At 38.9% G+C, this 125,441-nt stretch overlaps 3 protein-coding genes and 2 non-coding genes across 7 annotated transcripts; 4 read left to right on the top strand and 1 right to left on the bottom strand.

Moving 5' to 3' along the window:
* Positions 1-43,016: 43,016 nt before the first annotated feature.
* On the top strand, positions 43,017-44,162 carry LOC144236950 (high mobility group nucleosome-binding domain-containing protein 4-like). Its single transcript, XM_077770606.1, has 2 exons — positions 43,017-43,147; positions 43,817-44,162. Exons 1-2 carry the CDS (start codon positions 43,017-43,019, stop codon positions 44,160-44,162), a joined length of 477 nt encoding a protein of 158 aa, XP_077626732.1.
* A 7,412-nt stretch (positions 44,163-51,574) lies between these two features.
* Positions 51,575-56,071, top strand: LOC144237100 (small ribosomal subunit protein eS1). The gene is made up of 6 exons (XM_077770805.1): positions 51,575-51,682; positions 52,281-52,384; positions 53,203-53,390; positions 54,853-55,061; positions 55,615-55,724; positions 55,906-56,071. Exons 1-6 carry the CDS (start codon positions 51,621-51,623, stop codon positions 56,025-56,027), a joined length of 795 nt encoding a protein of 264 aa, XP_077626931.1. The 5' UTR covers positions 51,575-51,620; the 3' UTR covers positions 56,028-56,071.
* On the top strand, positions 54,069-54,142 carry LOC144237206 (small nucleolar RNA SNORD73). Its single transcript, XR_013336784.1, has one exon. It is a non-coding gene; the product is annotated as a small nucleolar RNA SNORD73 (small nucleolar RNA).
* On the top strand, positions 55,353-55,422 carry LOC144237178 (small nucleolar RNA SNORD73). Its single transcript, XR_013336776.1, has one exon. It is a non-coding gene; the product is annotated as a small nucleolar RNA SNORD73 (small nucleolar RNA).
* A 14,752-nt stretch (positions 56,072-70,823) lies between the features above and the next one.
* Positions 70,824-121,320, bottom strand: SH3D19 (SH3 domain containing 19). Of its 3 annotated transcripts, XM_077770809.1 has the most exons (20): positions 121,305-121,320; positions 119,898-119,940; positions 117,944-118,082; positions 117,361-117,523; positions 115,641-116,645; positions 105,998-106,105; positions 101,705-101,817; positions 97,024-97,085; positions 95,731-95,995; positions 93,474-93,542; positions 93,168-93,308; positions 87,489-87,570; positions 85,729-85,859; positions 83,659-83,717; positions 81,570-81,772; positions 80,603-80,655; positions 77,856-78,042; positions 77,345-77,442; positions 74,081-74,199; positions 70,824-71,220 (listed from the first exon to the last, which is right to left on the bottom strand). In XM_077770809.1, exons 1-19 carry the CDS (start codon positions 121,318-121,320, stop codon positions 74,083-74,085), a joined length of 3,054 nt encoding a protein of 1,017 aa, XP_077626935.1. In that variant the 3' UTR covers positions 70,824-71,220; positions 74,081-74,082. The 3 variants fall into 3 exon arrangements, with proteins under 3 accessions (XP_077626935.1, XP_077626933.1, XP_077626940.1); XM_077770807.1 differs by lacking the exon at positions 70,824-71,220 and having other exon boundaries at positions 72,284-74,199; XM_077770814.1 differs by lacking the exons at positions 70,824-71,220; positions 93,474-93,542 and having other exon boundaries at positions 72,284-74,199.
* Positions 121,321-125,441: the final 4,121 nt, after the last annotated feature.

The following is a 125,441-nucleotide window of genomic DNA, read 5'->3' on the forward strand; positions in this document are numbered from 1 at the left end:
TAAGTTTCTGACTTCAGCTCAGGTCATTCATGATCTCCTGGTTCGTGAATTCAAGCCCCAAGTTGGGCTCTGTGCTGACTGCTTGGGGTGCCTGGGTGGCTCAGTCGGTTAAGCCTCTGACTTTGGCTCAGGTCATGATTTCACAGACTGTGGGTTCAAGCCCTGCATCGGGCTCTGTGCTGACAGCTGCTTCAGATTCTGTGTCTCCTCTCTCTGCCCCTCCCTCGCTTGCTCTGTCTCTCAAAATAAAATAAGGACATAAAAAAATTTAAAAAAAAAGAACCTGGAGCCTGCTTCTGAATCTGTTTCCCTCTCTTCTGCTCTTCCCCTGCTCATGATTGCGCTCTCTCTCTCAAAAATAAAAAAAACATTAAAACATTTTTTCTAAAAGAAGAGTGAATTTATGGTATGTGAATTATATCCCAATAAAAATTTATTTAATTAAAATAAAAATGAATTTGAAAATCCATTGAAGATTTTTTTTTTTTTTTGAGAGAGAGAGAGAGGGCGCAAGTGAGCAAGGGGCAGAGAGAGACAGACAGAGAAAGAAGCAGAGCTCACCCAAAGCGGTGCTCGAGCTCACCCGATGCAGGACTTGAGCTCTGGAATCTTGAGATCATGACCTGAGTGGAAGTCAGATGCTTAACGACTGAGCCGCCCAGGCACCCAGAGAATACATTAAAGAGTTTAAGCAGGAACATGACATGACCTAATATACCTATAAAAAATTTACTCTGGGGGCGCCTGGGCGACTCAGTGGGTTAGCGTTGGACTTTGGCTCAGGTCATGATCTCGCGGTTCGTGGTTCAAGCCCCGTGTCCGGCTTTGTGCTGGCAGCCAGCTCAGAGCCTGGGGCCTGTTTCAGATTCTGTGTCTCCCTCTCTCTCTGACCCTCCCTTGCTCATGCTCTCTCTCTCTCTCTCTCTCTCTCAGAAATAAAGAAAACATTTAAAAAAATTTTTTTTAATTTACTCTGGTTAACTGCAGCTCTCTTTAGTCACATATCCTTACTGGCTTGTATTAAGTTTCTAGATGTTTTTGATCTCCCTAATAATCTCTAAGTGTCTGAGTCACGGAATTGGTGTCCAATACATCTTTATATTCCACAGAATGTCAAACCCAGTGCCTTAATCATGTTTTATGTTCAGAAAATACTTGCTCCGAATCAGAGAACTCTAGATGCTGGCGAGGATGTGGAGAAACGGGCACCCTCCTACACTGTTGGTGGGAATGTAAACTGGTACAGCCCATCTGGAAAACAGTGTGGAGGTTCCTAAGGAAACTAACAATAGAACTCCCCTATGACCCAGCAATAGCACTGCTAGGAATTTACCCAAGGGATACAGAAATGCTGATGCATAGGAGCACATGTACCCCAATGTTCATAGCAGCACTCTCCACAATAGCTAAAACATGGAAAGAGCCTAAGTGTCCATCAACAGATGAATGGATCAAGAAGATGTGGTTTATCTATACCATGGAATACTACATGGCAATGAGAAACAATGAAATCTGGCCATGTGTAGCAACATGGATGGACCTTGAGGGTGTTATGCTGAGCGAAATAAGTCAGGCAGAGAAGGACAAATATCATATGTTTGCACGTATAGGAGGATTAGGAGGAACTTGACGGAGGAACAAGGGGGAGAAGAAGGGCGGAAATGGTGGGGGAAAGGGAGAGAAGCAAACCATGAGAGACTCTTGAATGCTGACAAAAACTGAGGACTGATGGATGTGGGGGGAGGGGGGGATGGGCATGGAGGAGGACACTTGTGGGGATGAGCACTGAGTGTTATGTGGAAACTAATTTGACAATAAACTATTAAAAAAAAAAAAAGAAAATACTTGCTCCGTTGACATAAAATACTTCAACACAGTTCCATCCAGTCATGGGATTGTTTGTGGATAACTTTAATTTTACTTTTGCATATTTTGCCACATTTTTCAAGTTTCCTACAAATGAGCTTGTAATAATTTTATAATCAGAACAAGTGGCTCCTTTAGCACCTTAAAATGTTCATCTCTTCTAGACTATAAATAAAAATAAAAAAAGAAAATTTAGGATGGCTAATTTTTTTAAAAATTTTTTTATAGTTTATTTATTTTTGAGACAGAGAGAGACAGAGCATGAGTGGGGGAGGGGCAGAGAGAGAGGAAGACACAGAATCTGAAACGGGCTCCAGGCTCTGAGCTGTCAGCACAAAGCCCGATGCGGGGCTCGAACCCATGAGCCATGAGATCTGACCTGAGCCAAAGTCGGACGCCTAACCAACTGAGCTACCCAGGTGCCCCTAGGATGGCTAATTTTAAAAAACCAGAACACATAATCCAAGAATTAGTCCTGCCCAAATTTCAGTCTCCGCAGCACTTTTCCTCACCCAGGTGAGGCCACTCATTCATTCATTTGTTGATCAATAAAATACTATCAGTTTGGGCTGGTAGTTACACAACTGAGGGGGGAGGGCAGGGAACCATTCACTTAGAATACAGTGTGAATGGCACCCTCCAGAGTTGTGTAACACTTAGGCACTTAGCAGGTACTAGTCTGGGCACTTTATAAGCCCTGGAGGTAAAAGAGTAAACAAAGCAGTTCTCACATTGTGTTATAATTACATTTTTAAGTATCTGCCTACTCTAGTGTGATATGAACCCTGTGAGGCCAGGAACCTTATAGAGAAATCAGATTTCTGCAGGAGGGGATGACTAAGACTAAGGAGTTTAGCAAGCAGAGAAGCAGCAGAGTCAAGGAAGAAGATTCCTGTCAGAAAAAAACAGCAAGTGAGAAGGCAAGAGAAAATTGTGTTTGACAAATTATATTTGACTAGGAAAGAGATCAAGAGTAGGGAGGTGGAAAGAGACCCATCCTACAGGGATTTGTGAGTCACAATAAAGAATTTAGATTTAAGGGTTGCCTGGGTGGCTCCATCAGTTGAGCATCAAACTTGATATCTGCTCAGTTCATGATCCTAGGTTTATAGGATCAAGCCCCATGTCAGGCTCTATGCTGAGAATGGAGCCTGCTTGAGATTCTCTCTCCCTTTCTCTCTGTCCCTCTTCCTCACACTTGCTGTCCCTCTCTAAAATAAGATAAAATGCTGACACCCAAGTACCCTTGTTTAAAAGTTAAACAGCCTAAAAACTAAGGGTTCATAAATTGGAACCTGTTGCGAAAGAAAAAAAATATTTAAAAATAATATTTTTTTGAAAAAATTTTAAGTTTATTTATTATCGAGACAGAGAGAAACAGAACATGATTGTGGGAGAGGCAGAGAAAAAGGGAGACACAGAATCCTAAGCAGGCTCCAGGCTGTGAGCTGTCAGCACAGAGCCTGATGCAGGGCTCAAACCCAAAAACTGTGAGATCATGATCTGAGCCAAGGTCAGATGCCCAACTGATTGTGCCACCCAGGCCCCCCCCCAAAAAATCTTTTTTTTAAACAAGACAAAAACAAACAGAAGTGTATTAACATGTATACATCATGTATAAATGGAAGATACCCCAGGAAACTGAGTAACTAAAAAAAAAAAAAGACTTTATTTTCACTGATCTCTAATTAAAATTTAGAAATTCCTCTAGTTATGAATGTAAACTATAAACCACAGTACTATTAACAATGTCTTTGACTTTATGATCAATAGAAGTCAGATATTTTTATAAGAGATTCCAGTTGTTGGAGATATCTCAAAACATTGTTTATTCTCATAGCTACTATGAAATTATAGTAGTTATTTTACTCACTTGTTGGACCTTATTTTTGATGGATTAATGAATACATGTGTTGCATTCATATTTTAAATATTCTGATAACTGTGCTGAAATATAACAGTTTCCAACTTTATACGTTTAGTAACTTTCCTCTGGAAAGGGTTCATAGGCTCTACCAGATGAACAAAGTCGGCTGTGGTGCAAAAACAGCTTAAAATCCCTGTCGGGCTCTAGTTATACTGAAATACCTGTGACTCCTTTAAAGCACCAGCCTCCCTTGTCTGGCCTCTACCTACTTCCCCAATCTCTTCTGCTTTTTTTTTTTTTCTTTAAGGTTTATTTATTTTTGACAGAAAGTCTGAGTGGGAGAGGGGCAGAGAGAGAGGGGGTCAGAGGATCTTGGAAGTGGACTCCAGGCTGCAGCGAGGCCAATGCTGGCTCAAACTCCCAAACCTCAGGATTATGACCTGAGCTGAAGTTAGCTGTCAATCAGCTGAGCCACCCGGAATGCCAATCTCTTCTGCTTTAAATTTCAGTTCTTTTCTCCGCCATCAGACTAACTCCTTCAGATCTCACCTCAGGATTCCTTGCACCCACCTCCCTCCCCCACTCAGGTGTCCTGTTTATAGACCTTCATGACAACCTGTTTTTACTCTAAACATAGTATTTACCACATGGACCTGGCATCCCACAATTTAACATTTGAGGTTTTAAATATCACAAGTGGCCCTGAAACTCCAGGACATGTAGTAATTTGTCAGTCTGCTGAGGCATGAAATAGGATTGCTACCGCTGAGATAGAGCCACTGAGCCAGTCAGGAGCTTGGCTGCCCAGGGTCCACACTGCTACATGATGAATTTAATATGCACAACAAAGCTTAAATGAAGTCATATTTCCCCATTTTACAGATGAATAATGTAATGAAATCGTAAATTAGAGTAGAATCACTGGATCTGGAGATTTTTCAATGCCTTCAGTTGTAACTATTTAGACTACTGTTTTGTTTCTAACTCAACCATAAACAAGTGAGCAAACTATGTCTTGAATCTGGACACCCCCAGGGCACATACTGGGCTTGGTATTAGTAGGTACTCAGTACATGGTTTCCTGACTAGGAAGAGCAGGAATCCTAAGAATTCTGCCTTCCCTCACTGAAAAGGAATTTCCTAGAGGTCCTGGCCTCCATTTTGATCCCATCTAATTCCCAGAAAAGTGCCTGGTGGATAAAAACTAAAAGCATTTATTAATTGACTGCTTATCTAACTCTACTTTATGTTTGACACCTGACACACATGTTCTTTCATCGAGGTAAATCTATAAATGTCTTTGAACAGTAGAATATTGCACAAAGGTCTAAATAAGACCAATTTCATAGGTAATTTTACTAACTCCAGCTTTCTTTTTTTTTAAATATTTTTTTATTTATTTCTAGGAGAGAGAGAGAGACAGACACAGCGTGAGCAGGGGAGGGTCAGAGAGAGAGGGAGACACAGAATCTGAAACAGGCTCCAGGCTCTGAGCTGGCAGTCAGCACAGAGCCCGACGCGGGGCTTGAACCCACGAACCGCGAGATCATGACCTAAGCGAAAGTCGGACACTTAACCGACCAAGCCACCCAGGCGCCCCAACTCCAGCATTCAACTCTTCTATTCTTTGGAATAACTTGAACATCAGCCTCCTTGATTATTACAGAAAATTTTTACTTATAAAATATGGCGAGAGATATCTATGTTTTGTTTTGACTGTGGATCAGTACACACACAACTGGCACACACAGGTTAAGTGTACTTTTATATAACTGAATTTTTCCTTAGATTCAAATAAAGCAAAAATAATATCTAATTTCTTAGGGTTTTTTTTTTTTACTAATACTTTATCTTACAGAATGAAAAAAATTGAGGCAAAAATAAATATAATGAGGAGAACGTCTTAATGAAAACATTTGCTACGTTAAACTGTAGTGTTCACTTTAGGCTTCAGATTTGTTTTTGAGAGGACTGAAATTTTCTGGTAGTATTAGATCAAAGACAGAAGGGTACATCTTTTTTCCAAGTGTAGAATGTATTAAGTATAAAAAGTGTTTTATCTCAAGATGCTTCCCTTCCTGAATGATCCAGAAATAGACACATAAAATCCAAATGTGAAATGTACAAATTTCTGCTTTCAGCTCCTTGCCCTTTTTTCTCATCAGCTTCATTTGAACTGAACTTGCTCAGATAGTCACTAATAACTATGTGTCCTATGTATATTTAGAAGCCACCTTGCAGAGGCATTTGTCTTTGACTCTAATGCATGGTTCCAATAAGCATTTCAGTTACTCTTTCTCACATATCACAAAAGCCCCAGCTTTGTAAAATTCATCACTTTCACTTTTTATAAAATAATGAATTTTCATGTGGTCAGAGATGACAAAAGCATTTGATACTATTTCTTTACACGTTATGCAACAGAAGTAAGTTACTATGGTTTTTAAAGTAATTTATGTAAAGATAGGGATAAATTATAATAAAGGAAAAACAACTTCAGCTCTTCTTTGTGAAATTTGGGGATGCATTAACAAATAGGAATGTTTCATTGAATCCTGAGCCTACATAGAAGTGATGTGATATAATAGGACTAGAATCATCTCCCCTCACTATCCTACCACACCTAAAAAGTCAACAGTGGGATTAGCCATTAAAGGTTTTCTTAGCACACAAACAATTTTAACTGTAAGTCACTCTGTTAATTTTATTTGTGATTTCATTACTGCTCATGTCATCTAGAGAACACCAGGGCCCTAAAGAAGTCATACATAAAATAGGTAAGTTTTATGGAGAAAAAAACTGCAAGAGAAAAGCTCACCTCTCAGTATACCAAAGTAGTAACTCCACAGAGCCAGAATTAATGCTTCACCATCTTTCTTTACAGCTAGTTCTGATCCCAAGGAATAGTGACTTTGAGTTGAGAAAGATGTAAAGAAATTTAGCAAACAGGGGCACCTGGGTGGCTCAGTCAGTTAAACATAGGACTCTTGATTTTGGCCCAAGTCATGATCTCACAGTTCGGTTTGTGGGTTCAGAGTTGGCTTGGGATTTTTCTCCATCTCTCTCTGCCCCTCCCCCACTCATGTGTGTGTGTGCATGTGTGCACACACTCTCTCAAAATAAATAAACTTAAAATTTTTTACATTTAGCAATGTCTTGCTAAGTGATGATTCTAAAGAGGCAAAGATTTAGTTCAAATCTATAGTATAATCTTATAACTAAATGAGGTTAAATGAATTAGGAAAACATTTCTTGGGGCACCTAGCTGGCTCAGTCAGAGAAGCACGCAACTCTTGATCTTGGGGTTGTGAGTTCAAGCTCCATGTTGAGTGTAAAGATTATTTAAAAATAAATAAACTAAAAAAAGACAGAGAAAGAAAACACTTCCTAAATTTGAGTAGAATGGCAGATCAAACAGAGGCATTCATTCAGTTTCCTTCCCAAATACAACTGAAACTAAGGTACTAAAGGGAAAACAGCAGCATCAAATTTTGGAAGCTGAAAACATAAAACCAATGGTAACTGACTTAGATCCAAGCAACCTGACTCACAAGACATCAGTAAGGAAATTAACATGCCTGGGTGGCTCATTTGGTTTGACTTCAGCCCAGATCATGATCTTCCTGTTTGTGAGTTAGAGCCCGGGTTCATGAGTTCGAGCCCACCTTTGGATTGCCTGTCCCCCTCTCTCTCTGACCCTCCCCAGCTTGTGAGTATTCTCTCTCTCTCTCTCTCATTCTCTCTCTCAAAAATAGGTAAACATTTAAAAAAAAAAGGAAACCAATTCAATTTATTCTACAGGATCCTCAAAAGACATGGGAAGTAGTGGCAACTGGAACTTAGAGTTAGGAATACTACAATAAAAGTTTGATCTCTCCTTTTAAAATAGGGAGCAACTGCTCTTTTCCAAGCCTGGGGTAGATCAGACATTTATTCTCTGAAGAAAGTAAAACTTAACATTTCCAGACTATCAAAGTGCCCGTTAAAGTTGAGGGGATAGGTCTTATACCCTAACAGGTAGACTTACCAAATATGTATATTGAATACTAGTTGCAGAGAACAACTGCATTCCCTGGGAACTTACTTAGTGTCCAGAACACTAGCAATCAGGCACTTACCTACCTGGCAGGAAACTGGACATCTCCTTCCTGGTGAATCTAACCCAAGAGTTAAATTTGCCCACTCAAGTGACCCTACAGTAAAGTGTAGTCACTAAGCCCCATATGCAGCACATTCAATGAGTTTTTAGTCCCTTATGCTTAATCATGGGGTCATGCAGTCAAGGATTACCAGTAATTGAGGGAATTTTCTTTTCTTTTTCTTTTTAAGTTTAATTTTGAGAGGGAGAGAACATGAGAAGGGGAAAAGCAGAGAGTAAATCTCAAGCAGATTCCTTGCTGTTAGCACAAAGCCTGATATGGGGCTCAAACTCACAAACCATGAGATCATGACCTGAGACAAAATCAAGAGTAGACACTTAACCAACTGAGCTACCCAGATGCCCTAAGGGAATTTTCTAATGTGAAAGATATGGCGTACAAATACAAATAGGAAAAATAAAAATAAAAAAGCAATCAGGGGGAAGCAAACTTTCAAAGGAAAAAAAGTCATTAATTTTAGAGTTATTAAAAAAAATATACACCATTCATGAAACAAGAATAGGAATTCTCAGAGAACAAAAATGAGTCTTTGGGAATTAAAAGCTTGATACAAAAACAAAAACACAACAACCCTAAAAGATGGGTTAGAAGATAAAGTTGAAGAAAGCACTTCTGATAGTAAAAGAGAAAAAACAGAGATGGGAAATAGTAGAATAAAAGATAAGAAAACTGAAGAAAAAGAAAAAGTAGAACAAAGGAAATCATCAAAATAATTCCAGAAAAATTACCAGAATTTACAGTCTTGGCTTCCAGATTTAAAAATCCCACCAAGTGCCAAAGAAAACAGATGAAGATAAATTCATACTAAGTCACCCATTCTGAAATTTCAGGACACTTGGACAGAGAAAGGATTCTACTAGCTTTCGGGAGTAAAAGTACACAGATTGGTTATACACAAAGGATAAAGAGACATAACAGCTTTGGACTTTTCCACAGCAGCAGTGGAAGCAAAACAATAGTCTTTCAAGAAGCAAGAGAAATACATTAGAAATTCTGAACAAAACAATCTCCAACTTAGAATCCTGTCCTCAGAAATTATCAATCTAGAATGAGGATTGAACAAAAATATTTTCCGACATTCAAAGTCTCTAATTTATTTCTCATGTATCTTTTCCTAAGAAGCTACTAGAGGATGTGTTTCATCAGTATGGGATAATAAACCAAAAGACAGGAAGACACGAAATATAGGGAGTTAAGATCCAAAACAAGGGAAAGGGAATCCCAGATGACAACAGTGTCCCACATATGGAGGTAACCATTCTAGGTGGGGAAGTATGACTAAAGAATCAGACATGATCAACGCTGTTATCATCAAAATCCTCTGCCATTTTACCCTCTTTTAGGGTATGATAGAGTACCTGGGAGAGCCTGATTCACATTCTTTCCTGGGCTTGGCTGTTCTTTACCATGTGTTGATGAAGTTTCTGCTCTCTTCTTCATCTAAGGATCATCATTTTGACTCAAAAGGATTTGGGCTTGACTTAATGCTAAGACCTAATAGGTAGGCCATAGGAGTTAAAAGTAACAACTACAGAGCAGTACTTTCTGATCAAGCTTCAGCTCTGTGACCAGTCTGCCCCACACTACGTCCATGTCAGATGGGTGGATTCTAATAAGCTCTGTTTCCCAAGAGTCACTACAGAAAGAAGAAGTCTCTTGTAAACTCTCAGAGGAGCTGAAACCCAACTATGACCCAGACATGCCGTTCGGTATGTTTTCTCCTGATAGCCTTCAACAAATGATGATAATATTGCCTTTTCCTTATGCAACTAGGTTTTTGATTGCTACTCTAGTTTTCAAAACTAAATATGTTCTTTACTGATATATATATACAGATGGTGGGGCAAAGCAAATGAATGATGGACACAAAGTCAAAATAATAGCTGCTGGGGCGCCTGGGTGGCTTAGTCGGTTAAGCATCTGACTTTCGCTTGGGTCATGATCTCGTGGTTCGTTGGTTCGAGCCCCGCGTCGGGCTCTGTACTGACGGCCAGCTCAGAGCCTGGAGCCTGTTTCAGTCTGTGACTCCCTCTCTCTCTGACCCTCCCCTTCTCACGCTCTCTCTGTCTCTCTCTGTCTCCTAGACATAAAATAAAAATATTTAAAAAATAAATAAATAAAATAATAGCTGCTTCTGGGGAGAAAAAGGAAGATGTTATGGGGAGAAGCACACAGAGCACTGGTAGCAGTAGTGCTATTTCTTCACCCAGATGGTAGGTACACGGATTTATCATGATTATTTAAAACTATGCACATGTGGCTTATAAATTGTTCCATTTAAAGGATACATTTCACAATATAAAATCTAAAAAAATGACTGGGAGGATGGAGCTCAGGAGTAGAGCACATGCTTCACATGTGTGAAGTGCCGGGTAGCCAGTGTCACTTTTCTGGGGCATGTGGGTGGCTCAGTCAGTTAATCGCCCGACTTCGGCTCAGGCCATGATCAGCAGTGCAGAGCCCTTCGGATCCTCTGTCCCCTTCTCTCTGCTCCCCGCCTCGCTCTCTCTCTCAAAAATAACAACAATAAAAAACTCCAAAACATCTAAAAACCAAAAAAATTAAATACACATTTTATTAAAGCTATTTCTGCATTTTATTAAAAGATGCTCCTATTTTATTACCAACTTTGATTTCAGATGTTAATCAAATTCAAGGTGCTCATAAAACTTCATCTCTCCTAGTGCAACTATCTGATTCAAATAAACACATTTAGACAAAACAAAAAGCAAAAATCCTAATCTGTCCTATACTCATAGAACATTCCATTCCAAAGGAAATCAATGATATAATACTGCTGCTATAGAAGAAACAGAAAGCAATTTCCTCTCAAATAAGCCTAATGAAACATTATTTTTCACTATGTAGGTTTTCGTTTCCCCTGACTGGCAATATGCTTGGTTATAATATAAATGTAAAGAATTAGAAATATTTGCTCTATATGAATATAGAATTCATAATTCTATAAACTATTCAAATAAATATCAAATATATTAATAACATTATTTACTTAAGTCATTTACTAACAGTATAATAAAAATCAGAAGATCTAATGTTGCCACTAATTTACCAATCTCAGATACTAAAGTTTTTTTTTTAATGTTTATTTATTTTTGAGAGAGAGTGTGTGAGGAAAGGAGGGGCAAAGAGAGAGGGTGACAGAGGATCCCAAGCAGCCTCTGCACTGTCAAACTCACCAACTGCGAGATCATGACCTGAGCCAAAGTCAGACACTTAACTGACTGAGCCACCCAGGCTCTCCTACTATTTACCCTTTTTAAAATACTCAAGTATATATAGAGATTTACTTTTTATTTATTTTTTAAGTTTATTCATTTACTTTTTTTTTTTGATGTTTTATTTATTTCTGAGAGAGAGACAGCATGAGCAGGGGAGGGTCGGAGAGAGAGGATACAGAATCTGAACCAGGCTCCAGGCTCTGAGCTAGCTGTCAGCACAGAGCCTGACACAGGGCTCAAACCCACGAACCGTGAGATCATGACTTGAGCCAAAGTAGGATGCTTAACTGACTGAGCCACCCAGGCACCCACATTTACTTATTTTGAGAGAGACAGAGACAGTGCAAGAGGGGGAGGAGCAGAGAGAGAGTGAGAAACAGAATCCCAATCAGGCTCCACTCAATGCCAGTGGAGAGCCCAACTTGGTGCTTGAACTAATGAAACTGAGATCATGACCTGAGCTGAAACTAAGAGTTGGATGCTTAACTAAATGAGACACCCAGGAACCCTTCAGATTTACTTTTTAAATCAATTGTAACAATCTTAAGTAAATTTGCTTACCTTTGATTTAGAGACTAGTTGATGAAATATAATGGTATTTTGATGTCCCTGTTTTGGATTTTGGTTTCTTTTATTTATTTGTTTGTTTTTTTTATTTGAGAGAGAGAGAGACAGCACAAACCAGGGAGAGGGGTGGGGGGGGAGACAGAGCACGCGAGAGAGAGAGAGAGAGAGAGAGCACACAACAGAAAGAGAGAGAGAGAGAGAGAGAGGAACAGAAAGAGAGAGAGAGAGAGAGTCTTAAGCAGACTTCATGCTCAGCACATAGTCCGACACAGGACTTGATCTCATGACCCTGGGATCATGACCTGAGCTGAAATCAAGAGTTGGATGCTCAACTGACTGAGCCACCCAGGCACCCTCTGAATATATTTTGCAGGTAGAGCTGATAAGTTTTAGATGAGGAATATGACAATAAGAAGGAACTTGAGGATAATTCTAAAGCAAACTACCAGAAGAATTCAGTTGTCATTACTGAACCTCTCAGTTGATAAATGTTCTGAATATATCTCTAAAGAATGTTTCACTATTTATCAAAACATTTTATGCGTGAGAGATATTTATAACTAAAAAGCAACTTGAATCAGACTGTAATTATTTTTGTATTTCCAAGGATCTGATAAATGAAAAACATTCATGATTGTTGTTTTAAAAGCACTTCTTCTATAATTGTTAAGTGTAACTTACAATCCTTGCTCTAGTTGAGCTGCTTAAGTTCTTGTTGTCTTATTGTGGGTGTTAAAAGTGCTGGTGATATGCACTGGTGCTGTCTATACAGCACTTTAATTGTAGGAATTAGCTCTTAGTCTACTCATCTCCTGATTTTTAATTATCTTTAGAGGGAATTATACATAGAAGTTCCACACTGATTACCCACTGTCCAACACTAGTAACTCCTAAACCTGTTCATTATGATGTAAATAGGACAAGAATATGTTCTCCACTCCACTTCATAGTGTATATCTCACTGTAGTGTCCCTTTCCTTTTCTACAAATAATCTAAATCTAAAAATGTATGCTTTTTTTCTTCTCTTTGTGTTTCTTGAAAGGCAACATTCTTTGTTTTCATAGCTTTACTCTTATTTTGGCAATAGTTTCTGTGCCTACATTTTATTCTGGTATTCTTTTTTTTTCTAATTGAAATACAGTTGACATAATTATTATATTAGTTTCAGATATACAACAGTGATTTGAGAACTATATACATTATGAAACACTCACCACAATAAGTTTAGTTACCATCTATCACCATACAAAGTTATAATATTATTGGCTATATTTGCTATGCTGTACTTTTCATTATTCTGGTGTTCTTTTTTTTAAATGTCTATTCATTTTTGAGAGAGGGAGGGAAGGAGAGAGAGAGAGAGAGTGTGAGCAGGGGAGAGACAGAGAAAGAGGAAGAGAGAAGATCTGAAGCAGGCTCTGAAAGCACAGAGCCCGATGTCAGGCTCAAACTCAGAAACTGTGAGATCATGACCTCAGCTGAAGTCAGACACTTAACCCACTTGCCATGCAGGGACCCCTATTCTGGTATTCTTTAATGGAAATGTATTGATTATTTCTATAAAGGGAGTTTTGTTTTCAAAATTCTATAATTCTGTTTTTACGGTCATGGTAAATGTTTATCTGTTTATATTCTTTTAAACCTTAAAATTAATATGGAAATGCATATTAGACTTGGTTTGGAGCCTGGAAGTAATCTGATTGAACTTAATATCTAATTAAGCAGATATCCAGGTCATTTGTTTTAACCACTGTCAATATTAGGGAGCCCACTGCATCACATAGCTGTCATTGTTTTTCTTTTTTTAATATTTATTTACTTTGAGAGAGAACAGGTGTGCACACATGTGTGAATGCATGCAGGGGAGAGGCAGAGAGAGTCCCAAGCAGGTTCTGTGCTGTCAGCACAGAACCCAACTTGGGTGCTGGAGTCCAGCTCTGGCCGGGTCCAGGCGTCCCTGAAGGATGGACGGTGTCAGCGAGGGAGGAATGAGAGAGGCATGACCTTNGCATGACATTCTTTCTGGTCACCAGCCAAGCCTCTCGGCACTGAGATTCAACTTTATTTTATGATTTAGTGTTTGGGGGAGGGCACAGAAGTGGCATTCTGATGATAAATCTTTTTATCAGTAAAAACTTTCCAGAACATTGATATGCAAAAGGTATGAGGAAAAGCCCAGAGGTGGCATTAGCATAGTAAAGATAAAAGTTAGTTCTTTATGAGCAGGGGTCAACAGCCCACTCATCGTTTAATGGGAGGTATTAGGAAAATAGGTGTTTCAGGAACACAATGTTGCTCCCATAACCACAAAAGAAGAAGTTCCTACAGTAAGTTCCTTCACAAAGTGCAATCAGTATATCAAGGCCAGAATGAGTCACTCCTAATACCAATCAACAAGGTGACTTGGGGGTTGGTGCTCAAGCAGAAACAATTGGGTGGGGTGGATATTGGTCACCATCTGACGGTAAGAGTCCGTGCAAATTACCTTAACCTCACAAGGAGTTCTTTCTCAACCTATGAGTTCAGAAACGGCTCCCAACACTTGGGGCTCGATCTCACCAACCATGAGATCATGACCTGAGCTGAAATTAAGAGTCAGACATTGAACTGACTGAGCTACCTAAGTGCCCCACCTGTCATTGCATTCTTAAAAGAGCTTCAGGTGATAGAAAGGTTTTCTTTATAACTAAACTTGGCTTTCCTATAGCTTTTATCCATAAATTCCTGAAACTACAATAAGCACAAGTGCTTTTCATTCAGGCATCCAGAGTTATATTATCCAGTTAACCAGTAACGAGCCATGTGGCATTGTCAGAATCATAACCACTTTGAGTCTCACCTTTCTGATTTGTAAAATGAGGGGCTGGACCATTGAATACCTCATATAGCTCTTAAGTTCCATGATTCTAGTAGCTCTTTCATAGAATCTTATGATGCTTGAAAGTAGCTATCACATTCCTCCCTTGCATTTACTTTTTTTCCTATCCTAATGTCCTGAGTTCACTCAAGGATTTCCTTTTGATTCTAGCTCCTTCACAGCCCTTATTACATGTCCCTGATACACTCCAGATTGTCAGAACTGAAGAAAATAAATCTTCTAGATGTGGTCTGGGTACTGAGTTCCATGTTCTAGTCCTCCATTTTCCTTGCATTAATTTTACCTGTGTAGCAAATTACTCCCAAATTGGACAACTTTAAAACAGCAATAAACATTTATTAACTCATAATCCTGTGGGTCAAGAGTTTGGAAAGAGTTTGGCTCAGTGATTCGGATTCAAAGTTTCTTATCGGGATGCAGTTAGGTCATCGACCAGGGCTGTAGTCATCTAAAGGTTCAAGTGGGGTTGAAAGATATCTTTTCAACTCACTCATGTGGTTGTTAGCAGGCTGAACTTTCTCATGAGCCATTGAATTTAGGGCCACAATTCCTTATCACACTATGTGAGTCTCTCCATAAGACTGCTCACATCATGATACATCAGACAGCTTGCTCACTCTACAGCAGGTGATCCCCTGTAGGAGGGAGAGTGAGAGCATGCACAAAAGACCAGTCTCTTCAGAATATAATTTCAGAAGGATTATCTCATCACTTCTGTCATATTCTATTTGTTAGAATTGAGTCAGTGGGTCCAGTTTACAGGATTACACATAGACATTGACCATCAGGGGACAGGAGGCATTGGGGACTGTTTACCTCAGTTGTGAATATCACCTTTCTATAAATGCAGCCTAAGGTTGCATGAAGGCTTTATGACAATGGTTCATATTGAGCTTGTGGTCAATTAAAACACACTAAGAGGGGAACCTGGGTGGCTCAGATGGCTGAGTGTCTGACTTTGTCTCAGGTCACGACCTCACAGTTTGTGGGTTCAAGCCCTGCATCAGGCTCTCTTCATGTACTCTGTCCCCCTCTCTCTCTCTGCCCCTCCCCTGCTTGTGTGCATACTCTCTCTCACTCAAAAATTAAATAAAACCACTAAAAACACCTCCAAACTGAAAAGATTCTGTTTGTTTCACAAAGCAGTTGCTTTTGCACTCAGTCCTTTGAATCTAAGGGCAAGATTTATCTCTGACATTTTACTTCATTTGTCTCTAATATATTAAAAAAAAATACCTCTTAGGGGCACCTGGGTGACTCAGTCAGTTAAGTGTCCTCCAATTTCAACTCAAGTCATGATCTCACAATTCATGAGTTCGAGCCCTGAATTGGGCTCTGTGCTGACAGCTCAGAGCTTGGAGCTTGCTTCAGATTCTATGTCTCCCTTTCTGTCTGCCCCCCTTCCCCATGATCTCTCTCTCTCTCTCTCCCTCTCTCTCTCTCTCAAAACTAAACATTAAAAAAAAAAAAAGAAAGAAAGAATAGAGTCTGCTAAAACATTGTTTCAGATGTTGACCAATTTACTTTAGATAATTCCTGTGATATCTCCTGAGAGGAGATTTAAAGTAGTCTTGTGAGTAAATGCAATGCTTTATTAAGCCTTCAGAATCTCTTATAAAACCTGATAAACATTCTGTACTAAATTAATTGAAGATAATCAGGTACCTGGCTGACTCAGACAGTATAGCATGTGACTCTTGATCTCAGGGTCGCAGGTTCAAGCCCCACGTTGGGGATAGAGATTACTTTAAAAAATTAATTTAAGAGAATTATATATAAACTATTATATCTGTGTTGGTCTGTATGGGTCCTTTCAATCTCTGAGTGCCTAAGCACTGCAGGAACTGAAGAGTAGTTAATGTTTATTCTACTTTGAACTTCTTTGAGTTACTTAAAGTCGCTGTTATTTGTAATTTAAAAAATCTTATTTTTCTAACTAAGCTAAAATAAAATTAATATTAGATACAGTCTCCATTTTGAGATTTATCCTTTACTTATTTGCTTTCTAATTAAAGAATTTTAGTCTACAAGAGATAATACAAATAAAAAATAACACAATTTTTAGACTAAGAGGCACAAAATCCATTACACTTTTAAAATCTACAATATGAAAATGTGTTTAGTATTATAAATCTTATCTACTTTGGTTTCTTAATAATTCTTTTTCCTTTCTGGAGAAGAGAGAACCTAGAAATAAATATGAATAAAATGACATCTTTAAGTGTTGTAGCCGTGTTAAACAAAATGTTGTAGAGGCACCTAGGTGGCTCAATCAGTTAAGTGTCCAACTCTTGATTTCAACTCAGGTCATGATCTCATGGTTTGTGGGATCAAGCTCCCTGTCAGGCTCTGTGCTAACAGCATGGAGCCTGCTTGGGATTCTCTCTCTGCCTCTCTCTGACCCTCCCCTGCTTGCACGCACATGTGCTCTCACTCTTTCTGCCTCAAAATAAATAATAAAAAAACTTTTAAAAATGTTGTGGCTGTGTTAAAACAGTCTTGCAAAATATGGATTAAGTATCTTTAGAATGGCTGCTTTTAGTATCATAGTACTGTTGTATACTGTAAATTAAGGAAGTGCATTCCAAGAGAGAAATTACTGATATGACTCAGAAATCCAGTCAAAATGAAATCGTATAGGTTTTTGATAAAAGTGGGAGAGAAAGGAGTTTCAAAAAAAATTTTCCTATTAACAAGAAGAACCATTTTATTAAGAGTCAAAAGGCCTGGGCTCTGGACATGGCACTGCCTATATGATATAGCCTTAACCAGTCATCATTTCTTCTCTATCTTGGTTACTGGTCTATAAAAGGAAGTGGTTGGACCAAGGTTTCTTTTACATCAAAGTTTCTGATTTGATGAATTTCTTACTGTTCCCACCCTCTTTTCTCATAATTTCAACCTAAAATTGTGAGGAATTATAGAGAAAGGAAGCATAGGCAAAATTAAATGTGTTTCTGGGTCCTGGTCCACTGCTATACTTTGGGAATTTTCATTCATCTTGTTTTTAGACATTTTTAGAGCAATTTTAGGCTTACAATACAATTGAGAGGAAGGTATAGAGATTTCCCATATACATCCCCTACCCTCACACATGCATAACATCCCCCACTATCAACATTACTCACCAGAATGGTACTTTTTTTGGATTAGAAAACATGTCATCTTTCTTTACAAGAAATTCAAATATTTCAGAAATTATGACTTAGAAAATAAAAGCCTAACATAAGCACTCTTAGAATTAACCTGATAGTTTTTTGCATAAACCTGTAGAATTTTTTTGTAATTTTACTTTATTTTAGACAAAAGAGAGTAAGTGGGAGAGAGGGATAGAGGGAGAGAGAGAGAATCTCAAGCAGCTCCATGCTCAGCACAGAGCCCAATTCAGGGCTCCATTCCACACTCCAGCCATCATGACCTTAGCCAACATCAAGAGTCAGATGCTCAATTGACTGAGCCACTGAGGTGCCCCCACCCTTTTTAAAAATTAATTCTAGGGGCGCCTGGGTGGCTTAGTCGGTTAAGCGTCCGACTTTCGCTTAGGTCACGATCTCGCGGCTCGTGGGTTCGAGCCCCGCGTTGGGCTCTGTGCTGACTGCCAGCTCAGAGCCTGGAGCCTGTTTCAGAGTCTCTGTCTCCCTCTCTCTCTGACCCTCCCCTGCTCATGCTGTCTCTCTCTCTCTCTCTCCTAGAAATAAATAAAACATTAAAAATTTAAAAAAAAATAAAAAAAAATAAAAATTAATTCTAATCTAACCTAAATATTTAATGAGCCCCTATTATGTACTCACATCACATAAAATCATACAAATATTATTGGTATTTACAGAAATGCAATCACATTATTCTTCCAATAATACTATTCAAGCCACTTTTTTTTTCATCTAATGAAGAATCTTGGACGACTGCACAGTATTATGTTGTCCCATTAATGGATTATTGGGTTGTTTCTAATTTTCATTATTATGAATAGATTTGCAGTAACTAGCCTTTTTTTATTTTTTTTTAATGTTTTATTTATTTCTGAGAGGGAGAGAGGGGGAGAGGCAGCATGAGCAGGGGAAAGTCAGAGAAAGAGGGAGACACAGAATATGAAGCAGGCTCCAGGCTCTGAGTGGTCAGCACAGAGCCCAACGCGGGGCTCAAACCCACGAACCATGAGATCATGACCTGAGCCGAAGTCAGACGCTTAACCGACTGAGCCACCCAGGTACCCCTGCAGTAACTAGTCTTATGCTTATGTCTTCATGACCTTGTAAAAGTATTTCTCTAAAATAGATAATTTGAAATGGAATTGCTTGGCCAAAGAATATATGAATTTAAAATTATAATCAACATTGCAAATTACCATCCAAAATAATCATACTTTTATTTTAAGAATGGGTACTCATTCTTTTTTAATTTTTATTTATTTTTATTAATTATTTTTATCATTATTTATTTATCTTTTTAAGAGAAAGAGGACACAAGTGAGCGAGGAGCAGAAAGAGAGAGACAGAGACAGAGAGAGAGAATCCCACGGAGGGCAGAGAGAGAGAGAAAAGAAACACAGGGCTCACCCAAAGTAGGCTTGAGCTAACCCGATGCAGAACTCAAACTCTGGAACCATGAGATTACAACCTGAGCCAAAGTCAGATGCTTAACCAACTGAGCCACCCAGGTGCCCTGAACAATCATACCTTTTTATTCTCTCATCATCAGTAAAATGAGAGTGATTATTTCCAAACACTCCCTTTCACGCTGGATGTTACCAATCTTTTAAATTCTTCCAAATCTGGAAGGAATAAAATAGTTTCTCATTGTATACTTTCCTAATTTTCAGTTGGGTTGAGCATCTTTTCATAGATTCATTTGTACTTCTACCATGAGTCATCATCTATGGGATTCTCATATACACTTAATAAAGACAGTGATAAATTTACTAAATGGAAATTTTAATTGGAGCCTAAAGCTCCAAAAATATCTCCCTTTTTAAAAATCCTACTTAAGGGGCACTCAGCTGGCTCAGTTGGTAGAGCATGAGACTCTTGATCTCAAGGTTGTGATTTTGAGCCCCACTTTAAGGGTACAGATCACTTGGAAACATATATACATATATGTGTGTGTGTGTGTTCTTATTTTTAAAAAGAGACAGAAATTTCATTCTCTGAATGTTAACTTACACTTGAAATTGACTGAAAACAAATTGACTAGAACAGATAAATATGAGTGCTAATTTTGACTCCACCCCCAGTCAGTGGCAATAGATGGGCTATTATTTTAATGGTACCCTTTACCTCCTCAAGGACATTTTGAGAACTCTCTAAAGGTAGTTATTTCAGTACAGAGAACAATAGTTCAGGGGAAACAGATGTGTTTGTAAATCATGGGGGAAATATTTGATAGAGTATAATATGAATTTGGATATGACTGTCGACTATTGATATTTTTCTATATACTTCTTACCTTGATTATGAATATATTTGTGGAATTGGAGTTTTCTTACAGGGATACTTGGGGGGGAGGTACTCAGTCAGTTAAGTGCCCCACTCTTGATTTTGGCTCAGGTTTGATCTCATAGCTTGTGAGCTCAAGCCCAGCAACAGGCTCAGTGCTGACAGCACAGAATCCCTGCTTGGGATTCTCTCTCTCTCCCTCTCTCTCTTCCCCTCCCCCACCTACGCTATCTCTATCTATCTCAAAACAAATAAATAAACATTAAAAAAAAAAATATTTCCTGGGGCACCTGGGTGGCTCAGTCAGTTAAGTGGCTGACTGTGGCTCAGGTCATGATCTTGCAGTTCGTAAGTTTGAGCTCCACATCGGGCTCTGTGCTGATAGCTCAGAGCCTGGAGCCTGCTTCAGATTCTGTGTCTCCTCTCATTGCCTCTCCCCTGCTTGCACTCTCTCTCTCTCTTTCTCAAACATAAATAATAAACATTAAAGAAAGTTGTGTTAAGTTTTCTTATAGTAACAAAACCTGAATGGATAAAAAAATTGAATTACTTTTTTATTGATTTATAATTCACATATCATATAATTAACCCTTTTACAGCATACAATTCAGTAATTTTTAGTATATTCAGAGTTAATCACCATCACCATTATCTAATATCAGAACATTTTTATTATCTCCAAAAGAAACCCCATGCTCATTATTCCTCTGTCTCCCCACAACCACTGGCAACCATTAATCCATTTTCCAACTCTTATGAATTTTCCTGCCTTGGAAATTTCATATAAACATAATCATACATGTGGACTTTGTGTCTAGCTACTTTCACTTACCAGTGTTTTTAACCTTCATCCATGTGTAGCATATATGAGTATTTCATTCCTTTTTATGACCTATCTTTTTTATTTTTTATTAAAAATATTTTAATGTTTATTTATTTTTTAGAGACAGATAAAGCATGAACAGGTGAGGGGCAGAGAGACAGGAAAACACAGAACTCAAAGGGGGCTCCAGGCTCTGGGCTGTCAGCACAGACAGCTAACGCGGGGCTTGAACCCATGAACCGTGAGATCATGACCTGAGTTGAAGTTAGACGCTTAATCAACTGAGCCACCCAGGTGCCCCTCCTTTTTACGACCTTTCTTAGTCAGCTTTGGGTGCTATAACAAAATACCACAGACTGGTTGGTTTAAACAGACATTTACTTCTTACAGTTCTGGAGGCTGTGAAGTCCAAGATCAAGGTGTTGCCAGATTTTGTTCTTGGTGAGGGTCCACTTCCTAGCTTGCAGCCGGCCACCTTCTCACTGTATCCTTACATGGTGGTAGGAGGAAGCTCTAGTATCTCTTCCTTTTCTTATAAAGGCACTAATCCTGTTATGGGGGCTCTGCTGTCATGACTTCATCTAAACCTAATTACTTCTCAAAGGCCCTACCTCTTAATATCATCACATTGGGGGTAACAGCTTCAACACATGAATTTGAGAGTGGACACAAACATTCAGTATTCAACATGACCCAATAATATTCCATTGTATGGATATACTTCATTTTGTTTGTCCTCATTAGTTGAGAGGCATTTGAGTTGTTCCCACTTAAGTTGGCTATTATGAATAATGCTGCTATGAGCATGTGTGTACAACTTTTGTGTAGACACATGTTTTCAATTCTCTTGGGTATAGACCTAGGACTGGAATTGCTAGCTCATATAGTAACTCTCTGTTTAACCACACAAAGAACTGCCAATCCAATTTCCCAAGTGGCTGTACATCATACCAGCAATATAAGAGGGTCCCAATTTCTCCAAATCCTCACCAATGCTTGTTGTTGTCTGTCTTTTTTACTATAATCATCCATCCTAGTGGATTTGGTATTTCATTTTGATTTGGTTTTGATTTTTATAGTTCCCCCATGACTATTGATGTTGAGCATCTTTTCATGCATTTGTTGGCCATTTGTACAGGTATCCTCCATTTTTTGAAAGTTCAAGTTCAGCCACTTGGCTTTTTTTATTTTTATTTTCTAAGTAGGTTCCATGCCGAGCATTAGGGCCCAACATGGGGCTTGAACTCATGACCCTGAGATTAAGACCTGAGCTGAGATCAAGAGTCAGACATCTAACAAACTGAGCAGTCAGGTATTCCAAGTCACTTTGCCTTTATGAAAGATGTGTATTAGTCCCTGTTTTCACTAACCAAAAGAAATCTGAAAAGCTTTTTTGCTTTCATATAAAAAAAGCAAAAAGCAAAAACAGCATTCATCATGTTTTTCAGTGAGCCATGATTGAGGCAGTGCCCACCCTGAGCAGCTCCTTCCCTGGGAACTACATTCAGCATCTCAACATCAGGCTGCCATAGCTTTGAACTGTGTCTGTGGGCATCTGTGTTTCATCTTTATTTCATGCATCTGTTAGTAAGATGTGTCTTAAGGTATAAGAAAAGCCTAAGTAAGAGAGGTTATTTTTTGAGGGTTGAGCTCAAAAAAATTTCCATGGAGGGGTGCCCGGCTGGCTCAGTTGGTGGAGTATGTGACTCTTAATCTTGGGGTTGTGAGTTTGAGCTCCACATTGGATGTAGAGATTACTTAAAAATAAAATATTTTTTAAAACTTTGTCCATATCCAGGCGCCTGGGTGGCTCAGTCAGTTAAGCGTCCAACTCTTGGTTTTGGTTAAGTTCATAATCTCAAGGTTTGTGAGTCTGAGCCCCATGTCAGGCTCTGTGCTGACACCACAGAGCCTGCTTGGGATTTTTTTCTCTCTCCCTCTCTCTCTGCCCCTCCCCTGCTCACATCTCTCTCCGTCTCAAAATAAATAAATAAACAAAAAAACTTTGTCTATATAAATTAATTGTAATTGTTTCTTTGTTTTAAGACATTTTGACCTAAAAATGATTTCATAGGACTGCTTTCGTTTTTGATAGCCTGGGAAACTTGTATATCTCCTTTGGAGAAATGTTTATTTTAATCCTTTGCCCATTTTTAATCGGGTTACTTTTTATTATTGAGTATACAGTTTCTTTATATATTCTGCATACAAGTTCTTTATCAAATATATTAGCTACAAATATTTTCTCCCATTCTTTCAGTTATCTTTTACTTTCTTAATACTATCCTTAGAAAAGGATTTTTTTAAATGTTTTTTTAATTTATTTTTGAGAAAGAGAGAGAAACAGCGTGAGCAGGGGAGGGGCAGAGAGAGAGGGAGACACAGAATCTGAACAGGCTTCAGGCTCTGAGCTGTCAGCACAGAGCCCGATGCGGGGCTCGAACCCATGAACCATGAGATCATGACCTGAGCCAAAGTCAGATGCCCAACCGACTGAGCCACTCAGGCACCCCAGAAAAAAACTTTTAATTTTGATGATAAATTGCTTTTTATAAAAAAGCCTTTGGAGATCTGGATCCAGAATAATGTTTTCCTAACACATAATGAATAGTTTCAAAGAGTTTTTATAGCAGGTAGGAAAGTAATTCAGGAGTGTATTACAAGAAGAACATAAGAACCTAACTGATAATTAAAACAAGAAACATTTTGATGGCTAGGAAACTAAATTCCACATAGTTAATATATAAAAGACTCTGTAATATATTTAGACCTCTTTTCATATGTGTAAATGCACATAAAGCAGACTGCAAGAAGTCATTTTATAAACAAAAGCCAGAGAAAAGTCTGTGCTTACCCCTAAAACTGACTAAGTTGAACTGAAGGGAAAACAGAGGTGATTACTCACTCAGGTTAACAGACTGGTGTCTATAAATGACTAGAGGATATATTAAAGAAGTCATTAACTTTATATACTGAACTGTTGCTAATGATATTTTAATAAAAGTTGCTCTTGAAATAAACCTTTCTGGCTAATTTCTCTTCTCTCTTTGGAATCTTTGGTAGTTAAAAAAAAAAAAAAAAAAGGAAACCACTGAATTCAATATGCACCTGCAACTTTTACAACAGTTCATGTGGAGCATACAAAGTTAACAGCTTATAAATTCTCCTTACCTCAAAAAAGAAAATGAGCATAAAGAAACTATGAATCATTGTTGTAGTCACTCCTGTTTAAATACTTCTTCAATATACTTTGGACTATTCATTTCCTTCTTGTATATACATTTTACCTTTCTCTAAATAAACACAAGGACACCAAAAGTCAGAGAAGGAATGGAATAGGAATTCAGAAGCTTAAGTAACAAGGGGACTCTTTCAGGTAAGTTTGGAGAAGTCTCTTTAACTTGCGTCAGTAACACAGGGGAGAAGGGCCAAATGAGGCAGAAATGTACTCCAAGCAGTCTAGTCAAAAGAGTTCAGAACCTAAGCAGAGTTCCGATAATACATACAGACAAGAGCAGAAAGCAGGATCTTCACACAATTTATATCCTTTACATGCTTCCCTATTAAGGAAAGAACTTTTATGTGCTTCTTGGTTTTTTAAAAATTTTTTAATATTTATTTCTTTTTGAGAGACAGAGTGTGAGCAGGAGAGGAGCAAAGAGCGAGGAAGACACAGAATCCGAAGCAGGCTCCAGGCACCGAGCTGTCAGCACAGGGCCCAATGTGGGGCTCTAACTCACGAATGGTAAGATCATGACCTGCGCTGATGTCAGACAACCAGCTGAGCCATCCAGGCGCCCCTATGTGATTCCTATTAAGGATTCTCAAACCTGGCCTGAGTGTGCAGTGGAGGTCAGTGGAGTACCTAGATGAAAGGAAGAGAAAGCAGCTTTTGACAGAAACTAATCCTGACAGGCCACTGAGGGCTGGGTATCTGGGAGAGTTTCTAAAATTTTGGAGCCATGCATATTCTCCAGCATGTTCTTGCCATGCGTATTCTCCAGTGTGTTCTCTAACTACACTGGAAAATACAGGGTAAGTTAAAGAAATCATTGTAACAGCAACTGGGGAAAAGCAGTGTTGCCAAGCAGTGCTGACATTTAGTAGATCAGTTAGAATGTTCTGGCTATTAGGGTGCCAGGGTGGCTCAGTTGGCTACGCATCTGACTTCAGCTCAGGTCATGATCTCTCACTCCGTGAGTTCAAGCCCTGCATCGGGCTCTGTGCTGATAGCTCAGAGCCTGGAGCCAGCTTTAAATTCTGCATCCCCCCTCTCTTTCTGCCCCTTCCCCACTCATGCTCTGTCACTCAAAAATAAGTAAATGTTTAAAAAAATTTTAAAGAATGTTTTGGCTATTAAGATTGAATAAAATCCATTCGTACTGTGAATAATACCCAAACAATAAGGAAATTCATTACGTCGTATAAAAAGAGAGTTCAGAGGTAGGGTTAGGCTCATAGATGCAGTTGCATAACAATGTCATGAAGGATCCAGTGTTCCTTTACTTCACCATGTTTACTTTGTAGCTCTTTGTCAAGAGCTTTATCCTTTAGGTAACTGCTTCATCCTCAGGCAATAAAAAGATGATATCAGAAATTCTTGGCATCATAACCCAGGTATGCCAACATCCAGAGAAAGAATACCACTCTCTGGGGTGAGGAAGTATTTTGATTATTTATTTATTTACTTATTTATTCTGGAGGAATCAAGTTTTTTAATTTGTTCATTTCTTGCATTTGAAGTCCTTAACCATTGTGGGGAATAAGCTTAGGAATTCCCTGAGCCTGCACAGATGGGTTAACAAGGCATCAAGAATTAGAAAGCCATAGGATGAACACACCCAAGTTTGGGTAAACAAGATTAGGTAAATAAGATTAGGTAAATGCGGCAAAGGCCCCCAACAGGACAAACAGGGCAAAGGCACCCAGTATAGGACAAAGGTAGAGGACAATGGCAGAAAGCTGCTCTCATGGGAAGGAAGGAATAAATTAGGTAAACAGGTAAACAGGGCTATAGACATCAGCAGGGCGAAGTTTCCCACTAAGTTTCTTTTGCTAGTTAGCAAAAGAAAGATGCCTTGTTGACCCTGAGGTAGCATCCTCTGTCTTTCTTATCCCCTAGACCGGTTTTGGTAAACAGAGGTGGGGCTTCATGTTTGCTGTAAACAACCTTCCACCAAGCACCAGAATCTTGTTTTGTATTGACCCAACTCCTTAACACCAAGTGTCTCCAAAACCTCCTTTTCCCCACGCCCATGAGTTAATGTTCATGGTCTCATTGTCTCTCTGCGCACGCCCATCACGTTTTGTAAGCCTTCTGGTCCTAATAAAAACAGAGCAAGGACCCTTACTTGGGGCTCTTGTCTCCTCTCGGACATTAGCCTCTCTTACATTTTCAATCCTGCATCCTGCTCTCTTGCTGAACAAGAGAGAACTGCAGACCCAGAGTCTATGACAAATCACCACACAACTGCAACCAACCACTTTACAGGGTTTTCCCTCTCTGTCAGTGTTACAGAGCCTTACCTAGCTTCCCTAGTTTCTTGTCATCAACCTTAATTTGGTTGATCTGGTGTTCAGCACAAAGGGCCTCCACCAACTTGACATACACAGGCTCATCACAGTTGAATGCAAGCACACAAATATGGCCTTGGCACTTGTCTAAGACTGAGAGATTTGCAAATTCCACATGCTAGGCCATCATGGATGAAGGCGGTCTTCAGCACCTCTTGCAAAGCAGTATTAACCTCCACTGCACCTCCAGCAACAATGCCTTCCTCAGCCATGGCTGGTGTTGAATTGTGGATGGAGCCAAATCTAGACTGCACTGGAGCCCCCACTCTGCACAACTCAGCGGCAGGGAAAGAGCAGGTGTGAGGAAGTATTTCTATGAATCCTGGCACAATTGGTCACATGAGAATTTGGAACCAATTACTGGCAAGGCAATAAAATAACTATGACTGGTTTAGACTAGCTATCTGGGGTAGATTAAATTTCAGAGTAATTATTTATACTCAGTAAGATTTAAGATACTGCTTTTGTTGAGATTTCCTTAGTTTCTCCTTAAATTGTCCATAAATTACAATTATTAAATTGTATCACTAAAGAGATACCAATTAATCTTTTTGCTCATCTGTGTTGATAAAGAGCTCTTTTTCTTCCCTCAAGCTGTGAAGTCATAACTGAGATGCTACTGTTTTTCTTTGATAACCTATAAGGAAATGGATATCTGATTAGTTGGCTTGTAAACCAACAGATAATATAATGAAAAACATCTAGGAGATAAATGAACTCACATTAACTATGGCATACACATATGAAACAGTTTAGTCACATTTAATTCAGGATGATTCAGGTCCAGAATTAATGCTATAATTGAACTCAAAACAGCAGGGGGTGGGAGAGGGGCATTGTGACCTTGTCTTGATTCCAGAAAGACAGATAGTAAAATTATACAGTGTCACTTGAGCTTATCTAGCATCACTATAAAGACTACAAGAACCTGCAGTGAGGGGTGACGAGAAGTAGTTCATTATCTCTGAGATTACAAATGGCAGGCTTTCAGGTGAAGAGTCACACTGTTCCTGTCCATCAGCAGGCCTGAGTGAGTAGTGACAGGAGAAAGCCTAAACCTTTCACTTGGAAAAGAAGAAAAGAGGTGGGTGCCTGGGTGGCTCAGTCGGTTAAGCATCCAACTTCTGCTCAGGTCATGATCTTGCAGTTCGTGAATTCCAGCCCCACATCAGGCTCACTTCTGTCAGCACAGAATCTGCTTTGGGTTCTCTGTTCCCCCCTCTCTCTCCTCTCCCCTTTTTCAAAAATAAATAAGAACATTAAAAAAATAAAAAGAAGAAGTAGTAGTAGTAGTACCAGTAGTAGTAGTAGTAGTAGTAGTAGTAAAGAGATTAAAGAAGTTCAATTCCCACCAAGATCATAATTTCCAGGCACCTAAACTAGTTTGTATCTAGTTTATCTTCATCCCTTCATTCCTAGCAGGCCAAAGGTGTGACAGAGCTATATACTATTAAACACTGAATAATTCTTGAATGAAAGCACTGAAAAGAATTTGTTTAAGGGAGGTTGTTTTTCACACATGTTAAAGGGAAAAGTGAGTGTACAAATTCTAAAGTGAAAGAAAAAATATACTACTAAATGTAAGGAACCCATGTTTTCCCCTTGAATAATTGATTTCATTAGATATATACTCGTTGAAGTGATTTTCAAACTTTTATGATCATAACCCACAATAAGATATACATTTTACACACACACACACACAGACAAACATACTTTATATTTTTTTAACTGAAACAAAAACTCAGGAAACAATAAACTTTCTAAGTATATCATAGTTCTTATTCTATTTCATTTAAATATAAGTGCTGATTGGGGCACCTGGGTAGCTCAGTAGGTTGAGCATCTGACTCTTGATTTTGACTCGGGTCATGATCCCAGAGTTGTGGGATCAAGCTGCAAGTCTGGTTCCAAGATGAGCATGGACCTGCTTACGATTCTCTCTCTCTCCCTCTGCCCCTCTCCATTGCTTGCTCTCTCTCTCTCTCTCTAATTTAAAAAAAATGTGCTGATTGACACCCAGTAAATTGATTTTATGACCTACTAATGGGTTTTCAACAATGTTGAAAAACATTGCTCTAAGGTAAATGAATTAAGAATGTCCTGACTCCCTAATACAAATCATGCCTCTGCTCCTCCTTAACATACAGTGGAGGGAAGGAGACTATTCCATAGACAATGGTGAGAAGTCGCTGAGCTGCTTAACCTCCAACTTTGATGTCCAAGTTTTACCTTCCCTTTGGGAGCTCATAATGCTGCCACAATCAAGCTGGACTCAAGGAGACCTCCTCCCTTTTAGCCTCTGGTCTAAGGAAGACAGAACTCTTCACTGAACTCCCAGTGGCCTAGTTGTATCAGGTTGAAACACTTAAATAAGATTTTACCAAAGCTGAGAGACAACAAGAGGGAAATGAACACAAAGAGTAACATGATCCTAGACAATCGTCTAGTAAAGATAAGGCTCATTTATCTTCAGTTTTTACAGAGGCCACCTTTTCATTTCCTTCTGGGAGGGCCTTGAAATGAACTCTCAAGAAAACAACTAAGTGACTCCCAGCCAAATACCTGCAGTTCCTCCTCCAGCCTCTGTAGCTTCTGATTTCCTATTCATTTCCCACCTCCTCTGATACTTAGCACAGTGAAAGTCCAAATCTTTGGTTGAGGCCTTCACCCCCAACCTCAGGAGTATGACCTTGCTCTGTGGCTTTATCTTTCTCAGACTATTGGGCAACAACTTTACATTCTTAGAAGAGATATATGTACTCTTTCTGTGAGTATCCAAAGGACTAATTAAAATAATTATGTTTGAATTTCCAGAAAGTGAATGAATTTACCCTGGCCCTTCTTTTTGTTTTTAATGTTTATTATTTCTGAGAGAGAGAGAGAGAGAGAGAGAGAGAGAGAGAGACAGGGTGTGAGTAGAGGAGGGCAGAAAGGGAGGGAGACACAGAATCAGAAGCAGGCTCCAGGCTCTGAGCAGTCAGTACAAACCCCAACATGGGGTTCAAACTCAGGAACCTTGAGATCATGACCTGAGACAAAGATGGATGCTCTACCAACTGAGCCACCAAGGTGCTCCACCCTGGCCCTTCTTAAATATCATAAACTCAGATGGAAAAGACATTATTCATAATTAGAGCAAAAATACCATGCTTCTCAATTTTAGCCTCCCCCACTTTTTTCCTTTTTTTTTTTTTATGTTTATTTATTTACTTTGAGAGAAAAAGAGCAAGCACAGGGGAGGGGCAGGGAGGAGAGAGAGAATCCCAAGTAGGCTCTGTGCTGTCAGTGCAGAGCCTGAAGCAAGGCCCAATCCTATGAACAGTGAGATCATGACCTGAGCTGAAATCAAGAGTCAGATGTTTAACTGACTGAGCCACCAGGCACCCCCACCTTTTTCCTTCTTAAGAGTATAGACTTTAGGAGGAGGGGCAAGATGGCGGAGAAGTAAGGAGCTCCGTACTTGCACTCGCCCCCATACATCACACAGNAAGGGCAAGTTTCTTATTCTCTCTGAACCCCAGTTTACTCATCCATAAGACAGACTAAGTAGTACTCACTTTCCAGTATTGTAAAAAAGAATTAAGGGGCACCTGGGTGGCTCAGTCCATTAAGTGTCCAACTTTGGCTCAAGTCATGATCTCCTGGTCTGTGAGTTCAGTCTCTGCATAGGGCTCTGTGCTGATAGCTTAGAGCCTGGAGCCCACTTCAGATTCTGTGTCTCCCTCTCTCTCTCTCCTTCACCTGCTTGTGCTCTGTCTCTTTCTCTCTCAAAAATAAATAAGCATTCAAAAATGTAATAAAAAAAAGAATTAAGTGAGCTAGTCCTGACATATGTATAATTCACTCAGCAAATGATCAGTAAATAATAGCTGTTGCTTATCTTAGGCCTGTTGATAACAGACTAAGAAAGCAAACATTGTCAACTCCTTACTTAACAACGAAATCATTTCAGACTGCCTATTTCCTGGTTTGACATTCTTCTTGGGGAATATCTAGATATACCTGTATCTAGAAGGATACTGGTCTGCTAACTGCTGCTATGACAGAAATTTGATTTTAAGTGTAGTGGATAAAAAAGAAGACAAAAGGGCAAATATAGGTATCCATATGTTTCTTTCTGTTCCTATCACACCCAATTTAAGGCCTCAAGAGTCTCTATTACAAGGAGTCGTGCCTCCAGTCTACCTCCCACCAATAAAACTTGTGATGCCAGATGGATTTCCTAAAGCACAGTTCTACTTGTGCCACTTTGATGCTTAATGAATTTTCTTGGCTTCCCACAACTGACCAAAGGAACTCTGAACTGTATATTTTGTTATTTGTGTACCTGATGAAGTAAAAGGCTCTAACTTATTTTCATGGGTTTTTAAAAAATTTTTAATGTATATTTATTTTTGAGAGACTGAGAGACAGAGCATGAGCAGGGGAGGGGCAGAGAGAGGAGATACAGAATCCGAAGCAGGCTCCAGGCTCTGAGCTGTCAGCATTGAGCCCAATGTGGGGCTACAACTCACGAATCATAAGATAATGATGTGGGCTGAAGTTGAATGCTTAATGGATCCAGGTGACCCAGTGCCTTTGTTTAAAAAAAAAAAAAATTAAAAAAATTTTATTGTTGAAGTCAGTTTGCTTCTTCATATTTAATATTTTTCCTAAATTGGATGGTAGGTACATAAGCTTTTCTTTTTTGTTGTTATTATTGCAGTAAGCAGTTAGTCCTCATTTCCCTTTCCCACCCCTGTTCTTCCTGCCCTGGGGAACCACTAATCTATTTTCTGTCAGGATTTGTAAGTGCTGGTTATTTCAATAAATGGAATCATGTAAAATGCAGCCTTTTTTGTCTGGATTTCTTCACTTAGAACAATGTTTACAAGGTTCATCTATGTTGTAGCATGTACCATTCTTTTTTATGGCTGAATAATATTCCACTGTATGGATATACCAGCTTTTGTTTATATACTTATCTGTTGATAGACTAAAGGGTTATTTTCTCCTTCTGGCTACTGTGAATAGTGGTGTTATGAGTATTTGTGAGAAAGATTTTATTTGAACGCCTGTTTTAAATTCCTTAGATTATATATCCAGGAGTGGAACTGCCAGGTCATATGGAAATTCTGTATCTAACATTTTGGAAACCTGTCAATTTGTTTTGCAAAGTCACTACACCATTTTACATTCCTGTTAATAGTATATAAATGTTCTGAGTTCTTAACACCTTCACCAACATTTGTAATTCCCTGACTTTTTTGTTATAGCCATAATAGTTGGTGAAAGATTTTGATTTGCATTTCCCTAATGATCACTGATGTCATTGAGTTTTACATGTATTTTTGGCCATTTGTATATCTTTTTTCGGAGAAATATCTACTCAGATCTTTTGCCTATTTTTAATTGAATTATATGTCTTTTAGTATTGACTTGTTAGCATTCTTTGTGTATTCTTTATACAAATCCCATATTCAATATATGATTTGTAAATATTTTCTCCCATTCTGTGGATTATCTTTTTACTTTATTAACAGTGTCATTTGAATCAGAAAAGTGTTTAATTTTGATGAAGCTCAATTTATCTAATTTTTTTTTTGTGCTTCTAGTGTCACATCTAAGAATCAATTAACAAATTGGATGTCAGTAAGACTTATCTCCATTTTTTAAAATGTTTATTTATTTTTGAAAGAGAGAGAGAAACAGAACATGAGAGGGGGTGGGGCAGAGAGAGAGACAGAATCTGAAGCAGCCTCCAGGTTCTGAGATGTCAGCCCAAGCCCGCCGCAGAGTTCTAACTCACGAACTGCGAGATCATGACCTGAACCAAAGTCGGGAGCTAATCTGATTGAGCCACCCAGGCACGCCCCCCTAGTGTTTTCTAAAAGTTTCATCATTTTAGCTGTTAAATTCAGGTCGTTAGTCCATTTTGAATTAATTTTTATATACAGTCATCCTAACACATGTGGCTATCCAGTTGTCCAACATCATTTGTTAAAAAGACTCTTTTTTCTCCATTGAATGATCTTGGCATTCTTTTCAAAATTCAGTTGACTATAGATAGATGGTTTTACTTGTATTTAAGTAATCCATACACCCAATGTGGGGCTTGAACTCATAACCCTGACATCAAATTCGCACATTCCACTGACTGAGCCAGCCAGGTGCCCCTTACTAAATTTTTTCCTATTTTATTCCTTTTGATGTTACTGTAAATAGAATTTGTTTTAAGTGGGCTCCACACCCAATGTAGGGCTTGAACCACAACCCTGAGATGAAGAGTTTCATGCTCTACCAGCTGAGCCAGCCCTGTGCCCCTTAAAATAAAATTTTCTTAATTTCATTTTCTGAACATTTTTTGCTTGTGTCTAAAAATACAATTGATTTTTATGTATTGCTCTTGTATCCTTCAGCCTTACTAAACTAGCTTATGAACTCAAATAGTTTTTATGGTGGATTTTTTATTATCTATGTACAAGATTATATCATCATTATATCATCTATATTCATTATAAGTGAATATAGTTTTACTTTTTCCTTTCCAATCTGAATGCCTTTTATTTCTTTTTCTTGCCTAATTTCCTGCTAGAACCTTCAATATAATGTTGACTGGAAGTAGCAAACGTAGTCATGTTTATCTTCTTTGGTGGGGTTTCACAGTTGCTTTTTTTTTTCAATTAATTGATTTTTTTTTTAGCAATCTCTATACCTAATGTGGGGCTCAAACTCATGATTTTGAGATCAAGAGTTGTATGCTCTTCTGACTGAGCCAAACAGGTGCCCCCATAGATGCTTTTTATCAAGTTGAGGAAGTTTCCTTCTATTCCTATCTGTTAAGTGTTTTTATCATGAAAGGGTATTGGATTTTGTCCATTTCTTTTTGAATTCATTAAATGACCATGTGGGTTTTTTTCCTTTCAATTGTGTGAATATGGTGCATTACATTTACTAATTTTGAGATATTAAACCAATCTCACTTTCCTGAAATATACTCCATTTAGTCATGGTGTATAGTTCTTTGTATATATTATTGAATTCAGCTTGCTAGTATTTTGTTGACGTTTTTTGTGTTCATATTCATAAAAGATAATAGGTTTTGGATTTTTTTGTGTGTGTGACATTTTTGTCTAGTTTTGTTACCAAGGTACAATAGTTTCATAGAATGAGTTAGGAAATGTTACCTCATCTATTTTTTCAAGAGTTTGTGAAGAATTGGTAATTAATTCTTGAAATGTTTGGTAGAATTTATTAGTTAAGGGTTCTGAACCTTGGGCTTTTATTCATGGGTAGATCTTTTTATTACTAACATTTTTTAAGTGTCTGTTAAGACTGTCTGTTTCTTAAGTCAGTTTTGGTACTTTGTTTCTTTATAGAAATTGCTCCATTTTATCTAAGTCATCTAATTTCTTGGCATACAATTGTTCATAGTATTCCTCTATAATACTTTTTATTTCTGTAAGGTCAACAGTAAGGTTCCTTATTCATTTCTGATTCTATTTTTACCTTGGTCAATCTAGCTAAAGGTTTGTCAATTTTTTTATCTTGTCAAAGGGCCAGTTTTTGTTTTGTTTTTATTTTTGTTTTTCTATTCCCTATTTCATTCATTTCCTCTCTAATCTTTATTTCCATCCATCTGCTTGCTTACAATTTAGTTTGCTCTTCTTTCACTTGTGTCTCAAGGTGGGAGGTCAAGTTGTTGATTAAACATCTTTCTTCTTTTTTAACATTGGCATTTTCAGCTGTAAATTAACTTGTAAGCACTGCTTTAGCTGCATCCCATAAGTTTCATTTGTGCTTTCATTTTCATTCATCTCAAAGTATTTTCTAATTTCTCTTTTTTTTTTCTCCTTTGACCCTTTGGGTATTTAGGAATGCGTTGTTTAATTTCAACGTACTTGCAAGTTTCCCAAGTTCTTTTTATTACTGGTTTTCAATTTCATTCCATTCTTACTAGAAAACAAATTTTGTATTATTTCTATCCTCTTAAATGTATTTGTTTGTTTTTATGGCTTAGCATATGATCTGTCCTGGAGAATTTCCCATCTGCACTTGAAAAGATTGTGTATTCTGCTATTACTGGGTGGAGGGCTCTATAGATGTCCATCAGACCTAGTTTGTTTATAGCATTGGTCAAGTCTTCTGTTTTCTTGCTGGCCTTCTATCCAATTGTTCTATAAATTCTTTTTTTTTTTTTTTTCTGAGAGACAGAGACACAGCATGAGCAGGGGAGGGTGAGAGAGAGAGGGAGACACAGAATCCAAAACAGGCTCCAGGCTCTGAGCTAGCCATCAGCACAGAGCCCGACATGGGGCTCAAACCCACAAACCATGAGATCATGACCTAAGCCAAAGTCGGATGCTTAACCAACTGAGCCACCCAGGCACCCCTGTTCTATCAATTTTTGAAAGTGGAGTATTGAAGTCTCCAACTATTATTGTATACTATTTCTCCCTTCATTTCTGTCAGTTTTTGCTTAACGCATTTTGATGATCTGTTGTCAGATGCATCATGCCTATAGCTGTTATAGCTTCCGGACAGATTAACTCATTTATCATTATGAAATGTCCCTCTTAATCTCTAAAAACATTTTCTGTTAATAGGCTTTAAGTCCATTTTGTCTGACATTAGTACAATTACTCCAACTTTCTTTTGTTGTTTGCATGATATACCCTTTCCATTCTTTTACTTTCTATTTGTATACTGGAATCTAAACTGTGTCTCCTGTTGACAGCATATAGTTGGATTTTTTTAAAAATCCAGTCTGACAATGTTTCATTCACATGTAATGTTGTTAGATTGGATTTACACTTGCCATTTTATTTTATTTTTTTTTTTTTAAATGTTTTATTTATTTCTAGGAGAGAGAGACAGCGTGAGCAGGGGAGGGTCAGAGAGAGATGGAGTCACAGACTGAAACAGGCTCCAAGCTCCGAGCTGGCAGTGCGGGTCAGAGAGAGATGGAGTCACAGACTGAAACAGGCTCCAGGCTCCGAGCTGGCAGTCAGCACAGAGCCCGACGCGGGGCTCGAACCCACAAACCGCGAGATCATGACCTAAGCGAAAGTCGGAAAGTCGGACGCTTAACCGACTAAGCCACCCAGGCGCCCCTACACTTGCCATTTTAATTTTGTTTTCTATATGCCTTGTGTGGTTTTGTTCCTCTAACTTATTTTCTACTGTGTGTTTCAAGAGGGGTAACCTGAGTTACTCCCAAGCCAGTATATCCTGAGTTTCCAACACAATGTTGAATTTAGCAGTAGAGACACTAGGTGATAAATACATCAGAGTCTGGCCCGGTGGTTCTTAAAACATAGATTCCAGACCAGCAGAATCAACAGCACTTGGGAATTTGTTAGAGGAAAAAAGTTAATTGCTGTGCTCAAACTTAGGTTTGAATCCCAGCTCCACACTTACAGCTATGAAGTTCAATAAGCCGCTGAGTCTTATTTCCACCAACAATCTTATCCTACAGTGTTGTGAGGGCTAATAGAGATTAGCAAGATAATGTAAATTACTACTAGATTAGGACTTCCTTAATGTTAATTTTCTTTCCCATTACTATAAAATAATAAAGGCATCTACTGTTTTCTCAGTATTTTCAGTGTAACTACCAGGAACTTAAATTATTGAAACCACTTCTCATTTCAGCAACTGTTAGAAGGAAAAATGCAGAAATAGGAATAGGAATAGAAAACATGAGGTTGTTTGGTACTTTACCAAAGAAAAAGAGAAATCCAGTCTGAGCTCATCTTTCAAACTGCTCAGAAAAATTAGGTGGCAATTTAAATACCTCACTGGATACTGGTATATGCTGAAGGCCTGAAATTATGGCAGTTAAAATAAATCACTGTTCTATGTACTTTTTCACTTTCACTGAGAGCATGACAATAATCCTGTGTGGTGGAGAGGGCAGGCATTACTATCTCCATTTTCCAGGGACCTAAAACTCAGAGGGATTAAGTGCCTTGTCTGTGATTGCATGACTAGATGGTGGGGAAGTTGGGACTGAAGTCATGTCAATGAATTGCAAATATCATAATATCACAACTTTTGAGAAGGCCTCAAAATAAAGAACCTACTGAGGGATACAGAGGTCACTATGTATCTACATAATACTACTGAGTAAATAAATATCTGATTTATAAGTAGAAATTTTGTGCAATAAATACCACTGCCTACATCCTATTTAAGAGGATCTCCATGCTGTTACAGAAGAGATTTGTGCTATTTGCAATACTGGTTTTTGGAATAGAAGGTAGGAAGTGTGTATGTGAATATTCATTCTGACCAAAAGTTTAAACAACAAGCACAATGTTTTTGAAATCTTTGTATTTGACTTGACTGTACATGGGTTTTATGGTAATATACACATTGCTGTTTTAGTGTACCATTTGAAAGTGTCACTGAGTGGAATGCATATATAGATTAGGTAATGTGCAAGTATACAGGACCTTCATTATTCAATCTCTATAGCATACTAAAATTTTTGAGGGAAGATCCTAGGTTTCTCCCCCTGATTTCACTGTGCCCACCACTAATGAGTGAACAGACACATAAATGAGTAAACAAATGCTTTTTTAAAAAAATCATCCTTTGTTTACTTTCCGTTTTGTCAAAAGTACCCTTCTCTATTTCTGACCCTTGAGGTCGCTATTGTCTCCTGTTAGTCAAAATATTTCCATCTAGGTCCAGACTTCATTCTCTCTCAAATCAAGATCTTTCTTCCCCAGACCACTGCTTTATACCCTAAGAGACAGATCAAAGTGATTCTCACAGTAATTTGTATACTACGTTGGTGAACCCTGAGCAGCTCACCTGAATTTGCTTATCAACATTTCCAGTACTCTACTCATTTCTTTTTTTTCTCTATGAGAGAGAGAGAGAGAGACAGCGTGAGCAGGGGAGGGTCAGAGAGAGAGGGAGACACAGACTCTGAAATAGGCTCCAGGTTCCGAGCTGGCAGTCAGCACAGAGCCCGACACGGGGCTGGAACCCACGAACCTCAAGATCATGACCCAAGTGAAAGTCAGATGCTTAACCGACTAAGCCACCCAGGCACCCCTCTACTCATTTCTTAGGAACCAAGTTTCTAATCAAAATCAGCACATTCAAGATTCTTCCAAGACTTTTATTTCTGCAGCTCCTTTCACACATTCATGACAGTGTTCCACATTTTATTATTACTTTATTTTTTAAAGTTTATTTGTTTATTTTTAATACTCTCGACACCCAATGTGGAGCTCTAATGCATGACCCTGAGACCAAGAGCTGAATGTTTTTGTAACTGAGCCAACCAGGCACCCCACAGTGTTCCACAGTTTAATAGAGAGCTGAATTTTGTGATTAGCCAGTTAAGAAAAAAAATTAAGTCTATACAATTTTTGAAATATTTAGTTAGTTTATTTATTTATTTTTGAGAGAGAAAGTAAGCAGTGAAGGGGAAGCGAGAGAGGAGAGAGAGAATCCCAAGTAGGCTCCATGCTGTCAGCACAGAGCCTGACGTGGGGCTGGAACTCTCCAACTACAAGTTCATGACCTGAGCTGAAATCTAGAGTCAGATGCTTAACCAACTGAGCCACCCAGGTACCCCTATACAATTTTTTAAAAAGTAGGCTATATGCCCACTGTGGGGTTTGAACTCAAGATCCCAATATATTGATCGTGCAAGCTCTATTGACTGAGACAGCCAGGAATTCCTATACAATTCTTATTGATGTGTTGTAAATGTATTGCTAATGAATGACTGTTGAAAATAAATTCCCTTTTGGGGTAAGAAGGTGAGGGCAGTGAGAAAGAAAGGAAAAACTTTTGAGTATCGACTTTGTATCAGGTACGTATTTAATTTGCACAAATCCCTTATAGGTAAGGCAGACAGAAACTGGTTGCTCTTAAATACCCACTCTTCCCTTCTTGAAAAGTAACACAATTTTTGGTGGGCACATGGCTGTACAGCTAAGATTTATAGTTCCCACCCTCTCTTGCAGCTATGAACAACAAAGTGATATGAGCAGAATAGAGGTGTAGAGCTTGAGGATGGTACTCTGTAAGGTAACAAATGTGTCTACCTCCTTGCTTTTCCCTTTCCTTACTCGAGTAAATGTTAATGTTTTGACAGGGACCACATGGATGAGAGTAACACTTTATGGCTCTGGTATAGCAATAAGACTGATGGAAGAGCATTGAAATCTATGTCCCCAACACTATGAAGCCTATGCATCAGCCCTGGACTGTATATACTGGGACATTCTCATACGTAAGAAATACTTTCTATCAGTGGTGCCTGGGTGACTCAGTCAGTTAAGCATCCTGCTGTTGGTTTCGGCTCAGGTCATGATCTCACAGGTTCATGAGTTCGAGCCTTGCAGCTGATAGTGTGGAGACTCCTTGGAATTCTCTCTCTCTGCCTGTCTCTGCCCCAACTCTGCTCACATGCTAGCATTCTCTCTCTCTCAAAATAAAGAAATAGACTTAACAAAATAATTTCTACCTTGTTTATGCCACTGTTACTTAAGTCTTTGTTATGGCTTCTGAACCAGAGTTCCTTAACTCTTTATGCGATCTATGCGAGTGGAGCTCCCTGGAGTTGTGCAACATCGTGGCTCTGAACTGGACTTCCAAGTAATAGAGTAAGAAGGACACAAATTCAGAAAGATTAAAAACTTTTCTGAAGTCAAACTACTACATAAGGTGAAAATGAACCTAGGTCTATATGATACCAAATAGTGACAATAGTAGATACTAGCCCTCGATTTTCACTTTGTGAAATGTTGTCCAGAAGGAAAGTTCTACCACTTATATTCTTACAGTGGTTTCAATTCCCACTCAAAATAGCAATAATAATTGTGTGGGTATCAAAAAAAGAAGGGCTTATGCTCTGGAGGTGTGCTCTTCTTAGTACTAACAATGATAGGGAATCTAGTTTTATTGTACCACAGTATTTTTATAATGACATTAATATCACAGTGTACAGGTAAAATCTCAGCTTTCCCACTCAGCTTTCCTGCTCTGCTTCCTGGAACACCCTTCCTTGTATCTGCCATCCACAACAAACCATGCAAACCATGCGAGCAGGGCATATGACCCCAACAAGAACACACTTGAAATTTAACAAGATTACAGATAGAGAGGTATTGACAAGAGTGTGACTGAGCAGCTGATATTTATATTGGAGAGAGAGAGAAAAGGAGAGTTAATAGTTACTGAGTGTCTCCTACATGCTAAGCCCTGTGCTAGGCTTCTAACTCATACTGTATCACTTAAACTTTGCTATAACTCCAGGAAGGTAGGTATTATTTCCACTTGGCTGTGACAAAACAAAGACAATATAAAGTCACATGGCAGCTGACAAAGCAGTGATTTGAAACCAGATCTGAGTAAAAAATCCATGTTCTTTCCACTACATCTTGCTGCCTTTAGATGCTTTAAAGTCTTGGGGCACCTGGATGGCTCAGTCATTAGAGAATGACTCTTGATCTTGGGGTTGTGAGTTTGAGCTCCACTTTGGGTGTAGACATTACTTAAAAACATATATTTTTTTAATCTTTAGTTTTAAAGTCTTTTCAAAAATAATTTTCTCACTTTTAAATACATCATCCCCTTTATATAACTCTGCAGATTGTTTTGGGATGATTAAGAAATTTACCAGGCCTTTAATATGTTTGGCATGTCCAATAAAATATTAGTAGCATTCAGAAAATACAGCCAATTCTTGGTTGTAGTGTAATAAAAGATGCCAGTTGGCAACAAGGTACAGAGCTTAGGTCAGAATGCAAATCAGCATACGACTTCCTTAAGAGACCAAGTTTTACTATAGAAAAAAAAAGCCAGCTGAATAGTGTGTTTAGTGACACAATTGTTTTCATTCTGTCAAAAACTCCTTATCTCATTGCCAATTGGTAATAGTTTGTTGACTGGTAATCCTGATGACTACATTTGGGGAAGCACTAGTGTGGAGTACATTTCAATAATCCCACCTACAATACAATGAGACCTCATTATTTTTAAAAAAATTTTAAAAAGTTATTTCTGAGAGAGAGAGAGAGAGCAAGAGAGAGAGAGAGAGAGAGAGAGAGAGAGAGAGAGAAACAGCATGAGCAGGGGAGGGTCAGAGAAAGAGGGAGACACAGAATCTGAAGCAGGCTCCAGGCTCTGAGCTAGCTGTCAGCACAGAGCCCATCATGGGGCTCAAACCCACAAACCGTGAGATCATGACCTGAGCCAAAGTCAGACGCTTAATCGACTGAGCCACCTAGGAGCCCCAAGGGACCTCATTATTATGCACTATTTTCACTTTGTAAATAGAAAAGCAAGAAGAAAGCTATCTTTTCAAAGAAAATATGTAATCTGCTCTAACCTAAAAATATTAACCAGGATTTATCGATTAGTTGAGTCATTCACTTATTCATCTAAGACTAGTATATAAAGAAAGATATTTCTTCTGCCTTCTGCTCAGAGTCTGCTTTCTGCTCAGAAGGGGTAGGATAGTTAAGCACTAATTTTCTTATCTTCAAAATATAACCAGAATTTTCAGTGTATCCCTTTACCCATGGCAACTGCATTTCACTACTCCAGAGGATGTTATTTGCATGTTAATCTCCATAAATTAGGGTGCTGTTTCCACCACTCTCCACAGTCTGAACTTCCTCTATCTCCCTAAACCAAGCTACCATCATCTCTTTTAACTTCTTAATTCTCTTCTTGCTCTACTACATTGTATTATCCACACAAGAGCTGGAGTGTCACTCCACTGCTCCAAAATCTCCATTGGCTTCTCAGCCTATTCAGAAAAACATCCAGGGGCGCCTGGGTGGCTTAGTCGGTTAAGCGTCCAACTTTCGCTTAGGTCATGATCTCGAGGTTCGTGGGTTCGAGCCCCGCGTCGGGCTCTGTGCTGACTGCCAGCTCAGAGCCTGGAGCCTGTTTCAGAGTCTGTGACTCCCTCTCTCTCTCTGACCCTCCCCTGCTCACGCTGTCTCTCTCTCTCTCTCTCTCTCCTAGAAATAAATAAAACATTTAAAAATTTTTAAAAAAAGAAAAAGAAAAACATCAAAACATCCAGAGTCCTCACGGTAGCCTGCAAGCCCCACATTATCTCAAGCAGACAACAAAGTCATTTTCTCAAACTGATAGGGGATAGGACTGAATTGGGGATGGGAGGAACATGGTGAGGGATGGGAATGGTCAGACATTGAAAAGCAGGGGAAAGGTAGCTGACAGGGATCCCAAGAACCCACGTGAGATGTGATACCATTAATTTCTAATAGTTCCAGCCTGAAATATGCAGCCTGGAACTATTAGGCATTAGATAATCTCTATCTTTTAGATGCTCTCTAATCATGCTATGAAGGTAAGGGTAAATGAAAGGTTAGTGAAAATGCATGTCAGTTTTTGCTGCAAAACAAATTCTCCCAATAGTCCAGGACTTAAAACAATAAATATGTATTATTTCTCACGATTCTAACGTTTATTTATTTATTTTGAAAGAGAGATTATGAGCAGGAGAGGGGCAGAGAGAAAGCATCCCACTAAAAGTGCAGAGCCTGATGCAGGGCTTGAACCCACGAACCATGAGATCATGACCTGAGCTGAAACCAAGAGTCCGATGCTTAACTGACTGAGCCACCCAGGAGCCCCTATATCTCGTGATTCTACATGTCAGCAGGTGGCTCTTCTGTTCTAGGCCAGCTCAGTTGGATGAAATGGTCTAGAATGGCCATATTCAAATACCTGATAATTGGCAGACTGGTTGTTCTGGAAGGACCTCAGCTGTGACTATTTATTTCTACTTTAAAAGGTCTCTCAGTCCCCAGCCAGCTAGCTCAGGCTTCTAAGTGAACTGAGTGTTCTAAAGAGCAGACAGCAAGCTCTGTATGTGCCAGCGTTTTTTTCAGTCATTACTTGAGTCATAGTTGCTAATGTCCCTTGACCAAAGCAAGTCACATGGTCAACCCCAGAGTCAGTGAAGGAGGGACTGAACAAGGTCAATACAGGGAGGAGAAAAAAAACTGGGGCCTGTAGAACCACAGAAGGCAGACTGAGTACTGAACTAGGCTTAGGGTTTTTTGGGCAGGGTCAGATAAGGCTACAGGGAAGTACAGAGTTTTGGTGAGGAAGTTTACTGCTCAGATGAGCAACTACAGGCTCCAGCTGAGAGGAAAAGGAAATGAGATCAGGAAGTGTTTACACACTGGGAGAAAGTGATGTTAAATGATCCTGGAACCCATTGCAGTATCTGCTGTCATTTTCCCCATACCAATAAGCAATTCTCAGATACCAGCTGGATGTCCTACAATTGAACACAATTCTGACACAATCTACCCATAGAGTGATTCAGATCTTACAGGTGAAGTGCTCAGTCCTTCAAGACTGCCACCCACCTTCAGATGCTAATTGCCAAGTCCAGGTTGTCACTTGTTTCTGGCTGACTAAGGATCTGAGGTCCCAACAGTACCCTCCTTGGGTTCAATTAATTTGCTAGAGCAGCTCACAGAACTCCAGAAAACATTTTACTTGCTTTACTAACTTAAGAAGTTAACTTTACTTACATTTAGATTATTGATTTATTATAAAAGGATATAACTCAGGAACAATCAGATGGAGGAGATGCATAAGGCAGGGTATGGGGAAAGGGTGTAAAACTTCCATGCTCTCTCCAAACACCCCTGTGTCCCCAGATCTTCACGTCTTCACCAACCTGGAAGCTCTCCGAACCCTGCCATCATGGGTTTTTAAAGAGGCTTCATTACATGGGTATGATCAATCACTGACCATTGGTGATTGAACTCAACCTCCAGCCCAACCTACAGGGAGGTCAGGGGGGTGGAATGGAAAACTCCAACCTTATAATCACATGGTTGGTTCTTCTAGAAACCAGCCCCTATCCTTAGGTGCTTCTAAATGTCACTATAAACAAAATGAGAGACACCTTTACTAGTCCCATCACCTAGGAGATTCCAAATGTTTTTGGAGACCTATACCAGCAACCCAGATGAAGATAAAATATGTATATTTCTTATCATACATTTCAATATCACAGATATATTAAAGAGAGTGAAGTTCTCCATCAGAAAGGACAGCTGTATTGGTAGCAGTGGGGAGAGAGCTGGGAGGATCAAAGAGAGAATGATGTTTAATTATAAGACTATAGTCCATGCCAGCCTTGCCCCAGCTGAAGCTGGGAGCCCACATTTCTCAGAGGGTGTGGGGACTTCAGTCTCTGGAGAGTCAGCCCATGGTCTCCTGATAAGCTTCCTTTTTTTTTTTAAGTCTTTTTTTTTTTTTTAAAGTAGGTTTCACACCCAGTTGAAGCCCAAATCAGCTCTTGAACTCAGGACCCTGAAATTAAGACCTGAGCCGAGATCAAAGTCGGACTTTCAACCACTAAAATACCCAGACGCCCCTCCTAAGAAATCTTTTTAGAAGCAGTGTGAGGAAGACAACGACCATCCCCTCCCTGGACTTACAAAGCCACCTGCCAACCACTGCTGCCACTAGGCCCAAGAGAAAGGCAAAAGGAGATGCTAAAGGTGACAAAGTGAAGGTGAAGGATGAGCTACAGAGTAGATCAGCACAGTTGTCTGCTAACCCCGGTTCTCCAAAACCAGAACCCAGGCCTAAAAAGGCCATTGTAAAGAAAGGAGAGAAGCTATCCAAAGGGAGAAAGGGGAAAGCAGATGGTGGCAAGGATGGGAGAAATTCTGCAAAGAGCCTAGATGTTTCCACAGTCCAGTCACAGAAAGCAGAAAACACCGGGAATACCAAGTGAAGTGTAACTTTTTGATAGCTCTGCGCTTCTAGTGACTTTACTGTTTCAAATACTATTTTTCTTCAGTCAAGTTTTATGAAAATGTAGAATTTGGTATTTTCTTTCAAACTTATGCTGTTAGCATACAAGACACATTGCTGTAGGGGCACCTGGGTGGCTCAGTCGGTTAGGTGTCCAACTTCAGCTCAGGTCATGATCTCATGGTTCATAGGTTGGAGCCCTGCATCAGGCTCTATGCTGACAGCTCAGAGGTGGGAGCCTGCTTCGGATTCTGTGTCTCCCTCTCTCTCGTCCCCTCCCCCGCTCACAGTCTCTGACTCTCAAAAAATGAATAAAAATGTTTAAAAAAAAGACACGTTGTTGTCTTCTGTGAAAAGCATAAACACCACTAATACAATGTCTCAGAAGCTGGATTGAAATGGAGATTTTCTATCCTGGTTTTTTGAAGATTATTCTTGGTTCCCAGGAGAGATTTTCTGACATGCACACATGTCTTTGGCCTAGAAGCCATACAGCATAGGGAAGCAAAACTGCATGCCTTCTTTCCTGATACCATTGGCACATATACTTGACTCCCTGAAATAGTTAAGATATGGCTTTAGCACTCCTAAAATCCTGTGTCAGATACTCAGGCTTTTGGGTGATAACATCAAGATGGTGTTGCTCAAAAGAGCCAAGATTCCTGTTTGTAGTTTGTGCATCATCTCATTGATAATCTTTGAGTTTTTAGTTCCTTTCTTTCATGTCAGAGTTGACCTGTGAAAAGATCTTACACGCCTCATAGGAAATGTCCACCCCTTCTGGGAATTTGCTTGTTCAAAACAGCAACAGAAGACTGTTGGCTTCTGGGGAAACGGAGTTTAAAGTTGTCAGATGTTATGGCTTGTCAACCATGTCCTCCTGGAAGTAACAAGTTTTAAAAGTATCTTATAAAGCTGACTATAGGGGTGCGTGGGTGGCTCAGTCGGTTAAGCGTCCGACTTTGGCTCAGGTCATGATCTCACGTTTTGTGGGTTCGAGCCCTGCATTGGGCTCTGTGCTGACAGCTAGCTCAGAGCCTGGAGCCTGTTTCAGATTCTGTATCTCCCTCTCTCTCTGACCCTCCCCTGCTCACGCTGTCTCTCTCTCTCAGAAATAAATAAAAACATTTAAAAATTAAAAAAAAAGTAAAGCTGACTATAAATTAGCTTGGTGGTAAGGGGGTCATTTCCTACCCAAAGTCATAGAGATATTCTTTACTGCATTGTAAACATTAAAAGTTTTGCTTCTCACATTTGTCTTTAGTCTTCCTTGAATTTTGTGAAACATATGAGATAGAAGCTTATTATAATACTTTCCCCATAGGGATAAGTGGTGGCTGTCAGCACCATCTTCTGGATAGTTCATTCTTTCCCCACTGATCTCTAATACCAGATCTTTTCATAAATGAGGTCTGTGTGTGTGTGTGTGTGTGTGTGTGTGTGTGTATCTGTTGATGGTTTCTATTCTGACGCACTGGTCAATTTGTCTAACTTCATGGCAATATATAATCCCGAGTACTGTAACTTTAGAAAATGGTCTTTTTTAAAATTTATTTATTTTGAGAGAGAGAGAGAAAGTGCAAGTGAGGGAGGAGCAGAGAGAGAGGAAGAGAGAGAGAATCCCAAGCGGATCTGCACCGTCAGCACAGAACCTGAAGCAGGGCTTGAACTCATGAACTGTGAGATCATGACTTGAGCCAAGGTTAGACACCTAACAGAGCCACCCAGGCACCCTTAGAAAGCAAATCCCACATCCACCTCCACCTCCAAAAAAATCACTGAATTCTTCTTACTTGGGAATATCTTAGTTATTCTTAGCCATTTGCTCTTCCGTACAACTTTAAGAATTAGATTGACAAGTTCTAAGACAAAACAAAAATGCTGGAATTTTTATTGGATTGTATTGACTTTATAGAGTAATTACAATGTTGAGTCTTCTAATCCATGAACGTGATATAGCTCTATTTATTTTCCCTTTTTAAATATCTTTCAATAAAGTTTTATAATTTTCTTTCCCCGCCCCAAAAAAGAAAGAAAAACTATAAAACTACAGGATTGGCAAATTAAAAACTTCCAAAAAAGAAAACACTGGGATATTTTATAAATAATATTCACTTTAGGGGCACCTGGCTGGCTCAATCGGTAGAGTATGTGACTCCTGATCTTGGGACTGTAAGTTCAGGCCCCGTGTTTAGTGTAGAGATTCTTAAAAATAAAACCTTTTAAAAAATAATACTCCCTTTAGAAATTATATTTTTAATTTTTTAACAACAGCTTTTTCAGATATAACTCTCATACTATAAAATATCCCTTTTAAGGTATATAATTAAATGTTTTTTAGTAAATTCATAGTTGTGCAACCATCACCAATGTTATTATTTTTTAATTTTTTAAAAATAGGCTCCACGCCCAATTTGGGGCTTGAACTCATGGCCCTGAGATTAAATGCTGTATACTCCACTGACTAAGTCAGCCAGGCACCCCATCAACATGTTATTTTTATATATCTATTTTTAAATTATTCATTTTATATTTAATGTCATAGGAAACGGCAAACACGGAAGAAAAAAGTAGTGACACTCTAGTACAACTGTGTTGATTTCCTCAGTCTGATATAGATGGGCTCATCATATAACCTGGGAGATTTTAAGTTGGTAAGTTTTTTGTATTTGATATCTTTTTTTAAATTTTTTTATTTTTTAATGTTTTATTTATTTCTAGGAGAGAGAGAGAGAGACAGCGTGAGCAGGGGAGGGTCAGAGAGAGAGGGAGTCACAGACTCTGAAACAGGCTCCAGGCTCTGAGCTGGCAGTCAGCACAGAGCCCGACGCGGGGCTCGAACCCACGAACTGCGAGATCATGACCTAAGCGAAAGTCGGACGCTTAACCGACTAAGCCACCCAGGCGCCTCTGTATTTGATATCTTTTATATTTTACTGTCTTTTGCCTTTTACATAGTTATAGTCAAGATGTATATAAATTTTGTATCCTGCATAGACTATCATAAGCATTTTCCATCTGTCTAGATGATGTTCATACTCATGATTTATAATGGCTGCATAATGGTATAGCAAATGGATGTATCATAATTTATGTAACTATTTCCTTATTTTAAAGCATTTGGTTTATTTCTAATCTTCTAATTCTATGATTAAGACTATGAATAAAATCTTTCTATATATATAGGTTTTTCCCAGTTTTGAATTATTTCTTTATATTTCCAGGACACTGATGGCTTTTGAATCACATTGACAAATTGACTTTTCAAATGGCTTATAACTGTAAAATGCCAACAAGTATGAATGAGAGAGCACCAGTTTCCCTGCAATCTGGTTAGGATTTAGTAATATCATTTAAGCATTTAAGATAATGTCATCAGTAAAAAGACACAAATTTGCATTACTTTATCACGATGAACAGAATGCAGAATTTTAAATTTTAGGATAACAAAGATTTCCTCAAGTTTCTTCATCTATGTAAGAAATTTCTAACCATGTTAATAAATTCCCCAAGCTCCCAAACCAAAACTGCATTAAAATGCTATTCTTTCTAATAGCGAATTACTTGTTCAAAACAGGAGGGGAGAAAAAAAGAAATAAACAAGATAAATAACAAGCTACTTTTGCCCTAAGTATATTTTTGGTTCCAGAAAACTGGACATTTACTTGGACAGACATTCTGGGTAACATGGACATAAATCCAATTCCAGGGTCCACAAAACGTGTGAAGTCTAATAGGAGATTCTCCCCTCAATACACTGTGACCTCAAAGAGCTACACCATTAAGAGCTGAATCTAGTAGGACATCTACAAGGAATTATAGCTGGGTTTGTACCTCCTGGGTCGCCCAGGAAGCCTAAAGCCAAAAAAGCTGGTTTAAATTCCCAGGAGGACTCTGGCAGAAGGATATGCATCTCCTTTCTGAAAGAGGGTATCTTCATCACAGGCCTCAAATTGTTCCCACAAATATTAGATTTCAAATGCAATGACCAGTACACAAAGACGACTAGAAACTCAAGGGAACTAGATTCTATGCAGAGAACCAGCAGAGAAATAGACAATAGAAACAGACTGATAGACTTCAGATACTGGATTATCATACAGTGACTGTAAAACACTTAACACTTATTGGATTTAAATCTACATTGAAGATGCCTGCAAAGAATAAGGAATTACAGTGACATAAATTGAAAAAGAACTAAATTAACCTTTTAGAAATAGAAGACACAGTAATCAAAATTCAAAAATCATTAGGTCAATTTAATAGATCAGTCACAGATGAGAAGGAAATTAATGGTAGATTTAACAACTTTACTAGGTTTGATGTATTTGGACATCTTTCTGTTCCCTTTTGTCTGCATTTTGAAATTCTCAGATGGTTGAGACCCAATAACCTGATTTCACAAGTACTGTCCTGTCTTTTCTTCAACATAATTAAATTAAAGCTGATAATTGCAACATTTTAATGCAACAATGTCAAGGAACATCATTTCTTTTTAAAAGCTTTTATTACAAAACAAAGTTGAGGATTCAAATATGTACCTCTGACAAATCCCTTAGGTGCTGGTGTTGCTAGAAGAAACTAGGTGCAAATGACTTCATTAACACCTCCCCTGTGGCTTCTTTACTCTTGGGCAGAAAGAGGAATCAGACCAGGAGGAACACAAGTTTGGTTTTTATTCTGGAGTAGGTAGCCTGCGGGTCTATAATGTCTTCCACTGGGAAGGTTTTAAACTAGTGAACTGTCACCTATGAAGTAAACTTAGTAAAATTTACTGTAACGTATAAAATAGAGAGATTTTATTAGACTCAATAGTGTATTTAGAAGGACTCAATGATTTACACTGGTCACTAGTTTTCACTCGTCTGCAGTGATACAAGAAAAATAAGTTCTAAGGGTGTTTTCATAAAAGCTGATTGATTTAAAAGAATTAACTTTTTAGAGGATACATTATTTTTATTTTGTAGGTCGAAATAATGTAAAATGAAGTGATGATGACAGTAAATGACAGTTGTCTTTTGTCTTTAACAGCTTAGTAAAATTTAAAAATTGCAGTTCTGGTTCCAAAATTATTTTTAAAATCTGGATTGATCCAGAGAGTCCAAAAGACTGGGAACACCAGTGATGTCATCTACTCCTTATTTGAGTAACCAACAAATATTCTGAGGGCCTATGATGTGCTAGGAGAAGGGAGCACAAGTAAGAGAATGACTGCCCCCTGCTTACAGTGAAAAAGGAGCACATTTAACCCAGAGTTCTGAGAAGTTAGGTAGTGCTAGGTCTTCTGGGAGCAGGACTAAGGGAAAGCCTGTTTGTTTGGGAACTCAGTCTCTTACTGAAAGAAGTGAAGCTGAGCTGTGTTGAAAATGCACAGGAATTTGCTTGCTGCTGAGAGAAAAGGAATGAATGGAGGAGAAAACTATTTAGTCTAGGGAACTTTATACATTTTTTAATTTCCTTTTTTCAGAGAGAGAGAGCAGAGGAGGGGCAGAGGGAGAGAATTTTGTTTAATGTTTATTTATTTTGAGAGAGAGCACAAGCAGGGGAGGACCAGAGAAAGAGAGAGAGAATCCCCAGCAGTCCCTGTGCTGAGAGCACAGAGCCTGATGAGGGGCTCAGTCCCATGACTGTGAGATCATGACGGAGCATATAGCAAGAGTCTGACACTGAACTGACTGAGCCATCCAGGTGCTCCAAGCTCACAGCAGGTTTTGTCAGAGAGGAACGCTAAGGGATGTGAGCATACCTCTGGCTGAATACCAACCCTGTACGGATCAGCTTCCCAGGGGGCTGCACATTTGAAGCTTTTAAGCCACATTTAACCAGGATGTTAAAGAGTTTTGCTAAACTCTTACAATTAAAAAAAAAAAAAGTTTTTTTCACCAGTTGCAAAAATTGAAAAATTGTCAATTTCCAGCTTTTCTTGAAAACTTAAAATATCTGGGGACACTAGGAACCATAGTTCCTCAGGGGAACAATCATAGTAACTTCCTATCAATGTATAATAAACCTATAGAAAAGTACACACGTGTATAATGTTCACAAGTGAACATTCCCGACCAACCAGCAACCGTATCAACATGCGGAACATTACTAGTATCTCTGTTGCAGGATTTTTTACCTCAATACCTGGGATTCATTGTCTCACCACTTCGAAGAATGACGAGGTGGACACAAAATAAAATGAGCTGCAGGCAAAAGTTTATTAGAGTAGAAGATCAGAAAGTAGGAAGAGAGCTTTCTTTACAGAGAGGGGGCCATTCCAAAGTGAATGCCTGCGACTCTAGGCAAGTGTCTTTGCTCTATAGGGTTTTTTTTTAAATGTTTTATTTATTTCTAGGAGAGAGAGAGAGACAGCGTGAGCAGGGGAGGGTCAGAGAGAGAGGGAGTCACAGACTGAAACAGGCTCCAGGCTCTGAGCTGGCAGTCAGCACACAGCCCGACGCGGGGCCCGAACCCGAGAAACGCGAGATCATGACCTAAGCGAAAGTCGGACGCTTAACCGACTAAGCCACCCAGGCGCCCCTGCTCTATGGGGTTTTGATCGGCCCCCTTTCCTAACCCCTTGTCTCTTCTCAGATTCTCCACCTTTATTGGCCTGGTAAGTCTAAATGCCTAGTCATTGCTTTTTGATTGTTTTTTTGTTTTTTTTTTTTCCATTAAACGAGGAATGGTCTACGGCCATACCTTGGTTTTAAGGTCTAGTAATATTTTCAGTCAGGTCTTTCATCAAATTCCTGAGGGGAACCTGAGAGGGAGTAGCTGGTGTCAGCTACATTCTCAAGAGGAACTTCACCCCTGAGGGAGTTTGCTTCGGGTGGTACATTCCCAGAAGAAATGTTTTTAAAAAGTGTTTTTCCCCACTTCAAGCCTTAGTCTCCTCCCTTTCCGCTTACTGAATCCTATCTTTTACCATCACATCTCCAAAGTCATACTTATTTAATCCTACTTAACAATTTTGTGAGGCAGAGTAATTACTATGTCCTTTTAAATAAGAGGAAACTGAAGGTAGACAAGTCACCAAGCTAAATATTGAAACTAGCATTTGAAACTGGATCCGCTGTCTGATTGCAAATCCCATACTCTCCAAAGAAAACCAGGTGAACTGGTAAGTTCTCTTTTAACAATATGGAGAAACTGTCCCCTTCCACTTACTTCCGGGCGCCAGAGCCACGGAATCCACCCGCTGCCGCCAGCGCCTGCGCCTCCCCAGCGCAGAACCGGGAGAGCAGGGCTCGCCGTTGGTGCTGCGCACTCTCCCCACACTTGAGGGCGCTGTCGCAGCTACAACCCGAGAAGTTCCTCTTTCTGTTGTCGCGATACTCTTAGGGCCGGAAAAACGCAAGCTCTAAGGTCACGTAAATGGCACGCCTAGCCCCGTACGCCTAAGTTCTCGCGCGAGTTGCACTTCCGCCCTTTTGGCTTCCTGAGCAGCGCCATGGCGGTTGGCAAGAACAAGCGCCTTACGAAAGGCGGCAAAAAGGGAGCCAAGAAGAAAGTGTAAGTGGCTTCTATTCTGACCCCCAGCTTTCTGGAGTTCTTCTGGGGTCGGCGGGCGGGTTCTGGATGGCGGCGTGTGCCGGATGGCGACGATGCCAGTTGGATTGCGCGTCATGCCTGGTTGGTAATCTTCGAACGACGGCCTGGCGGTTCTGGGTTCTGTCGCCACAGCAAGTTCCTTTCCTTTGGCCTTAGTGGTCATGTGCGCGCCCCTTTTGAGCCAAATTGGGGTCGCTAACTCGGGGTTGGCGTGCTCGGTATTGCGAGGTCCCTGGCTTTGTAAGTTCTACTGGAAGCCTATGCTGCTATAAGAGTTGAGGTCATTCCTGTTGGCCCAGGACCCTATACCCCTTCCTCTCTTTGGGCCTGGTGGGAGCTTGGAGTTCCTAAGAGCTCGCGTGAGGCCCTTAAGATCTGAGTTACCAGTACGAGTTTTCATGCACCAGAAAAGTACAAGAGACCTGCATGTTATTCTCAGGCAGAGCTGTTTGTGTACTGATTGTGGGGAGTATGTACGTTTATGGCATAGTTTTTTCAAAGTGTAAGAATTAACGTGATTTGTGATAAGACTTAATAGTAAATGTTTTTCTAAACACAGGGTTGATCCATTTTCAAAGAAAGATTGGTATGATGTAAAAGCACCGGCAATGTTTAATATAAGAAATATCGGGAAAACACTAGTCACAAGAACTCAAGGAACCAGTGAGTATTTTATGCTTGTTTTGTATTTTTCTTAAAATTAAGGTCTGCTGGTGGTCCTGTGGTGGGAGAGCTTAAGGAAATGTCAGTTCTTGGTTGCAGCTTTGGCCACTGTGTTGTGTTTGGTGCGACACTTGTAGAATAAAGGTGGTGCTTTTAGAATCACTAAGAAAATGTGCCTGGGTAGTTTTGAGCTTCTTTTAAAAAAACATTTTTTTCTTTTTTTTTTTTTTAAACGTTTTTATTTATTTCTAGGAGAGAGAGAGACAGCATGAGCAGGGGAGGATCAGAGAGAGAGAGTCACAGACTGAAACAGGCTCCAGGCTCTGAGCTGGCAGTCAGCACAGAGCCCGATGCGGGGCTCGAACCCACGAACCGCGAGATCATGACCTAAGCGAAAGTCGGACGCTTAACCGACTAAGCTACCCCAGGCGCCCCAAAAAACATTTTTTTCAATTAATGATTTTTATTTATTTCTGAGAGAGAGCCAGCGTGATCGGGAGGGTCAGAGAGAGGGAGATACAGAATCTGAAGCAGGCTCCAGGCTCTGAGCTAGCTGTCAGCACAGAGCCCGATGCGGGGCTCAAACCCACAAACCGTGAGATCATGACCTGAGCCAAAGTTGGACGCTCAATTGACCGAGTCACCCAGGCACCCAGTTTTGAGCTTCTCTTGAGCATAGTCAGGTCATTGGTGTTCAGGTGATTTGGTTAACAAAAATTAGGGTCCTTTTTCCCATAAATTTCTAATTTCCCAGTTCAACTTTATGCATGAACGTTTCTTTATTGGCTTGACTTTATATGACAATTCTTGTTTTGTAGAAATCGCATCTGATGGCCTCAAGGGTCGTGTGTTTGAAGTAAGCCTTGCTGATCTGCAGAATGATGAAGTTGCATTTAGGAAATTCAAGCTGATTACTGAAGATGTTCAGGGCAAAAACTGCCTGACTAATTTCCATGGCATGGATCTTACCCGGGACAAAATGTGCTCCATGGTCAAAAAGTGGCAGGTGAGAACAAATTCCTTAGAATGCTTGGTGCTGTGGCGTGCATGGCCAAGTATCTTATAATGACAAGGAGCATATGCAGTTGAAGTGAATTTCATTTTAAATTCTTGATATTTTCTTGCTAAATTTTACTGAGTGGTGACTCGGAAGTGGCGCTCCTGAATTTGAGCAAGCTGTGATCTTCCTATTTAAGTGGGGTTCAGGATTTATTTTTAAGGTTTAATGCTGGGTTATCAGAGTTAGTTTTTCTGCTATGTGGATTGCTGGTTGGGAAATGTCTAGGTGCAGGTTTTCAGTTTTCTCTGTTTTTGGAATATCTTTGAAACTCAAAATCTAGTGAATTTTATGGTAAAAGGGTGCATTAGGCTAGTGGTCTTTGTTTCTCTTGGAATGTAGCATAATGAGTGGCAGAGCCTCTGGTGTGGGAATCTGGGAATCTGCTCCATTTCCCAGTTGTGTTCTCTTTGGCAAGCAACTTAAAGCTAGCCAAGCCTTGATTCTTTTATCTAAAATGGAGGTAAGACTATCACTTCTTGGAGTTAAGAAAGAAAAGCCATGTAAACATGCTTCAGCAAAGAGCTTGACACAAAGCTTGTGTCAGCATTGTTATTATAAGAAATAACTACATTGATTTAGGTATATCTGGTTAACCATTCAGTTTTGGGATATTTTGTATATGGGAATGAATGATGACAAAATGTTTCGGTCCCAAATGATACATACTGATTATACCGTTAACATTTATTTCTGACATTCCCCAAAGATTTTATGGTTGAATTTCTGGAAATACTTTAAGATTATTTTGCTAGAAGTGTATTATTCAACTAAGGTAGAAAATTTACAAATTGCAAAGGAGGTGTAATTCAGGTCTTGTTGCTACTTAAGGTAGTTTTTGTTTTAACTTTATGGAGTAATAGGAGTAGTTAACATTTTTAATTACATTTTAGTTGTGAAATTGAATATTTAATCCTCAGTATGGCTCTAGTTTGGGACATGAAGGACATTTAAAAATACAGGCATTTAGTGTTATAGCAATATTTCACCTACTTAGACACATTTTCTTAAAAAGGAGTAAGTGTTGATGACCATATTGTGTGTCTTTGAACCTATTTTCTCATCTTGCAGAATTGTATAACTGGTTGGAAAGGGTAGGTCATTAAAGGCTGGCATGTATACATGAAAGGGATGACGGTGCTGGGTGCTGTTGAGATGGGGATAGAAGTGTTAACCTAGGGAAGAGAAGGGGAGAGAGTTGAAAGGACTTGGTATTTAATTAGGTATGAAGGGTAGTAACATTTGTAGTAACTGTTGGTAAGTTTACTTCAAGGAAGTTAATTCTGTAAGTTAGGCATGTAGTTTATGTTCTACTTCGTATTATAAAATAAGTACTTGATCTTCTAGCTTTTTTATATTAGAATTTGAAGGTTTTAAATTTAACCTGGTACGATATCTCTTTTTTCACTAGACCATGATTGAGGCTCATGTTGATGTCAAGACTACCGATGGATATTTGCTTCGCCTTTTTTGTGTCGGTTTTACTAAAAAACGCAACAATCAGATTCGAAAGACCTCTTATGCTCAGCACCAGCAGGTCCGCCAAATTCGGAAAAAGATGATGGAAATCATGACCCGAGAGGTGCAGACAAATGACTTGAAAGAAGTGGTCAATAAATTGTAAGTGTTTCTTTTCATTATACAACGTAACCCTGAATCTCTGGTTATCCCTCAGATAAAGGAAGGCATATGAGACAAGGTGGAGACAAGGTGTGTTTAAATCCTATCCGTGAAACTGTAGCTGAATCTCTTGAAGTGTAAGTGCTAAGTAAATGTGATTTCGTTTCTGCATCCTTATGAATCAAGCAGTCTTATGGCAGATGGTGAAACTTGAAGCAAAAGAAATGCTGTTGCCTTAATTAGAAAATACACTGAATAGATAAAACTTTCCCCCAGTCAATAACGTATGGGAATAGGTGATGACAAAATGTTTCGGTCCCAGATGACGTTCACTGATAAAACTTAACATTTTTCTGATGTTCCCATGCAGTTGGCTAAGGGTGAAACCGAAAAAGCAGAAGGCTCAAATTCTAATTTTGCTATTAAATAGCTGTATAATTGGGATCATTTAACTGTAAAGGGGTAGTAATATACTGTCTTACAAGAGGATTTAAGTGGATTAAATGAAGTGGGTATAATATGTACACGTTTCTTTTCTGTCATTGTTTTGCAGGATTCCAGACAGCATTGGCAAAGACATAGAAAAAGCTTGCCAGTCTATTTATCCACTCCATGATGTCTTTGTTAGAAAAGTGAAAATGCTCAAGAAGCCCAAGTTTGAATGTAAGTGAAAATTCATAGGATTCCAGAAAGAAATTGTGTGGCCAAATAAATACATTGGTGTCTTGTTATTTGAGGCCCAGTGATGGCTTTTTTTTTTTTTAAATCATGCTGCCCTACATAGTACTGAAGACCGTTGTTTTAAGAAAATGGTATGCTATAACCTTTTCTTTCTTTCTTCTAGTGGGAAAGCTCATGGAGCTTCATGGTGAAGGTAGTAGTTCTGGAAAAGCTACTGGGGATGAGACCGGTGCTAAAGTTGAACGAGCTGATGGATATGAGCCACCAGTCCAAGAATCTGTTTGAAATTCAGACATTTAATGGCAACAAATAAAAAATGTTATTTGTGATGTTTAATTTCTGATTATTTTTAAATAGTACACACTTGGCGAGTCAGATGTTTTGAACTGATGATGGAAACTTTTCTGAACTGCTTTTGGGTTTTATCCATTGATTTTAGTTCCTAAATAGCTATGAAAGGGTAGTGTTCAATTTTAAGCTGTAGTGATCTGGATGGTAGTTCTATGGACAGTTAATGAAATCTTTTCTCTATGTGGTGTATGTTTTCAGATGGTTTTTGAACCTTCTGAAAAGCTTGTTAAAATATGGCAGGCCTTGCCCCCATAACTTCTGATTCAGTAGTTGTAGGGGTGAGACCTGAAAGCTTGCCTTTTAAATTTTAAGTTTTTGTTTTGTTCTGTTTTTGTTTTTTTTTTTTTAATTTTTTTTTAATGTTTTATTTATTTGTAGGAGAGAGAGAGACAGCGTGAGCAGGGGAGGGTCAGAGAGAGAGGGAGGCACAGACTGTGAAACAGGCTCCAGGCTTCGAGCTGGCAGTGAGCACAGAGCCCAATGCGGGGCTCGAACCCACAAACCGCGAGATCATGACCTAAGCGAAAGTTGGACGCTCAACCGACTAAGCCACTCAGGCGCCCCTGTTTTGTTTTTAATTTTGGTGCATACATGCAAACTTGGGAGAAGGGACAGTGGGAGAGAATCCCAAGCAGATTCCATGCTCAGCTCAAAGCCTGACATGGGCTTGACCCCAGGATTCTGGGATCATGACCTGAGGGGAAGTCAAGGTCATTTGGGCACTCTACCAGCAGAACCACCCAGGTGCCCATGAAAACTTGGCATTTTAAATAAATTTTCAGGTAGTGGCCAGGAACCACACTTGGAGAACCACTCTGCTAGACTAGACTGAGCAATGAAGAGAGCCCATTAACTTCATTTAGGGTTTTTTTTTTTATTCCAAGTGCTGTCATTTCCCAATAGTAAAATGCTACATTGTTCACCTGTACTGTAAAGTTGAACTTGGCTAGAGAAATTGGTTATTCATCACTTGTGAATAAGTGGGCATTTGGATGCTGTCCATTATCCAGTATTTCCTCTAGTTATTTACCCATTTTGTTCTAGTCCTTTTCACCTCCCCACTTTTTCATTCTTGATGAGCTCAAGACCTTAAAATCCTGAGAAAAGAATCTTGTAAATTTCCCATTACTTCCACCCTATCATCTATGTATACATGAACATTTTTTTGCTGTCTTGCCTAATCAAGCTCATAGCTGTAGCAGTTTTTACATTTATCAATGTTTGTTTAACCAGTCCTTTTTTATTTAAAAAGTGTGTGAGTTGGGGAGAGGGAGAGAATCCCAAGGCTTTCAAGCACAGCCAGACACGGCTCAATCCTGTGAACTAAGAGATCCTGACCTGTGCTGGAATCCAGAGTCTGGGTGCTTAACCAACTGAGTCAGCCAGGTGTCCCCACCCCTAATTTTGCTTGTGAAAGATGCAACTGGATACTCCCAACAAGTCACTCAAGATCACCAATGACTCTGTTAAGTCCAAATGGTCCATTCATGACCCACATTTTATTTTAGTGACAGTTAATTTTCTTCCAGAGTCTTACCTCCAAGATTTCCCATGTCAGTGGCTACTCTACTAGTTCATCTCAGACTTGGCTTGGTACTCCCGACAGTTAACAATACTCTCCCTAGTAATTATGTCAAACTGACTTGCAGATTTTTTATTTCCAGCCTACACCTTTCTTTGAGTTACAGGTTTTGTCTATCAACTGCTTACTTGATATCTTTGGATGTAAAATAGCTATTTCACATTTGACCTGTCTAAAATGGTATTCCAGGGGCACCTGGGTAGCTCAGCAGTTAGGTGCCCAACTTTAACTCAGGTCATGATCTTGAGGTTTGTGAATTCAAGCCCAGCATCAGGCTCTGTGCTGACAGATGAGAGCTTGGAGCATGCTTCAGATTCTGTGTGTCTCTCACTTTGCCTCCCCACTCTCTCTCAAAAATAAACATTAAAAATAAACAAAAGGCAGTATTCCAGATCACAGTAGTTCAACCAAAACATCATTCAAGGCCAAAGTCCTCTGGTCATCCTTGACCATTCAGTTTATTCAAAATACAGAATCACTATTTCTTTAAAATTTTTTTTTTAAATGTTTTATTTCTAGGAGAGAGAGAGACAGCGTGAGCAGGGGAGGGTCGGAGAGAGAGGGAGTCACAGACTGAAACAGGCTCCAGGCTCTGAGCTGGCAGTCAGCACAGCCCGACGCAGGGCTCGAACCCATGAACCGCGAGATCACGACCTAAGCGAAAGTCGGACGCTTAACCGACTAAGCCACCCAGGCGCCCCCAGAATCACTATTTCTAATCACCTCCGTTACTAACACTTGAAAGCAAGCCACTGTTACTACCTGGACTGTTACTGCCTGCCTGGTCTCCCTAGGTCCCCTGTGGAATTTTAGATGATTAATTCACTCAAAAAGCCCCATGTGATCTTGCCTGTGACCTCTTAACTACAATTTGTTTTAACTCTTCTAGCCAGACTGTCCTCCCTATTCCTGGATGGATTAGGTATATTGTTACCTTAGGGCTTTTGCACTTGGTTTCCCTGTGCTTGGAATACTCTTCCCTTAAATGGCCACAGAGCTTGTTCCTTTGTCAGTAGACATTGATGATGGGTTTGCACTGTTAAAAATTGTACCCTATCCGTCAGCATTCCCGATTTCCCGTTTTTTTTTTCCCCTGTGGTTTTTACTTGGTTCTACTAGAATATTCCAGGAAGACTGCTTTTTTGGGGGGTGTGGGGAGAGGTCTGGTTCACTGCTAAACCTCAAGTGCCTCCAGTGCCAAATATTCAATATTTGTTGAATAAAAGCATGAATGACATTCACTATTAATATCCCACAGCAAAGAAGCAAATGTTTTCAGTAAAAAACATTACATTAGATATACATTTGGATCTCAAATGACAGGGGCTTCCTTTCCAAGGTGGACAGAGTTAGGTCAAAAGAGTGGTTATTGAGGGTAGGGTCCAGAAATTGAGTTAAATGGTAGTTTTTGTCTTGGTATTGGACATCACTTAGCGATACAATCAGTATAGTCAAACTCCACAATCTGCTACATCTCTAAATAGGGCTTGGCATAGTTCTGTTTAGAAGGGTTCATTTGAAAGTGGTTCCAAAAAGAATGTATGGTTGAATTTTTAAAAAATGTTTATTTTTGAGTGAGCTGGGGACAGAGGATCCAAAGCAGGATCTGTGACAGACAGCAGAGAGCCCGATGCAGGGCTTGAACTCATGTACTGTGAGAGCATGACTTGAGCTGAAGTTGAACACTTAACTGACTGAGCCACCCAGGCACCCTTGTGACTGAATTTTAAATGGTTTGGACTGTTTGATGGTGAGTTTAACCAAGTTATCTTCTAGGCCAACTTGAAGGTGGGTAACATCCATTCAGTGAAAAACTAAAAGATAATTCTGTCCCATTTAAGTATATTTTCTACTATTATTTTAGAGCATGGGGGAGAAGGGCAGAGAGAGAGACAGAGAGAGAGAGAGAATCCTAAGCAGGCTCCATGCTCAGTGTGGAGACTCGGGGGTTGATCCCACTATCCTGGGATCATGATCGGAGCGGAAATCAAGTCAGATGCTCAACTAACTGAGCCACCAAGGTGCTCCATAAGTATCTTATAAATTTAATACATAGATTTTAAGTATTTATACTTTGCTTTTCTCTATTTTATTCTAGTTGGAACAATTTTACTTTGGTCTTTCACGGGAAAGCAAAAACTGTTATAACCAGGGATACAGCAGTTTTCAAAAACAGTTTACTGAAGGGGCACTGGGGTGGCTCAGTTGTTTGACTCACAGCCATAAGATCATGACCTGAGCTGAAGTTGGACGCTTAACCAAGTGAGCCATCCAGTTGCCCCACATAGGTTCTTAAAAGTGGAAAAATGAGGCAGAGGAGACTGGGATAATGCCGTGTAAAGATTCTGCCTGATGTTACTAGGTTTGATGAAGAAAGGGGACCATGGGCCAAGGGAAGTGAGTGGCCTCTAAGAGCTAGAAAAGACATGGAAATTCTCAGTGTCACAATGGTACAATAGAATACGCCATCATTATTCAACCCACATTGCATGCCCAGTAGTCTCACCACCAGCAATATAATCAGAGAAGGTTTTTAAAAATGTGACATATGGCCCACTAAATGTTTATGGTTGTGCTGTTAGCTTGCTTGAGCACACGGCCATTACTTCTGTTCTCCCTCTTAGGCCTTATGTAGTCTCATTGCTACAACTATGTCATTAATGCCCACATCCAGTCCTTAGGTTGATAACTTTGTAGTTCCTTTGTTTGAAGCTTGTTCTCTGGTCAGTTCCTAAGTTCTCATGGCAGTACTTTCTGAGTTCTTGCATGTTTAGTACAGTTTGTCAGTGTGCTTTATACCTGAAAGTCACTTTTATTGGATATAACATTCTTGAGTCTTTGAGTATCTTAAATATATTACTCCATTTTCCTCTGGAATAAAGATTGCTAAGGAAAGTCTGATGATAATCTAGTTTTCTTTCCCTTGTAAGTCATTTTCTGGTTTTGGCTAGAAGCCCAAAGAATTTTTTAGTTTTTTAAATTCATTAAGTTTATAAAATGTGTTTTGGTGGTAGTTGTTCTGATTGAATAGTCTCAGGTATGCAGTATACTCTGTGAATATATAACTTCTTTTTTGGGGTAAAGTTTTCATAAATTAAAGTTTTTAGCATTTGTTCTATTCCCTTGATTTGGTGTCCTTTACTGGGGACTTCCTTGCCTGTGACTTCCTGGCAGCTGTAATGGTCCCTAACTATTCATGTGATAAACTTCTTGGGCTGTATTTCTGGATCATTTTGTCAGCTAATTACTGCCCATGGGCTAAATCTGGCCAGTGTCTGTTTTTTGATGCTACAAGCTGAGAATGGTTTCTCCATTTTCATATGGATGAAAAAATACTTCATCACATGGAAAATTATATGAAATTCGAATTTCAGTATACATATAAAGTTTTGCTGGAACACAGTACACTCATTCAGCTTTATGTATTGTCAGTCGCTGCCTTTTGCACTACAGGGGCAGAGTAGTTGTGACAGACCACATGAGGCACACTCATCACTTCACACTAAGGTGCAGCACAATGCAGACTGCCACGTTTATAGCTCGGTGTTTCGTATCACCTATCTGAAAAGACACCTTCAAAGATGCATTACATAAAATCTCATTACAAGTCAGCCATGAGCTATGAGACCATGACCTGGGCTGAAATCAAGAGTGGGATGCTTAACTGACTGAGCCCTCCAGGCGCCCTTGTTTTCTTTTTAAATAATAACTTTAGAGATACATGCTGAAATATTTGATATTTGAGATTTCCTTCAATATAATTTGGGAGGAGAAAGTGTCAGGAATTGTGCAGTGTTTGACATTTTACCCAAGTTATAAGCTAAAAAGTTAGTCTGCCACAGTTTCGTGGATGCCAGCAAAAGATATGAGACTCCTGAGTCAGAAATAAAAGGACTTTATTACTCATAGCCTATCAACAGCCAAAGCTTCATGTTCATTTGTGAGCTTCCCATGCCCCTCCAATCCCCAGAGGTAATGCAAAGGATCCATTATACAGTGGTTGCATTACAGAAGAGGAACACTAAAATTCAGCACTTGGATAACTAAGTGGAAGCAAGTCTGCTCTTTTTCCAGGGGGAAACATTACACCATCCCTCAAGGTTGCAAGGTACAAACACAAATCTGAGAAATGGCCCAGGTAAGGAGCAGGCAGAGAACTGCCTGTATACTTGGCATACCCAACAACATGCAGGGACACTTGGGCAGACTGCATCTCACAAGTCACTCCTCAGTATGACATGTTCTTAGCCAAACGAAATTTTACATGAATATGCTCCTCCATCAACCACTCTGATTAGTCACCAGGTTGAATCTCACACCACATTTAACTCAGGGATATTATCAACAAAACTCAAAGCAACAGATGAGGCCAACCTGTGGTAGTTACCTCAGTCATTCTCTCCATGGTTCCACACTCAGCCAATAGTTAAGTCCAAGGGGGTAGCAGTCACTTTTATTGGAGGCAGCCATGATGTATTCTAAGGCCAGGCCATTATTCATTATGAACCACACAAGAGAATTTAAACTTGGGTGTTATTGTCAATAATTAGATGGACAGTACATGAGCAAAAAAGTAACACCTGTCTCCAGGGGAAGCCATCTCATGACGTATTTTTCTCCCCCATCCGGAAATACAATCAAAAGGGCACAGGTCACTTGACTTCAGAATTTGTTGTTAAACCTGACTTGGTTTATCATACATTGGTTTGATCAAGTCACATGAACTGTGTCACTGAACAACTGTAGCTCCGGTTGCCATTTTTGATATTGCTCAAAGCCATTCAGACATCAAAAGCATGTGATCAGCCAGACTGAATCAAGGTTGTGTTGATGGGTGAGTTTGTACACATTTGCATGTGGGAGCGGCTGTTGATGTCATCAGGCAAAGCAGAATAGTTCAAAACCAATCATATCTCACTACATGAGTTTTCTTCTTTTCATAGCACACGGACACAGATGACAAACCCAGCACCAGATCAGACTGTTGGCTGCAACTGCCACATACTTTAAGTAGCAGTTTTGGATCAGGGTTAGTAGTTCTCAACTGGGGTCAATTTCATCTCCCAGGGGACATTTCGCAATGTCCAAAGACACTTTTGTCACAACTGGGGTAAAAGTGTTAATGGCATGTAGTGGGTAGACGCAAGTGATACCGCAAACATTCCACAGTGCACAAAGCAGCTCCTCACAACATAGATTATCCGGCCGGAATATCAATAGCGCCAAGACTGAGAATGATCTAGGTAACCAAGAGTATGGAGAGAAGGCTGTCCTTCCCTCCCTTCTAGGATCTAAAATGTTTTCAGGTGCCAGCAGAGATATGTGTAATTTCATCCATTCTCTAATCATCCCCACTTTCATCCAGACCTTTTTTTTTTAAATTTTTAATGTTTTATTTATTTCTGAGAGAGAGAGAGAGAGAGAGAGAGAGAGAGAGAGAGAGAGAACAGGAGAGGGTCAGAGAGAAAGGGAGATACAGAATCCAAAGCAGTCTCCAGGCTCTGAGCTAGCTGTCAGCACAAAGCCCAACGTAGGGCTTGAACACAGGAACCGTGAGATCATGGCCTGAGCCACAGACGGATACCTAACTGACTGAGCCACCCAGGTGCCCCTCACCCAGACCTTTTGTCCTGATTATCATCCAGGAGGCAGCCCAGCAGAGATGACCCTTTTCTGGGGACTGCCATATTGTGACCCCAACTACCTTACTCAGGTACGTACAACAGGAGGAAGTGAGGGAAGTAGAATTAGAAACTTGTTCTCAATGCTCAATAATGCTAGACATCTGTGGATGGTATAGTCATGAAATAATCCAGCAGATACTCTTATTTGCCAGGTGGCTTTTGTGACAAAGAGTGTCCTACTGTCAGATTGCAAGTGGTCTGGAAGACTAAGAGCATGGCACACGTGACATTAATCTCAAGGGCTACAACTGTGCAGTCAGCTGATCAGACCGAACAGCAACATCATAACCTAAAAACATATCAACAGTGCGGAGGCACCACCGGTTGGTTACCCAGAAGAGATGGCGGTGTAGTCCAGTGTAGTCAGTCTGTAAGTAGTCAAGCTCTGCCTTCATTTACCTCAAAATAAATGGACCAACTTTTGGCAGGAATCACAAGGCTGGCATGCATAACAAGAGTTCTTTGCTGTGAACATAGCCTAGAATGGTGAGCGTGCTGCCATGTGTGGGGGCAATCTGGGTGGTGCAGGCTTGATCAGTAGTTTGATTGCACTAGGTCATATCAGAACTGGCCTTTACCAGAGGCATTTACAGGAATGACCCAGATGGGCCAATCAAAAGCCACAATTTGTCCCCACCATTTATAGCCCTAAAACAGGGATGTTTTTAATTTGCCTGAATATAGTCTTTTAGGTGGCAGACCAGATGGCTAGGATGTTCATCAAGGGAAGCATTGGACGATCTGTGAGAACAGCCCTGAGTTCAGTCCACTGAGCAGTGGCCACATTCACTTTAGTTCTGCATAACACACTGAATACCATCAGCTTTTAACTTAGCTGAGCCACTGGTGATTCAGATCTGGGTATTTAGGGGATCTCTATGAAGTGAGGGCCCCCTTGAGACAGAAGCTATGCTTCAGGTGATGGGGCGAGAGATCCGATTTTCCAAGAGTAACTCGCTTCATGCAAAATGAAAATGCTTAAAGCTGCTGCAATTTTTACTTAACCAGGAAGGCCCATATACTGAAGCACATACTGTCTCCAATACCCAAAGCATCCAACAAGAAGTCGGGCCACCATTTGCGGCAGGTCAAAGAGACTTGCCTTGATTACTACAGGGATTAAACATTCTAGATCCACCCCCCCAGTCTCCAAGAAACTACTTGGTGAGCAGGGTCCTCAATTTTATTGAAGTTTATCAAACACCCCTGTTCGGAGTGTGATAAAAACCAGTCAAGACCTATAGATACTAAGGGTTCTGATCTACCAACGGGATATCTATTGTAGTGAAAATATTGGACATCAAAGGGTAAAGATTAAATCCTTGTGTTAAATCCTGGCCTACCCACCGGGATAAATGGCAGGGGAGTCTGTCCCATTAACACTTCTCTGTAAGTAGCAGTGACCTCAATAATCTTTGAAATTTTGCAAGCATTTATTACAGCATAAGTATGTACACATCAACCTCAGGTTTACCAGCGGAATATGCACTAGTACAGCTGGACCGAGCCAGAGAGGCACATAGGTGCACACACACAAATTCAGAAAATATTTTATAAATTAATTTTTTTCCTTGTTGCAAGTTTTTGCCCAAACACTATCAGTTAATTTGAATGCTTTATTTCCTGGGGCACCTGGGTGACTCAGTCATTTAAGTGTTTGACTCTTGACTTCAGCTCAGGTCATGATCTCATGGTTTATGGGCCTGAGCCCAGTGTCAGGCTCTGCATTGACAGTGTGGCACCTGCTTGGAATTCTCTCTCTTCCTCTCTCTCTTTGCCCCTTCCCAACTCAGGCTCTCTCTTACAGGCTCATGTGCTTTCTCTTTCTCTCAAAATAAATAAACTTAAAAAAAGACATAATCACTGTCCTATTAACATACTTTAATTTCAAATTCCTTAATAGCATTAAATATCCAATCACACCAATTTAATCGATGATAATCCTCTGTTGGATATAATGCTGTGATAGGCAATGCAAGTGTGAAAGCAAGGGGCAGTGAACTTCCATTTGCTAAGACCATTCATGAAGTCAAAGTTGAGAAATTACTGCAGATGTCATTAGCTCTTAGTCTGTTTGCAGAACTGTAACTGTTTTGTGTCAAAAGAAGATAAAACTCACTATAGTGGTGGAAAATGACAATACCAATAGACTGTTAAAACCAGATGCTGGTAAGGAGTGAAGTAACTGGAATTCTCAAGCATTGCTAATAGAGTGTAAAATGGTACAACGCTTTGGAAACCATGTAGCTTTTTAATAAAATTACACATTTATCTATTTCACCCCTTAACATATTTACTCCTAGATATTTATCCAAGAGAAAGAAAATCCTAAGTGCACAAAATGACTTCTTTAGGAGTATTAATACTAGTCAATTATATCTCACTAAAGCTTGGGGGGGGGGATATACATACCAGCTTTACTCATAATAGCTAAAAGCTGGGAAAAAATCAATAGGAGGATGGATAAACAAATTATTGTGTATTCTTATGATGAGATACTACTGAGCAATAAAGGGAACAAACTACTGTTATACACAATGTGGATGAATCTCAAAAACATCATGTTGAGCAAAAGAAGCCGGAAGAGCAGGTACTCTGTTATTTCATTTTTATGACATTCTAGAACAAGCAAAACAGATATTTGGTGGTAGAAATCAGAACAGTGATGGCCTCTGCAGGGGAGGAGAGCAGGAGGTGATGACTGACTGGGAAAGGGCATGAGAAACTTTCTACAGTAATGGAAATGTTTATTGTATTTATTGATGGTTATGAGTGTACAGAATTGCCAAAACTCACAGAATTGTACACTTAATATCTACACATTTTATGTAAATTATAGTCCAATTAAAGAAAAATATGCATCTAGCCAAGTCATGGGACTTGGTGCTGTTTACTGCCTATCCCACTCTGGGATATGCTTTCCACACTATGAACTCACCCCTTCATACCTACTTAGGTCTGGAGCCAAACTTAACTACACTTCTTTTATTTTTTTTAGGGGCTTCTTGGCTGCTCTGGTATTTAGGACTTTGGCTCCAGGTACGGCCATGTGGCTAGATGTGATCATAAAACATTCCAGTGGTTATGGTTAGCATTACTGCCATCCATTGCCTGATGGCAGTGGTCATTACTGCCAAATCCTAAAGAAAATCTTACTTTCTGCAGTTGGACACCAGCTTGAGTGATTTGGCTGCTGGCTCTGTAGGGGACATCAGTACGTGGGGTCTGCTCAGCAGGCCTATTTGTGAGCGTCATTCCGATTCTCCTCTTTCCAGAGGTACTCAGCTGCTTTGGTCTCATCATTGCCCTTGTTCTCTTTACAAAGAAGCCCCTCTCTGTGTCCATCAAACAGAATATGCTGTAGCGGCCATCCAGCCTATCTAGCAGGAGCAACCAGACGCACCTGCATCGGGGCAATCTTCCCACCTGGTAGTTACTCTTCTAGATGTATGGTGCTTTAGTGCTCCATCTTCTGTTGCTCTCTGACCTTTCCCCCAAATTCTCACTGCAGTGGACAACTAGGCCTTCTCACAGCCCAACTAGCCCCTCTGACCAGCAAAGACGCAGGCCTCTGTCTGCTCACCAATATTCATCTTCCCCTAGAGGGCTCTGTATACACAAATGAATTGGGTAAACTTTTTCATCACTGTATATATATTTTTCAATAGCTCTGGCATTTCATAGGTCTAAAGACACCACTGTCTCCTTAGTACAGGCATACCTCATTTAAAACAAATATTTATTAATTTTTGCCTAACCAACTTAGCCACCCAGGCACCCCTAAAACAAATACTTATTAATTTTTGGAAGAGCGCAAGTGGGGAAGGGGGACAGAAGATCCAAAGCAGGCTCTGTGCTGACAAGCTAACAGCAGCGAGCCCAACGTGCAGCTCGAACTCAGAAACCGTGAGATCATGACCTTAGCAGAAGTTGGATGGGTACCTCATTTTATTACACTTCATTGCATTTAGCAGATACGGAGTTTTTTATGAATTGAAGGTTTGTGGTACGCCTGCATCGAGCAAGCCTTTTGGTGTCATCTTTCCAACAGCATTTGCTCAGTTTGTGTCTCTGTGCCACATTTTGGTAATTCTTGCAAGATTTCAAATTTTTTCATTATTATTATATTTATAATGTTGATCTGTGATCAGTGATCTTTGATGTTACTATTGTAATTGTTTCCCTGAGACACAATATTGAAATTAGGCCAATTAATGATGTGCAATGGCCTCTGAGTGCTCAAGTGAAAGGAAGGGTTATGTATCCCTCATTATGTCAAAAGCTAGAAATAATTAAGCTTAGTGTGGAAGGCATGTTGAAAGCTAAGATGGACCAAAAGTCAAGCCTCTTGCACAAAAGTTGGTTAAATTGTAAATTCAAAGGTAAAGTTCTTGAAGGGGATAAGAAGTGCTACTTTCATTCGTGAACACACGAATGAAAAGAAAGTGAAACAGCCTCATTGCTGATGTGGACAAAGTATGAGTGGTGTGGCTAGAAGATCAAACCAGCTACAACATTCTCTAAACCAAAGCCTAATCCAGAGCAAAGCCCCAACTCTCCTCAATTCTATGAGGGATGAGAGAGGTGAGGAAGCTGTAGAAGAAAAGTCGAGAGCTAGCAGAAGCCAGTTCATGAGGGTTAAGGAAAAGATCCATCTCCATAAAAGTTCAAGGTGAAGCAGCAAGTGCTAATGTAGAAGCCCCAACAAAAGTTATCTAGAAGATCCAGCTAAGATAATTCATGATGGTGGCTACACTAAAGAATAGATTTTCAATGTAGACAAAACAGCTTTATACTGGAAGAAGATGCCATCTAGGATTTTCACAGCTAGAAAGGAGAATTCAATGCCTGGGTTCAAAACTTCAATGGACAGGCTAACTTTCTTATTAGGGGTTTATGCAACTGGTGACTTAAAGTTGAAGCCAATGGTCACTTATCCCCCAATCATAGGGCGCTTAAGAGTTATGCTAAATCTGGGGCACCTGGGTGGCTCAGTCAGTTAAGCATCTAACTCTTGATTTGAGCTCAGGTTGATCTCACAGTTTAGGAGCTTGAGCCCTATGTTGGGGCTCTGTGCCGACAGTGCAAAGCCTGCATGGGATTCATTCTCTTTCTTTCTACCCCCCTCCCCTGCTCATGCACACTGTCTCAAAGTAAATAAATAAACTTAAAATAAAAAAAGTTATAGTAAATCTACTCTTCTTGTGCTCTATAAATGGAACAACAAAGCCTGGATGACAGCACATCTATTTACAACATGCTTTACTGAATATTTTAAACCCACTGTTGAGACCCATTACTCAGAGAAGATTCCTTTCAAAATATTACTGCTCACTGACAATGTACCTGGTCAAACTTTGATGGAGAAATACAAGATTAATGTTGTTTTCATGCCTGCTAACAACATTGAATTCTGTGGCCCATGGATCAAGGAATAATTTTGACCTTTGAGGGTTCTTATTTAAGAAATACATTTCATAAGGCTACAGCTGCCATAAATATATATTCCTCTAATGGATTTGGTCAAAGTAAATTGAAAACCTTCTGAAAGGACTCATGATGCTGGGTGCCACTAAGAACAGTTGTGATTCATCAGAAGATGGCAGATTATCAACATGAACAGGAGTTTAGAAGAAGTTGATTCCAACCCTCAAAGATGACTTTTAGGGGTTCAAGACTTCACTGGAGGAAGTACCTACAGATGTGGTGGAAACAGCAAGAGAACTAGAATTGGAAGTGGAGCCTGAAGATGTGCTTGAATTGCTGCGGTCTCACGATACAACTTGAACAGATCAGGAGTTGCTTCTTGTAGATGAATTAAGTGGGTCTTGAGATGGAAGCTACATCTGGTGAAGAGGCTATGAAAACTGCTGAAATAACAAAAACTCTAGAACATTCTGAAAACTTAGTTGATAAAGCGGTAGAAAGTTCTCCTGTGGATAAAATGCTATCACATGCTACAGAGAAATCGTTCATGAAAGGAAGAGTCAATGGATGTGGGAAAGCTCACTATGGTCTTATTTTAAGAAACTGCAACAACCACCCAGACCTTGAGCAGCCACCACCCTCAGTAGTCAGCAGCTATCAAGACTGAGGCAAAAGGATTATGACTTGCTGAAAGCTCAGATGATGGTTAACATTTTTTAGCAATAGAGCATTTTTTAAAATGTTTTATTTATTTCTGAGAGAGAGAGAGAGACACACCGTGAGCAGGAGAGGGTCAGAGAGAGGCAGATACATAATCTGAAGCAGGCTCCAGGCTCTGAGCTAGCTGTCAGCACAGAGCCCGACGTGGGGCTCGAACCCACGAACCATGAGATCATGACCTGAGCTGAAGTCGGACGCTTAACCGACTGAGCCACCCAGGCTTCCCAGGAATAAAGCATTTTTAAATTAAGGTATATACATTGTTTTTTAGACATACTGCTATTGCACACTTAATAAACTACCGTATAGTGTACACATAACTTCTATATGCACCGATAAACCAAAATATTCATTCAACTTGGTTTATCATGATATTCACTTTATTGCAGTGGTCTGGAACTGAACCTCCAGTATCACTGAGGTATGCCTGTATAGAATAGTCTTAGGTAGAGTATTGAATTGAAGGGTTAGTTAAATTCTCTGATACTCTTTGGACGTAACAACTCTGCTCCTCACAGCTGGCTACTTGAGACCAAAGGGAACAATGTGGTGGGCTTCAGTGGTCCTCTGAGTCAGGGCTCTGTTAAATAAAAACCTTAGATATGACCAACGAAATAAATGACACTGCTCTTTTTACTCTAATTGTAAAGCAGAACTAAATATAGGTCACTATTTTGGTATGAAGACTATCAGCTGATTTCTGTTAAAAGAGGAGAGACAACCAAAGGTAATTTTCCTTTCTGAATTCTGAACTTGAATTCTTACTTTTCCTGAAAAATGTTTTCATTTTCAGGAGTTATTGCCTAATTTACAGTATTTGAGGATAAATTAACAATCTATGGCTTACATTCAATTAAGATTCCTTAAAAAAAATTCCAGAATGTATCCCAGACTCAGATACAAATTTATTACCTTACCAGTGTCCGAGTTAATCTGTTAGACTCCAGAATACAACAGTGTTTTGCACTACATGTGCATGAAAAGCTAGGTTTAGGAATTGTTGCTGTTACCAAGAGCACAGCCCTATAGTCACACATTTTCGTGATCTGATGTTTCAGGAATTCATATATTCTCTACTAAACTGAAAAGGAATCCCCATTAATGGATCAATTTCTGTTTGAGTTTCTGGGTAACATCAATATAAATTGTGTACATAAAATTGAGAAGCTAAGCAGAAATTTTTTTTTCCTTAGAGGAAATAAATATAAGGCTTTGTTCTCTGCAACTCATTCTAATCATAAGCATTATATCTGAGAAGTTATGTTTTTTTTTAAAGTTTATTTATTTATTTTGAGAGAGAGAGAATCCCAAGCAGGCTACTCACTGGCAGTGTGGAGCCCAACGTGGGGCTGGAACTCATGAACCATGAGATCATGACATGAGTCAAAACCAAGAGTTGGATGCTTAACCGAATGAGCTCCCCAGGGGCCCCATCTGAAAAGTTATGTTTGCAGAACAATAAAACAGATCAAATCTACTTGTTTAATGTATCATGTTAGCACAATAAAAGGAAAAAAGTACTCAACTGGAAGTCACTAGGTTTCACTTTAGGCTCTGCCATACCTGTATGACCTTAGGCAAATCATTTAATCTCTGTAGGTTGAGAGCTCTGGTCTGCACTCTTCAGTGGTTTAACAGGATGAGCTTGCAATTAGGAGAGAGGCCCCTAGATGGTGCTGTTGTTCTGACTTAGGCTTTGTATTTTTTTTTCCCTCTATAATTACAATGAAGTAAAAAAGGCGTAGGTTAGAAAACGATTTCCTATTAGTTTTGAAAAACATTCACTGTTAAGTATTCAAAATGGCATTGAATTATGAATCATATGGAACATGTACATTTGGCATTAATTGAAAGGAATAAACTATTAAGGATTATAACAAATATTCCCTTATAATTAGCTCAAATATCCATCACTATTTCTCTAGGTATATTTATCTAAGCTTAAGAAACTGAATAAAAACGAAATAATTATTGTTAAAAGAGTATTGATGTATAATAAATCATATAGAAAAATATTTTGTGTTTTTCAAATGCTAGTTCTAACAATAAATCTTGATAAATGCATGGATTGTTTTTCACTATAAATGTTTCAGGCTGTATTTAAAACCTGTGATTTCCATGAGTCCAATGACATATATATCATATTACCCCTCCATCTATGTAAATGAGGGCATCTTAAAAAAAAAAACTTTCTTAAAGTATTTCCAAAGGAAAAGAAAAATGTATTAAATGACTTCTCTAGTTTCAGTCCACGAAAGAAAAGGATTTGAAGATTCTAGTTTGAGTAGGCTTGGATGTTCAATATTAGGTTTCATCTAAAATTACTGAAAGGCAAAAGTATATTCCTATTTTTTCCCTATGAAACTCACTGAGTATAAAGATTATGTTCAATCAATATAGAGAACAAGGAAATACCTATGAAAACTCATACTGAGCAATATTCTGGCTTCTTGTCAGTTGACTGGGTAATAAACGGCAAGCAAAAAAGGTGTCATGAAGGAATGAAATGATAGAAAACTGTGAATTTTGTTTCAATACAGATTTTTGTCTATGAATTATGGAGGAAAAATATTGGATCTTGGTGGATCTGAGATAGTATTGCTATATGTGAAAGCTTTCCATCTAATCAACCAATGTACCAATCATTCAACCAACCAACCAACCAACCAACCTTTACTGAGCCTACATGGTGCAAAGGGCTGGAGATACAAAGGTAACATCTCCATTCTCAAAAAACTCAGTCTGGTATAAGAAAAGGACTTTTTAAAAGTTCAGCTCAGTTTATTATAGTGTCAAGTAGATTTACAACTATTGCACTTATCATTCTGCTAACACAAGGCCAAAATTTAAGAGGAATATTTTTCTCCAATAAAGCTAAGCTTTCATGATCTTTGATATATGATGTTAAAATTACACAGGCAAAATAACACACCCCTGTCCTATTCCAGACACATCCCTCACTTCCTTGTTGTTGTGCAACTTGCTACAAAAAAATTTAGTTGAGATAATGCTAAGTCATTCTTTTCTCATAAAATTACTCTTGAGTGAGATTAGACAAAAGTTTTCTTTATACTGTCCTCTTTAACCAAAATGTAAGAAAAAACAGCTCCCATATTCCCAAATCATTTGTAACCATGTAACTGGAAGACGAATTTCCATCAAAGACAAAGTAAACATCTCTTCCCTTACAGAATCCCACATGGTGTTCACATAATGGTTTGACAACTGATTGCCCAACTTTTTGGACAATGGGAAATCATAACAAACGCTAAACAGTGGCCTAGTATATGAATTCTTCTCAAAAATAGAAGAAAGTCATGAACATTGTTGGGCAAGTGTTTTATATTTCCAATGAAATTCTATTCCATTGATCTATTTGGAAGATTGTCTTCGACCTATTTGGCTTAAGCCCATAAACTGTAATTGATTCAGTCACATAAAGAACCACTTTTATCTTAAGTCTGGAATGCAGTAACAAATGGATAGCAGGAAAGTGGTTTTTTATTTACTCTAATAAGTTGTGCAGGGATGAGCTGGGGAAAAAAACTGAAATAACTATTAGCCTTTGGTCTTCTTAAATTATTTTCCATTCTGATTACAGTGGGAAGAAATGAGCTGTGGGGGGTTGGTGTTTTCTGTCTTATTAGTTGCTCTGTATTCTGAGATATAATGCAATTCATAATGTACTACTATAACAATACAGTTTTTATATATTACTGGGGTAACACAAAGAAAATGAATTTTTCTTTGGGTACCAGTAATTGTCAAAAGAATGATTGCAGATTCAGAAAATGTGCTTTATAATAACCCTGTTAACATAAAATATACATGGAAGAGAGAAGGTATGGCAGGTACGTGGAATGGTTGGTTAGTTATATCAGCAAGGCATTTCAAGACGGTTTTGGTTCTTTTGACTAAGATACATCAAATTTTAACTCCCCTTAAATCCTTGGACAAAGGGGAAATTCTTAGTAACATAAGGAGCATTTGATGAGCACAAGCTGATTCACCACATGCTTTTAAAGGCTCCAACTAGTTAATAAACTGCCTCACCTGAGGCAGAGATACGCCCTGGTAATAAGGATAATGAGCTTAAGTGGTTAGAATTAATCTGAATACCAACAATGAAATTGAGATTACCAACCATGTCCTGATAGTTACAGCATGGAGTATATCAAATGTCCTCCTTTTAAACTAAAGTAAAAAATGGAAGAAGCATAGTTAATTTCCTTGTGCTGATGAAAGGATGTCCAAGTGCAACTTCTGATGTAAGCCTCCCCATGCTGCCATGTCACCTGACACTCTCCTCAGGGGAAGTGTCTGTCTGCCTTGCTAATCCTGCTTGATGTCTTCCTTCATAGAACATCAAGGTTTGTTCCTGGGTTTCCATGTACATGTTTCTACTGTGAATGAAAGGTGACTACAAAATCATATTCTGCTTTCAGAAAATTCTAGTGTACCATGTACAGCATAGGTATTTCATTCAATTTAAAAAAATAGTGCAAAAACATATCTGATAGTCAAAGTGATAGTTCAAGTGAGTTCTTGTGCTGAAGAACACAGTCAAGCTTCACCTTTAGCTGACTTGTAAAAACTGAACATAGTTTTTGGGAAATATTCCAGATTTTCCCATTAGTTCTCCACTCATCCAGTCATCATCTACAGATTCCAGCTCTGTTATGATGTCTCCAGCCTGTAAGAAGACAAAAATTGGAAATAATGATTAGTTTCTGTTGAGAAGAAGTATGGTAGCAGCCTACCTGGACAGGCATGGTTAACCTCCTCTTTATGTAACTCACTGATCCTGATTTGCCCAGAGGATTAAATGATGCACCACAAAGATGATCTATACCTTATGACACCATTTACATGTATGCCACTTCTCCTCAGAGCCTGTTCTTTTGCCTTTATCACCCTTGCTGCATTATTATTTTCCTGCTTTCATTTTGTACCCTCACCCCAATTACTCCTAATCTAAAATTCTTCTTTAATAACAGTACTAGCTGTCATATATATTATATATATATATTTTTTCTCACATAACAATTATTTATTGAGCACCTACCATGTGTCAGACACTGTTCTGAGCATTATGGATACAACAATGAAAAAAGACCTAATTTTAAAGTAGGGGGGCAAATAAATAAGCTGGCAGAAGAGGACAGACAGTGTGGGATTGTCTTCTCATTAGGAAAGTCAGGGAATGCCCCAATGAAGGTGACATTTAAACAGAGATTTGGAGGTAAAAGAGTAAGCCCTATGCTTACAATAGGTCATATCCTACCTTAGGTGTATTTCATAGCAATTAACTCATTTAAACAACACTGCATCCTAGAGGTGCTTACTAATTAATATTGTGCCATTTTAAAGAGAGATCATTATAGACTTCTGTATTTTAAAGAGAAGGAACCTGAAGCCCAGAGAGATTATATAGTTTCTTCAGTGTTGCGTATCTAGTTAGTGGCAGAGACAGGATTCCAATCTAGTGCAATTCTGAGGGCCTGAATTGCTAACTACTGGGCAACACGGCTACCACATCTTACAGTGGACTTTTTACTTTGAAAGGCTTTTACTATAATTGCCTTTTCCAAACATCCTGAGCATTTTGGACTCTACATTTATTCTTCCACATAATGGTATTCTCCTCTACCGTTTAGTCTATGCTTCCACGCTTCTGTGGCTTCACAATCAAATTTACATTCTTTCCTGTCTCTAAAGAGCTCCCTGACTCAGAACACTGATTTACCCTCATCAGGTTAGTCAAAGGGGCTATATGTCTTATTCATGTGAGAATTATAATTCCTCAACAGATGAGGACATAATTTTTACAATTATCTCCTGAAACTCTTTTGTTCTTTATGGATTCTAACCATTTCTTAGAATCTGGATTTAAGATTCTATAATGGTTCAAGATGGCCCTGGCTACTTTTAAGAAGATCTTTATCAGGCTAAATGGATTTTATTTGTAGCACTAGTACACTGCCCTCTGGAAAAATGGTTTAAGGCCCTTCTTTATGGAAAATGGAAAAGAAAAGTGCTGACTATCAAATGTCATTAATTTACTTTACTCTGCCAAAATCTGTAAAAATTTTGGCTGTTCAAAGTTTGTATTATAAATAAGTTCCTTCTGGTTCCTAAATTATAGCATAATAGTTGAATGAAACTTTTTTNAAAAGTTCTGCGAATATTCTGTGAATATTTAATAAAATATTAATAATTAACAATACTGACAGCCGTGCAGAATTCCTTAACTAATAAAACTCTAGAACTACCTTGCTTTCAGTCAGACATTTGTAAAATGGAGACGACCTATTTTCTAGAGGATACGATGAAGTCTGTTATTATTCTGACATTAACTAACATCTATATGCTTTTCCAAACATTTGGATTTTAAGGACCAAGAAATTAAGAGGGGGGGGAAAAAAGGAACTGATACAGAGTTGCCAAATTGTGATTCTGCACTAAGAAATATCTATCATTTACTGACAACATTTAATAAAAGAAATGACATTTTATTTTACTTTTTTTTAATTTTTAATTTATTTTTAGGAGAGAGAGAGACAGCGTGAGCAGGGGAGGGTCAGAGAGAGGACTAAGCCACCCAGGTGCCCCAGAAATGACATTATTTTAAAAAGAAATGACATTTTAATATGAAAAAGAAAAGAAATTCTCAGAGTGGAAAACTCCGTAATGAAACAGGAAAGCCAGCAACTTTACACAGACTTTATCTCTGCATGCCCCTTACTCCATGACTCCCCAAGATCCCTGTTTTGTTTTAGATATGTGTGGGGGCAGCCACTGTTTCAAGTCTCATCTCGCCCAATCACTCCTCCCTATTGCAGCCCTGCCTCTGGCTGCATATCTCCAATGATGGAGAATTTCCCAGCGTCTGACACAGGCTGCTCAGACAGCAACTGCTACCACAACCCTCCTCCTTCTTCTTAGAACAACAGTTCTGCATGCTGTCCTCTGACCACGGTCCAGTATAGGCTGGGGAAAGAGGATCATGGAAATACTCCGTTTTTACTCAAACAAACAAACAAACAAAAAAGAAGAGGCACTTCTTCAGTAAAGTAAGATTACATTTTAGGCTTAAAAAAATAAAAAGCTTTTGCAAAGAAGCTTAACCTTTTGGGATCATTTCCCCAAATTCAGTGTCTTTGTGGACAAGACTCCAGTGTCTCAGGGACACTGCTGTAGCTGCCAACGGCAGTAGGTACCATCTGATTTCAAAGACCTAACAGCAGCAGGCTGCCAAGGCCATGCAGAGAACCATCCTTTTCTAGGGATGAATGAAAACTTCTATATTGTTGAGGTCAGATGTTATAAGGCCTAGGAATAAGGAAGTCATTGGGGATTACAGGGCTATCAAAGTAGGAAGGTTTTAAGTACCTAAACACCTTGCTGATAATTTAAATGTGCCTTATTCACCTCTCTAATTCCATGCATTAGAATTAGGGTCTGAGATCTGTTCATTCTTAGCTAATGATCAATACTCCACCCAAATGTTTCACCCTTGGGGCGCCTGGGTGGCTTAGTCAGTTAAGCGTCCGACTTTCGCTTGGGTCATGATCTCGCGGTTCGTGGGTTCGAGCCCCGCGTCGGGCTCTGTGCTGACTGCCAGCTCAGAGCCTGGAGCCTGTTTCAGTCTGTGACTCCCTCTCTCTCTGACCCTCCCCTGCTCATGCTGTCTCTCTCTTTCTCCTAGAAATAAATAAAACATTAAAAAAAAATTAAAAAAAACAAACAAAAAAAACCCAAATGTTTCACCCTTGAGTAGAAGACACTTCAAAATTCAGAGCTATTTAATGTGGTTAAAGATAGATACACATTCTGACCTTAAAGGAAAGCTCATCTTCATTCTCCCCTTGGAAATCATATAAGGCTTTGGCCTTCTTCCCTTTCAATGCTAAAGCAGACATACTTTTTGCCTCAGCTGTGAAGACACCAAAATTCAAATATATATAGAATGACATTAGACTAAGACACAAATCAAACATTTTACGAACTCCCCCACCCCCCGACCCTGCTTCTCATTCCCAAGGCAGAATAATTTCAATTAATTTTGAATTTATTTAACTTGCAAAAAGGTGATGTTTTCTTAGCAGGAAAAAAATACATTTAGTAGACAAAATTAGCCACTATTAAGTGAAGGCATTTTTGTCCTCCCCTCCCCCCATAATGCCAACAAAGTATATGAAGGGAGTCTCCATAAATTTATGAATCAACTCTTTCAAATGTAGGCAAACAAATTAAACTGAGCATAGCCAGAGGGAAAAGGAATTCATATCATTTCAAAGGTCTTGGGTTCCCCTTAGAGAGTAACAGTCATTTCTGTAGTTGTCACACCTGGGCAGGGCCGCACAAAGACTGCCGGGAAGATCCCCTCCTTGTCACGCAGTCTGCCTTTGTACCAGTCAGAGTCCACATGCTCAAGGACCAGGATCCGGTCTCCCCTCTTGAAGGCTAAGTCTTCACTGGTCTCTGCTGTAAAACTGTGAAGTGCTTCACACCATTCTCCAGAAAGACTATTATCCTGTTACAAACCAGAAGTTTGGTGAGGAATGTGAGATTTTATTTGACATTGATTTCTACAAAGCTTTAAAGGTAGTGGGGGAAAAAAGCTAAGGGGTCATAAGATTTCAAAGCCTGAAGGCTTCTTTAAATCACCCAACATTTTATGTTGCTACCAACTTTCAGAAATAAAAGTGTCCAATAACGTTTTTCTTAAGAATATAATTCTAAATAACAGATATGATGGGATTTGTAACTTTTTTGCTTTTAAGGTATAGATACAGTGCTTAACAAAAACTTTTTTCTAATTGTTACATTAAAAATATAAGGTAAAAGCATATAGTATTTTTGACACTATGAGAAAATTCTGGTGAGGCACATAATTTTCAGTGAAGCTCTTCTTTACCTAAATTATGAGCAGGCTGTTCATCCCAGGTCTTTACCTGATTCAGAGGCTATCAGGTTCCATAGCAAGGGACTTCATTAATTCATATTTTTAATTTTATGAGGTGTAGTTAGCTCTAAGGCTGGCAGGGTAATGACCCAAATGTGGTGGGTATGATGGAATGCTCCAACAAGAGTACTTTTACCCCAAACACATCAGAAGAAGGTTTCTCTCTGCAAAAAGGTGTCTCTGCTAAGTCAAGATGGGAACCCCGTGTTTGAGGAGCTCAAGCAGGGAGGAGAGGATAATGCTAAGGCAAAGGGTTGGAGCTAGACAGGCCTAGGTTCCAGACCCAGCCTCAGGTTCAACTTAAGTGTTGCTGGAGGATTAAATGAGATCACGTACGTAGCACACTTGGCACAGTGCCTTACCCATCTTAAGTTTGCAACAATTGATGGCTTGTAATACAAAAACAAAAAACATGAAGGCAGCAATGTGAACATTTCCTTTTGGAGAACTGTAGTCACCTTTTTCCCTGTTTATCAGTGGGTGGGGATGAAAGAATTTAGAGACACAAAGCCCAACTATCAGTGACATTTTGACAAACAATGACAATAAGAAGGCTTATTCTTCTAAAATATGTTGCAAAAAACAATGGAAGTCATCCACATTCCTATTCAGTTTAGACACTTCTGAAGTCATGCTATGTACTGTAGAGTTTTTAAGCCATTTTCTCTCTCTCCCCTTATACAAATAATACAAATGTTCCTAAACATTTGGCAAGTTTGAAAATGTATAAAAAAGTGGGGGGGGAACCCACCCACATAGATAATCTTACCACCTAAAGGCAACTGCATGTTAACAGATATACTTCCTTGTAGTCTTTTTATGCTATATATTCAAATTCCCTATGACATATATTTTCCTCCCATGACATTTATATTATAAAATCTAGTATTTGTGGCCTCAGAACATTCTCCTAAGAATGGTCATATTTAGATTGCTTCCGATTTTCTCCTATTATAAAAACACCACTATGACCATCTTTGTGATTAAAATCTTGCCTCACTTTTTATCCTTTTCTTAGAGTGAGAAACAGTAATAATGTAATAATTTGTACTTTCTCTTTTTTTAAGATTTTTTTATTTTGAGAGAGACAGTGTGAGCAGGGAAGGGGCTGAGAGAAGTGGAGAGAGAATCTCAATCAGGCTCCGCAGCACCAGTGCAGAGTCCTACCTGTGGCTCCATCTCACAGACCATGAGGTCATGGCTGGAGCTGGAGTCAAGAGGTGGACGCTTAACTGACTGAGCCACCCAGGTGGTCCCTGTACTTCCTCTTTTTTAGCATTAATATACTTACTTGCTTAGTGTTGAGTTATACTGAATCTTTGTTAACTGGATAGGTTAAATGGTATTTTATTGCTGCTTTACAAGGTATTTCTTTGATTACTCATAAGGTTAAAAATTTTTTTTAATGTTTGTTCATTTTTGAGAGACAGAGAGGTATAACACAAGTGGGGGAGGGGCAGAGAGAGAAGGGGACCGAGGATCCGAAGCAGTCTTTCCGCTGGAAATCAGCCCCATAAACTGTAAATAAACTCATAAACTAAACTCATAAACTTAACTCATAAATTGTAAGACTGTGACCTAAGCTGAAGTCAGACACTCAACCAACTGAGCCATGCAGGTGCCCCAGTTAAAACTTTTTTTAATATCAGGGTGCCAGGGTGGCTCAGCCGGTTAAGTATCCGACTTCGGCTCTGGTCATGACCTTACCATTCCTGAGGTTAAGCCCTGTGTCAGGCTGTGCTAACAGCTCAGAGCCTAGAGCCTGCTTCAGATTCTGTCTCCCTCTCTCCCTGCCCCTCCCCCACTCTCACTCTCTCTCTCAAAACTAAACAAACATTTAAAAAAATTTTTTAAGTTTAATATCAGTTACTTATAGTATATCTTTTGTGAATATCCAATCATGTCTCTTTCTTTGTTTTCTATCAGCATTTGCATATCTTTCTAACCCATATGCATGAGCGCTATTATACAGATTAAAGGTATTACCAGTTTATTTCAAACATTTGCTACATGAATTGAAAAATGGTTTATAACATTTTCTCTTGATAATTTTGATAATTATGATTTTAATATTCTTCCAAGAGTTGAAACTTGGCTTTCACTACAGTTACCTATTCAAGTAGCCTACCTGAGAATTTGCACCAGAATCTTCTTTTTTGGTCTTGGGTGGTTTCTTTGTGCCTCCCTTAAAAAAAAAAAAAAAGTTAAAACTTCAGATGTAAAGACAGTGTACTAGTTTGGGGAAAAACCACAGAGAGAGAATAAAAAGTCTGGGACTCTAGACCAGTCTCTTCATGTAATGACTAACTTTGACTGGTACCATCCTCTCTGGGTCTATTTCATTCACTGTAAAATGAAGGAGGATACACACACTAGTTATACTAGAAAGTCCACTTCTGTTTAAAAGTCTATGATTTCTTGGGGTGCCTGGGTGGCTCAGTCGGTTAAGCGTCCGACTTCGGCTCAGGTCATGATCTCACAGTTCGTGGGTTCAAGCCCCACGTCGGGCTCTGTGCTGACAGCTAGCTCAGAGTCTGGAGCCTGTTTCAGGTTCTGTGTCTCCCTCTCTCTCTCTGACCCTCCCCTGCTCATGCTTTCTCTCTCTCGCTCAGAAATAAATTAAAAAACATTAAAAATCTGTGATTTCTTGCCATTTCTGATATGAAGCTATTGCTAATGACCTAAAACACCAAAACTAGATCTTCGTGAGATTACCACAACAATGACTATCCCAATAATAACTAGTACCATTTAAAAATCATTTTTCTTTCTACTTTAAAAAGTTTGGATTATTAAGCAGCTTAAGTATTATCCTATTTTAAAAAAAAAATTTTGTATGTTTATTTTTGAGAGAGAGAGAGAGCAAATGGGAGGGGCAGAGAAAGAGGGAGACAGAGGATCCGAAGTAGGCTCTGTACTGACAACAGAGAGCCCGATGTGAGGCTCAAACTAGCGAATCACAAGATCATGATCTGAGCTGAAGAGGGATGCTTAAACGACTGAGCCACCCAGGCGCCCCTTAAGTATTATCCTATTATTTGGTTTTGTTGAATTCGGATAGAACATAATAAAAAAACCATATTCTCTATACTCACTTAAAACATTCGCATCAGAGGTGGGATGATCCTCCACGAGTTCTACAAAGTTAAGGGGGAAAATCCCAGTTCTGTCTCGAAGTTCTCCTCTGGCCCATTCTTCATTCACATACTCCTTAAGAATAATAATTTCTCCCTCTGAGAAACTTAACTCATCCTTCTGGTCTCCAATATATTCAAACCGAGCAATACATCTTGGCCCTCTGAACAAAGAAGATCATGTTTGTAAGTTAAACTAGAGAGTACTAACTTCAAAATGCTTTAAATCCTTAATTTCGTCTTTCAATAAATATTTATTCTGTGTTTACTGTGGAACAAGATACACTAGGCATAATTTAAAATTTTTCATGAAAAAGTATAAGCTACATTTCTAAATGATAGTCCTTTTTAGATATGAACTTATTAACTCAAAAAGGCTAAAGGAAAAAAAAACGCTAACGTCAAGGTCACAGAATACATGCAGAATTCAGTGTCCAGTCTACACTGGTGTATCTCTTGATCACCTTTACTTCATTACATGTCTTTGTATGCATGGGCCCCAGAAATCCATGGCTGAATCTGAACCCTCTCAATCCTAACTGCACTGAGTTCAGGAGTGCCAACCCTGAGAATCTCAGGGCAAGACAGGAAACTTCTGTGGACAAATGCAATGGGCAGCAGCTGGGCAGAGTATGGTCAATAATATGCCGAATCATCAGCGAGTTATCTATAGAGAGAAATGGTCTTCACAACTGGAAGGTTTGAAGAAAATAGAAACCGGGCAAATTATAACAATTTTATACCTAACACTGTTGTTTTAAAGATGATTTCTGTACCACTTTTAAAAAGGCTTCACTTCTGATTATGAGAACAATCCTTTAATGATCTGCAACTGTGACTGAAGATAAAAGTAGATATAAAATTTTATCTCCCAAAGGCATGATTTAATACCAAACCTTCGATTTAAGGCTTTAGAGAGGAAGTTTCAATGGCAACAGTCTAGAAGAGATGCAATTGCCTGAAGAGAAAAGGTTGGTACGGCACCAAAGTCTGATTTAAATCAGGTCAATGGATCAATGGCTGTGAAGGCCCACTTTAAATTCAACCTGCTGACACAGTAAACACTGCTTAAAAATAGGAGAAAAAATGAACTTGAAGTAGAATTCAACTACTGTGGCATCAGAGGTTTTCTTATTTGTGGTAACCTTTGCATTTATTTTTTGAAGTCCTCGGGGGAGCATCTCCTTATGTCTGACCTATTCAAAGACAGGTTTACAGTCTTCAGCAGGTAGTGAATTCCACTAATTTGCTAATTTAACTGGAATATAAAGTTGCAATGTGGTAGTGTTTTAAATCACAATGGAGTTACAGTGGTGTGTAAAAGGGTATATAAATTCATGGAAAGGTTTTCAGACATAAAGGAAGACCCCTCCAACTTAACTCTTCCTTTACTTTCTTCTAGTTCCTCTTAAAAACAATACAACATGCCTAGCAATTTTTGTAGGGTTCGTATTTCTATAAGGCTAAAATATTTTCTGTAGCAAAAATATCTGAACTTTCTAAAAACCTGTTGGTAGATAAACACCAGAAGCCCCCACCCCCCCGCCCAAAAAAAAAATGCACTGGATAACGCAACTGTGCCTGCTCAAGCTCAGGCCAGGCTGTAGGAAACTCTAGGAGAGATAGTCTGTGGCTGTCTATGTGTCTATATGTCCTGCATGACAGAGTGCTGTTCATGCCAGCGTCTATCAACATGTCACATTTTCATCAGAATTTTAATCCACTATGGCTTTTTATTTTCATTCATTTATTTTAAAAAAAGAATTCACTCATAAGTAATCTCTACATCCAACATGGGGCTCAAACTTAACAACCCTGAGGACCAAGAATCACATGCTCTACCAACTGAGCCAGCCAGCCCCCCACCCCTCCAAAAAAAGCCTTGTTTCAGGCTTTTTAAACAAGCAAAATTTTCCTCTTAATTACAAAGACACACTGCGAATGTGAACGATCACACATCTGAAGTGTTTAAGTTTGGTAATTCTTTATGATATAAATGAAATGCTTGCCTCCTTTGCATTTGGTGCAAAAGAACATAATTAAAACTTACTTAACACAATGAGATAACACGGATTCTCTTTTCCCATTTCCTCCTTCAGGAACATCAATCTGTAAAGACAAAGTTAAGGCAATAATTGCATGTTTTCAGATTTTTGTTAGATAAATTTAAGGCTAACTACTTAACGAAATATGTGATTGAAATTAACCAGTTTAGCTAGGTATTAAGCTGATGAAGTAGTACCTGTGGTACTAAAAGGTAAGAAATTCAGAATTTGGGTTTTGAAAAAATTTATAACTGGGGATATAACCTTCCTTGAATAGTCAATCAATCCTCTTACTTGCCAGAATAAGCACATTAATATCATCCTACCCTGGACTGAGTTTTCTCTCTCCCATGTTCACTAAGTTGAAAACTTCAGATGAGGACGACTTGAGACAGAAACTAGGCAGCAAGCATTCACACACTACCACACATATTCCAAGTGCTGGCAGAATTCTGCAATACTTTTCTGACCCTCCCAAATAACATTTTAATCAAACTTGTAGATGTCTTCTATTATCATTAACTCTGGAACATTTTAATTTCCTTCAGTGTGTATAAAGAAGGAAGAAAGGAATTAGTACTCAGTGAGCATCTACTAAGTGGCAAGTACTTTATAGAATACTTTATTTACAGGGCTCAGCAGAGCTGGGTTGTAATAAAATATTGACCATAATGCACTATGTCTGAAAACTACTTAAGTTTTAGAGCTATATATTAAATAAATCAACAGCCTTCTTGATAAATTCTAAAAGTTTTAAAACAATTTTTTAAACCTGTGGGTTTAGAAATAACACTTATACCAATAATGTGGCAGATTCAGTGTGATTGATTTCAGTGTGGTAATTGTGCTTTTTAAAGTACTGCTACATTTGGGCAGAAGAGAAATGAGGACGAGTGCTAAAACTAACATTATTCTTAATATTAATTTAGAGAATGTGGTTAGATTGTCCAAAGAATCAAGGCATATATACACTAGACAATTTTTAAGACACACATTTTATAATCAAGAGATTCAAGCTCATTTATATTTGAAAAAATACAGGTTTTCAGTTACATTTGTTTTCTAAGTTTCTGATGTAATGGAAAATCATTGGCTTTTTTCCCCCTCAACTAAGCTGTTAATGCTCAATGATTTAAGTTTTATTGATATTTTCCAGTATTAATAAGTTACATCAAAGACTGAGTCATAGTCTTCCTATTGATATAAATGTTCAAGTGGCATTCTGATATTATCTCCATATTTCATAGCCACCTGGGCTTAGCACTTAGGGCTCTATAACATGGGCTCACATAACTGTAGGCTGTGAGGGTGTAAAAATTCTGATATTTAATTAATTTTTTGAAATTATTAAATGAAACATCATTAATGGTCCACTACCCCCAATGAAAGTACTTTAGTATTCTCAAATCTAATTTTTATTTAAGATGGAAATAAATGGGAATGGAAAGGATGAAAGAAACCAAAAGTGAAATGTACTCCAAAGAAAAGTTGGCACGGTAACCTCTGGGGACATTCTTTCAGGATTATCCAGTGACATTTAATTATTGTTTACTAAATGTTTCAAAGAATTAATATATATCCTTTAGTGCTTATCCACCCTCCATGTTGGTTCACTAGTTGACCTGCAGTCATTTTTCACCTTAGGATTTCAGACAGCATTTAGGCATTAATTATAATATAATATATTAAAATTAATCATTGCCTAGCTGAACAAACCTTTATTTTTTTTTAATTTTCCAAATACCAAAGGGATCAATGGAAAAGAGAGAATTAGAATAGAAGAATCTAGGCTTTGGGGCACCTAGGTGACTCAGTCAGTTAAGTGTCCAACTCTTGATTTTGGTTCAGGTCATCATCTCATGGTTTGTGGGTTCAAGCCCTACATGGGGCTCTGCACTGACATTGTGTAGCCTGCTTGGGATTCCCTCTCTCCTCCCTCTGTCTTTGCCCCAGCCTCCTCAAAAATAAATAAACTTAAAAAAAGAAAAATAATCTAGGCTTCTGTTTTTTTCCACAGCAAGTCACATAAAACCCACCAAACATATGACCAATTTAAACAAGCACTACCCACTTACAATTACTTTGACGTAGTTGGCAGGAAATATACCAGTCTGGTTTCCACATCTCCCTCTATACCAATCTGTGTCTATTTTTTCCAGAAGATAAACAATTTCTCCAGAAGTGAGGTGCAAATCATCAACTTGCTCTGTAACATAAAATTGTAATTATGTATGATGAATTCTTTTGGTTGCAGATTTGATTAAAGCAGCACACAAAGTAGCTTTTAATTCTGTCCACTGAGGCAGAATATTCTATTGATTCTGAGAACAGATTATACCAATCAAATTGACCTAAAAACTATAATATATTCCTCATGGGGGGATATTGTTATTATGAGCTTCCTTTTTAAAGGCCAAATTAGATGTATTTACCATGCACTGATTGATAGAAGATGGTTAAAAAAACTATTGTGTTGGCCAATAGTTCCTACTAGGCCAATACAAACCCTTTGCTAAATACATATTGAACAATGAAAGATTTTATAGACACATATAATATTATTTTCAATCATGCTTAAAAATCATTTCAATTTTAAAATATTAACTAAGGGACTAATACAGCTCCTTAGTAGGTACATGTACTCACACTAAAATAAGAATCAGTCTACCAAGTAGATCAAAAGAAGTTTTAAATAAATCATGAGTTTATTCATAGTGGCACCTGGGTGGCTCAGTTGGTTGAGCATCCATTCAGCTCAGGTCATGATCCCAGGGTCATGGGATTGAGCCTCATGTTGGTGGGCTCTGCACTAAGTGTGTAGCTTTCTGGGGATTCTCTCCCTCTCCCTCTCCCTCTCTCTCTCTCTCTCTCTACCTCCTCAAAATAAATAAACCTTTAAAAAAAAGTAGTTTATTTGTAGCCTTGGATATAAAAGGTATTTAAAAATTGGTTACAAAAAATGTGTATTTTCATCACATAAGTAATAGCTAAGCTACATTTTGCAATTCTTGGGAGAAAATTATTTCACATATTTTTTTTTTTAATGTTTTATTTATTTCTAGGAGAGAGAGAGAGAGAGACAGCGTGAGCAGGGGAGGGTCAGAGAGAGAGGGAGTCACAGACTGAAACAGGCTCCAGGCTCTGAGCTGGCAGTCAGCACAGAGCCTGACGCGGGACTCGAACCCACGAACCGCGAGATCATGACCTAAGCGAAAGTCAGACGCTTAACCGACTAAGCCACCCAGGCACCCCTTCACTTTTTAAATTAGAATTATTTTCATTATGGGGCACCTGGGTGGCTCAGTTGGTTGAGCATCTGACTTTGGCTCCAATCATGATCTCATTGTTTGGGAGTTTGAACCCTGCATCAAATTGGGCTTCCTGCTATCAATATACAGCCTACTTGTGATCCCTTGTCCCCCTCTCTCTGCCTCTCCCCCACTCATGCTCTCACTCTCAAAAATAAAAGTTTAAAAAAAAAAGAATTTCATTATACTTGTTAACTGGTATGCATTTAAATACATGGTTTTTAAAGAGTTAAAGTCTGCAATTGGTAGGCAATTCACTCTTTGTTCATTGCAAGGGAATCCCTCCACTCCCAGGCCTTTCTGTCTCCCCCCACTCTTTCTCTCTCATGGGGGGTTTCAAAGGCAAGGAAATGCAGCTAAGCTCTGTGGAGCGGTTCGGTATTAATGACCCATTGGGAAGCACGGTGAGAGGTAAGATGACCAATCTCTTTTGGCACAGAAGATGAAGATGTCCTCGAGAGGTTAACTCAGGGAAGATGTCTGCTCAAGGATCCTAAGGCTCTACCACTTATTATTTATGTGCTTACCTGCTGGGAAATCATGAAGAACAACAGCATGAGGGGCACTATTGTCAACAGGCTTGTGAGCATGGCTTGGATGGCTTGGATCCTTAGGGAGAAAAACAGGGCTGTGAATGAAGTGTGCACGATGCATGCTGGATTTGCTATTCACTTTGAGACCATTTTTTTTTCTCATTAGAATCCTCTTGACATAATTACATTCTGAGTACAAGATGCAAACCACATAGTTGAGCCAAACAAGGAAATCATTATCAAGCTGAAAAGACATGTGTCCTTGCCAAGGGAGGACAAAAGTAACTCTCAATTATGATATCCCCGAGCATTTTTTTAAAACCAAGGGAGTAAATTAAAAAAGAATTTACATTTTTTTTTTGTTTTTCAATCATCTGGTACCATTCTACCCTGAAGTAGTGTTTTCTTGACCTGTGTACCTTGCTAGGGTTGGATTTTCTTTAAACTGTTATCAGTACTATACCTCAAGAACAGAACCTTCAAAGTTGAGTCTTCATTAAAATGGTAAAAGAAGAAAGCTCTGCAATTTATACTCTTGTCTTTCATAATGAAAAGAGTTAATGACTTCCACAAAAGTATAATTCACAAAAAGTAAAATCCATTTCATTTATTACCACTTTACTGAAAGCTTTCTCTAATTTGAAGGCCAACACTACGTTCCATGCCTGGCCTAGATTTTCTATTTAATCTAAATGGTTTATTCAACAGTAATTTTAACTACATTAGCAAAGAGAATTCAATATTCTCTACCCATTTAGCCAACTTCCTAAATTGGCTAAGGAAGAGAGTAAAGTTGAAGAGTGACCTTTTCTCACTGATAAGCAATCGTTACTCTTAGTTTTTAAAAATTAATTTTCTTTTTAAAAATTTTATTGAAACTCTAGTTAACATACAGTGCAATATTGGTTTCAGGAGAAGTTAGTGATTTATCAGTTACATGCAACACCCAGTGCTCATCACAACTACCCTACTTGATATCCATCCCCCATCTAGCCCATCCCCCACCCACCTCCCTCCAACAACTCTCCCACTTTGTCCTCTATCTTTAAGAGTCCTCATAGTTTGTTTCCCCATTTCTTTTTCCCCTCTCCCATTCGTTCATCTGCTTTGTTTCTTAAATTCCACATGAGTGAAATCATATGGTATCTGTCTTTCTCTGACTGACCTCTTTCACTCAGCATGATACACTCCAGCTCCATCCATGTCACTGCAAATGGCAAGATTTCATTCTCTCTGATGGGTAATATTCCATTGTGTATATATGCCACTCCTTATCTATTCATCAGTTGATGGACATCTGAGATCTCTCCATAGCTTGGCTATTGTTGATAATGCTGCTATAAACATCAGGGTGCATGTACCCCTTCAAATCTGTATTTTTCTATCCTTTGGGTAAATGCCTAGTTGTGCAACTGCTGGGTCGTATGTAGGGTAGTTCTACTTTTAGGTTTTTGAGAAACCTCCATACTGTTCTCCAGAGTGGTTGTGCCAGTTTGCATTCCCACCAACAGTGGGTTCCCTTTTCTTCACATCCTCACCAACACCTGTTGTTTCTTGTATTGTTAATTTTAGCTATTCTGACAGGTGTGAGCTGGTACCTCATCGTGGTTTTGATTTGTATTTTCCTGATGATGAGCGATGTTGAACATCTTTTCATGTGTCTGTTAGCCATCTGGATTTCTTTGGAGAAGTTTTTATTCATATCTTCTGCCCATTTCTTAACTGGACTATGTATTTATTGGGGTGTTGAGTTTGCTGAGCTCTTTACAGATTTTAGATACTAACCCTTTATCAGGTATATCCTTTGTACATATTCTCCCATTCTGTAGGCTGCCTTTTGGTTTTGGTAATTGTTTCCTTCACTTCGCAGAAGCTTTCTATCTTGATAAAGTCCCAATAGTTCACATCTGCTTTTGTTTCCCTTGCCTCTGGCAATGTGTCTAGTAAGAAGTTGCTATAGCCAAGTTGTTATACCTGCCTGTGTTGTTCTCTAGGATTTGAATGGTTTCCTCACATTTATGTTCTGTATCCATTTTTAATTTATTTTTGTATCTGGTGTAAAAAAGGGGTCCAGTTTCATTCTTCTGCATGTTGCTATCCAGTTTTCTCAACACCATTTGTTGAAGAGACTGTCTTTTTTCCACTGTATATTCTTTCCTGCTTTGTCAAAGATTAGTTGATCATATAGTTGTGAATCCATTTCTGGGTTTTCTATTGTTACACTGATCCATGTGTCTGTTTTTGTGCAGTACCATACTGCCTTGATGACTACAGCTTTATAATGTAGCTTGAAATCCTGAATCACTATTATTCTTAGTTTTATTTAATATGAACAGATAGGCTTATTCTCTTCCTCTTCCTCCTCACCATCTAATTTGACTAAAAAATATTATTTGCACTTATAACTCAAAACTCGTCAACACTGGCAAACCTGTGAATTAAATGAAGGCAGGGGCATGCTATATTCTCTCAAGTTAGGTAAAGAGAAATACTAACTTAGGTAAAAACCATAATGGTTAATGGCAGTTCACTACAGTAGCTTGCCAAAGTAACCCTGACAATTCTCTTAGAGGCTGCTCAGTATTTTTCTCTAAATAAATGAGCATGATGGGAAGTTCAGGTTTGTGGAAAGGAACCATGAAATATTTGCAGTCTGGAGGGGCTTTAAAAATTATTTACATAATTTATTATATGTGTGTATATGTGCTTTTTCATTTTTTCCCCCTGATTTACATCCGTGGAAAAAGGAATGACTATTCAGTAAATGGTGTTAGGCTAGAGGGCTATCTGTTTGGAAAAAATGAAGTCACAGGCCTACCCAACACCAAGCACAAACATGAATCTTCAAATGGCCCAACAATCTGAATGTTAACTAAGCCTGAGAGGATAGAACCGGTGGGACAGTAACTTGAGCCTCCCAGTCAGTTTCCCTTCTCTATCTTCAATGCATGGATAGATCCAACAAGGCTGTTCATCACCCTGGCCTGGCAGCTGTAGGGCAAGAGAACAGGCTACACAGCATTGGCCATAAGGGGTCAGTACAACTTGGACCCCACCATTAGGGTGGGTGTCTCATAGGCAAATTGAATATATTTCAAAGCTCTTTCTTTTTAAAAAATTTTTTAAAATGTTTTGTTTCTTTGTTTTTGAGAGAGAGACCCGGACAAAGCACAAGTGGGGGAGGGGCACAGATGGAGACACAGAATCCGAAGCAGGCTCCAGGCTATGAGAAAAGAGCCCAATGCAGGGCTTGAACTCATGAATGGAGGGATCATGACTGGAGCCAAAGTTGGACACTCAATGGACTGAGCCACCCAGGGGTCCCCTCAAAGCTCTTTCTAATAGGACCATAATTACAGATACAAAATAAAAACTGTTAAGGCTGTTTATTCTCTATGCGTTACTCACCAGGGTAAACACCTTATATGCAGTAATTCGCTCTTTTAAGTTTTTAAACATCTTTGAGATATAACTCACATGCCATAAAATCCATCCACTTGAAGTGTATATAGTTTTAGCAAATTCACAAGATTGTGCAACTATCACCACAATCTAAGCGCAGAACATTTTTATCACTCTGAAAGGACACACCCTGCCCATTAGCAGTCATTCCCTCTGCACTCTCTCCATAGCCCTAGGCAATCACTAACCTACTTTCTGGATTTACCTATTGTGGACTTTTATATAAATGGAATCATACAATAAATCAATTCTAAAATTATCCCTGTGGAGTTATCTGAACTATTTTCTACATTAAAAAAATGAAGTTCCTATGGAGCGCCTGGATGACTCAGTTGGTCGAACGTCCAGATCTTGATTTCAGATCAGATCATGATCTCAGGGTCATGGGATCAAGCAAGCCCTGCTTCGGACTCTGCACCAGCAGTGCAGAACCGTAACTTTCTCTCTCCCTCTCCCTGACTCGCTCTCTCTCTAAAATTAAAAAAAGTTTGGAGAGGTTCAGTAACTGCCTAGAGTGATGTACAGTGAACTGAAACCCAGCTCCCTGAAACATAAATCTGTGCTCACAACCAGGCACTAAGTAACAATCTCCCACTTCCCCTATGATTTGACAGGCTCAACTTCAACTGATAATGTTCAATATTTTCTGTTTACTAAGGAATCTCAACTGCCAATGTTCAATATTTTGGTTTACTAAGGCAGGGGAAAGTATAACTCATCTTTAGAAATCTGTACCTTAAAACTAGGCTTACAAGTAGGTTAAGTTTTATTTTTCTAAAAAATGTAATACTAGCCATGAACCCAGAGTTTTCTAAAGGAGGCTTCATTATGGTATCAGCAGTAGTTGGACAATGGAGGCCAGATGTCTTCAAGTCTATGGTATAAGAGGAAGGAAAGTAATGTTTAAAGTGGAAAACCTTTGGACTATTATAAAAAGAGCAACTTCTAATTCTTTTAGCTTCTGTTTTTCATTGAGGAAAAGTTTTTGGCACTGCCACTCCCACTGTCACCCATCAGTGTGTTCTGAGAGAGGAAGGATGGCTGTGACAGATGGATAATGCTGTATCAAAACAGAGAAAATGAGTAATAGGAGAACTTTCCTGTGTGGCCTAAAGTTAGAATATCAGATTCCTAGCTGTGACTAGTTTAACACATATCTTCTCTGCTCTCCAAGACACAATTTTTTTTTTTTACAGTTTCTTGTCAAATTAGTTTCCACATAACACTCAGTGCTCATCCCCACAAGTGCCCTCCTCCANTTGTTTTGAGAAGTATGCTGGTACAATTTTGATTGGAACTGCACTGAATGTGTAGCGTGCTTTGGGTAGTAATGACATCTTAACTATATTTATTCTTCCTATCCATGAGCATGGAATGTTTTTCCATTTCTTTGTGTCCAAGACACAAATTTTTAAGTTTCTTGGCAAACTTCAAAAGATAAATTGCCTTCTAAGAAGAAAGAATTGGACTAGATTATGAATACTAGGATGAATAGCAAACCAAATACTTTACTTGGGTTAAATGATTGGTGGGTATTATTTTTTATGTTTGTCACATTAACTAACAGATAGTGAAAATTAAACTGGATAACTTAAGAAGCTCTTTTACGAATATGCCTCTATAAATTATTCAATGCTATTTTCTTTGCTAAACAAATGACCTTCGATAATCATTGCATTCTCCCAGGCTCCACAAATTTGTTAGGCCTAAACTGTGACTTTAGGCTGTTGCATTACATTTCATTTCATTATTTTGAGCTATGATCAGAGAAATGAGGTTTACTCTAAGCTTAAATCTTAAAGGGAAGTGCTTTTTAATGTCAGACTTAGCATTTATAGGCCCCCTTTTAAAATAATTATCCATTCTGCTAGGAAACTAATCTCGGGCACTTTGGTAAACATGTTTACATTATTAAAAAAAAAGCTCTCACAGTTGAATATTAATGACTGAGTGCTCTGGCTGCTGTAACTCAGCATGCTATGAAGAAGAAGGCAATGCATGGTAGTCATTCTGTGTATCAAAGTGATTAGCATGGCAGGGGCAAGTCTTTTGGAAGTAATTTATTCTTAAAATGAAATAAAATGCGACTGTAATTTTTACTCTGGTTAAAATAAACGTGCTAATAAAAACCTGAGGATGAGATATAATTAATAGTTCTATGAAATGTGCTGCCATGTGTGATATGATGGCTGTGCAATATTAATTCCTTACATTTGGTCTGCTTCTAAGATGCTCATCAAGTGGGGTGATAATCTTTAGCTGAGACAGGTGAACTCTGCCAATATCTTCTCCCTTTTGGCATTCCAAGTAATTATTTTCTGCCTCCTTCAGCATCACAAGTACGTCCCCACGCTGTAAGGCACAATATCACACTCTGAAGCAATTATTATTTAATAAAACATTATTACTTTTTTCACATTTTAATCTTTGGAGCCTAAAGCATTTAATAATGTGTAAAGCAGTAACAGAGGACAGTGATTTTTTACTTTAGCCAGTAAAGAAAGAGCTCTACTTTACCTTACAAGAGAGCTCTCCAGGGTTTTGGGAGACAATGTCTTCATTGGCAATTCCATGAGGCACAGATAGCTTAAACACAAACCCATAAAAGGATTATTCACAATCAAACAACCTCCTCATAAACTGTTGATAATGTGGAGATGTCACATGTGTGCCTAAAGTGCAACTTCTCTAGCAATTAAATTCTTGACGTGGCTTCCTCAGGCTATAGATCTAGTGGGATTCATGAGAAATGGATGCTAACAGTCTTTGGGAATGTGCAGTATGTGGCCAAAAGTTCCCTTTAACAAGCACAACCAGGAAGTTCTATTCTGTAGGACAAGGTCCACCAAGTCTCCTGAGTGCTTAAAGGATAAATGCTCAGCACCTGACCTCACTGACCTCAGACCCTAAGCCATGTCTTTATTGCAGGCTTCTCAATGGCTGTCTTCTGAAAGCTGATAGGGGATTAGAGCCTCCTCTGTAGTGCTGGACCGACTGCCTCCATTTGCCTTCAATCTCCTTTTCTCCTAGAGTCTCTCTGATACCAAGTGTCTGCTTAAGCCCATTTCATTCCCTGACTCCAGTCACTTCCTACTCAGCTGTCTGATCTTAGAAGGGCTTTTACATCTGCACCCCACCCTAGCCAGAGGACTCTGTTCCCTGCCTTGATAAATTCTGTCCGATAACTGCAGGTCAGAGGGCATATCCAGGAAATGTGATCACACAAGCTCACTTCCAACAAGGAAAGGGAGGCTTCGATTACTCAGGAGCAAAGATTCAGTGTTCAAGGATGGGCCCTGTAAGGCTGGGTTGGGTGGTGTTGATTCCCAGCAACCCTGTTAAAAGTCCCAGGCTCCCAGTGTAACCAGAGTCCTGATTAGCAATTTAATCAAACGACAGCCATGGAAAAAAATGAGAGATTTAAGGAATTATTTCATACAGAGACATACTATTCTAATATACTATCATTTTGAATTTATTAATTTGAGCTATCCAAATGTTTTACTGACATTAGACAGCCATGCTAAGAATCATATGCAAAATATGGTTCTTCTGAATGAGGTTCTTAACATAGAATGTCCAAAGCTAGTAGAGTTTTTGCAGCTAGTAATACTACTCATAGTATGGCTTACTGGCTGAGAGCATGGGCTCAGAGCCAGCTGATCTATGTTCAAATCTCGGCTCTACCATTAACTGACTTTGTGCCCCTGAACAAATTCCTCAACTTCTCTGTGTTTTATTTTCTTAATTTGTATAATAGGGTTTAATAACAGTATTTACTTCACAGGGAGGGCTGGTGTGAGGAATAATACATATAAAGTGTTTCAAATGACATTGGGCACATAGTAAGTACTCAACACACCAAGCACTCTTCTTATTTATTATTTTAAAGTATCCTATCCCAAAGAACACCCCTGGGTTTTATTCATCAGTTTAAATGGAAATGAAAAGAAGTATACTACCTTTTTCTTATCGTCTATATCCTCTTAGGATTAGAAAAATCCGAAATGGCTTAAATTTCCTTAATGAGGAAATGTAATATAACATAATATTGTTAGTTGCTGTATTTGTTAGGAGCCACTGTCACACAATTGTTTAAAAAGTGTTAACAATTCTATTCTCCTTATCATTTTTATTTGTTTTGCATTTTATTAGGCTAACCTGACCAAAGTAGAAAGAGCACATTAGTTCTGTTTTCACTTAAGTGTGGGAAATGAACAAATGTTTTGAAGTCACATGATGAAAAAATACATTCAAAGAGAACAAAATTAATATCTCAACTATCTCAATTATTGATTAAAAGCTTCTAACCAGTGACTGTAAAATGGGCCATGATAATTAGGTTTATAAAAGGGGAAGGTAAGGAAAAAACTACCCATCTTAACGAGAAATTTCCTTCTATTTCATTTGAAAGTTTAGTCTGTGGGCAAGGTAGCTGTAAGAGGTAAACTATATCAAGTTATAAACTATAAATTCTGTCAGAGCTACTTCCATCAGGATAATCCACTGGGTCAGGTTTTTCAGTTTCTGTTTGGTCAAGCCAGACAGTAGGTTACAATCCCTGTCTGCCCTGCTTCCTTTTCCTATATTTCTTCTAATAATGAAACCCTGCTTTAAAGACCTATTTTTATTACGGCCTACTTCTCTAAAGCCCTCATGGCATCAAGGGACAAGTCCACATTTGTCTCATCATCTTTTTCTAAGGAATAACAGATCTTTTATATACTTTAGGACAAATCTCTTGACCACAAACATTTTTAAGGACTAAACTTACCATGTATTTCCTGTAGAGAGGGTGTCCTGGTTTGGGGCGAGGGGGCAGCACCGGATCTTGATTTTTAAACACTTGACTCTTGGCTTTTGAAAGTCCAAATGCCAAGTTACTTTGTTTTTTCTGAAGATCCATGTCAGAAGAAGACCGACTAAAAGGCTGTTTTTTATTTGATGCTCTGGTTGCAGAAAGTTTGGGGGGAGGTGGTCTCTCAGGGGCTCCCTTGGGAGGAGGCTGTCGGGTCGGTATAACTTTTCCATCTATAGGTCTGAAAGTCAATGAGGGAGCTGGGAGTCAGTGTTTGATCAATATCAGGATCCTGTTTTATTCTTTCTTACACACACACACACACACACACACACACAGCTTTCTGCTGGGGTAATACAATTTCTGAAACATGCACACTATGCTATTTTTGAGCAAACGACTGCTATATTAAACGTTATATTATTAGAGGAAATGCCATGATGCTTCAGCTTCCTCTTATCTTGCACTAGAGATTCATTAGTTTAAGACAAACAAGCATTTACTATCATGAGCTCTCCAAGGCCCTATTTACTCTTAAACACACCATGACTATTTCAGGAGACTAAGCACTTTCTAAAGTATGAGATGAGAAGCTAATAATAAGGTATTAGGTATATTTAACAGGGTCCATACATAATTAGAAAAGGAACATCAAATTCCCCCAATATTTGTGTTATGGGAATTATTATTAAAACCTTAATTTAGATTAATATAAAGAAAGCTAATTCTGAAAATGGGATAAGACAACTATTACTTTGAAAGTCTTCCCATAATCCCTATGATAAAAATAATTTCCAGCATAGTAACATTTTCTGATAGCATCACAGCTTTTTGTTCAAATAGCCCTGGAACTCAGGATGGCAGGTCCCCTCTGACCTTAGTGCCTGTCTCCCTTTGGAGATGCCTTCAAAAACCAGGCTGGTTTCTCATAATGGGGAGTGTGTGAGTACATGCATGTATACATTTCAGAAGCGGAGTTTTTTAGGTTCAAAAAAAGTCTTGTTCATTTAGTTGAGAAAAAGTAATACAGATCTATGTTTGTGCTCTGTGAAGTGCTGGATTGCGTTAAAAGGCAGAAGGAGCAGAAATTCTTACAAGCAGCTGTCAGAAGCAGACTAGAGGCTAGTGGTCTGGGAGAATTCATGAGTTTAATGCATCTTCAAAACTTCTTAGACAAACTACACTCAGTTTTGGCAGAAAATAGAGTCCAGTCTGAGTCATTAGTTTTTCTCTAATTTACTTTTTAAAAGTTTCCCCACACTTACTTACCTTGGTGGCAACCTTGGGGGTCCTTGCATAGAACCTCCTGTTTGACCCATGTGGTCAGATTCCTGAAAGTATCAGACAATGCTTTTTAGTTAAGGTTCATCTGAAACAAGAGCTTGTCAAGAGGAATTATGGAGAACTTATTGGCTACATCTCTAAGTGGAAATGTAGCTGAGTTATAGAAAGTAGTTTCAGAGTTTTTAGTCTTAAGCAATATTAACTCATTACTTAACAATATTAACTATTACTTCTTATGTCAGTTGTTAAGTCCTAATACAAGTGCAAACGTAGAGAAGACCAGCGGCCCAACTAACTGCACTGTGTGGTTATGCACCCAGCAAACTCATCAGGTCTTAAGGATGATATTTAAATCATGATAGGTTATACAGTAGCAATTTAAGCAGGCACTGTAGGGAATTTTTAAAAAAATGGTCTTTATTTATCCCATGACAACACATAAGATACACACTGCTCCTAAGTTTAAACATATAATAAGTGAGGTGGTGATTCATTTGTTTTGCTTACAACAGGTAGATCTCTCATCATTGGGTGGTTTATACCTTGGGTGGTGGCTTCTGAACTAGGAGGAGGTAGAACACAACAGAAACTTAAAGGATGGCCTGAAAGGAAGGTATGTGAAGAGGAATGGAAAAGGCTCAAGAAATCAGAAAGAGTAAAGGGAGATAATTTGAAAAATAAGATGGGTGGGAGCAGAATGTCCGAGCCTAATAGCATATGGGAGAAACTGGAAGTGTGGAGAACAAAAGTAAGATTTCTTTAGGGGAAAGGACTCAAACTGTGCTGCTTAAACAGGTTCTTCAAACATGTTGTAGCCCAAAGATTGGGAAATGAGTATAATACGTGGAAAATGTTTGCAGGTCTTTGGTTGAATGAGAAGTTAAGAGAATCACAAAGCCAAAACTTCTGTTTTCTTTTTTAGGGAAAAGTCCTCTCTAAATACTTCTAATTCTGATCGAGTCTCCCTTTTTCACCTTTCCTACTTTCTAAGCCCACAGTACAAACATCCAGGAGGATATAATATTCCTCCAAGGGGGAAAGTGCTAGCCCTTTAAAATTACACTGCCTTTTTTTTAAGGGAGATTTAATTGTCGCTTGGGAATCTTCAGGATAATTCACACTGTTTTCCTCCTTCTCACCATATAAAGGAGTTAAAACTCACTTCTACTGTGTTTTAATTCAAATTAGATATTAGCAACTTTTCCTTTAATACCAAATGATTAATTGCCAGTAACTGCGATCATTTAAGTATATTTCAAAATCCCATTTTTAAAAACAAATTAAGCTTGCCCTTAAAACTTGGTTTCACTAATGAGTTCAGTTAATGTAGTGAGGCAAGTCACTAGCCCATAAACCCTGCAATGGTCCATACTATAATCCATGCCTTATAAATCCACTGCTGCCTATATTTCCCCCGCTTCTGACAAATAATTGCTATGATTTTGAAAAACTCACTGATTTCTTTTGCTACCTTTAACATTAACAAACAGAAAAACACTCTAGCAGACAGTCAGGAACTCTTATTGGTTTTCTCAAAACTACAGTTGTTAGATAACTTAGTAATTGAGGGCACATAAAAAATGCAGATGTATACATTTGACACAAAAAGTTATAGATGATGTACTTTATTAACTACATACTGTATAATCCTAATCTTTTACAAAATATTAACTGTACTTTTCTCTCAGGGGTGTTATTTTTATGGAGGATCTTAAGTTTCTCAAATTTTCCACAATGAGAAAATTTTGAATCAAGAAAAAATAAAGGGCAGTGTGCTCACAGCGTCCAGGAATGTTAGGCACATTGTAGAACATAAATACTGAGAAGAGAGGACTGGCTCCTGCAGAAGCCACTGTCCGAGTGTTTGCTAAAGTCCAGCTTTGTGCAGGAGTTCTGCCAACAGGCTCTGGAAGATGAATGATTAAGTATTTCCTCCTTTTCAATATTCTACACCTAACCGGAGCCTCTCTGCATTTGCTTTTTGTAGTTTTTCTTCAGCTCTGACATCTCTGAACTTTGGCTTTTAATGTGTTTGGATATGCATTTTAGTTCCTGGGGAAGCTGGTCTTTCTGCCTGTACTACCCCTGTAGATGCCATCTTTTGTTCACCTGCCTTGGAATGGTTTCTCATGTTCTAACTTCAGAAGAATCCCCTAGTTTTTTGCTGAATTTTAAAAGATAGGTAATTCTTCCAAGACCACATTCTTGTCTGTTGGAATTACTTAGCAGCCTCTGCAGAAGTTTCTTCTCTTCTTTCTCTGGGAACTGATACCACTTCTTAGGCCCTGAATTCACTGGCCAGCGTCTGTGCTACAGCTTGGATTCTTGATACACAGCAGGTGGCGTCTCCTAACTCTCCTGCACTGGCTGGCAGCCTCTTTAGAAGAAGCTTTGAAAGCCCTCGCAGGGAGAACAGGGTACACAGGAACATCTGCTCCTGCTCCAGGGGCTCCTAACGGTCTTCACCCTAGAGTCCCTGTCCTTTCGGTGAAGAAAGGGAGATTTCGTAACATAGCCATCCTGACTTAAGATGGACAAACAGTAGAAAGTTTTTGTCCTGTGCCTCATCAAAAGACACAGCTGACAAAGACCAAACCTGTCCTCATGGGTGATTACACTGGTGAGATAGTCTTTCTAGAGATCTTTCCTGATATCCGAAGGCTTTATGGTCTGTGGTCTAATAGTCACTCAGTAATTGTAATCCTCAAACAAAAGGAATTTCTCAGGCGTAAATTTGACTTTCTGGCCCTGGAATCTATTATATGTGACTTTAGCCAATTCATTTCACTTGTGGTCTGTTTCCTTTCTTCCTTTAGACCCAGTGCATCTATCATGATGTGTATTTATTATAGGACAGCACAGAATGCTTTGGCACTCCTTGGTAAACAGTGTAGGACAGGATTTTCCTGTTCATGTAAGGTACAATTATGATTATACTACCTCTCCAGATGGTTTATTCTAACTTCCTCTTCTTGTTTTTCTAAAATGTGGGAGTTACTCTGTGGTCTGCTTAACACCAAATGTAATAATACCTAATACTTTAATAGAGCTTTATGGTTTACAGAAGCCCATTATATGAGTTCATGAATGATATATATATATGCCTGCTCATTACCCTCTCACTCTCTTTTACAACCCTTTAGAGTAGAAGCCAGTAACCTGCTCAAGTAAACTTTCCTCCATGGAAATTTGGGATTTTCTTCTATTTAACAACAGTATTGCAGGGGCCCTATCATCCCCTATTGGGTTTTCTTGGCCCAGTTTTAATAAAAATTTATTATCAGGTACTTTGAAAATGTAAATGATCACTAAATTTTACTTCAGCCTACAGGAAAATCTCATTAACTTGATATTGGCTAATTCAATTTAATGTTTTCTTCAAAGAAATCTCTTTTCACTAGATGATTAGATGGGTTTGCATGTGTAATAAGCATAGCTAATGCACAGTGTAAAACTATTATGAAATTTGAACTGAAAATTTGGTACAGAGATGTTAAGAATTTGTTCCTTTAAAATTTTTTAAATTTTGCTTTTTAAATTTTTAATTGAAGAATAATTGATATATAATATTGTATTGGTTTCAGGTGTAAAACACAGTGATCTCATATTTATATACCTTACAAAACGGGCACTACAGTAAGTTGTTACCATCTGTCTGTCGCCATACAAAGGTGTTACAGTATTACTGACCATATTCCCTATGCTGTACATTATATCCCCGTATCTTACTTATTTTATAACTAAAGAATTATACCTCTTAATTCTCTTCACCTGTGAAAGATGTGAAGCAAGGGAGAACGAGAGGGAAAAAGAGAGAGAGGGAGAGAAAGAGAATCTCAAGCAGGCTCCATGCTCAGCGCAGAGCCTGACACAGGGCTCAATCCCATGACTCTGGGATCACGACCTGAGCTGAAATCAAGAGTTGCATGCTCAACTGAGTTAGCCATCCAGGCACCCCTATTTTTAATTTTTTTGAGGAACCTCCACATTGTTTTCCATAGTGGTTGCATAAATTTACATTCCCACCAACAGTGCAAGAGGGTTCCCTTTTCCCCATACCCTTGCCAACACTTGTTAAGGAACCAGTTTCTTTAGAAATAAACCTTAAAAGATAATCTATCATATGGGAGTTTCAAGCAGATGGGGAAATGATATTGAGGTTAAAAAAATACATATATATACATATATATATATTTTAAAACTCTTTGACTACCATTGTTAAAAATACTATTTTTTGATTTAAAAAAATTTCCCTAAATTTCAGATTAACAAATTCTTATGGTAATTATCTTAAAGTGTCACTAATTAGATATTTTAAATAAAAATTGAAAATTGGACTCAGTCTATTTCCACAAATATTAAAGGTTTTTAGAGATTTTCAATAACATCTGCCTCATTATTTAGCGCTAGTAAAAGATAATGTCATTCTATCAGTATAGGACAAATTATTTTATGATGAAGTACAATGAACTGGCCTAATTCGTTTGTCCTATAGGAATTTTTAAAATATTGAACATCACATTAAATAAGTACACAGGGCTTAGAATTGGTTTGCAATAAAGGTCTTTATCAGGTCAACAGTAAAATAATTCAGACATCAGCTGAGTATTTAAAATTAGTGCATAGCTTGGTCTTCAATCTAAGACAATTTATAATAACCACTTACCAAGTTTCTAGTTCTGTCAACATTACTCAGTTTTCCAGATACTACACTGTAAGTGTTTCCAATAGGTTTTTCAGTAGGGAGAGGAGGTGGGCTTTGCGGATCCTCATGTAAACCTGGAAAAACAGCAGTAATTCATCAATAATTTAGGGCCTTTGGGGATCCAAAGGATGAAATGATTGCAGCTTGGTTCCTAAGGAAAATGCCTGTCATAAAAGAGCTACACCAAGAATGGAGAGCTAAATATGTGAGAAAGAGCTGGGAAACTTCAGAAAATGGATGGGTTTAGCAGGCATCAGTTACTTTTACTGAATACTATATGGAGTAAAAATAATACTAAATAATTACAACAGCAGCCAGCATTTTTGACAACCTTCAGTGTGCCAGGAATTAAGGCAGTTTATTCATATATAATAAATATGAATCTAATTTTAAATAAAATTAAAAATTCAGTTCCTCAGGTACACTAGCTACACTGAAATAGCTACCACTTGAAATGCTCCATAGCCACATATGGCTAAGGGTTGCCATAATGGATAGCACAGTTATGAAACATTTGTACCTCTGCAGAAAGTCCTACTGGCCAGCACTATGCTAGATAATATCCTACTTATTTTGCAGATGAAGAAACCAAAACAGAGAAGAAAATATATAAGCTATATGAAGTCTTAATGCTAGTAATTTTGGGTTTTGAAGCCCAAAAGCCTGTGCTCACTATAATATGGCAAGCTGTTTCTTTAATAGATTGTGTATCCAACCCTCCCCATCCAAATAATTAAATGTTTTTTCTAATTCATTAGCTCCAGATTAATGGGCTTAATTGCCTTCAATTTAATAAACAGGATCTTTACATCCAAACTACATCTTTAACTCAGTGATAGTATACCCCCAACTTATTTTAAAAAGAAGAAAAAGATCAGGTTTAATTAGTGGCAGCTAATTAAAATCTGTGTGCAAACACACTTGGAGAGAGGATGACTGTAACATATTGAAGGAGGCTTTAGTCACCTTTTACACACTGATTTAGGCACTTAGGGAAGATGGGAATTCTCTTCATTCTTTCAAATGAACACTGCTCTCATTTCACATGAAATACCTATAACAACAGGATGATTTGTCAGGTTCCTATTTTATCTCCAGCCAGGAAACATTCTCAAAAGGAGGAAAATACGCAGGCCAGCTACTAGGAAAACAATGATTTAGAAACAGGCAAGCATTCTTAGTGAGGGACAGGGCTGCTCTGGAAATGAAGACACAGAGGAACACTTCAACTGAGTTGCCATCTTGAAGACTTTCTCTGTGGAACAGTTTTCTTATTCTTACAAGGAAATGCTGAAATCATTTAGGATGCTGTATTGCTGTGACAAACAATTAAGGGTACAAAGTAGTAATAATATCAAAGTAGAATGGAAATGCCTTACTGGCAGGAAAGAACATAGGGATTATCAGGTATGGATGTGAGGCGGGGAGGGAGGTGGAGATTTCCAATTTCAAATAACATGGTAGGTGGAGGTCTCAATGAGAAAAGTGGCACTTGAGCAAAGACCTAAAGGAATGGTGAAGGAGGGAGCCATGCACATATCTGGGGAAAGGACATCTTAGTCAAAAGAAACAAATCTCAAGCAGAAAGAGCTGACATGTTCAAAGAAGACCAAAAGGTTTTGCTCCACAAGCTATTCCTTTCTTCGCCTGACCATTCCAAGTTCTTCCAACACTGAAGCACATATGAATTGCTTAATGACTGTAATAAGTACAATTCTGGGGAGGTGATTTTTGGTATAAATAGAAACAGTGCTCTAGAAACAGGCACTTCAGTTCTCTCACAGACAGCACTTGGAATCCAACTTTCTAACAGCTCCTGGAACTTTGTCCGAATAATAAACAAAGGTGCTTCCTCAATATATCCTTTTTCAGGGGGTGCCTGGGTGGCTCATATGGTTAAGCGTCTGACTCTTGGTTTCGGCTCAGGTCATGATCTCATGGTTCGTGGGTTTAAGCCCAGTGTCGGGCTCTGTGCTGACAGTGTGGAGCCTGCTTGGATTCTGTCTCTCCTTCTGTCTCTGCCTCTCTCCTGTTCACTCTCTGTCTCTCTCAAAATGAATAAACTTTAAAAAATATATATCCTTTTCTGGATTTCAGGACTATTAAGCCAATTTATAAGTATGCAGAAAGGAATGAACATAGTGGGCCTGAGACTGCTTATTCTCAGGACATGCTTCCAAGGTTGGTTCTTGCTGGAATTTGGGAACTTGGGCTTTGGAAATGTTCCCACCATCCCCAGAACTGATAAAACAAAAGATTATGGTTTATGCTAAATACCTGCTTTCCTTCTAGGAACCTGGAATTTTGGAATGTGCCAAAATTGCTAGAGATGCCTATGTGACCAGCCCCCAATAAAAACCTTGGGCATTGAGTCTCTAATGAGCTTCCTTGGTTGACATTTCACCTGTGCTGTCACAACTGGTTCCTGGGGGAGTTAAGTATAGCCCTTGTGATTCCCCTGGGAGAGAACACCTAGAAGCTTGCGCCAGGTTTCCTCTAGGCTTTGCCCCATGCACCATTTCCCTCTGCTGATTTTGCTTTGTATACTTCTGCTGTAATAAAGCACAGCTGTGAACATAACTATGTTCCTCGAGTAATCATCAGACTTGGGGGCTTGGGGACCCTGATACAGCAGAAGAATAAATTCAAATATAAAAACTGTATTACTTAAAACCCACGTGAGCTTCAAGCAATGTTTATTATCATTATATTTCACTATACTTGTTAAAATCTAGAAGACATTTTAACAAGGTAACAGCAAGCAGGCAAGCAACTCAATGAACTATATAATCTGTGATACTTCTATAGCCCACTGATTTATGGACTATATAATGCTGTCAAAAGAAATAAACCTCCAGTTTTTTAATCTACCACATAACTTCCTAAGAAGCAAGGAACCACCAGAATTTGGTACCCTTGACTTTTTCCTCCTCCTCATTCTTCACAGCAACTCAGTTAAATCTTCTCACTACTTGGCTTAGAGCCATCAATTAATAACCATCAAAAGACCAAAACCAGTATGATCTTTCTGGGTAGTATTTTATACAGAAACCAACCCCCAAATTAAAGGGGTTTCATGGCATTCCAGGGTATGCCTACAAAATAACCCAGAGATGCTATAGGTGAAGGACTGGGGACATGTGATCCATTATGAGGAGGAATGGAGTGGCAGGACCTCCTGTTAGAATAAAGCAAGGCTGCACCTGGTCTATGAAAATGCACTGAATGAAATGAAAGGACAGCAGAAGCTTGTGGAGAAGCTGTGTGATCACTCCGAGCGTTGCCAAGAAATGCTTTGAAACCCACTGTACATGCACGTGCACGCGTGTGCGCACACACACTTAAATAATCTCCAGGGTCTCAAATAAATGGGCCTGGTCCTCTTGGCTTCTCTTTTACAATAAATATTAGATTTCTTTGTGGTACGTACAAAGGCTCATACAAAATTTCATTTATTGTACCATTAAAAAAATCGAGGAAGAAAATAGTATCAAAAAGTAGTGCTATGCTAATTTAAATACGTTTTATACATTATTATGTTTTTATAATTTTTAGTTAACTGCTCTTCACACAACTCATGCATACTTATACTTGGGGTATGCTGACTGGAAAAAGATACTGCATCCAGAGAGATACACACAACTTTATTTGCTGTCAGTTTCAATTAGAGTTCATATGTGAACAACTTAAGAGTTAAGAGTTAAGAGGTGCTGACGCCCTGGTGCAGTTGAAAATCCACATATAACTTTTGACTCCCCAAAAACTTAACGACTAATATAGCCTAGTGATAACCTAAGTAGCCCATTAACACAGATTTTATATGTTTCATGTGTCATATACTGTATTCTTACAATGAAGTAAGAAAAAAGAAAATGTTAAGAAAATCATAGAGGAAATATTATTTACAGTACTGTAGTAAGAAATCTGCATATAAGTAGACCTGCACAGTTCACGCCTGTATTTTTCGAGAGTCAAGTGGACCTTCCTGCCATCTTTACCAGAGGCACTAACAGGACATTCCAATTGTTCTGAGTTTCAGTCTCTCTCTATCCTCTCTGATGATACAGAGAAATGAAATCCGTATTTACTGTCTAAAGAACTGTGAAAAAAGTAACTTGTTTTTAAGTATTCTTTGATTATAAATAATAATAAATGGCCGATTACACATAATTTCAAAAGTAGACATTGATAAATTAGTATATATTTTCCCCAGGCTCTTGGAGAAGCAGATAAAGAAGGCAGATTAGTGCTTACATTTTCCCGGTTTGGCTGGAATTCGAATCACAGTGGGCTTCCTGGTGGGTGCTGGTTGAACTGCTCGTTCTTTTGTTGGTTCTGTTTTTGTGGGGAGCTGAAAGGGATCTAATGAAAAACACAGTTTATTTTGCATCTTTTAGTTAACATGGACTCAAACAAAAAACCTCATTCATAATTAAAGAGTCATATTTTCATGCCCCAGGGAAAACTATTCATGGATAAACAAAATCTCAGTTTGCAGAGAGAAACACAAAGTCGGAGCTCATGAAAGGAAATGACTTGGTGCTCTGTAAATAATTCATGTGGCTTTTCTTCCTCTCTGACGAGAGATATCCAGGACAATCCTGAATTATGTAGAAGCGATCCTTCATGGGAGTACAGTCATTTCATAAGTGTTGCCTGAAAATGACTGGCAACTGAAACGAGGAGCCAGCTTCCCCACGATTGTGAAGCCTCCCAGAAATCCCAGGAAAGAAGGCCTTTTCTCCCGCACATGCCTATGCCTGTCCCAGAAAAGGCAGGCCCCAGGCTCACTGAGGGCCCTCATCCTATCTAGTACTGTGCCTGCACAGGACAGGTACTCGGCAGAGTGTCAGTCGTTTAGTAAAACCATACTTCACTTAACATGAAAATGGAAAATGTTTTATCTTGGAAATAACATAAGACATTTTCCTCCAAATATTTCATCTGGGGGCAAGGATATAGGACTTGGCATGTCTCCATATTAACTGATTCATTTAAAATTGACAGTATATGTTTAGAGAAAGTATTTCAAACAAAGGCATAATTAACCAAACTTTTTTACTGAAAGAAATAGTCTTTGTTCTTTAATGTAAATATTCTTTTCAGTACTTTGGACTTTTTTTTTTTTAATGTTTTATTTATTTCTAGGAGAGAGAGAGAGAGACAGCGTGAGCAGGGGAGGGTCAGAGAGACAGGAAGTCACAGACTGAAACAGGCTCCAGGCTCTGAGCTGGCAGTCAGCACAGAGCCCGACACGGGGCTCGAACCCACGAACCGCGAGATCATGACCTAAGCGAAAGTCGGACGCTTAACCGACTAAGCCACCCAGGCGCCCCTCTTTTCAGTTCTTTGGGAAAATGCCCATATCATTTTTTTAAAGATGAAAAATCTGGGGCACTTGGGTGGCTCAGTCAGTTAAGTGTTCAACTTCTGCTCAGGTCATCATCTCACGGTTCGTGGGTTTGAGCCCCACGTTGAGCTCTGTGCTGACACAGCTAGCTCAGAGCCTGGAGCCTGTCTTCGGATTCTGTATCTCCCTCTCTCTCTCTGACCTTCCCCTGCTCACACTGTCTCTCTCTCTCTCTCAAAAAAGTAAACATTAAAAAAATAAAAGATGAAATATCTAAAAATCAGTAGATAAGCAAAAGTAAAATAAATGCTGTATAATAGATACTCTCTGTAATACACAGGATCTCTGAGGCCTCTTTCACTTTTATTCAACAAGAAGCAGAATGATGGGTCACGTGGGTAGCTCAGTCGGTTGAGCGTCTGACTTCGGCTCAGGTCATGATCTCACGGTTTGTGAGCTTGAGCCCTGCGTCAGGCTCTGTGCTGACAGCTAGCTCAGAGCCTGGAGCTTGTTTTGGATTCTGTGTCTCCCTCTCTCTCTGACCCTCCCCTGCTCACACTGTCTGTCTCTCTCTCTCTCAGAAATAAATAAAACATTAAAAAAAAAGAAGCAGAATGAATATATGCTGCAATTCTACACCTGTTCTATGGAATCTTAACTATAGGGAAAGAGTCCCTATAAAAATACTGTGCAGCATAGCTCCTGTTGATGAACAGCATTCATGTTCTGCCTATTATGAGCTGTGGTTCAATAAGTACCTTTTGCTGACCAGCTATTTTCAGGATACAAGTAGAGCTGAGCTAAGGATAAGAAGGCCTTTCAGCCCCTAGATACCTGACCTTTCTTTCCACGCAGCTCTCAGGCAACCCTACCATTACATATCCTACGAAAGGCATCACGCACTCACTAGCCACTTGCTCACATGTCTTCCATGTGCCAGTAACAATGGTAGGTGGGAAGATACTATGGTAAAGTATAATCCTATTCTATTATCTACCACCTAGGAATGGCCCTCAGATGGCAGCCAGGTAAAACTTTTATTATTAGGCTACTGAGAAAAAAAAATTAGGTGACTCCTCTACAGAGTGAGGCAAGTCTTGTCTAAGTTCAAAAAACCAACTTAAGATTATCAAAACAGTATCAAACTTGAAAAAAAGGATCCTGTAATAATATAACTTTCTTCCATTGTAACCCATGTCCTCACAAAACAAATAAAGCTCCTTCTTTTAGGTCTAACTAAAATTTTTTTTAATGTTTTATTTATTTCTGAGAGACAGTAAGAGACACAGCGTGAGCAGGGGAGGGTCAGAGAGAGAGGGAGACACAGAATCTGAAACGGGCTCCAGGCTCTGAGATAGCTGTCAGCACAGAGCCCGATGTGGGGCTCGAACCCGCACACCTGAGCCGAAGTTGGACGCTTAGCCAACTGAGCCACCCAGGCTCCCCCTAAATTTTTTAAGTGTATATTTTGTAACAGCATTATTTTTTACCCCAAAAGAGTATTTACTGTAAAAAATGGGAAACATTACAGAGAGTTCCTATAATCCCATCCCTCCAGTAATAATTAAAATTTGGTGTATTTTTTACTATATTACATGTATTATTATGTAGGTATTTTGATAAACAAAAAAAGCAGAACTTCATGTCTTTCTTTGTATTTTGGTTTTTTTCACTTGTGTCCACTCAATACTGCTTGGATGCCGGTTACAAATCAAATACTATACTAGGTGCTGGGAATACTTCAGTGAACAAAGAACCCAGTCCTCATGGCACTTACATTCTAGCAGGGAGATGAAGATAATCAACAATAAATATAATAGATACATAGGTCACATGGTACATTACGTGAAAAGTACTACTGAGAAAGGAAAACGTAGAGCACGGTTAGAGACTCTGGGTGTGGGCAGAAGGGAAGCAGGTCGCAGCATGAAACCGAAGTACAGGGGGTGAGGGAGGGGAGTTGTTCTTTCCAACAACTGGATTTCACACATTCTAATAGTCCTTCCAACTTGAATAATATATACGTGGTCTCTAAGAAACAGCAATGGATAATAAGGGATAGGTGCAATTGTATTAAAGCCCATTACTGCAAATATTACCTGAATGTGGACTCCCTGAATGGTTCATCTGAGTAATACTAGCTAAAATGAAAGAATCTGAAGACCCTATATGATCCTGGCATGCATTTTATTCAAACACAGAAACACCAGACCTTTCCCTGGAGCTGATTTTTCCTTTCTGTTCATCTCTCTCTCTATCACTGCCTTTACTCTGCTTCCGAGGCCCTTGTTGGAACCCACTGATTTCCAGCTGCAGTAGAGACTTTGTTCAGAGACTTGACTTCCCTCTCTCCCCCTTATCTTGGCTGTCATATCCCATTCTCTCAGGGCTCTTGTTTTCTACTGGGAAAAGGACCAAAAAGTCACAAAAAGGATTAAGGCTATTAACCGTTCACTGTATTCTACCTTTCAAGTGGTATTTCTGCTCTAATAGCTGCTTCTGGTACCTAGAATCTGTTGGTTATTAGTATAGACTTTTAGTTGATGCTGTTGTTTTGGGTGGGTGTGGAAGGGGAAGAAAATCTTGAGCATGGAATGACTTCAACTATTTCTCAACTCATATTATATTCTGAGCCACTATAACACCTACAATCTCTCACATTCCAGGAGGGAGAACACAAACAAGGTGGGGGCAGGGAAAGGCAAAAAGACACTGCCAATCAGTACCTTGAGGGGCCAAGCACAGGGGGAATCCAAATTATGCTCGCTGTTGGAGGAATGGCCTCAGACACCTGCCCCAAATCCTGCACAGTGTGCAACCTCACCTACTGCCAGTCAGGTTTTTTTTTTTTTCACCCAAGGGTCCAATGATATATTTTTTTAACCTAAAGGACTTGAAGTAGTATAAATACAATTTATATAACAAAGGTATTCAAAGTGTCCTTCCTAGTTATGCACTCTGTCTTTATAAATATCATTAGCTACTCTTTAATAGTTTGCACTCCGATCTTATAAAATTATTCTACTATACATGTCTCTGGGAAAAAAAAACATCTTTCTCAATACACTGAGCAAGGAAATGTCAGCGTTCTAGCGCTGTGGGCTGTTTGGCAGGAGTGGGTCTGTTTGATGACCTGCCCCAGCTGTGCTCACCGAGTCAGTGAGCTCAGCATCTGTCTCTTGTCTACACAATGTCCAGGGCTGTAATGCAGATGAGGTGTGGAGATTAGTTGGGAGGACAAATAGCATCACTTCAATAAGAAGGTGGGACCAGAGTCCTAATTTTATCTTGATGATGGTATACAAATCTCCCTTTAGCTACACTAGTATGAAGTTTACTTGTTATGTCTCTTTATGAACGGGGTATTTTTTCTAACAGAAATCTAAGTGGGCAACATATAAAACAAGGATGACAATTCATGTTTGGGAACTCCAGGCATTTGCCAACCAGGGAACTGGATCACTGGTACTAATAAAATGTTTAAAGTTCATAACCTTTGACCCAGTAGTCTTAGTTTTGGAAATTTATTCCTCAGAAATAAAAGCACTAGTAGAAATGGCAATGTTTATGATACTGTGTACTGCGGTATTTTCTGTAGAGGAAAAAGGAATCCAAAAATCTACAAGCACTGTGCATCAACAGGGGAAATGCTGAACCAACTATAATACATAGGAAACAAGGAGTCAGACCTACTGGCCTGAAGAGAAGTCCATAAATCTCACTGTTAAATAAAAAAAAAGACAAGGGCAGGGGCACCTGGGTGGCTCAGGCCACCAGGTGGTTGAGTGCCTGACTCTTGGTGTCAGCTTGGGTCCTCATTCCAGGGTGATGGGGCTGTGCCCCATGTTGGGCTCTATACTGGTCATGGAGCCTGCTTAATATTCTCTCAGTCCCTCTGCCTACCCCTCACTCTCTCTCTTAAAAAAAAAAAAAAAAAAAAGACAAGGGAATACTATGATAAAACCGTTTATAAAATTAGATAAAAGTACGGGTATGGATACGTGTTTGTAAGCTTTGGTTTGAAATGTCCAAAGACTTGGGAGGTTACATACAATATTGTTCACACTGGTTACTCTGAGGATATGGATAGACTGGAGGGAGATAATTTTTTTTTCTTTTACTAAATGTTTGCATTGTTTGACATGTTACAGCAAATATGTTACTCTGTAACTGAAAAAATCCAATAAAATAAATTCAATCACAAGAAAAAAGTTACAAGATTAAGTTGAAATAACTCCCCTGCCAACCAACCAAACCAAAAACCATTTGAAAATAAGGGTGAAAAGTGAAAATCCTTGTTCCTTTAGTTGCTTTTTAAAGGCAATAACACCTGTAAAACTTTCTATAACTAGAAAAATTAAAACTTTTTTTTGGATACAGTTCCTCAGTGATTCTATTTAATAGGGTTTTATGTGCATACATATGTTTTTGAATTTGTCTTATTTAGACATACGTAGTTCAAAATAATTAGCTTCCATTTGAAATTTAGAAAAATCATGTATTATTATTTTAAAATTTCTACTCATCACAAGGCTGAGGATCAGCATGGGAGGCAGCTCTCTCTCTCTCTCTAGCAAAGATGACAACAGCCAACTCTCCCAGTTTTTCATCCTAATTCTGCTTATGTTTAGCTATTTGAAAACCAAGTTCCCCATCCTCTCCTGCCAACCCTGTTCCCTCATAAAGACTACCTTTGTTACCAACTTTTTACATATCTTTCCAAAGAAACTACCTATGGGTATGTGTGTGTTTTCACATAAACAGTAGCTAAAATGCCATGGATGCTATCCATGCCCTGCATTTTTCACCTAATAATATCTTAGAGGTTGGTAGGACGTAATAGGTGGTATGCCTCCTTTTTAATTAACACAAAATTCTCCACTGTATTGTGGATGTTATCTTTATTTATTTAAGCAGTCCACTGGAGATTACTTGCAATACTCTATAGTAGTAGCAGCCCTTCATTGGGGTGCAAGAATGAGCCCTTGCAGCTCTGAAAATTGTGCATACATGAATTAAAGGGCTGTTTTCATGGGAAATAAAAGATTCACAGGATAATCTGATTCTCAGAGTTCTGTGATCCAGAAGGGGTTAAGAACCACAATGTCACAATTCTATTACTGAGTTTGCTTTTGTTTCTATAGTAAAAAAGACATAAAGCATCTCAAAAAAGAAAAAAGAAAGAAAAATCTCCTATCCAAATCTAAGGAACGTCCATGGCATTTTCTCCACCTTTATTTGCAGTATTTATTCTTCCCTCCTTCTAGCCCCTCACACCAAACCAATTATTCTACACTTGCTGCCAAACAAGTAGGCCCCTTTACACCTATATCCACATGGTCTTCATTACTGGGCTGAGAAAAACACTGATGATAATGTAGTTTTCTGCCCATTACCTGTCTCTAATAATATGCTTGTCATCATAATTAGTTTCACCATCCTTGGCTTGCTTTTCTGTCATTTCCTTCCCTTGAGTTCTGTTAATAGCAGAAATTGGCTGCTAAACTATTATTCTGGGCTGTGTAATGGGGCTGACAGCAGAGGCATTCTGCTTTTTTTTTGACAACTGGATATGATTTGTAAAGGTGTGAAGAGGAATTGCTAATACTTCGCAGCTCCATTACATTAACCTGGAAGGCATTCTACCCAAGAAATGAATCCAATATTAAATTGCTTGTTTTATGAGTTTTCCTTTAATAATTTTTCTAATCTTTACAGTGTTTTCATAGCTCCAGTATTTTCTGATCTCTATTTCCTGAGATTAATATGGCAACTTCATTTTATGAAAACCACTTTATTAGATTTTCTATATTTCTGAGGGAAGGAAAAGAAGGAAGGACGTATTTGTGAGTTCCTCTCCTTGTTCTCGTGTTCTCTCCCAGTTTCTAGCTAATGCCAAGATGACTGAGTAAGGTTTCACAAAGAGACCATAATACTTTACTTACAAAGACAATGCCATTGATATACCATCAAAAAGTCACAAAGCCCCAAATCAATACACAAAAATCTCTCTGCATGTTGAGGAATTCAGAGGCAATCCTAAAGGCCTCTGGAAGCCAGTAAGCAGGGAAGCAACAAGCTCCAGTGTACACTCTAGAAAAAAATCCCTTGGGTAGCTATGATATAGAGGATGATGGGTTTGAGACAGAAGCAACAGCTCAATTTAGGAGGCTACTGCATTAATCTGGTCACAGAGTCCTAACATGGGACAGTGGAGGAGGGATGAGGAAGACTCCAGAACCACCTAAAAGGCTAAACCAGCAGGAGTTGGTAACTAATTGGATGTGAAGGCCAAGAAGTAAAAATAACTACTATTTAATGGGCACTTCCATGTTTCAGACAATGTGACAGTGCTTCCCTGCATAATCACATTTAATCCTTGCATCACCTCCATGAGGAATATTATTACTGTGTTCTATAGATGAGGAAACTGAGGCACTGTGGGGTCAAGTAAATTGCCCAAGGTCACATAGCAATTAAGTGGTAGACTCCGGACTGTCTCACTCCAAGTCCAAACAAACAGCTACTGTGTGACAGATAGGAAGACTTGAAGATGATCTCTAGGATTCTCTAGGGAAGCCTGGGTATATGATGGTGTTATTATGGGAGGTGCAGGTTAGAAAGAAGACAAAGTAAGTGTTCAGTATGACTCCACAGTTGAGAGCAATGGTTAAAGTCAAGGAGGGCAAGCAAATTACACATTTTGCTAAAGGACTGCCTAAATAATTAAATGTTGTGCAATGAAGTGGGAGAAATCAAGAAACAGAAAAGGCTGAGTATGAAGCATGAGACTATATTCATGTTGAATGTATACGGTTGGCCTTCTTTTTGAAGATGACTGTAATTATCTGTTTGATGACACAGAATAAATCCTCAGCAGTTATTAACCAAGTTGCCATTCTCACAGAATCTAGCAGCTCTACAAAAGGTGGTATGTCTTTGGCTTGTAGTATTTCCACCTCTTCACAGCTTGCTGTTGTTGGATTTACCCATCCATGGGTAACTTTGTAACACCAAAAAGGTTTAAGTAAGAAAATGACATAACAAAGACTTTAAAAGTTTTCAGTGTTACCTGGTGTAATAATTCATGAAAATGTTGGGTAGTAACGTAATAAAATGAAAAATATACCAGATCTCAAATAAAAAGACAGAGTTTGGGGTCATGTGGGTAGTGTAGTTGGTTAAGCATCTGATTCTTGATCTTGGCTCAGGTCATGATTTCATGGTTCATGAGATCAAGGCCCACGTCAGGCTCTATGCTGACAGCATGGAGCCTGCTTGGGATTCTCTCCTTTTCTCTCTTTGCCTCCCCTGCTCTCGTGTGTGTGCTCTCTCTCAAAATAAATGAATTAAAAAAAAAAATACAGTTTGAATCATGCCTTGAAAACTGTGTTAGGACACAGGGCAGGTTACCCATTGATTTTGCTCAGTCTCATTTTCTTCTGCAAATTGAGGACAACCATACCTTTCAGAGGGTGACTGCAAGTATGAAATTAAATGTTGTATATCTGGGTATCTAGCTGAGGGTTTGGAACATTGCAGAATCTCAATATATTCTAACGTCTTTCCTTCTACCCCTTATAGACAAGAGGCAAGCTATAGCCAGTTAAATGCGTGCAGGATAAGTATTTAATAAACATGTTTGTTATCATTTAAAATACACTTGTGCTGTGCAGAATCTGGTTTTGAATCACAGAGCTTATGCCACATTGATGCATGTTAAACATTTATAAGATGACAGCTAACCTTTTGAAAATACTAGGAAGCTTATATATTCACAAAATCTACCCAAATAAGTAAACAGCAGTAAAGGGAATCCTCAATGACAAGTAAAGCAGCTTACTTTGATAAATCAAAGGTAAGCGTTACAATCATACTCTCTATCTGAACAGTGTGAGGAAAGAAAACATACTCTCTGAATTTCCTCTTGAGAATTTAATTGTTCTGATCTTGGCAGGAAACTTACAGCTGTTGCACTTTATTTACAAAACTGTTGCATTCCCAAGGGAAGATGTTCTGTGAAGATTACTGGAAAAAAATTTGTGACATATGGCTGGGTCCTCATTCCTTGCTTTGCTCTTGCCAGAGTCCATCCCAGGGCTGGCCCTCTCCTGGCACTCCCAGTGGGGCCGGTTCAATCTGAGGAGCCTTTCTGGGGTCACTGCATGATTTCCCATCTATGAAAAATCTCCTCTGCATCCCCCTGATGCTTGAATCTCCACCCACCAAAGGGAGCCAGCCTCACACCTAGTTTTGTTGCTAGACTGAGTCGGCTTATTCCTGGCTCAGGTAACAGTCATCAACATGTGTCTACCTCTTTCTCCCTCTCCCCCATTCCATATTTTCCCTTCCTTCTCTGTCTCCATCTCCTACCCAGCTCCATGTTTCTTAACCTCTCTGTGTTTCTATCTTCTATACACACACATGCATGTGCAACACACACATACAGACTTCAATAACTTATTTCCTAGAAACTAAAATATCCAGTGCCATTCAAGATGCCCTCTGATGAGTTTACATTCCCTGCCACTTCTGATTTCTACTCACCCAGAACCATCTCCGAACCAACAGATTCTTCAACCAGGTTCCCAGTTGGGGTGGGTAAAACATCATCATCAAAACTGATAAGGTCAATGTCCCCTGGAGGCTTGCTTTGCAGAGCTGGAACTGCAGAGTTGGCTGAGGGTCCTTCTCCCAGTGACCTGAATGCTTTGGCCTGTGATGCCACTGAGAGTCGGGGAGGAATGGTGACTGGTTTCAGCAAAGCTGCAGGGCTGGGGTTTTCTAAAGAAACCGATTTCTTCGGCAACAAAGGCCGAGGAGCAGGAGTTGGGACTTTCTTCCCACCATCAGGGCGCTCAGCTGCAGGTCCCCCTCCAGGAATCTCAGGATTAGCACTTCGTATAAGGCTAGCATTTGGTTTCTTTGGCAGTTCAGGTTTGGTTACTGGGACGCTCCCTACCTCTCGTGGTGGAGGGTGTGGGGTGAGCCCCTCCCGAGAGGCCACCTTGAGCCTGTTTTCAGTCCAGGAGTCCCATTCTCCAGAAGCTCTGTTAGCAGCCGGTTTGGGAGCTATTGTGGGTTTCCCTGAGGGAACAGCAGGCCTTGGGGGTAGTGTGCGGGGAACAATTTCTGGTTTTGCAGACAGGCCCGAGGTTTCTTTATTTGTCTGACCCTCAAATGCTTTGATTCTTGAAACAACACTATTTTGGCTTCGTTCTGTGTTCATAGTGTTCATCACTGCCTGACTATCCAAGTCGTTGGTGCTGCTGTCCAACAAAGACTGGGGCTCACTCGGGGAGGATTCCCTCTCTCTGGCCACAGGGCTTATTTTCTGGTGATTTTGCTCTTTAATGTGACTATCTCTGGCTACTGGTCTGAGGTTGGCTTTTGATCTTGGTTTTGGCACTGGACATCTTGTAGCACTGGAGTTCTCTGGACAATTCTGTTCTTCAGAAATATCAAAGACTATTAGAGGTGCCGCATCTGTTGGACGATCACTGGCTGAGACCACTGGGGGAGGATGGAGAGGCTTGGGAGGTGCCTGTGGTGCTGACAAGATGAAAAGCAAGAGAAAGAAGCTGCAACATTATAATTTAAAAGAAAAAAAAATAGAAGATACACAGATTTTTTTAAATACATATGTAGAATATCAAGAGATTTTGGTTTCCTTAATTAGTAAAAAGTAATTCCAAAATCAATAGGGAGATGTTTATATTCATCTTCTCACAAGAGTGTTCAAGTTATATTTATTCATAAAGAAATATTCATCACAAAATATTTTAAAGTACCATTAAGTTTTTGATTCTCAGTAGACTTATCACACAAATACCTTCTTTCTCATCAGCATTCCAACATTTCTTGTTTTACTTCTCCAAAGTAACATAGTCTCATCTCTGTTATTTGAATATAATGCTTTTTAAAGGCCTAACAGGACAACCACCTTTAACATCCTATCAAAGTTAAATTGCTAAATATACCATCCTTCTCAATGGGAATACAGAGGATTAGCAGTAATATAATCATGAGTTGAAAGGATGATGTTTCTGTGATATGAACCAGGGTGAGTCCCAGAGATTGGGCCTGCGCTCATGAGAAGATCTATTGTAATAATCACACCAAATCAAAATAAAGAAAGCAGACAGTGATCACACTGACTAGGAAGCAGAGCTCAAAGAGTTATGCATAAGCTGCAAATTACTTTAAAGAGTAGAAGCCTACTGATTACTTCCCTAGAACTAGGTCAGAATTAGGGAAGACAAATTACTTGCACTGCTTTGAGGCAGATGGTTGTCTATTTCTTCTGAAAAGTCAGTCTGAGTTGCAGAAGTAATTGTGTGCCTTGGAGTGGCAGCAGCATTATTATTATTTGTAGTATTAATTTGAACTTGGTTGATTTCTTTTATGACTTGCTCATAAGATGGTGGGAGCTGCAAAATAAAGAATGAAAATTTTAGACATTTATGGACAAATAGTCAAAGTGTTAAATGTCTCACTTTTCTTGTCTTTGGACTTAATTTTAAAAATAAAATGTAGGAGTGCCTGGGTGGCTCAGTCACTTAAGTGTCTGACTTTTTTTTTTTTAAGTTTTATTTATTTACTTTGAGAGAGAGAAAGAGAGAGAGTGCACATGTGAGCAAACATGAGTGGGGGGGGGGCAAAGAGAGAGAGAGGAAAGAGAGAGAATCCTCCCAGGAAGCACTGAGCCTGCTTGGGATTCTCTCTCTCTCCTCTCTTTCTGCCCCTCCCTCACTTGTGCCTGTGCGCGCACGTGCTCTCTCTCTCTCTAATTAAATAAACATTAAAAAAATAAAAATAAAATGCAAAGAGATACTGTGATATTTATTTACCTCAGCAGGAACCAGCTCACTGGGCCTCCAAGGGCCTGTTGCAGAAGGCGGGGGAAATCCCAATCCTGGGGGTGGAGCTCCTGGAAACCACGAGGCTGGCCTCAGGGGCTCAGCTGCCACAATGGTAATCTCCGGTCGCCTAGCAGACAACACCTCAGTGAGGGCTTGCAGGTCAGTAACAAGCTACCATCTATCTGCAAGTGTTCAAAGGTTCGTGCAAACAACTACCTCCCCCCCAAAGTTACATAAGAACTGCCATAATCACAGAAATGGCCTGGGCTATCAAGGGAGCAAATGACAGTCATCTTCTAGGACTCTGGGCTTCAGTGTTAGAGATGTACCGTGAGCTCACTTAGCTCTGTCTTGGTTGACAAGGATAAGGACTAAGTAAGCCCCATACAATCTCTTCATTCCAGGGTTCTGCTATCTAGCCCATACCACAAACATAAATATATGGTAAGATAGAAAAGAACACCACTCAAGTACAACTGCTTAGTTTTCTACCATTAAAAATTATATACTCTGATACCGTATAAAAAGAATATCCTTTTCCTCCTCACCCAACTCTACCCCAATTCAAAGTTATCTTTCCACGTTCACTTCCAGATTCTGATATGTGTGTCTGTGCTCCTGGTCAGTTTTGTATATGAGTTTGATAATTAATCTTTAATACTGAGGAGACACAGTGATTCACCATTTTTAAAATCTGATTTTATATTCTCATGTTTAAACTTTATATTCAGCCTGATTTCCTAACAAACACCAACTGTATGACCCTGGGCAAATGATCAGCCTCTCTTAGCCTCAATCTTCTCATTTAACAAAGAGGGATGATGATATCTGCTCTGCCTCTCACTAGCACTCTATGGAAAATAAAATTAAAAATTAAAAAGCACTGCTATTATCAAAACTAGGCATATACACATATTCTCATGCTAGCTCATAAAACAGTAGAACCTGCTTATTGATTAAATGTGAATTGCAATACCTAAAAACCTCTGCTTACAGCTTTTGTCTGACTAAATAATAGGAATTACTAGTTAATAATAAGCATTACACATATAGTAATCCTTATGACAGCTTTGAGATGGGTATGATTAGCAACATTTAAAAAATATTTTATTTTTAAGTAATCTCTACATCCAACATGGGGCTCAAACTTACAACCTCAATATCAAGAGTTGCATGTTCTACTGACTGAGCCAGTCAGGTGCCCCTGATTAGCAGCATTTTAAAGACAGGGATACAAAAGCTGGAAAAGGTTAAGCAGTTTGCCCAGGGTCACACAGTAAGAAGGCAGTGAAGTCAAAATTTGAACTTGATTATGTCTGACTCTAAAATCCTCATTCTTCATTACTCTCTACTATACTCTGTAAGAAATGTGAAAGCAGGGACTCTGTTTTATAAAATTCCACCCATCTATTTATCCACCTATCCACGCTTCCTCCATTCTACCATTTGTCTGTCTACCCACTGGTCCTTCCTCCTATCTATTCAATGACCCCCTCCTCCTTCTTTCCTTCTCTCTAACCAGCTATCCAGCCATTTATCCATTCAGCTATCTATCCAGCTTGACTCTTTCTCTTTCCTTATTCTTCCATTCAATTTTTGATCTTGTCATCCAGTTATTTCTGCAACATTAAGTAGCTAGGAGGTAAAAGCATTTCTTTGAAGCAGTTACAACAATGTTTTACATATACCAGTAGCCTACTAAACATTTACAAAATTAACTTCAGTAGTTAATTACTGCCAAAGAACATTTTGAGGTTTGTATTGCTTCTTTTCCCAGCAAGTTTTTCATCATTCGACCTTATAGATTAAATTAGGAAATATACTGATGAGGTAGAACATTGCTTATGTAATACATTGCTTATAAAAGAGAAATATTTAACTTGCGGACAGCACACTTTGATTTCATTATTAGCAGAATATATGACCTATGTTGTAATCATACCTCCTATCTCGATGAAGCTCGCTCTGAAAAGAAGTCCGAGAAGCTATAGAAGAAAGAAAAAACTGGTATAATACAAAATCAGTACATTTAATAAAGGTTTACATTTTTATAGGGTACATTATTGGAAAAAGTTAACTTATACTTGAAATCAAAGAGGATGTATGAATTTTAACACCCATTAAGTAGAAAAGCAAATCAAAGTTATCTGTTTATATGGCATAAAATTAATTATGGTTATATATTTGAATTACATAAGAAAATATAGATTTCAAAAATTCCCCAAAGCACATTCTGTGGTTCTGAAAATAATCTGAAGAATGAAAGAGAAAGGAAGATAGCTATTAAGTACTAATACTAAGCTTAGTAAGAACTTTATGATGACATGAAATTACAATGGACAGAAAAAAACTTTAAATATTTGAATCCATATACTCTTGTGATTTTTTTTTTACAACTCTATTGCAAAGAAGGTGAAAGGGATCAAATTTTCATCTATTTTCTAACTTTTCCAGAATTTTATAACCTTTAAATTATTTTATTACTTACATTCATAGAGAATAATGTTAAAACTGTTCAAAACACTTTTATAAACATATTATATATGCCTATATATATTTACATATATATAACATAATATATATTATGTATATGCAGCACTGTCTTTTCCTTCAAGCCTCAAACTAAAAAAGCTAGATGGTTTAAACTTTTGGCAAATTTTATTTTAAAACTGAATCAAGTCTTAATCACAAGATCTGGAAAATGGTGTCACATATCACGCATATGTGTAATAGAGAACATTATTCCTATTTTCAAGAAGCACACTCTAATGATTCCTTCAAGAAAATCTTTAAACGCTATACTGCAGATATGCGTACAAAGAGGAATTTGTTTCAGATAAAAACTATTTCTACCAGTTGCCTTCATCTCTCTCCAGTACTCTACTTTTTCAGTTGTTCTGATTTGAAAAGTTTGAGGGTATGAATCCTTTCTTTCTTCCTTCTATTAACTTCTAATTTTCTCTGAACAAGCAGGTGGGCAAANAGCTGGGCAGCATGGGGGGGTTGTGGGGGAGGAGGGTGGGAAGGAAACCGAGGCTGGAGTTGGAGCTGTGGCACCTGACCCTATGCTGGGCTGGCAAAGTGTCTCGGGAGTCCTAGATTCATACCATTAACTGATGTGACTGTACATTTTTACCGGGAGCTAGACCAAGCTGAGGTGCATTTTGCTTACTGGAACAGAAGAGGACAGAGAAGCTCAAGCTCTGAGTGGTGCATCTGATTCATAAGAATGGGTTCATTAAGTCAGAGGCTCACCAAGCGTGCTACAATCACATCACCACCATCACGACAGCCAGAATCAGCAGACACAACACTATCAAAAGACATTATGTTATTGTCACAAACATACCTCTTCCACGGGGCATTTTTGCTGTGTACTATTCATGAGTGCTAAGGGAAAAAAAGAAGGGGTTATAGAAGAGGAAAGGGAGAAAAAAAGAGTGAACCAGTTGCCTATGCTTTAAAAGGAATTCAGGAACAGGACTGTTCTGCCATGCCACTGTTTTTCCCCAACTCCGCACACTGACGGGAAAGAAAAGTTGATGCACCACGGGTTCAGAGAGTAAAGAAATCTGTTGCGGCAAAGATACATCCACCCACATAACCCCAGTAAAAACAAATCTACCTACAGTTTTTAACAAGTGAAAAAAATAAAGTCTAAAAACTGTTTTGCAAAGTCAATTTGCTACTTCAATAGGGATTAATTTTAAAGTGTGAATACAGTACTTAACAGGTATATTAAGTCTGTTAATATTCTCTCAAACTGGTGGCTTTTCACTGGATTCTCCCCCTTCACACCGGTGGTGGTTAGTGACAGGAGGCCTCTGTTAGCACAGTGGTCCTCCCACTCTGGAGGTTGCGGGACAGGGGAGAGAAAGTCTCCCAACCTTACTTGCAGATCTTCTCCACATTCTTTGAGAATCACCGCTTTCCTGTCTCCCGCTTGGAATTTTTTCCCCCCTCACATTTACTCATATGTGAAATCTCTCTTCATCCTTATAGAATGACTGGCACTTTTTGTCAGTGTTGAACAAGTTTAGTAGCTAGAAACACTTCAGATTTTCGTATAATGTCTCACACTCTTCCTGCTAATTTCTCAACTATCCACTTCCCCTCATTCTCATCTTCCCAGATTAAACAGATTTGGTGTAGTTACCGCCAGGAAAATCAAGTTTGCCACCGATCCCCATACAGATGAACATGTTCTGTTTAGCCCCTGACACAAATTGCTAGCTAGTGTTTTGTGCATTTCAGATTAAGGTTGCAGTTAAAGTTATTGGATTGTTTTGCAGTGATATAAGAATTATCTTAAAGCTTTTACAGTTCATATGGTTAAATTCTAAGTACAAAACAAACTCATATTCAACTATTTATAAAGGCTGAGATCTGAATTTGCAACATTAGCACTAATAAAGAATCCTCCAACAGGATCATAAGGCAGGAAAGAACCTCAGTGATCATCCTACTCCAACCTTACAGATGAGGAGGCTGTGACACAGAAAGGTTAAATGAATTATCTCGGGTCACATGGTCTATTATGGGAAGGGCTGGGAGCAGTTTTTTCCTTGAAGCAGTTTAACTCCTTGTGGAGCCAGGAGAGCTGGACACTAATCTTGATTCTAAATAACTCAAAATTACTGATTAAAAGATGATCGGAAGAATAAACACATATTATATTACAAGCATCCTTGCTATAGTACCACCTTGCCAATGAAAATCACAAAAAAGAAAATAACTAACTACATTTGAGACTGGATAGGAGTTCAGCATGTCTGACATGATAGCAAGAACATCTGTGGAGTCAAAAGCTCAATGGCCTTGTAGTCAGGAAGTCTGGATTCGTATCTCAGGACTACCTTGTGAAGCCATTTAACCTTTCTAACTCAGTGACCCTCCATCTGTAAAATGGGGTTAACATCTACCATGAAGATCATTGTTTTATAATTTTTGTAAACATTTCCTGACTTATAGTGTGCAATGAGTATTAGCTGAATCTAAATATCAGAATACAGTTTTCTCTTAAAAAGTTAATGAAAGGAAAGGCATGAAATTAAAGACATACCCAATAGTAATACTTTCAAGATTTTTACCCATAGTATTCAGGGCTCATGACAATGAACGCAAAAAGGACCTCAAGGCTTGATTGGAAGGAGTATCATTAAGGAAGAATTTTAAATACAACAAGTGAAGGAATATTACTTTAAAAATGTGATGAAGTCTTTCTCCTTGCCAGAGAAAGATGACTAAGTGTGAGAGAGTACAACAAACATTTCACTGGGCTGGGGAAGACAAAAATTGTTTATAACTTTTTCTTACAGAATGGGCAAAAAGTGAAAAAGGGGATGACTCAGTTATTTTTCATTTTGAATTTACACGGCATCACATGAGGATATTTGGTGTTCTTGTCTAAGCATCCAGGAATAAATACAACCAACAATTATTTCTTTAGTACACAAAGTAACTGATATATATAAAAATTGGAAGACAACTCAGTTTACTCTTTTTTTTTAATACCTGAAAGCAAGAGTTTTCCCTGTTTCATCTTCCCTGTCCTCTTCGCTATGGCCCCGTTTCACCGATTTCCTCTTTGTATGCTCCAGTCTGATCTCTCCACCAATTCCTTCACTGTTGCCTGCAAATGTCTCCAAGCTTCCTCACCCTGAACAGTCTATGTTCAAATCTCCTCTCTGCCTGACACTCCTAGGCCCTTCCTTCTTCTGTTTACCACCAAATGTCATGGAAGAGTAGCCTCGCCTGGCTGTACCAACTTCCACATTTTCGATTCATTATTTAAAGCGAAGTGTGGCTTCCAACTTCAATGTTCCCTGAAAATGCTCTCTCAGAGATCACCACTGACCTCCTAAAGGCCACATACAATGACCTATTCTCAGCTCCCTTTGGCTTATCCTTGATGCAGAATGAAGAGATATTTGTGATTCACTTATTCTTTTAAAAAACCTTCCCTCTCTTGACTTATAACACACAGCTGTCTCCTGGTTTTTGCCCACTCCACCTTAGCTGCCTTCCCCTTACGTCTGGCATGGCACAGGGGCCTCAAGGTAAGCAAAATCCATCCTGGAGGATCTATGAGGAGTCAGGGACAAATTACAATCCCCAACAAAGAGGTCCTAAAATCCAAGAGAGGAAAAGTAAGAAGCCAACAGACAGGACTCAGTCTCTCCTCCTTAGCAGGGCAGAGTTTTTTGGGGTGATTCATCTTTTCCCTTAGGTAAAGGTAAAGGCAGAGCTTGGCATCAGATGTCACTTACCGAGAATCATCCTCTGTCATCTTCTTTAGCCTCTGTGCTTTTTCTTGAAGTGTTTAGCTACTGCTGGGTTTTGCCTTGATTACCCCAAATTATATCTCCAGCAAAAAATTCTTGCCTAAATTCCAGACCTTAATTTTTCTTTTTAAATTCTCTCTGTGCCCTGTCTTCTCCACATACCCACCAATTCAAAGGGCTCTAAGGCATGGATTTTTCATTTTCATATCTGAATTCCCTACAACATCCACTGTGGCATTCTCACATCTATATCATTCACCAACAACAAAAATAAAATGTGAGAAATGTGTAATATCCTTCTGTACTGCCACCTTACAAAATTTTCACAGCAATAGTTCAAATGTATGCTCTTCAGAACCTGTGGATATCCTAAATTTACACTAAATATTACAAATTATGTTTCTAAAACTAGGATACATTCTCTCAGGTGGTGACCTCAGCTCAAACAATGCAAAGGACATCTAAAATCCCTTCCTTATAGGAAACTTCATTAAGAATGGAGTTGAGACAAGCTCTACCACTTGTGGTCAAATGCAAATCCAACAGGAAGAGGTGGGCCTCAGCAGATACTACTTTATTACTCTATCAGGAGGAAGAAGGGCTGTCTTTCTCCCCAGCAAAAGCCCAGCCATAACTCAGCCAGGAAGAAGCCACTCCTCAGCGTACTCCAATGGGCTTTTTGTTTATAACAGCCTTCCCATCTCTCCACCTTTTCTCTATAAAAGAACATTCTCTCTTTTGTTCTGCAGACTTGCCTATGGTTTTGCTATAGTTTGCTTGTCCCAGATCGCAATTCTCTGCTATGCTTGAACAAATCCACATTTGCTGGTTAAAAAAAAAAAAAAAAAAAAAAAATCCCTTCCTTATCTTTGTTTATAATAGGTAATATATGTTCTATTTGGAAAGAGAACTTTGCAGAGACCTGTGTTAAAAAGCTTGTTAAAATATTGCACCAAGAACAAGTTTTAACCAAGAGGGCTGGTAAAACTTTAAGCAAGGAGTAAGGATGAAAGTATGAACACACCATTTTGGAGAGGATTCTATTATGGCACTTCTATCTTGTATATGGAAATGAGCCAATCTTCACAGGCATTTATATCGTTACATAAAAACACTGTGGAGAAGTGCCTGGGTGGCTTAGTTGGTTAAGTGCCCAACTTTGATTTTGGCTCAGGTCATGATTTCATGGCTTGTGGGAAGAG

This window comes from Crocuta crocuta, unplaced genomic scaffold (genome assembly GCF_008692635.1).
Source record: "Crocuta crocuta isolate KB4526 unplaced genomic scaffold, BGI_CrCroc_1.0 scaffold345, whole genome shotgun sequence".
Taxonomy (NCBI): domain Eukaryota; kingdom Metazoa; phylum Chordata; class Mammalia; order Carnivora; family Hyaenidae; genus Crocuta; species Crocuta crocuta.

Bases quoted from the DNA above. Each gene is read 5' to 3' on its own strand.
- SH3D19 (XM_077770809.1), bottom strand. The intron at 116,646-117,360 runs GTAATTTGTCTT...TCATCTTGTCAG, and splicing joins TCTGCCTCAAAGCAGTGCAA to CACCACAGGCACCTCCCAAG. The intron at 74,200-77,344 runs GTCAGAATGTGT...GTCTTCTTACAG, and splicing joins AAGATGAGCTTTCCTTTAAG to GCTGGAGACATCATAACAGA.
- LOC144236950 (XM_077770606.1), top strand. From the start codon at position 43,017: ATGGGGAAAGGGTGTAAAACTTCCATGCTCTCTCCAAACACCCCTGTG. The intron at 43,148-43,816 runs GTATGATCAATC...AAATCTTTTTAG, and splicing joins AAAGAGGCTTCATTACATGG to AAGCAGTGTGAGGAAGACAA.
- LOC144237100 (XM_077770805.1), top strand. From the start codon at position 51,621: ATGGCGGTTGGCAAGAACAAGCGCCTTACGAAAGGCGGCAAAAAGGGA. The intron at 53,391-54,852 runs GTGAGAACAAAT...TTTTTTCACTAG, and splicing joins CCATGGTCAAAAAGTGGCAG to ACCATGATTGAGGCTCATGT. The intron at 55,062-55,614 runs GTAAGTGTTTCT...ATTGTTTTGCAG, and splicing joins AAAGAAGTGGTCAATAAATT to GATTCCAGACAGCATTGGCA.